Source organism: Dama dama, chromosome 13 (genome assembly GCF_033118175.1).
Source record: "Dama dama isolate Ldn47 chromosome 13, ASM3311817v1, whole genome shotgun sequence".
In the NCBI taxonomy this organism is placed as follows: Eukaryota; Metazoa; Chordata; class Mammalia; order Artiodactyla; family Cervidae; genus Dama; species Dama dama.
In genome coordinates, this window is record NC_083693.1 from 56,733,429 (window position 1) to 56,860,899 (window position 127,471).

Sequence of the window (127,471 nt, forward strand, 5' to 3'; positions counted from 1 at the left end):
AGGGTGCAGGATGAAAGCAACAAGTTCTTTGAACTTCTCAAGGCTGGGTCATGCTTAGCTTTCCGTACTTCATGTGTGATGAGAGAGTATAAAATTCACTCAGTATTGTCTTTCCAAACAATGACAAATATATGGGGGGCAGTTACTCCTTGTCTATAATCAGATGCTGAAAACTGTAATAAACAGTGAATACATTAGAAATAAAATGAGAAATGAATACTATCATAAGGATGAGTCAGAGGATAGTTAAATGGCTGTTTCCATTCAATCTGTCTACTCTAGCCCTTCTCATAAGGGCATCTCACACATTAAGAAGTGACAAGAAAGCAACCAATTAAACATCTGTCACCATTTTCCCTTTAGTGTTTAATCTACAACAACTTTCCATTTCCTTCTAAATGAGAGTTGATTATTCAAGAGAATGCTGGTTGCATTGTACATGACTTTGACTTGGCCCAGACTAGCATTAACCAGCCAACATATCAACACTGAAACTCACAAGTTCAACACAACGGAAAAGGAATATTTTCACCACGGTTCAGTGAGGTTGCCTGTGTAAGCATTCCATTCACTGACAGTAACAAAATTAATGAATATAGTCACCTGGATGGTGTTTTCAACGCTACCCTTAAACTGATTTTCAAATACTACTAACCAAAGATCCAAAAATCACAAAATCAAACAGATCATATCTAATGTCTATATAGTAACAGACCTTGTCTATTAGGAAATGTAGAAAATGTTTCATGTTTTAATTTCAATCTTAAATTTTCAGGTCTTCATTATAAAGGGTGACTACTCCAACTGCCTTTGTGACATAAATCTATTTTGACCATTAGCTCTGCTGCTCCTTAAGGAGCCCCCAAATTTTCCCAGTTCTGTTCCTTTTGCTCACAGGACCCTATTATCAGTATTCAAAACTCAAGGGGCATTAAGCCAAGTGGCCATTTGCCTGCAAGGGTATACAGTTACTCAAAGAATGCACTTAACTCTCTCATCTCCCACCACACCCCCTCCTACGTCCTTGTCTCCAGATTCACAGAGCTGCTCATCTTCCCTTAAATACACTGTGTGTCTCTATGAGTTGCTCACAGTGTTCTAGTCTACTCTGGCCACCACAACAAAATGCCATAGGCTGCTGGCTTAAACAACAGAAATTTATTTTCTCATGGTTTTGGAAGCAAAAACTCTGAGATCAAGGTGTCAGAAAATTCAGATTCTTATGTAAGTTCTCTTTGCAACTTGCAGGCAACCACCTTCCTGTTATGCCTTTAAATGAATTTATTCTGTGAGCACATGAAGAGGAAGAGAGCTCTGGGGTCTCTCTCATTTCTTATAAAGACATCTGTCCTCTAAGAGTCCCACCCTCTGACTTCAATGGACCTTAATTACCTCCTTAAATATATAGTCACTTAGGGGGTGGTTATGGCTTCAACATATGAATTTGGTGGGAACACAATTTAGTAAGTAACACTCATGCACTATCACCAGTTGAGAAAGGTCCTCCCTCTCTTTTCCCCTGCGAGACATTCCACTCAGTGTCCACCTAAATGTTATCGTCTCCAAGAAGCCTTCTCCAGTTCCATCCAGGAATAATTTATTACCATTGTGCCATTACATTTTCCCTCCTATTACTTCTTGTTAGCAGCTTATGTGCCTCTCCTCACTAAAATACTATGAGTTCCTTGAAAACACAGACTCTTCTCAGACTCATCGTGCATTGCCTATAACACCTAGCCCAGTCATTCACTCTGTCTCTGCAGTATCTAGCACATGACTACACCCAACAGACACTCAGTAAAAATTTAAAAAAAAAAAATGAACTTTCTTTTTCTTTCTGCTATTCACATTTTCTCCAATTCCCCTTTAGTCCTTTTTGTCCTCTTTATGAACTCTCTTCTTTCCCTTTTTCCGTTCCATAACATTAACATTTTTTTCAAGCCCCCCCCCAAAAAATATAACTTGCTCTCTCTTCCCTTATTTCCTCTCCTACACACTTTCTAAAAGAGATACACAAGAAGAAAGGCTTCAAGTATGATTCCTAAAGTGCATCTGCATCCCAGACCTCTCTGCTGAATTCCAGTCCCGCGTGCCCATATTCCTGATTGACAGCTCTATTGGATGTCCCACAGCAGTACAAATACAACAACCCATCTACACATAAGTCACCCCACATCAAATCAGTCCCCAAATCCTGTAGATTAGACTGCCCCAACATCTCCCTTTCTGCCACTTCCTTGATTGAGCCTGGTATGCAACCTTTCAGGATGATAACAATGATGGTGGGTGTAAGGGTAAGGTGGTGATGATGTTACTGATGATCTTGATGACAATTACTTCAGCAACAACTTAATTATTTGCCCAATTGTGGGTCTAGGCTCATTCCCACCATTCCCCTACATTCTCTTTTTGATCCCACCAGACCAAATACAATTACCCAATTACATGTGATATTTCTTGCTATGTTTCTATACACTCCTCCCTCGCCAGCAGTATCACCCTCCACCTTCTGAATCCAGTTCATTCTCACTCATCTTTCAAAACAGGCCATGCTGCCACTTCCTACAGGAGGACCTCCAGGATATTCTTTGTAGCCAATGACACTGCAAGCAATATCACCTATGTGGAAAGATAAGCTAACTTTCCTTGCTGATTCCTGACTTTCCTCTTCTGAGTCAAAGGTCTTCACTGCCCCCAGGAAAAGGAGTGTTATATATATACACACACATGTACACATGACAGGAACTAAAGAGTCATCTGACTTTATAAACAGAAATTGGATAGCATGTTGCTTTCCCTAATCACAAATTTGAATTACCCGGAATATATGAGAACTTCGGCTCAATTTTAAAAATAAAAAACTATGTACTCAATCACATTAGATATTGTTTTCTCACACAGAATAAGCAGAGATCCTTCTATATAACTCTTTCTGAGTGAAATGAAGAAATGAATGAATCTCAACTGAGAGTTACTCTAACAACACTGAGATATTCTTAAAACCACCATAACTACAGTTAGTCTCAAAATAAGTTTAAAAACAATAAAATACCTTATAGGGTTGCAAGGTAGTCATGTTTGGGTCACATCCTTCAGAAAAAAAATGGTAAGATATAAGCCTTAGTATGACTGTAAAATCTGCAACTGCCACAGATGACATACACGGCTCCTTGAGCAGTGTCATCAATGTTGCTGAGCACTACACGATGAGACAGATCACCAATACCCAGGGCCTGAAATGTAATCAATACTACAACATAGAAACTAGGCTTATTATGTTTCAACATGGCCAGGTTTAAAAGGATAACAGTTGAATACGAAAACAGTTCTTTATTTACTTTTGTGAGGAGACATTGAAGAAACCCTTAACAAATGGGATAAGATGCAGCTGCATGAGCAAAAAGCTTGCATCTGAGCAGCCCCTCTCTGCTCAAAGACTGCACTAGACCTAACAGCTGAGATCTGCTGAAAAACACCAGCGCAGGCAGCCAGAGCAGTGAGGAATGCGGGAGTTATGGGCTCCATCTGACTAAGATTTCAAGATGATCACTCATAACTGTACACAAACTGACTGGGAAAAACGCACCTAAGAGAAAGCTATTCAAGTGTCAGGGGTTTTCATGTAGATTTCTTCATCCAGCAATTTATTTTGGGGGAAAAAAAAAGCTATAATCTCACTGACTAATAATTAGGTTTTTAAAATTTTAATTCTACAAATTACTTTCAAAATGTTTGTGCTCAACCTACATAATTTTTCACAAACTGATTTTCTAAGGGAGAAAACGAAGAAGCCATGTAGGAAAGAAGAACAGACTTCAGTTGTGACTACTCAAGCAAGCCAAAAAAAAAAATAACCTTCTAGGAACACAGTGTGGAAATGTTCTCACAGCCTCCACTATATGAACAAAAAGTAACCATAAGCCATTTGTCACCTTTCCAGATGAAGAGTAAAGAGATCCATATAGATAAGCATAAAATGACACGACTGATTTTCTTATACAATTTACACTAACTCTCATTGCTCTATAATTACACTAGGTATATTTTTTGAATTACAAACCTTAATACCAAACAACCTTAATTTGTATCATAAGCTATAGATTACCAAGTACTTTCTTATGTATTAACTCCAGAGGTCCTTAAAATATTATCCTGAGACATATCTCTCATTTCTGCTGAAGAAACTAAGGTTCAGAAAGGTTAAGGGGCTTGCCCAAGGTCATGCAACTGATGAAGTCTGAGCCAGAGCTTTGCCATAAAACAAAAAAGTAATTCCATCACTTTTTCCAATGCACCGCTGTTGCTGTTGCCTCCATGTACCTACGTCCATCCAATCACATCTGCATGGCCAATACTATGAATCCACCTCTTCAATAAACACTGATCACCTATTCTGTGCCTAACAGTATGCTAAGGTATTCACATCAGCAGATTAGACCAACCACAGACAGAATTCTGGTTGGCTGAATCCCTGGATTAAGAATCGACAGTCTCGGAGGACTGACCGTACAATGCCATTTCACATAATGGAGCATCCTCAGGTTTTGGTATCCACAGAGAGCCTGGACCCAGTTCTCCACAGATACCCAGATACTGAGAGACAACTGCAATGATAAGTCCCATAAACAGAGACTACAGCTGCTCTCCAGGCTAACTGCGAAGCACTACCCCATCAGAGAAAATAATATGTTAACTTTTGGGCACTGGACTCAAAATATTGTATACTTTTTTTTTCATGTTGAAAAGTGTATTGTAGAATGTCATATGTCTAAGTGGCCTCAAAAGGGCTTTTTCCAACCTGTATAAATATGGGCATTTAGGAGATTTTTACATAAAATTAATAAATTCAAGCAAAAAAAATAAGGCCGGCCATCCAAAGGTGACTCAGATAACATCACTGACCCCTCAGAGACACACAATCTACTAGAAAGACAGTGACATCATCAGCATTATCAAAAGAGCTAACATTTTTTGATATTACCCATGGGCCAGGCACTATCCAAAGCACTTTATAAGTATTCATTTAATCTCATAAAGCTATGAATTGGGTAATTTAATACCTGCATTGTACATACAGATAAAGAAACCAAGGCGAAAACCAAACTGACACAAAGGATTAAAAGTAGTAAAAAGAATAGTTTGGTGCTAAAACAGTGTTAAAGAAATTTCAGCAGAGTAGATCCTATTTGAGCTGAGCTGTAAAAGATGAGCTGGGCTATGAAAGGCAGAAAGGAAGACATTGCCAGTGGCAAGGCTGGAATCTCGGCAAGGCTGAAGCGCTGCCTCAAACATGTTTCATGCTCTCTGGCCTCCTTGTCTTTCTGCTTTCCTTTAGCTACAAATCTCCTTCCTCTTCTCCAACTGAATATATCCACCAGGGCTTATTGGTTAATTGGAAACGGCTGGAAAGAAGAAGGAAGCAAAGGATAACTCAAAAATATTTGACTAAAACAACAAGATAGATGGCACTGCTATTAGCTGAAAACTAGGGGAAGGAAAAGTCGCAAAAAAAGCCGGGGGGAGCCAAAGCTGTGCACCCTACACAGGGAGCTTCTGTTTAGAGAAGATAAGTCTTTCTCTAATCTGCATAAAACAAATGTATAACAACTCTAGGAAATATTGAGAGTTTGGTTTCAGGCATGTTAAGGGATTTATTAGACAGCCAAGTTAATCTCTCAAGTAACTGAATAAACAAATCTGGAATTCCCTGAACAGGTTCAGAAAGGAAATATAATTTAGGAGCTTGTGAGCTTAATTATACTACTTAAAACCATGAGACTGGATAAGTTTATCAGTGAAGAGGGAAAAAATAAAGAAGAAATCTAAGTACTGAGGTCTGGAATATCCAATGTTAAGAGATGAGAAAGATGAAGAGGAAACAGCAAAGATGATCAAAAAAGTACAAGTATCCTGAAAATTTAAAGAAAGAGTGACAATAATACTGCTGATTGATCAAGTAAGATAAGGACTGAGAAGTGACCACTGGAGTTAACAATATGGCAGTCACTGGTGACGGACAAGAGTGGAATGAGAAGTGAGGAATTGGGGAGAGCAAACAGAAGCAACTCTGTAGAAGTTTCGTAGAGGAAAGTAGAAAATCGAGCACTTAAAAAAAAAAAAAAGAAAAGAAAATCGAGCACTTGCTGGCACTTGCATTAATTATCATTATGTTGCTGTTGTTGTTTTAAGTTGGGAGAAATAGTTGCCTATCTGTTACTAATGGAAACAATCCAACAGAGGAAAGGGAAATGATGGAGTGGAAGAAAGAGGACAGAATTAATGGGGCAATGTCCCTGAGTAAATACAAAAGATGGGATCCAGGGCACAAGTGGGATGACTGTCACAGTTAAGAGCAGTTCCTCCACAATAATGGGAGGAAAGGCAAGCTGCAGGGGCACTGATGCAGGTATGCAGGTAGAAGTGGTGATGGCAATGTGGCATATCTCTTCTGATTATTCTGTTTTCTCAGAGAAGTGGAAAGGAAAGTCATCATCTTAGAATGAAGACTGCAAAATACTGCAAGCGTTGCTGGCAAAAAAAAGTACTAAAGACTGACACACCAGAAAAAGGAGCTGTCAACGATGTGAAACAACAGAAACTTGCATACACTTGTTGTTCGGTCACCCAGTCGTGTTCGACTCCTTGTGCCCCACGGACTGCAGCACGCGAGGTCTCCCTGTCCCTCACCACCTCCTGAAGCTTGCCCAAGTTCATGTCCATTGCCTCAGTGATGCCATCCAGCCGTCTCATCATGCTCTCATGTCTTCTTCTTCGGCCCTCAATCTTTCCCAGCATCGGGGACTTTTCCAATGAGTTGTCTGTGTGCAACCGATGACCAAAATACTGGAATTTCAGCTTCAGCGTCAGTCTTTCCAATGAATATTCAGGGTTGATTTCCCTTAAGATTGACTCATTTGATTTCCTTGCTGTCCCAGGGACTCTCAGGAGTCTTATCCAGCACCACAGTTTGAAGGCATCAAATCTTCTGTGCTTCACCTTCTTTATGGTCCAGCTCTCAGAACCATATGTGACCACTGGGAAGACCACAGCCTTGACCATATGGACCTTTGTGAGCAGAGTAATGTCTCTGCTTTTCAACACACTGTATAGGTTTGTTCTAGCTTTCCTGCCAAGAAGCAAACATCTTCTGATTTCATGGCTGCAGTCACCATCCACAGTAATTTTAGAGCCCAAGAAGAGGAAATCTGTCACTACTCCCACCTTTTCCCCTATTTGCTATGAGGTAATAGGGCTGGATGCCTTATCTTAGTTTTTTTAATATTCAGTTTTAAGTCAGCTCTTTCACTCTCCTCCTTCACCCTCATCAAGAGGCTCTTTAGTTCCTCTTAGCTTTCTGCCATTAGAGTAGTATTATCCACATGTCTGAGGTTGTTGATGTTTCTCCCACCTATCTTGATTCCAGCTTGTAACTCATCCAGCCCAGCATTTCTGATGATGTGCTCAGCATATGGATTAAACCAACAAAGTAACAGCAGACAGCCCTGTCGTACTTCTTTCTCAGTTTTGAACTAACCAATTGTTCCATACAGGGTTCTGACTGTTGCTTCTTGATTTGCATACAGGTTTCTCAGAAGAAAGGTATGGTGGTCTGGTATTCCCATCTCTTTAAAAGCTTTCCACAGTTTATTGTCCACACAGTCAAAGGCTTTGGCGTAGTCGATGAAACAGAGATAGATATATTTGTGGAATTCCCTAGCTTTCTCTGTGATACAACGAATGCTGGCAATTTGATCTCTGCTTCCTCTTCCTTCTCTAAACCCAGCTTGGACATCTGGAAGTTCTTGGTTTGCATAATGCTGAAGCCTAGCATGCAGGATTTTAAGCATGACCTTACTAGCATAACCATACTTTGGCCACCTGATGCAAAGAACTGACTCATTAGGAAAGACCCTGATGCTGGGAAAGATTGAAGGCAGGAGGAGAAGGGGACAACAGACAATGAGATGGCTGGATGGCATCACTGACTAGATGGATGTGAGTTTGAGCAAGCTCTGGGAGTTGGTGATGAACAGGGAAGCCTAGCATGCTGCAGTCCATGGGGTCACAAAGAGTCGGACATGACTGAGCAAATGAACTGAACTACTAGCATGGGAGATGAGTGCAACTGTCCGGTGGTTACCATATTCTTTAGTACTATCCTTCTTGGGAACCGGGATGAGGATTGACCTTTTCCAGCCCTGTGGCCACTGCTGGTCTTCCAGATTTGCTGACATATTGAATACAACACCTTGATGGCATCATCCTTGAGGGTTTTGAACAGTTCTACTGAAATTCCATCACATCCACTAGCTTTATTAACAGCAGTTCTTCCTAAGGCCTACTTGACTTCTCTCTCCAGAATATCTGGCTCTAGGTGGCTGACCACACCATCAAAGCAATCCAGTTCATTTGGATCTTTTCTGTGCAGTTCTTCTGTGTATTCTTTCCATCTCCTCTTGATCCCTTCAGCATCTACTAGGTCTCTACCATGTACATCCTTTATTGTGCCCATCTTTGGGCAAAATGTTCCCTTGATATTTCCAGTTTTCCTGAAGAGCTCTCTAGTCTTTCCTCTTCTGTTGTTTTCTTCTAGTTTTATACACTGCTGATTGAAGAAGCCTTCTTGTCTCTTGGTGCTGTTCTTTGGAAATCTTCATTTAATTGAATATACCTTTCTCTTTCTCCCTTGTTTATCACTTCTCTTCTTTCTTTAACTATTTGCAACGACTCCACAGATAACCACTTTGCCTTCAGGCTTTTCTTTTTCTTTGCATACACTGAAAGTGAAATTGTTCAGTCATGTCCCACTCTTTGTGATCCCATGGACTATATATAGCCTACCAGGCTCCTTTGTCCATGGAATTTTCCAGGCAAGATTACTGGAAAGGGTTGCCATTTCCTTCTACTGGACATGAAAACTGGTAGAACCACTTGGAAAACAGTGTGACAAAATTCGGTAATGGCAAAGATGTTCATATCCTGTGACCCAGCAGTCATTCCTAGTTATACATACTATAGAAATGTGTGTTTAGGTAATCACAGCCCCATACAAGAATAATCATGGCATGACTGCTCTTATGTAAGTAGTAAAATTATTTTTAAAAAAAGAAACAACAGCCAATCATCAACACAGTGGTTACCATTAACAGGAAGGAAGGGGGCTGTGACCATGAATGAACATACTAAAAGATTTTCAAATACTCACAATGTCTTATTTCTTAATCTGAATGATTTGTTAAACTGTACACATACATGATATGTACTTTTACAAGCTGTTCAATTTCAACATTAAAAAAATGTTTTTAATTCCTTAGTCTTGCCACTTTTGATTTATACCTGTCTCACTGGGTAATATATCGGTTCAAGAGTCTCCCATTCCCTTCCACCTTCCCTCTCCACTGAAGATAACATTATTTCCCAAGGAGGTTGCAAGAAATCTTGGCAACTGAAGTATCTGGTCCAGTAGCATCTAGCTCACCCACCTGGTCGCAGGGCATCATGCAGTGGTGTCTGATAAACATGAGTTCAATTCCTGCCTCAACTCCAATCCAATCTTGAAAGCAGCATATTCTGAAACCTTCTCAGTCAGACCTGGGCCCTCGTTTAGCCTACCAGCCCTCTCAGCACTTCTGCAAAGCCCTGCAGGCTCAGAAAACCTGAGGACTACATGAGGCTTCCCTAGGCTTATCCATTTCTCTATCCTTTGCTTTCCATCTTCCTGCACCATGCTATGGGAAATACAGCACAAATCTTTATGCTCCACATCCTGCATCCTTTCTATTTTCAGGTTCATTTTATTTGTACTTAGTCCATCAGACTCTGAATTTTAATAACAGTAAGAAAAGCTTTGGGGATCTAGAAAACTCTCAAGTGCCTAGTGGTTGCTATTACTTTTAATTCTGTCCAGTTTTGTTTCATGTACTTTGAAGCTCTGCTATTAGGTACACACTTATTTATGACTGTTACATTTTTAACATGAATAATAACTTTCGTCCTGAAGTCTAGTCTATCTGATATTAATACAGTTTACTCAGCTTTCTTATGGTTATAGTTCACACAGTATCTCTTTTTCCATCCATTTATTTTCAACCTACTTTAATACTGCCCTACAGGTCTGCGATCTCTGTTCATTTTTTAAAACCATTTTTATCTGTCCTTCAGAAGAGATAATTTTTATTGATCTATCTTAGAGTTCACTGACTCTTCTGTCATTTTCAATCAAGTATTAAGCTCATTCAGTGAATTTTTATTTCACGTATTATACTTGTCAGTTCTAAAATTTGTATCTGGTTCTTTTTTGTAATTTCAGTATATGTGCTGAGATATCATTATTCATTACAGAAGTATCTTCCTTTATATCCTTTACATAGTTATAATCACTGCTTTAATATCTTTGTTTGCTAAATCCAACATCCAGTGATCTTTGGGTCAGTTTTTCTTTTCAGTGTGAGTCACATTTTCAGGTCTCTTCATGTCTAATAATTTTGGACCTGGATATGATAAATGATACATTACAGAGACTCTGGTTACTGTTATGTTTCTCCAGAGAGATTTATTTTTGTTTTGACAAAAACTTACCTAGGCTGAACTCAAACTCGAAACTGAAATCTCAGTTCAGCTCTTTATGTGTCATTCAGGGCCCATCTAGATATTTGGGCAACTGATACAAAGTGTCATTCAGGGCCCATCTAGATATTTGGGCAACTGATACAAAGAATTTGGGGCTCCCTCTCCATGGCTCTCTCTTACTTCCTGCCTTACTCTTCAGCTGCTATGGTTATCTCAAACCCTATCCTCAGTAAGGCTATGGGTTTACTCTCCATGGTTTGGTTTCTGAGTGTACCAGCCTGGGACTTTCCTTCAGGCTAAAATCTATTAATATGAGAAACTGGAAACCCACTCAGTGGGGTCCCTTCCTCTAAATGTCCATATAAAACACATACAAATGTGCCTACTTTGGTTTGCTCTCTAATGCCTTCAGATGATCGTGTTTTCTGTTTTATGTGGTGTTTATAGTTATCTGTGTAAAGGTTATTCTGACAGGAGCTTCTAAGCTATTATCAGAAGCAGAAACTAGCACCTGCTATTAAAATCCAGGAATTCTGTGCCTATTCCTTATAGTGTCATTGCTGCTCTTGTTTAAATCTTGAGAGAAACTCAATGAAGTCCTTCCTTCTCTCCTTACTTGTTTGTATTTGTCTTTTCCCTGAGAGTAGAGAATTCAGCTTCACTGTCTAATCTTAATGCTGAAAGGACTAAAGGAAGTAAGAAAGGGAAACATGCATACACCCCTCTGTAAATGGAGATCTGTTATGGAGGAGGTAACTATTAAAATCATCATTTGAACAAATGAGGTTTCTGGCCTAGGGGTCCTGAAGCAGAAGAATCCATGAGAGGAGAGAGTACAGAGGAAATAAAAACATCCATGGCCGAGTGAGAGGCAGATCTTGGTGAAGCCCCTTAGCGAGGTGTGAGATGGAGAAGAAAGGCTAACATCTCACAGATGAAGGAGGAGCCCCAGAGACAGCTTGTTGTTTGCTGTTGTCGTTTATTTGCTCAGTCATGTCCGACTCTTTTCAACCCCATGCACTGTAGCCCACCAGACCCCTCTGTCCATGGGATTTCCCAGGCAAGAATACTGGAGTAAGTAGCCATTTCCTCCTCCAGGGGATCTTCCCAGCCCAGGGACTGAACTTGGGTAGGCGGATTCTTTACCACTGAATTACCAAGGAAGCCCAGCAAGACATTTTACAACCCAAGAAAATGGAGAATCCCTAAATTTTAGACTTATATCCTCATGACATTTTAAACCTAAAAGATATTTATCAGATCATCTAAATCCAAAAGTCTTATTTTGGAGACAAGGAAACTGAGTCTCACATTTTTGCCTGCCTCATAGTTTAGTTAATTTAACCCTGTCAGTACAGGGTTGGTGCTATTCTATTCTTCTTAACAGCAGCCTGGGGCCTGCTCACATTTGTGTTTTGACTAATCAATGTTCTGTATGATAGCTTTAGGTCTGAGACACTCAATTCATTCTTAAACATGCCAGAGAATTCTAATATAGAGCCTTTTGTTCTTTCTCTGTATATCTTGGAGTTTTAATCACAGGAGAGTGCACTGAGGCTTCTTTATGATTGCATAGAGTACACCAGGCTCCAACTCTCTTTTCTAATTACGACAAAGCCATGTGGCCTCTCATGGATTGCTCAGTGGAGTGTCCAGGTATAGATGGATCACAGGATTTTATAAAGATTAATTCAGATTAGCTCATAAATTTACTGAAGGAGGTATCTAATAGGTGTTCCTGTCTGTCTGTGTGACTGCTATTGACAATAATAAAATGATATGAGTTTCAAACTCCTTTGTCCCATGCTGCCTTCAGATTTAATCATTAGTCAGAATCTGCATTCTTCCCTAAGGTAATTTTTTATCATTTCAAATAAGAATGACAAGCTGAGATTAGTGAATTTAAGAAATTTTATTTCAAATACTACTTTTATCTCCACAAATTTATCCTTCCCTCTGAATACCTAGGTTATAAAACAAATTGACATCTTCTGGACAAATTAATATATAATCAAGATGCATATAATTGTTTTTTACTCGAAAGATAGTTTGTGCTTCTAGTGACAGTGGTGGCCAAGTGAAAACAGAGTAAACCATTGTTCACAACCCAGGGTCAAGAGTTACTACTAGGTTTCTTTCAAAATGATGCACCATGACCCCTGCCCTCCTGCCAACCAATAAGAGTCCAAATAGAATTTAACAAATAGCTCCAAGGTATCCAATGTAACCAAGAGTAACCTAGCTTTGGGGAAGAAGAAAAACAAGGAGTGAGGTTTATTTCCTTTCCATAAATAAAAAATAGAAACATTAATATTCTTTTAAAAATCTACAAATATTCATATTATTTTTGAGGCTGTAATTATATAACCCAAAGATAATTCAAAATTCAGCACTTGGAAATACAAATAACAGCAGCATTTTTTAAGCAACTACTATGTGTAGAGCCAACAGCAGAGGCCATGTTATGTCTCACCCACTGGGGACTTTGGTCTCTTCTAATCCTAGGGATCACTGATCTTCTTTTTAAGATTTTCACATTTAATATTAAGATCCTCACTAAGAATACTTTCTCCAGTCCCAGATTACTGCTGTTAGTTTCAGTGACAAGCCTGATGATCTCTACAATATGTAATCAAAATTCATACATAAATAAGACACTGGATCAAGATGACTTTTTTTAAAAGATAAATTATTGTTTCTAAACAACCACATATGCAAATATACTACAGGATAAATGAAATCTGATTAAGCAAATTCACAAAATCAGTGACAACCAACTCCCACTTAACATCTCAGACACCACTATCAAGACCCCAAGCATGGGTCCTGATCAATTTCAGGCAGTCAGCATGAATGAACAGGAGCAGGAGGGAGAGAGAAAAGAGGCATCCTTTGATGCTTTCACAGTATCTCTTCTACTCTGGTATGTTTTCCCCCCAACATGACCCTGGTAGTTACTGGATTCTATCTTCCTTAGCATTGAGAAAATAAACACTACCAGCTCCCTTTAGCCTCCTAACAACTTTATCCTATCTGAATATAATTGGTGTGTCATATTAATGGACACATTTACACTAACTTATTTTCTGCTGCTTCTTCAGGCTTTAAAATCTCCTCTTCTGTTAATTATTGAACATATTAATTCAATGAACAAATATTTTGATGTGGGCTGGGTGTCAAGCAACATAGAAAAGCAAGACCGAACTAGACAAAGAAGGGGACATACATTCCAGGCAGAAGATACCCATTAAAGAGAGATTCTGTAGCAAGAAAAAGAGGTTCCATCCTATAATGACTTGCTATTTTAGTGGCAGCTTGTAATTTAGCCCACGTTATTGGTAAATCTTAAAAATTAGCCCATCAAGCTAATTCTCAAGAAAAAATGTGACACCCACACAGTATGGTAGTAACCAGGTAAGTGACTGTCAGTGTGGTAGTACCAGATGGTCACAGGGAAAATGCATCTTTGCACATATGTCTCAGCAGGGTTAATGGTGTGAGTGACAGGCTAGTAAAATGCAAATGACAGGTAAAAACAGTCAGTGCTCTCAATATGGTTTTTAAGATGAATTACACTTTAAATAATTTTGAAACTTTTCTTCAGAAACTCTAATAGTCTCTGACTAAAATGCTTGAGTAGATAAATCATCATCACTAACATACATTAATTTTTGGCTTCTGATGCTTTAGTAACCAAAAAAAAAGGATCTATTTTGGAATGTCTTAATTCCTTGAGTTTTTACTGAACTAATATATCTTGAAACAAAATGAAAAATATAAGCTTAGGTCCATCCTTGGTTAGACTGGAAAAGATTTGCTTGTAGTTTGGCACTATAATTATATCTTTAACACACAAAATATCCCTGAGGGTTTTACTTCAGATATAATCCCCTGGGAATTTACCACAAGACATTAATATATATGTATATACAAAATGTATTAATATAAAAATGTGAGGTCTTAAGCTTTAAACAAAGTAAATTTATTTCCTTTTTTAAAATGAACTTTTAGGACTTTCCTGGCAGTCCAGGGGTGAGGACACTGCACTTCCACAGCAGGGGAGATGCATCTGATCCCTGGTCAGAGAACTAAGATCCTGCATGCTACCCATGGCAAAAAGCTAGAAAAGTTAAAAAACAGAAAGCAAAATAAAATAAGCTTTTATATTATGTTACAAAACAGCATTATGAGTACAATGTGATGTGTGACGTGACATCGCTCAGTCGTGTCCGACTCTTTGAGACCCCACGGACTGTAGCCTACCAGGCTCCTCCATCCATGGGATTTTCCAGGCAAGAGTACTAGAGTGGGTTGCCATTTCCTTCTCCAGAGGATCTTCCCAACCCAGGGATTGAACCCAGGTCTCCCGCACTGTAGGCAGACGCTTTACCATCTGAGTCACCAGGGAAGTATATATTTAGTATCAAAACTCAAATATAAAAATTAAATGCAAAACTACATCAAGTGCATTCCCTTAAGTGTAAATAAAAAAGAAAAATATAATAACCAGATGAAGGTGCTATCAAGGAGATTATAAGCGTCCCAGTGGAAAAACAAAGAATGTTACCTGATTGGGATTAAAAACAAAAGTAGGGAGAGAGTTTAGCTCTTCCTACTCTAAGTTTTCTATAAACAACTGAAAAGGAGAGGGGGAGATGGGCATTTCCAGAAGACCCACCCTGTGCAGCCACTGCAGTGAGCTCTGAGGGTGCAGCAGGGAACAAAACATATGTCCCTTGCCCTCACGGAACTGACATGAGACAGACGAGAACTGAGAAAAGATAGTTTTTCTAAATTGTATTTCTTCCCTCCCAAGCTGCCCGTAGCTTCCTTCCAGTATAAGGAAGAGAAATGCATCTGGAATTCCCTTTAATCCCTTTTCATTTTCTACAGAGTTCCAGCTCTCTGACCTGGTTTTCCAGGCCTTCCCTGGGTTATTCTCAACCCACAATTGCAGTCTCATCTCTCCCACTTTTTCACATGCATGTTTTTCTCAGTCAGGTTTATCCAGTCACTATTTCAAGATGCTGTTTTTACTTTTAGTCAAAACAACTCACCAAGTCCTTTAATAGCTTCTCTTCTCTCAAGGGCACCTGGAAGGGCTCCCTTTGTGGACAGCCCTGTCCTACACCTAATGAAGATTTACAGAAAGAAGCAGATATGTTCCCTGACCTTGAGGAGCTGTTGGGAAAATGAGGAGAAATGGGCAGAGTTGATCTCTTCGCATTAGCTGTCTTCATGATCAATATCTGTCTCCACTAAATCGATTTTATGGAGCCTCCAACTGATGGCTAAAAGACCAGATTGAATATTGCAACCATGCTACATATGTCCATTCATATTTTCCATGTCATTCTATATGGTACCATTATTGGGGTTAAAATTAAATATATATAGAAGTCAATCTAGAAATGAATTACTATTCTTAATTTTTCAATATGAGTAAACACGAAGATCTTATTATAACTTAAGAAAAAAGGAGTCAGGAACTACAGCCCAGAGACAACAGCTTTAAGACCTAGATAAGATTTCTTAGACTTTCATAATGTCATTTACTTTTGTCACTCTCCATAGGAATTAACAACAGAAACATTAAAAGAAACAACAAAAAGGCTCTGCTTTTTCTTTATCTTTGGGAACTGGTGGCAAGTAGGTCCTAATCTAAAGTAGGCACTCAGTTGTTCCATCATGATTTGTAACACTGTGGTTTGCAGGGAGACAGCTGGGGAGGTAAGTACCCCAGCTTCCCTCCCTCCAACTTCCTGTCAGGGCTGAACCCAACCAGAAGTCACAGAAGCCCACTGAAGGGTTTCTACAGGTCACCCTCCTGGGATGTGGAGCAGAATGGAGAAGAGTGGAAAGGGAATCCAGAGAAGCAAATGCAGGCTATCTAGCCAGAAGACTTGAAAACCTTTAAAATTAAATTCCAGAAAAGTTTTGTGCTCGGATGCAGTTGGTGGCTCAGATGGTAAAAAATCCATCCGCCTGCAATGCAGGAGACCCGGGTTCAATCCCTGGATCGGGAAGACCCCCCTGGAGAAGGAGATGGCTACCCACTCCAGGATTCTTGCCTGTAAAATTTCATGGACAAAGGATCCTGGCTGGCTAAGTCCATGGGGTCGCAAACAGTCGAACACGACTGAGTGACGAACACTTTCACTTTCATGCCACGTTAAAATGGTTAGAAAGATGGGGTCTGGAGTATCAGTGACTCATTTACATACATAGTACTTCTTTCAAGAAATATGGAGGAATTGGAGACTGACATGTACACACTGCTTTATTTTAAACGGATAACCAACAAGGACCTACTGTATACCCCAGGGAACTCTGCTTAATGTTATGTAACAACCCAAATGGGAAAAGAATTTGAAAAAGAATAGATCCATGTATATGTATAACTGAATCACTCTGCTGTACACTGAAACTAACATAACATTAATCACTTATACTCCAATATAAAATAAGTTAAAAAAAATATGGAGGATTTGAACCACTTAACAAGAAAGAGACATCTATTAAGTTGTCTTTGAAGTGAGAAAGATTATTTACTTTAATAACTCATAGCTAGGAAATAACACCCCAAGGCCAGGTGATCTGGGAGACGACAATAAGTCAGTTATCACAAAGGGATAAGTAGACCCACTGGGTCTCTCACTTCAAATGCAACTTAGTGGATGTCTCTTTCTTGTTAAGTGGTTCAAATCCCTCCATATTTCTTATTTTATTTTTTAACGTTTTGTTTTATATTGGAGTATAAGTAATTAACAATGTTGCGTTAGTTTCAGGCATACAGCCTTTGTCAGCAACAAAGGCTCCTGCTTCTGTGATGTTGTGCCCACAGAACTGTTAATTAACTGAGAAAGAATGGAGAATTGAGCCCAAAAGCACAGATGTGAACACCCACAAATACCCAACACCACACTGAAAGAGCAGAAGGAAAATTACTATACTAGCATGTATCTTCCTCGAGAGAGGGAAGCCCTTATCTCCAACACTCTGCTTCCCCTGCCTCAGCAAGAACAAACCATGCACTAACGGAACCAAACACAGTGCCAGTGAGTTCAGCACCATGTTCTGTGAATTAATCTGGCTTTCACACGTAGGTTGTTTTTCTAGAACACAGGATTACTACATTATGAAATGCTAATTGTTTCTACTACCCAGCATGACCTGCCTGGAAGATGACATGCAAATTAAGACATAATGTTGATATAATTATGGCTGTTCTCACGCTATTCCAATGTATTTTTCTTCTCCAACAGGCTCAGGTAAAGTGGTCCTTATTTTAATTCCCGTAAGTCTCAACTCCTGCAGCCTACGGACTCTACTCGGTGAAATGTCTCACATTACTATAAGATAGTGAGGCTTCTTGCTTCAAACAAACATATCAGAACTTCTGTATCCAAACAAGTCTTGTCTTTCTAAATAGTCACCTTGGTAGGATAATTATTTAGGTCACATGGCTGCATTTTTATACCAGTGAGCTTTCATGAAAATACTGTGTCAAGACAAAGTCTGAAAGAGAAAAGAGGCGCCATCAGAGAAGGATGACAGACATCAGCTTGTGGGGTGCGTGTGGAAAGGCGGGGCTGTACACTGCCTTAATGACCATGGGGAGTTAGCAAGGCAGAAACCTCTTTCTTACCAGCAGCTTTTAAAGCATCCTCTTAGCCTCCTTAGCCAGCTGCCCACCCTGATTCAGGCTTGGTAACCAGAACAAAATGAAATACATTGCTAACAGAAGTGTTTCTAAAAAAGGAAAGAGACAAAGGGGAGTGAGAAGAGGAAAAGAAGTGAGGGGGGGAACAGAATGAAGGAGAAATAAATGTGTTTTGGCAAAGTATCTGAAAATCTCCTGTCAATAAGACATTAAGCACTTAATGTTGTAGAGTGTGAAGCTGTTTATGATAGTAAACACTTGAAGTTGCAGAACTGTAACTGGTAACATAATTTATGGATTATCCATGCATTAGAGTAACAGGCTGTGATTTAAAGCTATTGTATACACCTATTTTCATTGACATGGACAGTTGTTAGAAGAGAAAATCACATCACAGACTGCATGTACAATGTGATCTCCTTTTTAAAATATGTATTTTTGCACATATAAATGTATATGTGTACACAGGGAAGGAGGGAGAGAACTACAGGAGAAAGAGAGGAGGAAGGGAAGCGTCTCAATAAACATCAAGATGAAAATGGATATTTTTGAGAGGCAAAAATTATGAATGGCTTCTTTCTTCTTGCTTATTTCAATTATTTTTCTGTAAGAGATATGACTTACAAATGTAAAAAGAAGGCTGCCACAAAGAAAATTGCCATAAAGAAAACAGCCACAGTTGTGGCTGAAGATTATCATTCAAGTAGTTACCCAGCATTTGCTTTTTTTTGTACTAGTGTCTCTTTCTAAAAGCAGGCAATGTTATGCTATAGATACAGTGATGAGATTTGTACATAAACCTCCAGAGTCCACATATAGTGCTCTTTTAAAATCATCAGGCTTCTCATCTCTAACGTGTTATTAAGTGAAAAAGCAAAATGAAGAAGCAGAAAATGTATAAAGTATGCAGCCAATTGTTCACAAAAGGATATATCAGATTGGCTCCCATATGCATAAAAATTATCTGAAAGGGTAAATAAGAAACTTAACAGTGTTTGCCTGTGGGGAATAATGACTAAGCTGATGGGGGACAGAGATAAACCTCTTCGTGTTTTTTTACATTTGAAACTTGTAAATTTATTACCTAGTCAAAAATAAAAACTTTAATTAATCTTTTATACTTTTCAATGACTTGTCATGTATCCTCAGAATTATAAGTGATTGGTTTAGTGGTTTACTCTTGATTTAATATTAATTATATTCAAATATCCATCTCCATGATATTTTTTAATATTTCTACTTTCTCTCTTTTTGAATGTTAAAGATTAGATGACCTGGGTAGGTGGGGGCAGTCTCAGCATCCTACCAACCGAATAGGACTGAATATTTTTGCCCCATACTTTTCTTTTTTGGGGGGTGGGGTGGGGCACATGACATGTGGGCTTTTAGTTCCCCCACCAGGGGTGGAACTCTTATCCTCTGTGTTGGAAGCATTGAGTCTTAACCACAGGACTGAGAGGAAAGTCCCTGCCCAGTGTTTCTTAATAGCAGGTTTACCAAAAAGGTCAAATAGAAAACAAACCCTAGCTGGGGGTTGGCTGCTAAGAGGCGTGAAAGAGGCCATGTTCTCGTTCATCATTCTATTTTGGAGCCAGTATTAACGTCTCTTGGATGACAATACTGCCTCTATTATTTCCCCTTAACATGGTGCACCCAATGGGAACATCTGCCCAACACTAATGAGCTAGTCACAGGAGAAACAAGAACTGGGTACCAGGAGCCAAGACAAAACAATTAGAGGGAAAGGGAGTCTGTTGGCTCCTGACCTAAACTGAATTGCTTTTAAGAGACAGAAACAGATTTTTAATTATGTAATCCCTTTGCTTCTCATTTCCTTTAAAATTTAAAGGTCAAATTTCCCTTTTAAATGCTAAAGGCCAGGTCTGACATTATTGTACCTGATGTTATTGTGTCTGTGAGACTTGCTGGACTGAACCCAGAAGAGGGGCCCTGTTCAACCTAGATGGATGTAAAGCATTTTGTTGCTGTTATTATCCAGACCACTCCTTGGAAGAATTAGTTAATAACTACTGTCTTTCTCTTACTCCATTTCATTTTTCTTTTCAAATACTGTTCAGAGAGAAAATTTAGCCTGCCTTTGCCATGAAAAAGAACTGTTTGAAGGCATGAAGATTTGGGATAAGAAGTCTAGTTAACTTCCACTTCTGCAAGACTTAACTAGGCTTTGAGATAGCTTTAATCTACTCCCTCTCACATGTTATTGCTTGCACTTCATTAATGGAGGAAATTTTTCTTTCCATACACTTCTCCTCTGCCCTTCCATCCCTCCTTTTCTCAGCCTACACCTTCATCCTTCCCAGCCCAGCTAAGTCCACTTTTTCAACATCAACTTCCCCACTATGCACAGCTCCCTCCCATCTTGATCTCTGACTCCCTGACTCTTTCTATTTATAAAACTCATCTTGGCACTGAAGCCCACATTCTCTTCTCTTTCACTGGCAAGATGTCTAATAAATGAACTGTACTGGTTCCTAAGGCAGAAAAGAAAAGGAATTAAGGCCTAGCTGTGTCCAGAGGTTCAATCAGAATCACTGGACTCTCTGCCTCCTTCTCCATCTCTTTGGCTCTGCTTTCCCTCTGTGCATTTTCTTCAAGCAAGTTCTCCCTACAAGGTGGCTTATATAATCTTAACAGTTGAAAATCCCAGGAGAAAAGGACTCTCCTTCCCAGAGTTCTAGGAGAAGTCCTAGGGCTATTGGTAGGAGGCCCAGCCCTGAGTTAGATGCTCACCTCTGGAACAGGGATCAAGATCAGTTCTACCCAAAATCCATGCACTGCAAAGGAGGAAGGGAGAATCCCAAAAAGAAAGGAGGGATTCTGACACCAAAACCAATAGTGCTACACACACACACACACACACACACACACACAAAGTCATCTTCTCAAGTTAGCACCAATACTGTCAATAATGACGATTTATATGCGTCATTCACCTAGACAGTAAGTTCTTGAAAATCAGAGACTTTCACTATCCTTCATCTTCCAACCTATCATGAAACACATCGTTAGTGAATATTCTACACACACTCACTGAATAAGAAAATTCCTTTTACAAAAAGAGAGAGAGAGAGAAGTCCTGTAGAAGCCTCAGAGGCTCTACAGAGCTGGATACTTCCATCAACATTGGAGGAAATTTCCAACTCTGGGGACAACAGACGGTGTTTTCAAGGGTGACAGACCCCAGATGCTCCTTACTCCCTATCTGGAAATCCCAAATGTCAGCCACTCCTTATGCTGTAGGGAAAATCCCAGATGCTCGGCTTCCTTTCTGAAGAACCTACAGCAGGACCAGTGAACTTTATCTGTAATGGAGCAGATGGTACAAATTCAGATTCTGTGGGCCACACGGTCTCTGCTGCAGCTATTCAACTCTGCAGTATGGAAATAGCCATAGACAGCACATATATGAATGTGCATGGCTGAGTTCCCATCAAACTTTATTTATGGTACTGAAATTTGAATTTCAGATACTTTTCATGTATCACAAAGTATTATCTTCTTTTGATTTTTCTTTCAATAATTTAAAACTGAGAAATACATTCTTAGCTTGCAGGTCATACACAAGCGGGCAGGGAACTAGAAGTGGCTCAGGGGCCATACTCTGCCAACCCTTGTTCTAAAGCATTTCAGGTTTTTTAAGAAGGACCTTCTTCTGAATTTACTGGAATAAGATAAAAACAAAAAGTAAATAAGACAAGTTTAAACTTCCACTTGGAAGGTTAACTTCTTGAAAGGTGATAATCAGTTGAGCTTTCAGTGTAATAGTATATTAGTGTACTAAGCTTTTTCAAAGCTGTTCTCAGTCTGACAGCCTACAAAAAAACATTTAGCCATTGTTCACTGGGGTTTTTAAGAACTGAAGCCATTGACGCTTGATACCAAGAAAACATCTTCTGCAGATTTAAAAGTCTATCTCTAGCATACTGAATTTTAGATTAGCAATACACATGTGGTTAATTTAGCTAAGAGTTACATTACGATTTAGTCAGCCTCAAATTGATCAAACAACCAGTTGATCCAGGGGCGGGGAGCTTTTCTAAATTTGTGCATTGATTCAGTTAACACCATTCAGATACTGGATAACAATAGCAATGAATATTCTCTTATTCTATAATGGAACTGAGGTAGCTAAAAAACATATATATGGTACTCATTTTTTCAAATTGTTTTGAGAATAATTGTGTCATTTATGTGTCATTATGTCATTTAATTCTCCCAACTTGATGAGTTAGTTAGGAAACTCTGTATTATTATTGAAACGCACTTCACTTTAAGAAAACAGAAAGACAGAGAAGTTAAAGAACTTAAAGCATCTGAACTTGAACCTAGATCCACTGGCACTAAATGCTTGTTCTTTCCATGATACTTGCTCAAGGATGGAGATTTTGTGTGTCAAGTCAGGTCATTTATGAGCATCAAATATCTATGGTGTGACTAAAAATTTAAGCTCCATATATAAAGTCAGATACAGAACAGTGAGACTCTTGGTCTCTTTGCAAAAATAGAATTTTAAATTGAAAATCCTACCTTGTGAGGCAAACAGTATTTTAAAACAGAAGATAAAAAAAAGACAAGAAATATCATGTGTTAGAGGAGAAATATCAAGTGTCAGGAGAAAAGGAAACCCATATACACTACTGACGGGAAAGTAAATTGGCACAGCCACAATGGAAAACAGTATTCAGACTCCTTTCAAAAAGAACAGAACTATAATCCAGTAGTTCTAATCCAAAGAATACAAAAACAGACTGAAAAAGATACACGCAGACCTATGATCATGCAGCACTGTTTACATTAGACAAAATATGGAAACATAAATGTCCATCAACAGGTAAATGGGTAAAGAAGGTGCAGTGTGTGTGTGTGTGTGTATTATACTTTTCAATCATTAAAAAGATGATACTTTTCAGTCATTAAAAAAAAAAGTTGAAATCTCACCATTCTTGACAACATGAACCTCAAGGGCACTGTGCTAAGTGAAATAAATCAGACAGAGAAAGACAAATACCATATGATTTCACTCACATGTGAAATGCAAAAAGGAAACACAAACAGAAAAACAAACTATATGAACAAAACAAACCACATAAAAACAAACAAGCAGATACAGCAGAGTAGAGGTTACCAGAGGGAAAGGGAGGTGGGGGACAAAATGGATAGAGAGGATCAACTGTATGGTGACGAACAGAAACCAAAGCTTTGGCAGTGAGCACCCTGTAGCCATTAAAGAAGTTGAAATGCAGTGTTGTACATGTGAAACTAACATAATGTTATAAACCAATGTTACCTCAACACTTAAGGAACAAAAGATAGCCTTAGGAAAACTGGGCCTTTTGAAAACTCCAGCAATGAAAATAGAGGCATCATTCCTGCAAAAGCTACAATGCATGTTCTTCTAAAGGCAGACCAACCCTAAAATAACCCTAACACTGATATGCCAAGTTTATCCTTTTTGTTTTGACCACACATGTGCCCACTCTTTTTTCCCTCCTGAGCTAACCCCTGTCCAACAAGCTGAAATGCATCTGTGGACTAGTGGTGGCTTAGAAAGGTTCTAAAACAAAGCAGCTGTGGAGTGTGAACTATTATAGAGCTTAATGACCATTTAGGCACACAACCTACCTTCTTCCTCCAAGGGAAACTCCTACCTGTATATCAAGAATCTACCTCATTCACCACATATCTGTGACCTTGCCTGACCCTCTATCCCCTGTTAGCATGAATTTGGCACTCGTCTGAGGTCTTATAGCCTTAGTTCAGCGTTATTTAACAACACCTGTATATTTTTTAATCACCGTATCTCTAACTAGAATGTAACTTTTCAATATCAGTTTCACTTCCTTCTATCTCCACCCCTTTGCCAATATCTACCACAGCAGAAATCATTGTGATAATCTATTATTAATATACCAGTGGCTCCCAGTGACCCAAAACTCCTGATTTAAACATACTCATGTGCTTCCCTCCCCATAACTAGTGCACACCTCATGATTAGCTTTAATCACGGAACACAGTGGTGGTGACACTGTGCCAGTTCCCAGGCTAAGCCTTGAGAACACCTGGAACTTCTGCTTTTGAGTCCACGGAACCCGTGGAAAGTTGGGCGACTCTGCTGGAGAGAGGCCCCGTCATCTTCGTGTCCCGATTTAATCCAAGCCCCACCTGACCTACAAGTTGAATGAGCCACCACAGTGACCATCAACAAGATCAGCAGAACTCTCCAGGTGACCCCATATTGCAGAACTATAAGAAAATTAAGTCTTACTGTTTTAAGCAACTAAGTTTTCAGATTTATGATGTAATAAAAGATATCTGGGAAAAGGTATCTGGAAAATATATGTTGATTGAGTAAATTAATGAATGAATGAAATTCTTGATTTGTTATTGCTTTGCTACAGAATTTCCATAGCAACAAATGTAACATTAAAAACTCATAAAGATAATGGATTGAGAGTTTGGGGTTAGCAGATGCAAACTACTATGTCTAGAAGGGATAAACAATAAGGTCCTACTGTATAGCACAGGGAACTATATGCAATTTCCTGTGATAAACCATAATGGAAAAAATATACAAAGAATGTACATATATGTACACAAAAATATGTATAACTGAATCACTTTGCTGTACAGTATAAATTAATGCAACACTAAATTAATTATACCTCAATAAAATACACCTTTAAAAAAACTCATAGAGTGGATTGAGAAAAAGCAGAATGCATGAAAAAAGAAAAAATAACATCCCAGAAGCTTAGAAAAGCAAGAAGAGAAGTTATGTGCCCCAGTCCAATGCATCACAATGCTGACCCATATCCAGGTGCATCCATGTATATGCTGGCTCAGTAAGCCTGGTGTAACAGCAAAAATATATGTACTTTTTACAAGATCCCCAATTGATTCTGATGCACAGTCAGGTTTGAAAACCACTGTTCTGGTCCATTTAAAAATATAACTAATTGAGGAAAAACTGTTAGTTTTTACCCTTCAGAGCACATGTCATACTAATGGTATGTGAAAGATGATACATTTTTAATTATGTGGACTTTCTATCTTGACATCTTCAATTCACTAGATGTCATCAACCATCTTCTTTAATGCTGACTTGTGTAAAATCAGTTTAGTATCTCAAAAGGTGAGTTTTTAAATCTCAACAGTCAGTCTAAAACTGGTACCATTACCCCATAAAACAACAAAGTAGATTTAGGCTTGGTTCTTTGAACAGATACTAATGCATCTTTAGCATAATGTTTCCAGCTGATATAGCACAGTAGATTTAAGCATATATACCTTGCCCTCATATTTCTCTACTTTGATAATTAAATGTAATGTGTTCTAACTTCCAGATCAATGTGGAATCTGGTTTTGTGATTAGTCACTCAGGCATGTCCGACTCTTTGTGATCTCATGGACTGAAGACTGCCAGGCTCCTCTGTCTATGGGGATTCTCCAGGCAGGAATAATGGAGTGGGTTGGAATCTGGTTAATAGCCTCCAAAAAGATGCTCCCATGTTTGCACTAATAACCCATGGAAATATAAAACTAAATCCACCGCACAAACAATGAAGTGATCAATAACCTCATGCCACAATCAGTGGAATCAACACAAAGCCCAAGCATTTGAAAATACACTGAGAAAAACCTAATTGCTCTTCACCACACCACATACTCTGGTGTGAATCATGAAAAAGAAGCCACTTCAGGGAAAAAAAACACACGACCAAAAATTATTTTTAACCTTTAAAAAAAATTTTTATTGGAGTAACATTTAGTTCGTGCATCATTAGGGCATATAGCTCAACGAATTTTCACAAACCAAACTCGTCTGTGTAACCAGCATACAGATCAACAGACAGAATAATACCAGCTGCTCAGAGGGTTGCCTCAGGCTCCTGCCAAACCACTAACCCCCACACCAAGGTTTGTAGCTTCATTTAAAATTCAAAAAAGATATTTATATTATCCCACTTTCAGCCCCCTGATTCAGAGTCCAAAAAAATGAAGCCCACTTGCCTAGAACCTGTGCTCCACAGCAAGAAAAGCCATCGCAATGAGAAGACTGTGCACATCGCAACAAAGAGCAGCCCCTGCTTGTCACAACTAGAGAAAGCCCAGCAGCAACGAAGACCCAGCACAGCCCAAAAGAAAAAAAAGAATGTAGCAAACAGAGACGAAGCCCTCCATGCCCCTTGGGTGCTGTTCTATGTGTGAAACAAAACCACACAAGACTCCCCTTCCCTACCTCACTCCTCCAAATCTCTGCATCCAGGCAGAGACAGTAAACACCAGAAAGTAGTGGGACAATAAGTAATGTGTACAGAGGTGGCAGGAGATGTAGGAAGAGATTGGTGACATCTGTGTTCTCTGCTATGAACACCGAATGCTGAGGATCGAACCTTGTGTGCACCGTAGCGATTCACATGTCACAGAATCAAGCATCAGAGACAAACGGTATGTTAACTGAACAAACACCCGCTTAGAAAAGGGAAATTGGGTTGAAAGTGCAATGCATCAACCTGCCCTTCACATGTCCTGTGAAAAAGAGATCATATCTAAATATCTTTGAACCATATCAATACACCAATACGGTTTGTTAAAGATATGAGTGAGGAGGTAAGAGAAAGTCTACTCACCCTATCTGATGACAAATATGGAGTTTGGATTCATCTCACTTTGTTCAAGGAAACAAAAGGAGAAAAAACCAACATGAGTCTATGAGGGGAAAAAATACAGGATAAAGAAAAAGAGAACAACATATATGAGAGTCCAGGGAAAAAAGAGCTAATGTCTGAAAATAAACTCTTTATATTCCAGCAAAAAATTTCCAAATTCTGATTAGTCTTCAAGAACAATATCAAAAGACATCTGATCTAACGAAGAGAATCTGGACAAAGAACGAGCTGGGTGAAATGAGAAGGTCAAATGAATCAGGAAATTTAATTAGGAATTTTTAAATTTTAAATTTAAAAATTTTAAATTTAATTTAAAAATTTTAAAATTAGGAATTTTAATTAAGGAAATTAAAAGTACTATAGCACACAGTACTGTTCCAGTAAGTGCTCTGAAAATATCTACTAGACTTGATTATCTGTGTGCTCTATTAGCCAACAAATCTTCTAGTGGACATATAATATTTACCCTAAGAAATATCACAGAGTGCACCAGAATACAAATTTCAAGTTAATAAAACTGTATTGGATACTGGAAACTTGCTTAGATTTCAGGTGCTCTAATCATTTAAAAAATGAAACTATACAAAGGAAAAATATGTTAATTAGCTTGACTGTGGTAATTATTTCACTATGTATATGTACATCAAATCATCATGGTATGTACCTTAAATATATATAATTTGTACTTTTTTAGAGAATGCTTACAGCAGCATTTTTTTTAGTAGCCAAAGACCATAGCCAACCCAACTATGTGGACCCAACCCAACCCCTGTGGACAGGGTAGTATGGTGATGTACATAACGATGAGATACCTACCATAGAGAAACGAAAATGAAGCAGACCACACCTACTCACCCCAACACAGATGAGTGCCATAAGTACAATGACTTATGGAAGGAGCCAAACAGACAATTCGCATTGGCTGACTTCTTGTACATAAAGTTAAAAAGCTAAACTGCGATATTTAGGGATGTATATGTAGGCTGCCAAATGATTAAAGAGCAGAAAGCAAGGCAGTGATTACCATCAAAGTCAGAAGACCATTACCTTTGAAAGGAACAAAGAGTTTGTCCCTAGGGATGGGGCATGTGGCGACTCTGGGATGCTGCCATGTTCCATTTCCAACCTCCTTCCTCTTAGAATTTCTCAGTGTGTGCATTTAGGATATATACTTTTCTGTATGTGCATGACATTTCATGACTTAAAAAGTTTTGGAAACCTATTAGCAAAATTAAAATCTAGGTTGAGAGAAAATGCAGTTCTGATAAAAGAAAAAATGAGAATGAATTTGTATACCTTTTTTTTAGTATTTATTTATTTGGCTGTGCCAGGTTTTAGATTCAGCACGTGGGATCTAGTTCCCTAACCAGTAATCAAACCCAGGCCCGCTGCTGGGAGCACAGCCTCTTAGCCACTGGACCACCAGGGAAGTTCCTGAACTTGTATCCTCTTATAAAATATAAAACAATAAGAGGTAACATGATGACAGCAGAAGAAAAAGAAAAGGAAAGATTGAAATGCAGACAACTGACATCTCTGGGAAAAAGCCCTGACAGACAGAAGGGAAAATCAAGTAAATAAATGAGTAACATAATAGGTACTGAAGGCTTCCCAGGTGTCACTAGTGGTAAAGAACCCACCTGCCAATGCAAGAGATGTTAAGAGATGCAGGTTCAATCCCTGAGTCAGGAAGATCCGCTGGAGGAGGGCATAGCAACCCACTCCAGTATTCTTGCCTGGGAAATCCCACGGACAGAGGAGCACACCAGGCTATAGTCCATAGAGTCCCAAAGAGTCAGACAGTGGAAGGGACTTAGCACAGTACAGAACAGAACAATAAGTACAGGGCTAAATATAGAAATTAACTCACTGAATGCTTACAGTAACTATGAGATTCAATACCATCACTGGGTTTCTTCCTCCTGCTAGTGGGAAAACTGAAGCCTAACTTACCCAGGATCTTATGACTGGTAACTGGTAGGCAGGTAAGTGGCAGATAGAAACCTTAAACCTCTGTGAAGTACTAAAGTCAGTCCTCTGAAACACTATAAATACTGCCCCCTCTTTTTTCCTGTCCTAGATTAAAATAAAATGTACTGTAATACTCAAGGCCAAAGGACAGAGGGGAAAAAATCCTTTAAAAGATTTAAGGAGAAATTCATTTTTCATTTGTTTATTTATTTGTTTGGGCATGTTTTTCGGCTGGGGTTTTTTTTGTTCGTTTTTTTCCAGAGTTCATTTAATCCAATTCTAAACATGAGCACTCATTACAAAAAGCATTTATTCAAACTAAACAGAATTAAAAATATAGATTTTCCTGAACCAACAACTATGAGTCATTTATTACAAAACCAGACGTACTCAATACTTACTTTCACGCTCCAGGGAATCAGCCAGAAAGAGAGATAAAGAGAAAGAGAGGAAGAGAAAGAAAGACAGACAGACACGGGGACCCAAGCTCTGACGGAGCAAAGGTGTTTTAATCAACATGGTGTGGGTACATATACTGTCTTACAAGGTAGTTATTCTCAGCAAAGATAAAGATTAAAATTTCAGGTTTACAAAACATAACGCGATCCCTATCAAAGAGAGAGTTGCAAACAAAAACTTTTTACCGTATGGTTCATAAAAAGGAAGAGGGTACTTATCACCATAATGAGAAATGCCTGGATTCCTCAGACCCGGGAAAGGAGTGCCTCTCCTCTTAATTCCTGAATATTCAGGATTAATAAGGACCAGAGGATTCCTGACAGATCCAGAACAGCACACAGGAAGCCTCTTGTTAAATGCTTCCTGACAGGTACTAAGTGGGAGTAGCAATCACACGCTCTGGTTAGAAACACTAATTAATTTCTAGGTTCTTTGCGCTTGTTCTACAGAATAAAGTACAAAATAACCAACGACAATGACCCTTAAATATTATGCTATTTTAGTTATTTTGTTCAGAATGTATGACCCCGTATGTTTTTTTAACCCTCTTTTGCCGGAAAAGCCTTTCAAAGTAGATCATGCATCTCTATAGGATATAACTAGGTTGTGAAACAGTGAACAATCAACGCCACCCTATATTTAATACAAAACACTTACCACTGGAGCCGAGCCTGGGCACCAGGCAAGGCTGACGGTAGACGTCAGCTACACTAAGACCGCCAGGCACCGGCCGGCGCTCCTGGTTGGCTGCAGGGGCCACACGTGACCCACTTGCTGCCTGTGACGCACCTGCCGCACCAGCGGCACGTGGGGACTGCACGTGAGCTGCGCACAAGACCAGGACCTGAGACCCAGCAGCCGGGCGGGGCAGAGAGGGTCTTAGACCACGTCTCGGAGCGCAGGCGGCGGGTGGGCTGTGCAAGCGCAGCACCGACGGCCATTTCCGCACAGGCTTCTGGCCACGGGGCTGCGGTCTCGGGGCGCCGTGGGGTATAGGTGCACAGAGCCCGGCTCCGTACACAGCCGCAGCCTTCCACAGAGCCCACTACTACTCTGCGCCAGTCACCAGCACGTGGGTCGTCCACGTCATCCGCACGTGGGTCGTCACGTCATCCGCACGTGGGTCATCTACGTCATCCACACGTGTGTCGTTCACGTCATCTGCACGTGTGTCGTGCTCGGCTTTTCGCCCAGCGCGCAGACTACATTAGGGAGTCGGCCGCCTGCCTGGCCCTGGTGACCCGGCGCCGCAGGGACTCCACCAGGGCCGTGCCCTGCACAGTCGTCCCCCAGAGAACCCAGATGATCTTGAGTCAGGGGCCGGGTCCTCCACAAACCCTCTCTGCTCTCTCTTCACCTTCAGTGCTGGAGCCTGAAGGACAAAGCCCAGTCAGTGCGGAGGTGATTGCTGGGGAAAAGGCAGCAACCGGACGGGCCTCCTGGCCACCGATGGCGCCAGTTCAGGGACCACGCCACTCTGAGGAGCACCATCAAGTGTGCACGACCTTGCCTTCGCCCTACTACACCTGAGGGGAAATTCATGGTTATCCAAGAATTTTATACACAGCTGCTGACTAAGGAGAAAAGAAAAAGCCTTAAATTTGATAATTGTGTTTTATTCTGAAGAAATCCTGAGGACTTAAGCCAAGCTTTCAGCTAGCTGGAAGAGACTGCTCTAGCAGAAGTTAGAGAGGAGGTAAGGTCTATATAAGCTTTGCAACAAAAACCAGGTAGTTGGAACATCAAAAGATCACTGTTAATGAAAGAAAATCAGACATCTGAAGTTAATGAATTTAGCACATTTCTCTGTAGGGGAAGATGCAAGAGTCTGGGCTCACTGAAATCCTGTCTTTGATAGGCTGTCTAGGGCGGGTGTCCTGTTTCTGTCCATCCTGGATCCCCTCAGGGGGCACGGTTGGGCGTGGCTGTAGTGGCCTTTCTCTTGATGGCCACGGCATCCTTCGGTTACTGGTATGGCAGGCAGCATTTCTCATCCATACACCCAAGTTGTCTCATACTTATGAAAGCAATAAAACAGACTCGGGTGTTCCAGAAACTATACCCACTCATATTTTTAAAACCTTTTAAAAAAATATACATTTGAAAACCAATTTCAACTGGCCAAGAGAAGAAGCCTAGAAGGAGGTAAAAATGGAAGAAGGTAAACATAGAAGTGTTCCAGAGCTCCAAAAGTGGCTAAAAGATGGATTTAATCATCTAGGAAGAGTTTTTAAAAAGAAACTAAAGCAGTATCAAAACATTCCTGATGCTACAATTAAAAATAAACATTTTTGAAAGAAAAAATATTTTTAAAATTTGTATAATAATCTAAATTTTAAAACTCAGATTTCATTAAGAAGAACTGGATGGGTGAGAGGTAATAAGCAAGGAGAAGGTGGTGGCTGTTGTTTAGGTGCTAAGTCATGTCTGACTCTTTTGAGACCCCAGGAACTGTAGTCCACCAGGCTCCTCTATCCACAGGATTTCCCAGACAAGAATACTGGAGTGGGTTGCCATTTCCCTTCGGGGGATCTTCCCAACCCAGGAATGGAACCTATGGCTTCTGCCACATCTTCTGCATTGCAGGCAGATTCTTTACCATTGAACCCCCAGGGATCCTCAAAGGAGAAGTCGGAGGGGAGTTTAAACTGCTCTAAATGGTAATCAAAGATATGGTTTTACTCTTTGGAGTTACAGAAATGTAAATTTATGAATGCTTTTGAAAAACTTTTAAGCTAAGTACCACTAGCAAAATTTAAATATGTGTGTGACTATCTCCTAAGGAAGATAAAAGCAAAGAAAATGAGATCCATATTTCAAAACAATGGAAATGCACAGAAATGGGAAAACAAAACAAGAAACAAGATGACAGGTAACACCAAACATATTGAAGTCAGAGGGTTGCAGATCCCAAACTGCTGAGTTTAAGAGCCCCATATAATATCAAGTGACATAAAAAGGAAAAAAGTAAAAGGAAAGGAAGATGTATGAAAAACAAGGGCACATGAGAAAGAAGCAGTGATGAAAATACTAATAACTAATTAAGAGGAATATAAGGCCAAAAGCATTACATAGGATTGTTTTACATTAAAATAGGATTATTTTACATTAATAAGTCCTTAGTACGTAAACAACAGTCAAATCTTTATATATGCCAACTAGGATTGTATCGAAAACACACACAGGAAATATATCCATAGACATACAAGGATACATTTTCAGCAATGCAATAGTAGTAGAGAACTTTGACACTGTCTGTATCTTAGCCAATCAGATATAGGCCAAAAAAAATAAAAAGGATGATATTTCAAGAAATACATAAGATCAATTTATTGGATATGTGTATCATATTTTTTATACAACAAACCGAACACCAATTCCTATAAACCTCCTAAGGAGAACAAAAATTATTAAGATAAATTTAGAAATAGCCAAAATGAGAACACTACACATTAAAGAATACAGTATCACCAACGAGGTACCCAGAGGAAAATATTCACAAACACTCAAAGAAAGCATCATAATATGAGCTGAGAACTTCTAAGAAAGCAGTAAAGCAAGACAAGGGTAAGAACAAAGGAATTAATAAGAGAAGAAAGTAATGAAGACGAAAATAGAAAAATATCAGGATAACCCCAAAGATGGTTCTTTGAAATTTAAAAAAAAAAAAGGACAAATTTCTGTTGGCTCTAATCAGAAAGCAAAGACAGAAAGTAGTTACAGAGGATCTAGAATCTAGATAAGGGAAACTTTTTAAAGTAAAAGATTTAAAGTTTTGAAAATCTTGATCAAACAATGGAATAGAGCTTCATACCAATTAGTCTACAAAAACCATAAAAATCTAACCAGTGTTGCACATGTGTGGTGCATGCGCTGAGAGCTGCTTTGGTTTGGAGGGCAGGAAAGACCAGAGACACCAAGTAGTTTAAACAGTTGCTTTTCCTTTGATCTGCTTCCAATGCAGCAAATAGTGCGAAGGGTATGATGCAGGTGGGTGGATGTGGCTGCCTGTAACTTCTCTTGCTTTTCATGGTGCCACACTAGAATTCCAGTCCACCATGTTAGAGAAGTACAGACTGGAGGGACCCCTGATTTTTTTTATACCCTAAGATACATTAAAACTCAGACTTAGGTTTTGCTTTGCAAGAAGTCAAGTTGCCTTGCTTGTGCTCAATGTTCAGATTTCATTCCTTGACATTCCTGCTGTGCCAGCTCTGGGCCAGTCTCCTTGTCTGGGTCAATACTCTTGCATTGTAGGATCCAGGTGTTTTCATTCATGTTGACTCAGGGGATTTGGGTGCCAAGGCACAACATGGCATAACTTTCCAGAGTAACACCTAGCACTCTGATAGGTCTATTCATTTGTTTATTCACCCATTCATTTGTTAACCAAATATTTAACAGGCTTTTATGTATCAAGCGACGGAATAAAGTCTGAGAATACAAAAACTTTGGGGGAAAGTTACTGCCCTCATTAGGGACAGCACAATCTAGTGAGAAAGACAGACACAGTAAAAAAAAAAAAAAAAAAATTATCATATCAAATGTGCACAGGTAAGCTATGGGAGCAAGCCATGAGAAGTAAAGGAAGTCTTAACTGGGGGGCTCTTTCAGGACAAATATACAGTATGTCTTTTTCTGGCATATTTCACTTAGCATAATGCCTTCCAGGTTCATTCATGTTGTTTCAAATGGCAGGATTTTTCTCTAAGGCTGAATAATATTTCTCTTTGTGTGTGTGTACACGTATATACATATTTTTCACATTTTCAACAATACTATATTGCATACTTGTAATTGGCTAAGAAGACTGATCTCAATTTAAATCTTCTCAAGATAGAATTGTACATGCAATTGTAACTGTGTAGAGCTGATTTGTAAATTACTTAGCTTGATTATGGTGATATTTTCACATTTATCAAAACATCAAGCTGAATACTTTAAATATATACAATTTTATGTAGAATATATCTCAATGAAATTGTTTTAAAAACTGAAAGAATAAGTATGAGTTTCCTAGCTAAAATAACTCCAGGCAGAGGCAGTCTGTGGGAGGGAGTTCTCCCTCCCACATCAGTCTCTGAATTCTATCCTTCTCATTACCCCTCTCCCAGCATAATCCCTCTTGCCTAGATGTCCACAAGTACTTCTCAGCTGTCCTCCTTTTTTCAGGTATGACCTAAATCAAATCCCTTATGATTATACAGTGAAAGTGACAAATAAATTCAAGGGATTAGATCTGATAGAGTGCCTGAAGAGCTATGGACGGAGGTTCATGACATCGTACAGGAGGCAGTGATCAAGACCATCCCCAAGAAAAAGAAACGCAAAAAGGCAAAATAGTTGTCTGAGGAGGCCTTACAAACAGCTATGAAAAGAAGAGAAGCAAAAGGCAACAGAGAAAAGGAAAGATATACCCATTTGAATGCAGAGTTCCAAAGAATAGCAAGGAGAGATAAGAAAGCCTTCCTCAGTGATCAATGCAAAGAAGTAGAGGAAAACAACAGAATGGGAAAGACGAGAGATCTCTTCAAGAAAATGAGAGATGACAGGGGAAACTTTCTTGCAAAGATGGGCACAATAAAGGACAGAAATGGTATGGACCTAACAGAAGCAGAGGATATTAAGAAGAGGTGGCAAGAATACACAGAAGAACTATACAAAAAAGATTTTCATGACTCAGACGATCATGATGGTGTGATCACTCACCTAGAGCCAGACATCCTGGAATGCAAAGTGTACCTTAAGAAGCATCAGTACGAACAAAGTTAGTGGAGGTGATGGAATTCCAGCTGAGCTATGTGTTTCAAGTCCTAGAAGATGATGCTGTGAAAGTGCTGCACTCAATATGCCAGCAAATTTGGAAAACTCACCAGTGGCCACAGGACCAGAAAATGTCAGTTTTCATTCCAATCCCAAAGAAAGGCAATGCCAAAGAATGCTCAAACTATGGCACAATTGCACTCATCTCACACGCTATCAAAGTAATGCTCAAAATTTTGCAAGCCAGGCTTCAACAGTATGTGAACCGTGAACTTCCAGATGTTCAAGTTGGATTTAGAAAAGGCGCAGGAAGCAGAGATCAAATTGCCAACATCCATTGGATCATTGAAAAAAGCAAGAGAGTTCCAGAAAAACATCTACTTCTGCTTCATTTACTATGCCAAAACCTTTGTGTGGATCACAATAAACTGTGTAAAAATTCTGAAAGAGATGCTAATACCAGACCACCTTACCCGCCTCCTGAGAAATCTGTATGCAGGTCAAGAAGCAACAGTTAGAACTGGACGTAGAACAACAGACTGGTTCCAAATCGGAAAAGGAGTATGTCAAGGCTGTATATTGTCACTGTGCTTATTTAACTTATATGCAGAGTACATCATGAGAAATGCTGGACTGGATGAAGCACAATCTGGAATCAAGATTGCAGGGAGAAATATCAATAATCTCAGATACGCAGATGACACCACACTTACAGCAGAAAGCGAAGAACTAAAGAACCTCTTGATGAAAGTGAAAGAGTGAAAAACCTAGCTTAAAACTCAACATTCAGAAAACTAAGATCATGGCGTCTGGTCTCATCACTTCATGGCAAATAGACGGGGAAACAGTGGAAACAGTGACAGACTTTATTTTTTTGGTCTCCAAAATCACTGCAGATGGCGACTGCAGCCATGAAATTAAAGACGCTTACTCCTTGGAAAAAAAGTTATGACCAACCTATACAGCATATTAAAAGCAGAGACATTACTTTGCCAACAAAGGTCCATCTAGTCAAAGCTATAGTTTTACCAGTAGTCAGGTGTGGATGTGAGAGTTGGACTATAAAGATAGCTGAGCACCGAAGAATTGATGCTTTTGAACTGTGGTGTTGGAGAAGACTCTTGAGAGTCCTTTGGACCACAAGGAGATCCAACCAGTCCATCCAAAAGATTTTCAGTCCATGAGATGGTGATGGACAGGGAGGCCCGGTGTGCTGCAGTCCACGGGGTCGCAAAGAGTCAGACACAACTGAGCGACTGAACTGAACTGAGCCTTACCAACCTCCAGATTGTCCACTCCGATCATACATTGTCCTGCTTAAAATCTGCCATGGGATTCTCAGTGCCTTTAAGATAAAATCTAAACTTCTTAACCTGGCTTACATGGCCCCTCAATATATAACCCATATCTATCTCAGCTGTTTCATCTACTGTATCTTCCCAGTGGATTAATTTGGAGAAGCAGATATTGCCCAATAACCCCCTAGACTCTTGTAAGTTAGGTTTTCTTGCAGGTTCCAACAGTCTCTTTGCAACACATCCCTAATATAATACCCAGGCCTGGGAATTTGCTGTATATTCTCAGTGATGGTGACAATGCTTGTAGTAATGATAGTACTGGAAATAGATTATACCTCCATTTAAATTAAAGAAATCAGGAGTCTGGGTAGAGAGGGAGAGGAAAGTAGGTAGGAGGTGGGTGGGAGTAAAAGAGGGATATCTAGGACATGTTTATGAGGTTGAGCACCTCAACTTAATATCAAAGCACCTGCGGTGGAGGAGATAAGTAGTAAAGAGTTCTGGTAAGTGTAAATCCCAAATCAATAGGAGTTTGAGTCTTTGTTCCTGCCTGGAGTTTTATTCTAACAGGCAGTTATAATAAAGGAGACAGCAGTGTGGAGAAGGTCTATGGGAACTGCGTTTAACCCCTACTCAGGTGTACCTGGATGTAGGCAGAAAGCTAGAGAGAGCAACAGAAGTTTTCAGAAACTTTAATGAAGGATCCTGAAGTTACTTGAAAAATCACAAATCAGTATACCAAGCAAGATGTCACTGCAGCATGGGGCAGTGATGGAAGCCCACAGCCAGTGGCCAAAGTGTAGACTGACTGAGTTTGGGAAGATCAGTAGGACCCCTGCGAGCAGGCGTGGGAGCTGGTCAGCAGGGGCTCCTGGCTGGGCTCTCCTGAAGCATCACCAAGAGAGACAGTCCTCAGGGGCCACAGGCAGCGAGGGGAAGGCTGATGACCAAACACCAAATGGAATGGCCCTCCAGCCAAGCCAGTGATGACCAAATGACACTTTGTCGGTTCAACTGGCCCCATACACTGAGAGCAAGGAAGAATTGAGGAAAGGGGCAGACCACTCCAGATTGGTGGGTGACAGTTTTAATAAACAAGAAAATTCGCATGCAAGACTTGTCTTGGGTGGCTGCTAGATGAGCTGATCTCTGCACTCACCCACCAGAACCTTAAAAGCTTATACAGAGGCTTTAATTAGATTCTGTCACCTTTTCAGTTCAGATGGTCTCATCAACATCTATTTTTTTAAGGCTATGTCTTTGAAAGAGCCTCTAGTTTGGGAACAATGGGCAGAGCTTCATTCCAAGGACAGGGGCAGGGGTGAGGAGCATTAACTGTATTGGTCCAGTTCTCCATGCAACTGGCGGTCACATCCTTTCAATGAGTTCCTCCCATACCCTTCCCTCATCTCAGGACTCCATAGACGCTCCATAGGAACTTTTAATCACCCCCAGGGAAAACAGCAAAAATAAGTCATGGATTCTGGGGCAAATTACCTGGACTTACTCAAGTCTATCACTAAGTAGCTATATCATCTTGTGTGAGTCATTTGATTATTCTGTACCTTTATTTCCTCCTTGACAAAATGAAAATAATAATGGTGCCTGTCTCAGAGGTTATCCTTAGCACATAAAACAGTGCCTGGCACAAAGTGAGTGTGCAATTTGTTATTAATTACTATTAAGTTTGTTATTCAGTTACAATTCATGGTGTGTTTGTGTACAATCAGTATAATATAACCCATGTACTTTACCACTTCTCAGCCATGCACACTTTTATAAGGTCTTTAAGTCTTAGTTACTTTATCTGTAAAAGGCAGATAATAACGTGGGGTGCCCAACAGACAATGAAGAGTCAGAGAGGAGTAAAGCCTCCCATGACGATGATGACAACCAACACTTACAGTAGGGCGTTTAGTAAGCGCCAGGCACTGTTCTAAGCATACTACAGGCACTTAACCATTTAATGCTCACACAACCCTATGAGCAGGTACTGTGATTTTCCCCATCTTACAGCTGAGAAGCAGGTTCAGAGAGATTAACGTGCCCAAAGTGATTCAGCTGGGGAGTGGCAAAGTTGGGACACAAACCCATGCAGTCATGACATGCTCCTAAACACCTCACTCGGCACCCTCAGTCCCCTGCGTGTGTGCTTAATATCAACACCCATGGATGCTTCTTCTTAAAAGAGATAGACTATCTGTTTCCCCCTGTTTCCTAGATAGACAAACACTGATTATACTAAAGAAAAATAAAAAAGAAAGCACCTCTTAATCTAAACTCTGTTGGATTACTCCTGCTGGAAATAGCAAATGCTCAAACCTTGATGTTTAAAAATAGCTGAAACACCCACTATATCTAACATTTACCAAAGCTGTTTATCCCCACAGAAGATCTCCACTCATATGATAAGTAATTCACTCGAGCATGGAAACATAAGAGTCAGAGAATTTTTGACATTTTAGGATCTTCTACTAAATATAACTTTCTTACACAAATTCTCCTGGTTATGGTTATTGTGCTTTTGCTTTAAAAATGAACATCATACTTAAAAATCTATATTTAGATGGTAACCAAACGAAACATGACTAAAATATTAAATATTCTGCAAGAAAGTACAGGTCAAAACGTGGCCAATCTGGAGATTTTAGGGTTATGTGTGACCTTGGAATCCCCTCCCAGTCTCTCTTAATTGTGCTACAGAGACCACAATTGTTATTTTTTTTTTTCTCACAATTGCTACTTTTAAAAGAATTGATTTACAGAAAATTTTTAATTTTATGTATTTGTAATTTTCTTCTGGGAACTCGGATTTTTTAAGTTTTCCATGTATGATGTGGACATTAACTCAGACTTTCCAATTCTGTACACTTTCAACAAACTATTTTTTTACTTTGGGGGTCCAATTATTTTAGACAAGAGTAGGGATTAGTTGTCAAAAATCATACACTAAGGCATGGGCATTGGTATTTTTAAAATCACAAAAAATAACTAGAAATGTCCAGAATTTAAAGTGGAGAAATACAAAAAATGACTTGTTTCAGTTATGCAGTAGCTGCTGCCCCCGTGTGGTGAAGAAGTGTTAGTGCCTTTAAGCTATTTTCACCTCTTGTTTGAAATTTCTTCAACATTTTCTAACATTTCTCTGAAATGCTTCCCTTGTTATTTTTATTATGTCATTATTTTCTTCCCTTAGTCATTTTCTCTTTTGTTTACTGAAGGTCTAATAATATTAACATAAAAAAACCACAGTGAATTAAAATTTTCACACAATTCAAGAACTAGTTCAGCAATTCTACAAATAAATAGAAAGTGAAAATAATAGAGAAATGTAATGACACAGCCCTTAACAGAAAAAAAAAAGCACAGAATAATTTTTGTCTCTTGACAAATTTGTTTTTCAGTCCTTTTAAAATCTAATAGTAAAGAAGACATGGCAAGATATATTTTAGTATTAATTTCATTTACGTACAAAAGTCAGAAATAAAGGACAGATACATTCTAATGTATGAATCATCTAACACATAGAAATTTTTCATTGATTATTTGAAATGAAATTATAATTTTCTTTACAGGAAGGATAAACGATAAAATACTTCATGTCTCCCTCCCTGCATATATCTGACTGGTAGGTTAGTTCTTTTTCTAACTTTCTAGAATCATCAGCAACTGATATTTTTAGCACAAGGCACTGCTCTATAAATAATTTTCATCTCTAGTCTATCAGCACTTATGTAACCTACATAGTATTGCATATAAAGTGAGTGAATGATAGTACCTCCAAGATATTTTTTAGCGACAATTACGGAGAAACACTTACACGAGGTGTTAGACAAGGTGTCATAGACTGGCACAGAGGAGTGTCCAGTTTCAGCATGGACTCCCACCAGGGTGGGCTCTCGTCACTGAGTCACCCTTCCCATGGTTACAGCCCACAGAGAAGGCCCACCAGCAGAGCAGACCCAGTGGGCAGAGGAGAACATAACCACTGACATTCTACACAAAACCACGCCTCAGATCACCACCTTCATTAACAGGAAAAACAGACAGATGGCCTTGTCTAGCATTTGAGAGGCAAATGTAGCCTTCCACTAGAATTCATTGATAAAGATTTGTCTCTTCGGGTTTACTCTGAGCTATTTATAAGCAAATCTTGTGACTTGGAATAAAGGTCCTAAAGTGAGAATTGTGTATCACAGAGCAAACATTGGGGAGGAAGAGGTGAACAGGTCGGACCCAGGAGGCAATCTCCAGGTCCTGGGGAAAGAGTATATGGAGAATAGAACTATTCCCAAGACAGGCTGTTAGGAAGCTTCACTGAGAGAAGAACCAGAGACTGACAATGGAATTCTCTGTGTATGTATAGTTTATACTCTTCTTGTGGATAAATATGAAACAAGTGACTTGGACTAAGATAACATAGATAGCAGAATACAACGTGAGCTGTAAGATAGACTGCATGCAGAACTGTGAATGAAATGATGAATGCTTTCCACCTAGCAAGAATCTGGCTATTGTTAAGTGGGACTATGTCTATGACTTAAGAGAGATCTATTAGGTAGAAGTGACGCCCAAATTATCAACCTGCTAGGGTCTTCCACAAGTGGTTGATGAATGGAAAATTACACACATTGAACAAGTTTAAAGGGACAGAGATAAAAATACAGTAGCTCTCAAAATTATGGTTCACGATCCCTGATCCCTGCTCATTCAATGCACTAATTATAAAGACGTGGAGTGAGTCATGTGTAATTCCCATTACTCATCGATATTAAGATTTTTTGTTGTCTTCAGAAAGCTATAAGTTAGGAATCCTCTTGGATAGTGTTAGAAAGACACCCAAACCAGGTGAACCTTATCTGTTCCAAGTGAGCAGATAAAGCATCTTCGGGGACTCAAATGTGCCACATACCTCACTGTCTGATTAGTGTTCTCAATGCTGAATCCCTTTTCTTTCCAACAGCCAGGTGAAAAGGTAGTATCATCATTGTCACTGTGACCATTGTTTCACCAACAAGTTAAAATCTTTTTCAATAGTGGGGATTTGATGTAAGGGCACATTTGCACCTGGTTCAAGAATCCGCCTGCAACACAGGAGACAAGGGTTCAATTCCTGGGTTGGTAAGATCCCCTAGAGAAGGAAGAGACAACCCACTCCAGTATTCTTGCCTGGAGATCCCCATGAAGCATGGCGTACTACAGTCCACAGGGTTCCAAAGAGTTGGACACAACTGAATGACTAAACAGCAACAATGACAATTTGGGAGTAAGGCTGAAAGGATTCCATAAAGAGCTACGCTTCAAGGTTCAAGGGCATCTCAGAACCCCCCCCCCCCCCCCCCCCCGCCCCAGCCACGGCTCATGAACCATCACCCTCTGGTTCTACAATCAATGTGCCTCTTCCACTCTTTGTTTCTTCTCTATCATTTTTCCTCTCGTTACAGAAGAGCTGCTGCTCTCTGAGTTTTCCTATTCAAATTTTAGAGGAAAAGGAAGTATACATAGTCTAATTAATTGCCAGTATCCTTACTGGGATATCCTTACTCTTGCTCCTTGGAAGAAAAGCTATAACCAACCTAGACAGCATATTAAAAAGCAGAGACATTACTTTGCCAACAAAGGTCCATCTAGTCAAAGCTATGGTTTTTCCAGTAGTCATGTATGGATGTGAGAGTTGGACTATAAAGATAGCTGAGCTGCAAAGAATGCATGCTTTTAAACTGTGGGGTTGGAGAAGACTCTTGAGAGTCCCTTGGACATCAAGGAGATCCAACCAGTCCATCCTAAAGGAAATCAGTCCTAAATATTCACTGGAAGGACTGGTGTTGAAGCTGAAACTCCAATACTTTGGCCACCTGATGCGAAAAACTGACTCATTGGAAAAGACCCTGATGCTAGGAAAGATCAAAGGCAGAAGAGGACGACAGAGGATGAAATGGTTGGATGGGAGAAGGGGATGAGAGAGGATGAAATGGTTGGATGGCACCATCAACTCGATGGGCACGAGTCTGAACAAGCTCCAGGAGTAGGTGATGGACAGGGAAGCCTGGCATGCTGCAGTCCATGGGGTCGCAAAGAGTTGGACACGACTGAGTGACTGAACTGAACTGATCTTTACTGGGAAAACTTTTTCATGCCAAATCACTTTATAGGTTAGCAGCCAGTCTGCAGATTAGAGATGACTTTAAATGATCCCAAGCCTTTGTTTAAGGAAGAAACTGGAACTGACTGCTTATCTCGGCAGAGGGGCTGCAAGCAGAGGACTTGCTGAGTGTTATAGGCGTGCTGATTGATATGTCTAGAATACCATGTTAAGGATTTGGTTTTCTTACCCTGTAGTGGCAACCTTAGATTTTATTTATGAGTGGGTTTTATCTATGACGGGTGCAGAGCCATATATAACATGTAGCATGGCTACTTCATTATTAAACATTTTTTTATTATATTCTTAATAAATAAAAGTAAACTCTGGTCATGTTTAAACATATCTCTTTTCAGCCATCACAGTTTCATGATCTATTTAATCATAAGAAATCCTTGCAGCATTCCATATAACTATTGTTTTGTGGAAGGTCTTGCAGCAAGGTGGAGATTTGTTTGAATCCAGTTAATTTCCTTCATTAGACAGCTGGACAGCTAATGATATGGACATATGGACTTAAAACTGAAAGATGCAGATGGAGAAGCAGATGTAGCTGTCTCCCAGAGAGGCTGAGTAAGCACAATGGGCGCCGTGAATGTTCTTGCCAGAGAACCTGCAATAACAAAGCATGAGCTCCCTGAAACCATGCTGGACTTTAGACTCCAAATGGAAACTAATCATTAGAGTCATTTACAACAAGCCACATCAAAAGCTGTATGATACTCAATAAGTGAACATAATTGAAAATACTACTGTAAATAAATATATGACAGAGTGGGAGGTGGGAGGGAGGTTTAAGAGGGAGAGGACATCAGTACACCTATGGCTGATTTGTGTTGATATATGGTAGAAACTAACACAATATTATAAAGCAGTTATCCTCTAGTTGAAAATAAATTTAAAGAAATAAAATTTTTAAAAAGGAGACGATGTAATACACACAGAACAGTAGTCTGTTGGTGTAAAGACTGTTCAGACTGTTGAATTTATTTTTCTAATTCCATGAATATCCACGTCTGTCTAACCCATAATGGTTGTCTAGTGTGTTAACTGCTCAGTCATGTCTGACTCTTTGTGACCCCATAGACTGTACCTGCCAGGTTGTCTGTCCATGGGATTTCCCAGGCAAGAATACTGGAGTGGGTTGCCATTCCCTTCTCCAGGGTATCTTCCTGACCCAGAAATTGAACCCAGGTCTCCCACATTGCAGGCATATTATTGTCTGAGCCACCGGATATCCATGTCTATCTAACCCATAATAGTTGTCTAAGCAACTAATAAATATACCTAGTGAAGAACATTTCGTAACATGCCTTCGCTTTCACAGTCCTAAAAAATAGGATGCATCTTCCCTAAAATAATTAAAGCTATTCCAAAGTCTATTACTCAGAATCTTATTTTCTCAACACCTTTATCTAAATATAGAAGCTGATTCCAGGTATTACCAAAACCCAAGATTCAATGAACACATTCTCTTCAGGTACATGATACTGTACTCCCATTAATATTTCAGTAACTTAGTAACTTTTTTAATAGAAATACTTGCTGAAATGGGATATTTGATAAATCAGTTGGCTTAATGTTCTCATTAAAAATAGAATTTTAGAATGATACATTTCAAGAGATCACATAGGATGGAATAACCTGGGCTCAGCAGAGGAGGACTGTGTCTGACTCTGTATTCCCCACCTACCTTGTTAGCACTTAGTCAAAATCTGCATTTTATCATCACCAGGTGATTCCTATGCCTGGTCAAGCTTGAGAAGCACTGTGCTATGATTCTCTCATCTCGGTTGAATTTTTCTTCCCAGATGTTTTCAAACAGGCAAAATACTTGACCTATCAACATCACAAGGATTTTATGAAGATTAATTTTCTGCAGATTAAGTTATTTTTAAATTGCCTTCACGACAGGAACTATCAGCCCTAAACCAGTAAATCTAGTGAAATGTGATCCTCCCTCGTTGGAGGTTCTTCAATCAGAACGCTTATCACTTCAAGTGATGTCTTTACTGTAACTCCTAAGTAACCTACAGATTTGTTATCCTTAGAAAAATGTCTAACCCCTACAAAAATTGTTGATTTTATGGATTTCCCTGTTCTGCTAAAACAAACAGTGCAGTCCTCAGACAAGTTTAAATGTACACATAGGATCCTTCTGTGGCTGCTTCACCCTGTTAAGGCAGCTGAGCAAGATCTTGACAAAGATCAGAAAATAGAATTCTTCCCAGCAGCAGCTCAGGCCACATTTTCCCTAGGAAACAGATTCGCACCCCCTGGCTTTTCATGCCCTTGTCTCTACCTAGAAGTGTACTCTGGTTACTGCAGTTGGGAAACACACAGGGCTCTGCTGGGAAGTAGGTACATGATGTCCTGCTTGGAAAGCGTATTTCTAAACTAGCACAGACTTCCTGCGTTACGGGCTGCCCCGCTCTCATTTAAGGACAGTATCAGAGGGCCAGAAGGCTTTGTAGGTCAGTGGTTATGGTCCTCAGAATGTGTTGTGTAAAACATATTTAAATGTTCGCCATCAAATTCTGGTCAAGGCTTCTTTTTGGTATGTCACATATTAATCCTTCCCAGTTCACTATCTTTTCTTTAAAAGTGTAAGTCACTTGTAGGGGTCAGCAATTACAGCTCTCCTGTCTTAGCTGTCACTACAAGTGATCTAGAGAGGTCAATCAACCATCAGGGATATTGTGAGGGAATTCTTGAACTGGGTAAGGAAATAGGACTTAACGATCTCAGTGGACTCTTAACTATAATTTCTCAACTTCATAAGTACTTCTACGTTCATAAGGAGTAAGTATATGATTTTAACATCAAGTTTCCCTGAAATTCATTAGAGAACAAATTTTAGATGGCTTGGTAATTAGAAAACTAAACAATTATGCTTCTTAAATGGCCTGGACCAAAAAAATTTGAATAATTGTTCATTTAAGATTTCTATTAAAAAACTATTCAGAAGATGAGCTGATATCCAATTTCCTTCTTTGCTTTTGAAGTGCATTTAAGACTTTCAAAGCTTATTATCTTTTTGGTTTTATGAAGCATCTCCTCCATTTGTTTTCTATCTCATTAAAATTCTTATTTTATTTCCTTTCTCCTTCTTTCCTTAGATTTGTTGTTCATTTTTATTTTCTTGAGTTGAATACAAAGTTCATTTATTTTTCAATCTTTTTTCTCCAGTTGCCTTTAAAACAATATATCCCTCTAGTAATCTTTTTTTCCATACCACAAGTTTTGATAGAGTACTTTTATTGTTCATTTCTAAATATTTTATAATTTTCATTGAAATTTCTTATATAACTCATGAGAAAATAACCTTGTTTCCAAGACAGCAGTGTAACAAGGTCAAAGCACTTGGCTTGAGTTTTATTGCCATATCCCAGCAATTCCAAATAATATCAATGATAAAATACTCCAGCTTAAAACAATTTTTACTGGCCTACAATCTATACAATTGCTATGGCTATCCCTGAGTTATAATATGTGTGTAACTTTCTGATTATTACCTTGTTACTACCTATCCTTTCATAAACATTGTGTTTGTCCCATACTCAGAACTTAATTCAGAGAAATCCCATACAATCCAGTCACAACATAAGGACACCCTTGCCTTTGGAAGGTTAAGTTAGTAACAGTTTTTGAATCATTTCATCTCCCTTGAAGAGATTTTTTTTTTGGTCTTCAATATCCATTGTTCAAAGTATCCTAGTGTTTAAACAGTAGATTCAATTAAACAGTGGTAATTAAAAGGTGAAGAAACAATTCACTCAGTCTTTATATGGCCACCCAGAGTTTTTGTTTGTGGTTAAATTTTAAAACAGTGAAACAGTGTGAACTTTGAAGTGTTATCTTTTTTCTAAGTGCGAATTTTAGTGTGCATATCGAAACCTTTACTGAGCTTTAGTATCTTTACAATTAAAACTTTCTTTTGAACTGTTTTAAAACTAAAGGACTGACCAAGAAAATAAAACATTACATTAATGGCACAACTTAGAAATTTTCCTTGGTGCAAAATTTTCGATGAGGTTGATCGGAAATGAAAATAGTTGCAGTCTAAACAGAACTAAACAGTGTACAGTAAAACATTTTTTAAATTGCTCCTCCATTTTTAAATTGTGAAGAGCAGCACACAGCAGTTGTAGAGACTATCAGCTATGCAATGACAAAAATGTAAGATATGCATTTACACTGAATAATCAAATTTGAAGAATGCCAGGAAAGCGACAGAAAGATGTTGGTCTTAAATGATCAGAAGAAATTAAAAGAGCAATGTTCAAATGCTTTGATCATTTTCACCATAAATGGACATTTGTTCTAATCAATGGATCAAATAATGTCAATGTTCATCAGCATTGAGCTATTTGCTCTCAATTTTTGCAAAAGAAAAATTTTGGAGGATTTTTATCAGATTTAAAAGGAATTTATCTTGAATTCTCTGGTTTATATATATTAGTGGAATTTTTTAGTCCAAGAAGCGTTTTTGAAAGCCACTAGGATAGATCCTGAAGAAAGTTTTAAGAATCCAGGAATTATGAAATGGAATATTTATGAATATCTATGAAACTTATCCTTATTTTCCTATTTGTGTTTCTGTTGCTTCAAATAATAAAGCAGTTATTCACTCAACTATGAATAAAGAATGACCAACCTGGCTATACTCTGTATGGTATATGAAAACACCAGTTTTTATAGTCCAAGACACATTGTCAGAATGTTCAAAAACAGTACATGTGATGTTATTATTTATTATAGTGAAAGGCTAGTAGATATTTCTCCATTTTCATAAAATACACTAAAAAAGTATTAATCCATTATTTCGTCCTTTTTGTGTTCCTTTACCATGCTTTCCCATTTGCCCGGCTGCCTTCCTAATCTTTCTTGCTTTTTCTTGATCCACCAAATTACTTTTATTGCTTCTTTTCCTCCACTGGTTTGGAAATTAAATCTGGCTTTAAAAGTATGTATCCTGGTTTTATCTTTGTTACCTTTAACTTCTAAAAATACATAGCTAATGTCATGTTGATTTAACAAAGCCTAAAGTTAATATTTCTACCCATCTTCCAAACACTTCAGAAGTATTAATTACTATATATGTTTTTCTATGTTTACTTAGGGAAAAAAATCCTCAATTTCCCAAGTATCACATTCTCAACCCAAATAATTTGGCTTTATTTCAGTATCAGCCATAGATAGGGATGAGGGAGGAAAAAATGTGATTTACCAATGTAACTTCAGTATTGCTGCTGCTAAGTCACTTCAGTCATGTCCGACTCTGTGCGACCCTATAAACGGCAGCCCACCAGGTTCCCCCATCCCTGGGATTCTCCAGGCAAGAACACTGGAGTAGGTTGCCATTTCCTTCTCCAATGCTTGAAACTGAAAGTGAAAGTGAAGTCGCTCAGTTGCGTCCGACTCTTAGCGACCCCATGGACTGCAGCCTACCAGGCTCCTTCGTCCATGGGATTTTCCAGGCAAGAGTACTGGAATGGGTTGCCATTTCCTTCTCCAACTTCAGTATTACATACTGGATAGGCAAATTGCATGCCTATTATTATAGTCACCAGATAATATGTCAAACTTAGACAAGCTTTTGTTTTAATATGTTTAACAAAAAAGGGACAATGCACATACGAAAGGAGAAGGTATTAATTTCATAGACTATTAAAAAGCAAACAAAAAATAGAAATATCTCTGAAATTACTTGATAAAATGCTCAAGATGAATACAAACCAAGTATATAAGAGTAAAAGAAGTATGTATGCATGTACATCAGAAACAGGGAAAATAAGACATTAGAAAACAAATAATCTTAATTGGTCAGTATTGCTTGAAAAATAACAAAAAATGTTCATTTTTTTTAAGCCCAGTGCAATAAGCCACAGCACTTAATCTGTAGCAGCCAGTAAAGAACACATCTGCTCCCATCATTGTACTGACCCCAAACACCACACCTAAGTCTAAAACTTAGGTAGAACTAGAGACCACCCTCCTGCCCTACCTTTTCAATTGCATCCTTTGTACTATTTCTAGGGAGAGCTATAGATTTGGTATATAGTACACAATGTTACCAGGTCAAAGTGCTTGGATTTTATTAGGAGGGCAGAGGGAGTGACATAATCATAACCCAGGTTTCAGTGAACTGAAGAGATGGAGAAAAAGAGACTGGGGAAAGCAGACTGGTGGGGAAAGCAGACTGGTTAGAAAACCATTTCACCAAACCAGGTGAGATATGACGAAGGTACAATAGCAGTAAAATGGAGAACAGTGAACAGTGGCTTCCCTGGTGGCTCAGAGGGTAAAGCGTCTGCCTGCAATGTGGGAGACCCGGGTTCGATCCCTGGGTTGGGAAGATCCTCTGGAGAAGAAAATGGCAACCCACTACAGTACTCTTGCCTGGAAAATTCCATGGACGGAGGAGCCTGGTAGGCTACAGTCCATGGGGTTGCAAAGAGTTGGACATGACTGAGCGACTTCACTTAAACTTAAAAAAAAAAAAAAAAAAAAACAGATTAGGGAGATACTAAAGAGCTGGAATTGGTACAATCTGGTTACTAAAGATGTTGAGGAGGCGAAGAGTTGAAAATAATTCCTTGGTTTCTGGTCTGGTCTGGACAACAAGCACATTCCTCACATGCAGTCTGGGCTAGGAAATATGAGACAGAAGTTTATCAAGTGAAGAAGTGGATAGAGAAAATATCAGATCGCTTTCGCAATCAGCCAATAAAAGAATAAATTTATTCTGTTACAACAAACTATAACTGTGCATAGATGAGATCTAAATTCATTTTTAGAGATAAGGGCACCAAGGGTAAGTAGGTTCAAGAATGAATTCGCAAACAGTTCTGGACACACCAAAGCTTCTCAGTGCTGCTCATAATTTAGCAAATATTGACTACCCACTCTAAATTCACAGAAAGGGTTAACATTTCTTCCTTCAAGTCTATTTAAATAACTAGCAATTTAGTAATAGCTAAAAAATAATCCAGGTGATTTCTTTCAAATGGTAAGTTAAAAGGATATGATGATGTATTTGTTCATCCTTACCCCTTAAATACAGAGGTATTAACACTTTAGTTCTCTCAGCTGTAATGAGGACAGTTTAGGGGTAAGTACCAATTCATCACTCAAGAGAAGAAATAACAATACATTCTTGAAGGACCCAAGTTAAAGGGGCCAGACCAACCAAACATGTATCATTATCACAGGGACTCTTCTCAGGGCCTGACAGCAAAAACAAATAACTACTTGGGGGATGAAAATGCTCTAAAATTGATTATGGTTATAGCTACACAACTCCATGAATATTTAAAAACTAGTGAATTGTGTGAGGTGAATTAAAACTCAATAAAGCTGTTATTTTTTTTTTAATAAGTGACTTTTTAGTCCATCAATAGCAGGTTTTATAAATGCTCTAATTTTATACTAGGCTTTTCAGGCTTACTAGATTTCAAAATAAGCGGGAAAACAGAGAAAATGTGTATTTTATTGGTATTTAGACCTATCACAGTTCAAATAAAATGGAACAGAGCAATTTATTTACTCTAATCAAATAAAACATATAAACAATTCATTTAAAGTATCTGTTTTACCATCAAATGATTGTGTTCATGCAAATACAATCACTGCACAGTCCTTCTAAGCCCATATAGTAGCACCACCTTTTATTGCAGTACTTGATGTAAATTTCATCGTCAAACATATCTGGCTTTAGCAATGTAAACATCTGCTACAAGTAAACTTTAAAAGGTAAAAGTGAATGATACTAATGAATAAATCAAGAGAACTGAGCATCATCACATGATAAAATTCAACAAAATATTAGATAATACTGTTTCAATAAGAACTACAACTTAATACAGTTCACAAAATGGAAGCAAAAACAGAAAGTAGTGTGTAAACTCCCAAGAGTTTAAAATACTGAAGGATATAATATAAAACTTACCTCAGAAAAACAAAAGCATGCAATGAATATTAAATTTGGTTTAGAAGTTACAATAGTCTTTTTACTGCAAAGCCATTCTAAAACGTACTGTGATGAAACTATTTCTTTTCTATTTCCCTTTATTAAAAAAAATATGTTTAATCACATAGTTGGGTCCTTTGTGGGAATTTCACATGTTATCAGTTATGGACTTGTCACCCAAAAGAACTTTCATCTCTAAACTATTTTTTTCAAATGACCAAAAACATTAAATTATCTTCATGAAAATTACCATATATAAAGTCAAATAATTCCTAAACAAGTCATCATAAAAATAAATCTGCCTTAACAGAGTAGGTACAGAAGTGTATACATAAGTGCTGAATATCATGGAAAAATATTCAATGAATAGGCAAAAATGTTCACATTTATCATTACTGTTGATGATTTTGTTTACTTTCTGGTTAAAATTAAGAAACAAGTTTTCAAAGAGTCAGGAACATTCAGTGCCACTTTGAATTTGTCTGCAAACATACAAATGAGTTATATCCCTGTAGTGTAAGGCAGACTATTTTTACTTTTTAACATAATTAAGTTATAAAGACCTCAAATTTCTAAAACCAGTTATAATACTGTGGCAAGGAAAACAAATTTGTTCGTATTGCTCTTATATTCTAGCTTAATCTACAAACATGAACATTTTTCCAAATGCTGTCTCAAACCATACTAATACAAAAAGAGTCTACAGAGATCTCTCTGTTGATTTCCACAGATTAACTGAAAAGAAGAGAAAAAAAGAAACAAATACTATTTCATCTTCTCAATCTTAATAAGTTCAGCACATCAAGCAGCACTCGACACAGCAAGTTTTTTCAAGTGATCCATAAACACTTGCAAACTAACATCATCTGTGAGAATCGGTGCTCCAGACTCCTAGAAGAAAAGGAAGATATTTTCTATAATTAAAAACACAGGATGATACCTTAAAATGTATAAGCAAATGTGTAAAAGAAAAAAATAGACAAGGAAATCATTTTAAGCAGAATAATGTCTATGTTCTTGTATAATAAAAAATCTGACTGGTCTTTGTCCCAGATTCCTGAGAGGGAGACTACATCCTTGGAATTACCTGACAGCAGCATCTGTTATTCATGAGTCCTTCAGATCACACTAGAGTTTATGCTGTGAGATGAGATGACTCAGGATAGGGACCAGTCACCAGAAAGATCAACCATGTAATTAGATGGCTGGGCTTTAAGATAGCCTGACCTCCAGGGAGGAAGGGTTGGTGTGGGGGCGGCCGGGCGGGGGGGGGGGGGTGGTGCGGCTAGATTTTCAATCAATCATACAAAGGCAAAAGAAAAAAAAAAAAAAAAACCCCACTGGATACCAAAGCCAAGTGGAGATTCCTATTTGAGGAATAAATACATCAATACATCAGCTGGGAGGGTGACAAACCCCAATTCCATGGGAAAAGGAATTATTATCAGTTTTATAATCAAACTGTCATCATAAATATAGTGCTTTTCTGAGTTCTGTGAGTTGTTCCAGGGAATTTCCAAACCTGATGGGGGTCGTGGGAACCTCTTATCCACCCCACCGACCCATCTCCCATCCGACCACTCTCCCTTTCTCACCACCCCCTACACACAGATTTGAGCCAGCTGGTCGGAAATGTGGGTAACCTGGGATTCGACTTTTGGCTGGCATCTGAAGTAGGGTAGGTCTTGGGTGGACCATGTCCTTTAATTTTTGGGGTCTGCACTAACCCCAAGAGGTGAGAGTCAGATTTGTACTGCAATTCATCAGTTGGCATTAGAACAGCTCCATATCCAATTCAGTCTTTAAAGTAGTAACGTGTTAATTTGTCTTGAATGCATTGGTGCTTTTATCTCTACTAAGAAGTTAACCCTCCCTCATTGCTGCCTGTTTACTAAAATAAAATTTCAATTACACATATTTTAGCAGAACTGCCAGCTGGAAGGAAGAGAATTTATATCATGTTTTAAATAAAACAGACATATATTTTCATTCAAGGCATTTTCATTGATTCTTGTGGGTTCTATGTAACTAACAAGAGTTAGGGAAAATTCCTGACTTCTATTTTAATAAAAACTGTGTTGATGAAATGATCTTAGTAATCAAATCCACTAATAATGAAATTTTATTGTAGCAAGAAAGTTTCCTGGAGTATTTTATATCTGGATTTTTAAATTCTTCACCTGATATCCAATTTATTTATAGGTATATATAAAAGTCTAAAATAAGGAAATTAAGTAATTTTCAGAGGATATCAGCAAATTAGTGGCAAACATGAGATAAGAATTTACAGCTCTTGTGGTTCTTATCTGCTATAGCCACAGACATGCATGGCCTCTCCTGAATAAAGGAAAATCAATTTTATTATGTGTTTTCATATGTGAATTCATAAGAACTTGAAAAACTACATAACGAAGGGAGACAACAGCACTGGAATTAAGAGCTTAGAGACTGGAGCCTGACAGACTGAGCTCAAATCCTGGCTCCGCTGCTTACTGCCTGTATGACTTTGAAGAAGTGACTTAACCTCTCTGAGTCTTAGTTTCCTTGTTTGTAAAATACAGGTAAGAACAGAACCTACTGCACATGGTTGTTATATTGATTAAATGAGTTAAAGTGTATAAAGCAAATAGAACAATACCTGACACACGCAGCTGGCCTAAACATTATTATCTATTTTAGGAAATCTATTCTTTTATAGGCTGAAATACTTCTTATTCTACATTCCTAGTTAACAAAGGAAGTAAGGTATCAAAAATGTGACTTAAACTAGTAATAAGCCAATAGCTCCCTTTTCTTCTTCCTGTAATTAAACCTGATTTTTTTTCCACTTTACACATTTTCCACCTCAATTCACCCAATCCCAGATCTACTTCTCCTAGTAAAGACAAAATATATACGGGTTTTCTATTTGAAATGACCTTATTTGAAATGATAAATACTAAATGCTCAACTCAATCTTATCAAAAATTTCCAGCTGACTGATCTCAATTTTTCAACTGTATCCTTTTTCTCTTTAACATACACCCAGGATTGGGCAGAAAGGGCCAAGTTTTCTATCATTTAGTACACGAAGCCCTACAGCATCAGAGGCCTCCAGCACCACCATAGAAGCAGTGTTGCAGCGGTGCCCCCTTCAGGTCATCCATGGATAATCCTCACACTGGATTCTTGACTTCTGACAAAAAGAAAACTAAGGTATTAGATTTCATCATTTTTAGCAAAATGCTTGGCTATCATGTTAACTCCCTAAATTTCAACCATCAATTTATCTTAATGGTTAAAAATTCATATTCTGGAGTTATAATGACCTAGGATCAAATCCAAACCCTTGTCACAGTTTATGTGATTTGGGGAAAGTTACTTAATCTACTTAAGTGTCAATTTCCTCTTCTGAAAAATAAGATTAACAGTACTCACCTCACAAGGGTGTTTTCATAAAAAAGAGTTTAAGAAAATCTTAGTACAATGACTAAAACAGTGTAGATTCAATTTATTATTATCTATAAAAAAATTAACATAATTTCTCATATAAAAGTCATTGTCAAGAAAAACCTTAGGCTCTTGGTTTCTTTCTTACTTCTAATTATCACATTTATTTAATTTTGACATTTCAAACAGCATTACAAAAAAGGGATGCTTTCAAATTTAACAAAATATAAAGACTGAGAAACACTGATATAAATACATTAGACCAAAATTTCATTGTTTTTAGACACATGAACTAATTCAACACAGACTGAAAGATCTTTCAAATAGTTTGGAACCAACCTAAAAGGAATTGTTTGTTTTGTTTTCATAAGAGTCTATTCATAAAAGATAGGATCAAATGCCAGCTTCCCCCAAAGGTATAACTGTGACTAATTTCTAAATTTTCCTAAACCAGATGCATTTCTGGAAAAGATTATTATATTTTCTAAAATGTAATAATGAGAAGAAATCCAAACTGCTTTTAACTGCCTCTTTGAGGAAAAAACTTTATAAAATAAAGGAGAGACAGACCTGATAACGTAATTAAAACCACCATATAGTGTAAGGATATAATTTAACCGAATGATTGCAAATATTTAAACAAGGTTTTATCAAATGAATAAAAAGAACTCGTTTAATAACAACTAAGCATATTTAAGTTTCTCCAAAGACGATGGCTTTCAAAATTGAATAGATGGATGGGTGGATGGATAAATGAATGAGTGAATAAGATAAACAATATGCATGTTTGTTCCTTGACCTGGGATTTCCTTCTCCATCATATTCACCCAATGAAATGATCTCCCTCCTTCAGGGTCTGGCTTAAAATGTTAGGGCTCTTATTTATGCCTCTAATGTTCCTATTTCCAGGCAGTAATAATTAAGTTTCAGTTTAATTATTATAGGTTATATTATTATAGGTTTTCTTTCCTATCTTAAATATCTTTAGAGAGAGACTGTTTTCTCCAGTGATAACAAGGAAAACTAATAACTAATATTTACTGAGTATTACTGGGCATATCAAGTATGTGTCATTAAACTCTATAGTAGATAAGGAAAAGAAGGCATAGGGAAGTTTAGTAACTTGCAGAATTTTCAACTACCAGCCCAAAATGACACATGGATTGATGCCTTTCCACCTCAATTCACCCAGTCCCAGATCTATTTCTCCTAGACCAGATAAAATATACACGGGTTTTCTAATTTATATACTGTCATCTTATTTGAAATGACACATACTAATGCTCAACTCAATCTTATCAAAAATTTCCAGTTGATTGATCTCAATTTTTCGACTGTACCCTTTTTCTCTTTAAAAATACATCCATGATGGTTTTCCACCTCAATTCGCCCATAGGTTATAATAATATAACCTATAGGTTATATATAATATAGGTTATATAATATAATAGGTTATAATAATATAACCTATAATAATTAAACTGGAACTTAATTATTACTGCCTGGAAATAGGAACATTAGAGGCATAAACAAGAGCTCTAACATTTAAGCCAGCTCAACAGGTTCTTTATAAGTCTTCCATCTACATCTCCACGTTGTAATTTAAATCCCCCAAAACAAAGAACAAGTCATTAGTTCCAAGAACTAAATCATGCTTTCTTAATGCAGAAATTCAGCCACAAGAGATATGTTTTATTTGGACTTCATAACGTGAGCTCACACTTTGTTAATTGAGTTACATGAACACCAACAGTCATCTGGAGGGGAGGAACAACCACTCCCTTTAGAAAAAGATCTGTGGACCCTCCCCATAAACCCTAGTCTGCCATGGCCCCCTGCCCTCAGATATTGCTTTCTGACACTGAGACTGACAGGTTCTCTTATATGCAGCCAGTTTCACTCGTCTGTTCACCTAGTCCCTACGGGCAATTGATAAATGACCCCTGAAGAATACTGTTTTAAAGTATCCTTTAATTTCCCCTTCATACTGATTATTTACTACTTTCATTAACTCTATTGGTGCTATATTTTCTATATTCTTGTGATTTTCTTTTCTTGTGAAGTTCCTCTTAACTTGTGGGATCCAGAACCAAAACCAATACTCAACTGACTAAAGTATAAAAGAAAGGCTAACTCATGGACAGTCTGTAGTCCAAAGTTCCACCTCACAGTATTATACTTGGCTTTTTGTTCCCTCCCACCAAGTGGAAGACAGTGAGGGATGATACTGAAAATCTATACATACATGTATTAGGTGGAGACAAATTTTTCTCACATGTGCTATGTACCCTTTGAACAATTTCCAGGAGTAAGTTCCTTTCCTTGCTATAAAAAAAATCCTCCTCACTTTTCAGGACTTTTAGACCATGGACTCAATTTACCTACCTGTATCACAAAAGCTTCTTTAACTCCTAAAGCATCTCCACAGACTTCCTTACTCTAATCTCTATTCTCCTGTCCAGATGTATTACAGTCAATATGTGCTAATGTTTAAGGTACTGTGGAAAGTAAAAAATGAAAGTGATACAGTTATTACCCTCAAGTAACTTATATTCTAACAGGAAAAATAAATGGCATCAGAAATGGATGGGGAAAGAGAGGGGGAATGAAGGGTCAGGGATATTCCACAATATCCAGTCATACAATCACAGAAAAAGTTTCATTGCGCTAGTAAACTTTTAAAACTGAGCCTTGAGGGATGGCTACGATATGTGACAAGCAGTGACAGGGGCAAGTTACATGCTCAGTATACTCAGAGTGCAGTAAGAAGACTAGTTTGATTAAAAAGACTACATAGGGGGGAGGAGCCAAGATGGCGGAGGAGTAGGACGGGGAGACCACTTTCTCTCCTACAAATTCATCAAAAGAATAACTGAATACAGAACAAACTTCACAAAACAACTTCTGATCGCTAGCTGAGGTCATCAGGCGCCCAGAAAAGCAGCCCATTGTCTTCGGAAGGAGGTAGGACAAAATATAAAGATAAAAAGTGAGACAAAAGAGCTAAGGACGGAGATCCGTCCTGGGAAGGGAGTCTTAGGCGGCATTGCTTGGGGTAGGGTCCGGGCCTGAGTGCCCTGAGGACAATCGGAGGGAGCTTCTGTGAGTTGCCAACTTGAACTGTGGGAGACCAAAAGAGAGAGAGAAAATTAACCGGCCGGAACACACTGCCGGCCGTTCGCAGAACAAAGGGACCGAGAAAGTCCAGAGAAGAGCTCGCAGGCTGCGGACCGGCCCAGCCCCGCCGGAGGCGGGAGGCAGGGGGGAGGGGAAGGTCGCGGCGAGACCAGGGCGCAGGCACCCGACCGGCGCGGGCGGGGACTGGGGCTGGGGACGCGGAGGGCAGAAGGCGCGCGGACCCGACTGGCGCCGGCGGAAACTGAGACTGGGTCTGCGGAAGGGAGTGGGCGCGCCACACCTGGGGAGAGTGCGCCCACCGAGCCCCTGCCTGCCTGCCTGGACCGCTCTGACGGGGAAGGCGCAGAGAGCAGGCGCAGCTTTTCCCTCCGCGCTTTTGTGGAACACCCGAGGGCTGGAACCTCTCGCAGCGCGGGGCGCGCTCCATATAGAACAGCCGGGAGCCTGAGCAGCGCAGACGGAGAAAACAGCGTCAGCCCCTCCTGGCAGCCCCAGTCTGTCCCTGCGGCGCAAGCCCGTCCCCACAGCGCCAGCCTCTCCCTGCAGCGCCAGCCCCGCCCCGCAGACCGACGAACTATCTACCTAAATAAGAGTCCACCTCCGCCCGCCTGTGTCAGGGCGGAAATGAGGCTCTGAAGAGACCAGCAAACAGAAGCCAAATAAACAAAGGGAACCGCTTCAGAAGGGACTGGTGCAACAGATTAAAATCCCCGTAGATAACACGGACTACACTGGAGGGGGCCTGTAGATATCGAGAAGTGTAAGCTGGAACGAGGAGCCATCTGAAACTGAGCGGAACCCACACTGACCGCAACAGCTCCAGAGAAATTCCTAGATATATTTTTACTTTTTTTTTTTCTTTTTCTAAGTAAGGAAGGAGAAAAAAAAAATTTTTTTTTCTTTTTTTCTATTTTTTCTCTTTTATTTTCCTTTAAAATTCCCTATTACTCCCCAATTACTCCTTCACTTTCATTTTCATAGACTTTTACGATTTTTTTAATTAGGGAAAAAAAAATCTTACTTTTTTTTTTTCTTTTTTTCTTTTCTTTTCTTTTTTCTTCTTTCCTTTTTCTCTTCTTTTTTCTATTTTTCTTTTTCTCTTATTTCTTTTAAAGTCCTCTAGTACTCCTCTACTACTCCTTAATTTTCATTTTCAATACACCATAACCTTACAAAAAAAAAAAAAAAAAGAAGAGAAGCCCTATTTTTAAACCGAAGATTATTCTCTCCCAATCTTGACTCTCTGTTTTCTACCTCAGAACACCTCTATTTCCTCCTTTCCCCTTCTCTTCCCAATCCAATTCTGTGAATCTTTGTAGGTGTCTGAGATACGGAGAACACTCTGGGAACAGACAGCTGCGTAGATCTGTCTCTCTCCTCTTGAGTCCCCCTTTTTCTCCTCCTGCTCATCTCTATCGCCCTCCTCCCTTTTCTCCTCTTCATGTAACTCTGTGAACCTCTCTGGGTGTCCCTAACGGGGGAGAATCTTTTCGCCATTAACCTAGAAGTTTTATTATCAGTGCTGTATAGTTGGAGAAGTCCTGAGACTACAGGAAGAATAAAACTGAAATCCAGAGGCAGGAAACTTAAGCCCAAACCCTAAGAACACCAGAAAACTCCTGACTACATGGAACTTTAAGTAATAAGTGACCGTCCAAAAGGCTCCATACCTACACTGAAACCAACCACCACCCAAGAGCCAATAAGTTTTAGAACAAGACATACCACACAAATTCTAGAGCAACGCAGGAACATAGCCCTGAACGTCAACATACAGGCTGCCCAAGGTCACACCTAACACATAGACCCATCTCAAAACTCATTACTGGGGACTCCATTGCTCTCCAAAGAGAAGAAGTCAAGTTCCATGCACCAGAACACTGACGCAAGCTTCCCTAACCAGGAAACCTTGACAAGCCAATTGTCTAACCCCACCCACTGGGTAAATCCTCCACAATAAAAAGGAACCACAGACCTCCAGAATACAGAAAGCCCACTCCAGACACAGCAATCTAAACAAGATGAAAAGGCAAAGAAATACCCAACAGGTAAAGGAACATGAAAAATGCCCACCAAGTCAAACAAAAGAGGAGGAGATAGGGAATCTACCTGAAAAAGAATTTAGAATAATGATAATAAAAATGATCCAAAATCTTGAAAACAAAATGGAGTTACAGATAAATAGCCTGGAGACAAAGATTGAAAAGATGCAAGAAATGTTTAATAAAGACCTAGAAGAAATAAAGAAGAGTCAATTAAAAATGAACAATGCAATGAATGAGATCAAAAACACTTTGGAGGGAACCAAGAGTAGAATAACGGAGGCAGAAGATAGGATAAGTGAGGTAGAAGATAAAATAGTGGAAATAAATGAAGCAGAGAGGAAAAAAGAAAAAAGGATCAAAAGAAATGAGGACAACCTCAGGGACCTCTGGGACAATGTGAAACGCCCCAACATTCGAATCATAGGAGTCCCAGAAGAAGAAGACAAAAAGAAAGGCCATGAGAAAATACTCGAGGAGATAATAGCTGAAAACTTCCCTAAAATGGGGAAGGAAATAGCCACCCAAGTCCAAGAAACCCAGAGAGTCCCAAACAGGATAAACCCAAGGCGAAACACCCCAAGACACATATTAATCAAATTAACAAAGATCAAACACAAAGAACAAATCTTAAAAGCAGCAAGGGAGAAACAACAAATAACACACAAAGGGATTCCCATAAGGATAACAGCTGATCTATCAATAGAAACCCTCCAGGCCAGAAGGGAATGGCAGGACGTACTGAAAGTAATGAAAGAGAATAACCTACAACCTAGATTACTGTATCCAGCAAGGATCTCATTCAGATATGAAGGAGAATTCAAAAGCTTTACAGATAAGCAAAAGCTGAGAGAATTCAGCACCACCAAACCAGCTCTTCAACAAATGCTAAAGGATCTTCTCTAGACAGGAAATGCAGAAAGGTTGTATAAACGTGAACCCAAAACAACAAAGTAAATGGCAACAGGACCACACCTATCAATAATTACCTTAAATGTAAATGGGTTGAATGCCCCAACCAAAAGACAAAGATTGGCTGAATGGATACAAAAACAAGACCCCTATATATGCTGTCTACAAGAGACCCACCTCAAAACAAGAGACACATACAGACTAAAAGTGAAGGGCTGGAAAAAAATATTACATGCAAATGGAGACCAAAAGAAAGCAGGAGTCGCAATACTCATATCAGATAAAATAGACTTTCAAATAAAGGATGTGAAAAGAGACAAAGAAGGACACTACATAATGATCAAAGGATCAATCCAAGAAGAAGATATAACAATTATAAATATATATGCACCCAACATAGAAGCACCACAATATATACGGCAAACACTAACGAGTACGAAAGAGGAAATTAATAGCAACACAATAATAGTGGGAGACTTTAATACCCCACTCACAACTATGGATAGATCAACTAAACAGAAAATTAACAAGGAAACACAAACCTTAAATGACACAATGGACCAGCTAGACCTAATTGATATCTATAGGACATTTCACCCCAAAACAATCAACTTCACCTTTTTCTCAAGTGCAAACGGAAACTTCTCCAGAATAGATCACATCCTGGGCCATAAATCTGGTCTTGGAAAATTCAAAAAAATTGAAATCATTCCAGTCATCTTTTCTGACCACAGTGCAGTAAGATTAGATCTCAATTACAGGGAAAAAATTGTTAAAACTTCAAACATATGGAGGCTAAATAACACGCTTCTGAATAACCAACAAATCATAGAATAAATCAAAAAAGAAATCAAAATATGTATAGAAATGAATGAAAATGAAAACACAACAACCCAAAACCTATGGGACACTGTAAAAGCAGTGCTAAGGGGAAAGTTCATAGCATTACAGGCTTACATCAAGAAACAAGAAAAAAAAACAAATAAATAACCTAACTCTACACATAAAGCAATTAGAGAAGGAAGAAATGAAGAACCCCAGGGTTAGCAGAAGGAAAGAAACTCTCCAACATAAATCACAGCAAGATCCTCTATGAGCCACCTCCCAGAATGTTGGAAATAAAAGCAAAACTAAACAAATGGGACCTAATGAAACTTAAAAGCTTTTGCACTACAAAGGAAACTATAAGTAAGGTGAAAAGACAGCCCTCAGATTGGGAGAAAATAATAGCAAATGAAGAAACAGACAAAGGATTAATCTCAAAAATATACAAGCAACTCCTGAAGCTCAATTCCAGAAAAATAAATGACCCAATCAAAAAATGGGCCAAAGAACTAAGCAGACATTTCTCCAAAGAAGACATACAGATGGCTAACAAACACATGAAAAGATGCTCAACATCACTCATTATTAGAGAAATGCAAATCAAAACCACAATGAGGTACCATTACACGCCAGTCAGGATGGCTGCTATCCAAAAGTTACAAGCAATAAATGCTGGAGAGGGTGTGGAGAAAAGGGAACCCTCTTACACTGTTGGTGGGAATGCAAACTAGTACAGCCGCTATGGAAAACAGTGTGGAGATTTCTTAAAAAACTGGAAATAGAACTGCCATATGACCCAGCAATCCCACTTCTGGGCATACACACTGAGGAAACCAGATCTGAAAGAGACACATGCACCCCAATGTTCATGGCAGCACTGTTTATAATAGCCAGGACATGGAAGCAACCTAGATGCCCATCAGCAGATGAATGGATAAGGAAGCTGTGGTACATATACACCATGGAATATTACTCAGCCATTAAAAAGAATTCATTTGAACCAGTCCTAATGAGATGGATGAAGCTGGAGCCCCTTATACAGAGTGAAGTAAGCCAGAAAGATAAAGAACATTACAGCATACTAACACATATATATGGAATTTAGAAAGATGGTAACGATAACCCTATATGCAAAACAGAAAAAGAGACACAGAAATACAGAACAGACTTTTGAACTCTCTGGGAGAAGGCGAGTGTGGGATGTTTTGAGAGGAATCGGGTGGAGAGGGAGGTGGGAGCGGGGATTGGGATGGGGAAGACGTGTAAATCCATGGCTGATTCATATCAATGTATGACAAAACCCACTGAAATGTTGTGAAGTAATTAGCCTCCAACTAATAAAAAAATTTAAAAAAAAAAAAAAAGACTACATAGTAGCTAAAAGTGGGCAAAGTTGAAACACACCACAAAGGACCCTCAATAGCAATGCAGAGTTTTCAGTAACTCAACAGGGGATTATTAAAGATTTCCAGACAGTGCTTTGACGTAGAACTGTTTTAGGGAGACCACTCTGACCAGTGCCAAGATGGGAGGAAATGGCTGAAGCGGTGCCAGCAGGTAATTCCAACAGTATGTGGACAGTACTGGGCCTGTCCACAGTATGTGGACAGTAACAAGGGCCTGGCATTGATTAATGACAGGGAAAGGAGGGAATGGCCAGGGAAAATAAGTCAATAATTAGGGGCAGAAGGGAGAAAATGTACATAACTAAAGTTCCAAGCCCTGGCAATTGAGAGAACGGTGTGCTCCTCTGTAAAAAACCTGCAAGTCAGTAAGTGCAAGATGGTAGGCAAGATGGTATGCAAGAGCTCAACTTGGGGCATGCTGCGTATGAAATGTCTACAGGAAACCCCAGTGCTCCACACCTGGCGGTTGTAGAAACTCCAGTCTGCAGGTCACTGTGAAGCCAAAGCAAAGATGGAGACTTACAAGTTAGACTCAAATGAAAGCTGAAGCCACAGGAATGGATGCAATCACCCAGAGAAAATTCTCTAAAATGTAGAGAATTCAAGGCAAAATTTTGAGGCACCTCTATATTCAAAGGGCTCTCCTCATTGCTCAGTTGGTAAAAAATCCACCAGCAATGCGGGAGACCTGGCTTTGATCCCTGAGTTGGGAAGATCCCCTGGAGAAGGGAAAGGCTACCCACTCCAGTATTCTGGCCTGGAGAATTCCATGGACTGTATAGTCCATGGGGTCACAAAGAGTTGGACACGACTGAGCGACTTTCACTCACTCACTCGATTCAAAAAGAAGGGCCTGAATTCCAATTATTGCTTTATTTCTCTTCTACCCAGCCTGGGCCCCATAGTCAGTTGTTTAACAATGCTCTCAAATATTCTGCTCTCTTTGCTATGTCCATCTTTCTTACCTCTAGTCCTAAATTAGCCCCAGCTCTTTCATCTTTGATGCAATGCCTAACTACACAGCTTGGCTAAAGAACATTATGGAATCATGCTCAAGAAATTGTTAGTAAACAAAATGAACCCTCATCACTGCTGTAAGTCTTTTATTCATCCTCTATTGTTTTCTTATATTCCCTATAGCTGTTTTTAACCTGTTCTGTTATCTAGTCCTTAACCCCAGCATTTCTCACTCCAGCAAATAATTACTGAAAAGAAACAGGCTTCTGCAATGAGTTTTTCTCTGCACCTCAAAATCTTCCTGTCTTCACCCTTTTTCTCACTCTTTGCTTTTGCAGAAAGAAATGTCCTGCCTCCCTACCAGTGCTTAAACTCCACATAATGTGATCACACCGTCTCCTTTTGAGGAGCTTAAACATCCATACACCATTCTTCTGTGTCTCCCCGACATTAGCTCCTTACACTTAGTCTACAAATAAGTTTTGTGCCCTTACTCTAATAACAATCATCCTTCTACTATTTATTCAGGCTAAATTTGCAAAAGAATCATTTATACTTAATGACCTCCACTTCTTCACCACTCACTAATTCCATAACAATCTATCTTCTACACAATGACTACATTAAAACTGCTTAGCAAGGGCACAAGTAACTGCCTAGGCCTCAAATCAAGTACCTGCAGCATCTCAGGGTTTGTCACTCCCTTCTTCTTCCTTCTATAAAGTTCTCCCTCACCACTTAAGACATGGCATTCCTCCCATTTTCCTTCCACTTCTCTGATTACATATAAAATACTCCTACCACCTGTACTTCCTCAAGGTTCTGTCTCATCCTGCCTTTGCCTCTGTAGTCTCTCCTAGGACAACCATCCACTGTGATGGCTTTAAGTTCTACTTGTCTAATCCTTGCCCTGACCACCAAACCCAACAGCCTACTCATTTGGGCATCTAGATGGTATCTCAAACTCAAGGTTTAAAACATTTTCTTTTCACTCTCATTCTTACTGGCACATGCTCACCTCAGTTACCCAGGCTCAAAACTCCTTACTATCTTGTTCTCCCTCAACTACTTTTCAAAAATTCAAACCTTAGAAAAAAAAGTACAATGAATACCAACATAGTGCTCAACTTAAAATCAATGATGAACATTTTGCCACATTTTATGTTTGTATCTATTATTCCTTTTCTTTTTCTTCTTGTTGAATCATTTTTGCAAGTTGAAGACATCACAACATTTTATCCCTGAACACTTTAGGATATATCTCCCAAGATCAAGGACAATCACCCGTACAACCACAACACCATTATTACTCTTAAGAAATTTATTACTATACTAGTATCTGACATACAGTCTATATATTTCACAAATCATCCCAATTATGTTCTTTATAAGCTGTTTGCTCTAATCCAGAATCCAATCAGAATTCAGATTTTGCACACAGCTGTCTGGCCCCGGAGTAAGTTTTACTTTCCTGCAACTGCTAATCAAATCTCACTGAGTCTCCTCTCGAAATATAACTCAAATCTATTCCTTTTCACCATCTCATCTTCTTTTTCTCTCACTTGGATTACTTCAGCAGAAACAGTTCCAACTTACAGACTGCTTCCAATTAATCTTAAGATTCAACTATATTATCCAAGAGACAAAACTGGCCCTCTGGCCAAAAACCTTCAATGACATTCCATAACTTAGCAAATACAAACTCAGCTCCTCAGTCCTCAGCCTGGTATTCAAGAGCCTCCATAACTGACTGCCCAGCTACATTTCCAGTTTATTGTTCTACTATTCATCCTGACATATACTCTTTATCTTAGTCCACACTGTCGCCTACCTAGAATTCCATTCCTCACACAATTTCTACTTATTGTAATAATAAGCACTCTAAAGGAAATATTTCTTCTTCTGCCATCATGTGACCCTTTCCCCTCCATCTCCTCTATCCCCCCATAACACTTTAAATTTTCCTAAAAGCACACAACTCAATCTGCCTTGTATTTTTAATGACTTAGGTATGTGTTTTATTTCTAATACTAGACTACAAGCTCTTCAAAGTCAGGGATGAGAGCTGGGATCCTGAAGAAACCAATATAGAGTCCTGCAGATTGGACACTTGATAAGTGGTGATAATAGTGTATCAAGAGGTAGAATCTCTACCAAACTAAAATATATTAATTAATGTCCAGGCCTCCAGCCTCTCTTGTTCAACCACAATCCCTGATCACTCCGAGCATACTGTGGCCTTTTGTGGCTCACAGCCTAGGATTAAGTCTGAATCATCACCTTCTAGTTCATTTATTATACACTTTATTGTTTTTTGTCTCAAGGGAAACATGTTAAGCTTGAAATATGAAAGGGTTCTATATATTTGATATAATCACTTTTGTATTTTCTGTGGCGCCACCAAATGCTAATTCTATTTTCACCTTTTTTTTTTAAATTACTTTTCCAACAGAAACCATTGCCAAAAGCAAAGGCAAAAAATGTAGCTTTCACTAAAATAACGAACTATAAAAAACACAAAGGAATAATTTCTACGACCTGCTATTTACACTTACCTGTCCCCAGGCATACATATTATTATGAGTCTGTGAGGGGTTAACTTTTGAAAGCAGGAAACGAGCCTTAAAAGCAAAGAAGAAATAATATTATCCGTCAAATATAAGATTTGGTCAATACAGGCTAAACAAATACATTATGCCATATAAAATCAATTCTATGTAATATATTTTCATAAAATTAATTTTATTAAAATGAAACTTTAAAAAAATGAGATAAATCTTGAACTATGTAGGCCACTATATGTTACAAATAAGTGTAACCTCTCCAAATCACACATACATAATAACATTTACAGTAACAAATACAAATTGTAGAATTCAAAACTCAGCATATAAAGAGTATATGTGCAACAATTATGACAAAGTTAGTGTGACATTTGCCAAACACCTGGTCTGAAACATCAACAAAGGTGCAAAGTCTCCAAAGGTTCAAAGTCTCTACATGTTCGTTCACTTTAAACAATGACTCTCAAACTTTTTCAAACTTGTAGGCTATTCCATGAGAGCACTTGCCCAACACTTTGCCCATCTACCCACTATGCCTTATCATCATGAAATAATAACTAAAATTAAAAAGGAATATAGCACTACATGTGGTGAGACATCAATGAAAGAACAATTCATAAATTATTATTTCACATTAAAAGAACAAGACAGTCCTATCATTTGAAACTTAGTACCATACAAAATCTTTTTCTACTTCTAAAGAACACCTGGATTCAAATCCCAATTCCTCCATTTATAGTTTTCCTTGGGCACAAGTAACCTAAGTCTCAGTTTTATTATCCGTAAAATGGAAACAATAATAGGACTGCTAGAGAATCAAATGAGAGAAGTTATGTAAAGTGTATCAGCTTTGCAAATTCTCAATAGGGTATAGTAGCTTCTATTATAAATACAGTAAAACCCTAATAATAATTGCTATCATTTCTGAATAATAGTTACTGATATCTACTACCTACTTTGTAATACTGTGCTAGGCACTAGGGATATGTCAATAAACAAAGCAAGGTCTGTACTTTCTAGGAACAAGTGAAAAAACTTACAATAACCTATAATTAATTTATATACCTCTAATAAGAATTAAAAGGCAGCAGTAAAAGTGACTCAAGAGTTGGGCTTTCCTAGTGGCTCAATGGTAAAGAATCTACCCGCCAGTGCAGGAGAAACGGGTTCAATCCCCAGTCTGGGGAGATCCCACATGCCACAGAACAACTAAGCCTGTGTGCTACAACTATGGAGCCTGTGCTCTAAGACCTGGGAGCTACAGCTACTAAACCCATGTGCCCCAACCACTACAGCCTGCACACCCTAGAGCCCATGCTCCACAACAAGAGAAGCCCCGCAATGAGAAGCCTGTGCACCAGAACGACAGAGCAGTACCTGCTCATGACAGCTAGAGAAAAGCCTGTGTGGCAACAAAGACCCAGTGTGGCCAAAAATAATATATTAAAAAATTTTTTTTAAAAAACAGAAAAAAAAATGAGTGTATGGTATGGGGTCCTAATTGAGTCTTCTGTAAGGCCAAAAAGGGCTACATGAATATGTACCTTATTTAACCCTCATAACTCTAAAAATTACACACCTTTTTATAATGCCATAATGCTTTCCTATTACATGACATTTTCTAGAAAAGTGAAATGATAGAATGAGGAAAACAAAAATTATGTTACCACAAACTTCATATTCATAGACTTTGTCAGTAAACAAAGTGGTCTGAGAAAAGTACACTAAATCATTTCCTAAGTTGTTCATATCTACTTGCTCAACTAAAGCTGGCATATCACCAAAACACCACCCTGGCTCTTTACTAGAGCTGAGCTGGAGGAAGAAGATGGGAGAAACCACCACCTGTAGTCAGCTAGTCAATGATCTTACTGCTCTGCTCTCAAAACTAAGGCAAGAAGAAGGCATACACACTGAGGAAACCAGATCTGAAAGAGACACGTGCACCCCAATGTTCATCACAGCACTCTTTATAATAGCCAGGACATGGAAGCAACCTAGATGCCCATCAGCAGATGAATGGATAAGGAAGCTGTGGTACATATACACCATGGAATATTACTCAGCCGCTAAAAAGAATTCATTTGCATCAGTTCTAATGAGATGGATGAAACTGGAGCCCATTATATAGAGTGAAGTAAGCCAGAAAGACAAAGAACATTACAGCATACTAACACATATATATGGAATTTAGAAAGATGTTAACGATAACCCTATATGCAAAACAGAAAGAAAGACACAGAAGTACAGAACAGACTTTTGAACTCTGTGGGAGAAGGTGAGGGTGGGATGTTTCGAAAGAACAGCATGTATATTATCTATGGTGAAACAGATCACCAGCCCAGGTGGGATGCATGAGACAAGTGCTCGGGCCTGGTGCACTGGGAAGACCCAGAGGAATCGGGTGGAGAGGGAAGTGGGAGGGGGGATCGGGATGGGGAATACGTGTAACTCTATGGCTGATTCATGTCAATGTATGACAAAACCCACTGAAATGTTGTAAAGTAATTAGCCTCCAACTAATTAAAAAAAAAAAAAAAACTAAGGCAAGAAGAAAGCATACCTTCCTCTGGAAACCATCTGCCCATCTCTTTCCTTTTCATTTGCCTGGTGAAGCAGTCTATTCAAACTAACGTCAGAAGGCAAATAGGAACAACTCACTGCAACATCAGCAACACACATGCAAACAAATGAAGAGTATTACCTGACTGCCCCCATGTTCAGTGTCAATGTATCTCGGCATTGGAAACCTGGAGTGAAGGATTTCCTGGGCATCATCCACTGGGGCTTGCAGAAGGTGGCGGAAATTTTCATATTCTGGCATGTCCTGGTATCCTGACTTGCGCCACTGAGCTATGGTCTAATTTTAAAATGATTAAAGGAATTATTACTTCTTTTCTTGCCTAACCAAAATTTTTTTTTCAAATGAAACAATCATCAGAAAGTAAGAAAATCATAGAATATTATCCCATTTATTTTTAAGTTACAATACTAATTTCAGTATTCTTGAGTAAACAGATGCAAAATTAGGATATTTCTTCTTTAAAAGTAAAAAGAAATAATAATGAAGAAAAATTTTAAAACACTACATTTGTCATATTAAAGTTAGCTAAAAGGTATCACTGGGCTTCCCAGGTGGCTCAGTGGTAAAGAATCCACAAATCAACGGAGGAGACAAGGGTTCAGTCCCTGTGTCGGGAAGATCCCATGAAGAAGGAAACAGCAACTCACTCTAGAATTGCTGCCTGGAGAATTCCAAGGACAGAGGAGCCTGGTGGGCTGTAGGCCATGGGGTCGCAAAGAGTCAGACATGACTAAGTGACTGAACAACAACAAAAAGGTATCTACCTAAGCTTATGATAAGTACAGGGGATTTCTGGTAGAGAAGATTTCCTAGAGACTTCAAAATTAATTACCTCTTATTATGAATCTTCACCAATGGAGTTACATTCTCACAAGATACATAAAAGGAAAAACTTTAATAATAATAGCAATAATATTATAAAGATAATATACCTATAAAAGAGCATCTGAATCAATATTTTTAAGGCAAAAATAATGATCTTATGAATCAACTTTTATTAAGGTAAATGACTCCAAAACACCATTTAATTAAATCATCCAAAGATTTAACCTGGCTTGATTTCTAAGTTACTTGAATCAATCAGTGCATATCTTTATATCTCTATATTTAACAGAGGAACAGTTATCTGAATTTCTGATTTCTCATTTATGCATGTTAATGAGCTATTTGAAGAAATAAAACTACCGAAAGACAAAAGAAATAATCAAAAACCTAGCTCTGTCACAGAGCTAGTATCAGAGGCATTATTTTTAAAAGTTAAATAGCTCTAGTAACTGGTATCAATTAAAAATAATCATCAATAGGTCTTTAAAAGTCCCATATATTTAAAGTGATATTTTGAATAAGATCTTCCCTGAGTGCATGCGTGCCTAGTCACTTCAGCAGCATCTGACTCTTAGCAACCTTATGGACTGCAGACCACCAGGCTCCTCTGTCCATGGGATTCTCCAGGCAAGAATACTGGAGTGGGTCGCTTTGCCTTCCTCCAGGGCATCTTCCTAACTCTGGGATCAAACCCCGGGTTATGTCTCTTATGTCTCCTGCACTGGCAGGTGGGTTCTTGATCACTAGCGCCACCTGGGAAGCCCCCTCCCTATTACATTGCAAATCTAAAATCATTTACAGTTATAACACTGGAAAAATATATCTGCACAAGTTACCTGAATACTAGACTATAAGCTTGAGTATAAGTTTATGAAAAAGAAGATCTGTATCTCTCAAAGCACCTAGATTTCAGTGCTTTCTTACACAGAGGAAGCACTTAAATACTTCCTGAATGAATAAATACAGGAATGAATAGAGTTATGCTAAATAACCTAGATTAAACTCAATTGCTACTCAAATAGTCTGCTGTTTTCAATCATTTACCAATCCAATTAAGTTATAAATTTTAATTACCTTGTGCTTTAAATGAATCTTTAACATCAACTGAAATATTTCTTTTTACTTTAAATACTTCATGTGGAATATTTGGGAGGTGGGGAGGGAGTCTGTGTCGGGTTTTAGGTGCACCATGCAGGCTCTAGCTCCCTGACCAGGGAGAAAACCTAGGCCCCCTGCACTGGGCGCACGGAGTCTTAACCACTGGACTACCAGGGAAGTCCCAGAACACTTTTTATTTTATTTTATTTTTTTGTTTGCTTGTTTGTTTTCCCAGAATACTTTTTAAATGGTCACATGAAATAAGAAAAAGGAAAGCCCACCTACTGACTCTTCCCTTCTCAGTGTCTTCAGGTAAAACCCAACTTTCACAGCTATGCTTTGTATAAAATTCATTTCTCCAATTATGTGCAAACAAAATAACCACAGACAGGTCAACTGCAAATTAAGTCTAAAAATTCACAAAAGGAAGAATCACATTTTACACCTAACTTAATAAAAATGGAAATAAAGTTTACCATAGAGACACTAGTCATATAGTAAAGGGAGGGAAGCTTCTAGCAATACGAATTAAAAGACTTTACTGAAACTATGCGCACAGCTTTAAACACAAGGGAATCTTACCTCACCATGATAAATCAAAATCTGGAAAAACGTATCCATGAGGAGAATACGATCTGCAAGAATGCTGCTGCTATCAAGAAGAACCGGCTGATGTGAGGATAATAATGAAAGAGGAAGAAGGAAAAATTAATTACTTAAAAATAAAAATTTATCTTTTGAGGATCTTTTAAATTTTTAAAATGCATTATCTTACTACTTAAAACCTCTTGCTATTATGAATTCTTAAAGGATGTTTCAATTTAATTTTCTGAGGAATCACTAAACTGAAATAACAATTGAAACTAGAGTCTAGTCATAGGAAATCAGAGATGATTCCTAAGTCTGACGGTGTGCAGCACCACTGAGTGAGAGGGGAAAGGCTTGGGACAGAGAAAATTTGGAGATGGAAACACAGTTCTGAATATGAAATAGAAGGAAACAGCCTGAACTGACATAAACTGGGGTATCACATGCAATTAGATGGCAATTAGAGCTACGTGATTAGACTGCACCGCTTCAAGGAAATCTAGAGAAGCCAGAGATTAAGCCCGGAGCACACCAACATTTAGAGTTCAGAAAGCGAGAAGCCAGCAGGGGGAGTCTGAGAAGGAACAGGCAATGAGGAGGAGGAAAACCAGTAGGTGCTGTAGGCGTTGGAGAAGCCTAGAGCAAAAGATTTTCAAGCAGAGTCCTCACTGGGTAAACGCTGTTGTGAGTTCCAGCAAGATGAGAGCTTGGTGGCCTTGATAAGAATTGTTTCAGAATAATCTCAGGGACAAGAGTCTGACTAATCTAGGTTGAGAAGAAAATGTAACATGGGAACATATATACAACAAATAACTCTCTGCGTTTAGCTGTGACTGGGGCCAGAGCAATGAGGCAGCAATTAGAGACAAAGCGAAGTCCAGGGGCTTTTGTTTAACAGGAGTGACACTAAGGTTTCTATGTTAATGAGAATGATCATGATGAGAGATGAGACAAGGCAGAAGAGAAAGGATAAATTCAAATGCAAAGCCTTAAGAAATGAATGGGATTCACAGTTTAAATGGAGAGTTTGAAATCTGACAGGAGCAGGCAGTGGGATTCCATTTTTCTTCTAAACACTTTTTGACATTTTCCAGATGTTTACAACTTACATATATTACTAAGACAGTATGGCACTGGCACAAAGACAGAAATATAGATCAATGGAACAGAATTGAAAGCCCAGAGATAAATCCACAAACCTATGGACACCTTATCTTCAACAAAGGAGGCAAGGATATACAATGGAAAAAAGACAACCTCTTTAACAAGTGGTGCTGGGAAAACTGGTCAACCACTTGTAAAAGAATGAAACTAGAACACTTTCTAACACCATACACAAAAATAAACTCAAAATGGATTAAAGATCTAAATGTAAGACCAGAAACTATAAAACTCCGAGAGGAGAACATAGGCAAAACACTCTCCGACATAAATCACAGCAAGATCCTCTATGACCCACCTCCCAGAATATTGGAAATAAAAGCAAAAATAAACAAATGGGACCTAATGAAACTTAAAAGCTTTTGCACAACAAAGGAAACTATAAGCAAGGTGAAAAGACAGCCCTCAGAATGGGAGAAAATACTAGCAAATGAAGCAACAGACAAAGGATTAATCTCAAAAATATATAAGCAGCTCCTGCAGCTCAATTCCAGAAAAATAAATGACCCAATCAAAAAATGGGCCAAAGAACTAAACAGATATTTCTCCAAAGAAGACATACAGATGGCTAACAAACACATGAAAAGATGCTCAACATCACTCATTATCAGAGAAATGCAAATCAAAACCACAATGAGGTACCATTACACGCCAGTCAGGATGGCTGCTATCCAAAAGTCTATAAGCAATAAATGCTGGAGAGGGTATGGAGAAGAGGGAACCCTCTTACACTGTTGGTGGGAATGCAAACTAGTACAGCCACTATGGAGAACAGTGTGGAGATTCCTTAGAAAACTGGAAATAGAACTGCCATATGACCCAGCAATACCACTTCTGGGCACACACACTGAGGAAACCAGATCTGAAAGAGACACGTGCACCCCAATGTTCATGGCAGCACTGTTTATAATAGCCAGGACATGGAAGCAACCTAGATGCCCATCAGCAGATGAATGGATAAGGAAGCTGTGGTACATATACACCATGGAATATTACTCAGCCATTAAAAAGAATTCATTTGAATCAGTTCTAATGAGATGGATGAAGCTGGAGCCCCTTATACAGAGTGAAGTAAGCCAGAAAGATAAAGACCAGTACAGTATACTAATGCATATATATGGAATTTAAAAAGATGGTAACGATAACCCAATATGCAAAACAGAAAAAGAGACACAGATGTACAGAACAGACTTTGGGACTCTGGGAGAAGGTGAGGGTGGGATGTTCTGAGAGAACAGCATTGAAACAGGTATACTATCAAAGGTGAAACAGACCACCAGCCCAGGTTGGATGCAAGAGACAAGTGCTCAGGGCTGGTGCACTTGGAAGACCCAGAAGGATGGGATGGGGAGGGAGGCGGGAGGGGGGATTGGGATGGGGAACACATGTAAATCCATGGCTGATTCATGTCAATGTATGGCAAAAACCACAATATTGTAAAGTAATTAGCCTCTAACTAATAAAAATAAATGAAAAAAAATAATTAAAAAAAAAAAGATATTTCTAAAACTTACTTTCCTCATTCAAACAACTGTGAGACCAAATATATAGCTAGACCAATTAAAAATGTATTTTCTAGAAATGTAAAAACTATGACAAATTACTTTAAAAAATAGCAACAAAATATAACTTTTTAACCACCATTTTTTTTACAAAAGTGAATAAAGGCAGCATTAGAGATCATTAATCAATAGATATTATATTCTCTTTATACTGACCCTTCCTAAAGTTATTATTTTCAAATATAGTCATTACATACTTTTAAGTGAACAAATTGTTTTAATCATGAAACAGAAAAACTATCTATTTGAAAATAGGTTAAAATAATTGGGACAGTTTGCTAAAAAGGCAAAATGGATAGCTTTATCATTTTTCTGAGTATATATCTTTATAATCAACTGTATCTTATGTTCCAAAAGAATATAGGATAATGGGACTGTATTAAACAAGAGGCTTTGTTTAGACAGAATGCCCTAATTGTCAGACAGTAAACTCTGGAATACAGTTTATAGAACCAACATCACCTGCAGACACTGGTAAAGACATAAGACTAGTCATGAGCCCTGTAGGATTTTTATCAACCAAATGACTAGACAAAATGATCTTTTAAAAAGTCTGTTAAAAATTTTTTTAAATAAATAAAAAGTCTCTTATAGCTGTTTATTTTTTAATAATTTCCTAATATAGCCTAGCATTTTATCTAGCATAAACACTCATAAATATTAAGAGTATATATGAATAAGAAGATATTCATGCTTGAATTAAATTCTCACATTTAATAACTATATTTCAAGAAAGACCTAGTTGTTTTACTTTAATAGCACACAGCACAGTAACAAAACCAATTTCTTTTTCTACCCCCTTACCTCTGGTGGTCCACTAAAAGAATAAGCATATAGAATAGGCTGAATCATGATGAGAGACTGGGTCAAGTCTTGACGCATAAAGTGGTGACGATAATATGAACTCTCATCAGGACTGTTGTTAAAAACTTGCAAGAAAGGAGATCTTCTTAAATGAAACATAAACTACAAGATAAAACATGCAAGATAGCTTTTACTGATTTTAATACAGCAACAGAAGTTTATTACTATGAACACATTTGATTACAACCATTAATACAAAAAAACAACTTACAATAAGAACATTCTAAATTGTATTTCTCAGAATTTTACCCATGATATTTATCAGTTACTTAAAAATGCAACTCAACAACAACTAAAAAGTAAAAGAGATGACTCAAAAGAAAAACAAGACTAGGGACAAAAACCCCTTGTTTGGATCTAAGTCAAATATTTAGACTAAGGGCTTCCCTGGTGCCTCAGTGGTAAAGAATCCGCCTGCCAATGCAGGAGACACAGTTTCAATCCCTGAGATGGAAGATCCCCTGGAGAAGGAAATGGCAATCCACTCCAGTATTCTTGCCGGGAGAATTCCAAGGACAGAGGAATCTGGCGAGCTACAATCCATAGGGGCACAAAAGAGTTGGACACGACTTAGTGACTAAACAACAATAACTTAGACTAATGCCCTCAATTCCCTTACTATTTTCTGATATGAAGTGAGGTCCGAGAATTCTCAAAACACAAAGGGTTGCCTCCCTTAAGACAAGTGAGTGAGTGACAGTCACTTAGTTGTACCTGACTCTTTTCGACCCCATGGACTATATATAGCCTGCCAGGCTCCTCTGTCCATGGAATTCTCCAGGCAAGAATACTGGAGTGGGTAGCCATTCCCTCTCCATTAAGACAATGCCTTATTCTAATTCTCCAAAATCTCAACCAGAGACTTGGGGAAGTCTCCCCCTATAAACATGGAGTTTCTAGGTTACAGATCAATAAAGTATTTTCAAAAAATAAGAGTATCTCTGAAAAGAAGGTCGGAGATTTAAACAAAGCAAAAATTTGAATTTCTGTATCTCAATATTAATCATCCTTCCAGGTTAAGGTAAAATAAAATACCACTTCTTCCATAAAGATATACCAAATAATCCATTTGGAAGGATTCTTTAAAGTTTCCTTTAAATATTGTGTCTCTCTTGTAGTGTTGTATCTCACTTTCTTTTCTGCATTGTTTACATATATTTCAGATCTCATCCTTCAAAATGAAAGCTCCTTGAAAACAGAATCCATGTCAACCATCTTTATTCTCCTAAATTACTTGCACTTCGTATATACTCAGCTGAATAAATATTATCTCTATTACTCATCATACAAACCTATATTTTTGAGAATATCTACCAAAACAACAGACAGACTCCACTATCCAAGTAGAAAGGTTCTGTAAGATAAAGGTTCTCTTCTATTTATCTGGGATGTCGCCATAAAGTTGTCCTCAGGCAATGATACCATAAGACTAGCAGATTGTTAAGATTATTTCCTTTTGGCAGTACTGCAATTAGTTAGATCCCTTTTATCAGATGGAAAGCTAATGTGCTTCATACCAAATTGTGCTCCCCGATAAGGTTCTGGTGTAAATTTCTACTCACCACAAATAAATGCTATATGCAAGGTTATCATAAAAACGCTACTTACTTTTCACTAACTATTCAACCATAATACTATTTTCTTAGCTATCTCAAAACTTAAAACCTAACCAAAAGAATAATCCTGTAAGATGAGTAATAAAGGCAACAGGAAAAGTGAGACCCAACGCTACTATCAACACTAAGAACACAGATCTCCTGTCTACTCACCTGTGGATAAAGGGAGAAAGTTTCTGAAAATCTGAAGGAACCTGGATCATCTTTGTGATACTCGCCAAACTTCTGACACTAAATAAAATAAAACTTGTTAGTAATACATTCTCTGGCACAGAGCTAAAACTTCTGCCTAAGTGTTTTCTATTTTTAAAAAGTTATTCTCTTTAGGAGGCAGATACTTGACACAGGATAAAACTGGGATATTATTTATAGACTTACCAAGATAATGATTATAAAAAAAGACAGAAATTTGAATTTTGGAAGCAAACAATATATTTGCTTCAGTGCAGAACAACTCACCTTAAAAGTGTCTAAATTTTTTTAAACTAAGTGTCTCTGATAGCAAATAAAGAGCTCTGGATGATGGCCCGAAGAGCTCAATATGTGCCCCCTAAGACCCTACCTAAAAAAGACAATAGTCTACAGACAGAAAGATGTACTGTCAAGATACCATAGTGGCTCTAAAGGCAAAATGATGGTATAAAATTGGGTACACTCGAAAAAATACCAAAAAGAAAGAGCTACTGAGGAAAAGAAAATCAAGATAAACAGGTAAACCAGTAAACAAAGAACACAAAGGCAGAAATTAAAAGACAATAAAGGAGACACATACTCTAGCAATAGGGAAGTAAACTCTCCATGATAATATAACAAAAGGCGTCAGAATAACTGAGATAATCCACAGGAGAAAGTGCTCAGCACAATGGCTGACACTAAGCACCAGTAAATGGTAGCTTCCTCTTTGTTCTTCAGCAAAGTCTCTGACCTGAAAAGTTTCTATAGTACTTATGTAACTGGTCTACTTCCTGGCGACATCTGTAGTACTTGCATATAATCAAGGGCAAAAATAACAAGCAAAAAGTAACAAAAGATTCACTGCTGAAAGTAGTACAGGGCTTTTGTAGCCTAAAATGTTCAACTAAATCATTTACGTAGCTATCTGTGCCATAAAGAGCACATAAAAGGCATAATTGGTTTGATCACATCTTTGGCTTTCAGGAAAAATCATTTCAGAACCACAGCTATCCAAAGGATAAAAAAGCTGCAGTTGCAGCACTAATCCTCAGAAAATACATCTTGGTATCTGGGAATAAGTATTTCTGACATCAATGCGCCCTAGTGACATTTCACTGATGAAACTTATAGATTAGGATAATAATTTTCACTGTCCAATATGAAAAGCCACTAGCTATGATAAATTTAAATTAATTAAAATTAAATTAAAATCCATCTTCTCAGTTGCACTAGCCATATTTCAAGTACTCAAGAGCCACATGTCTGTAGTAGTTCCATAATGGACAGTGCCAATAACAGAACATTTCTGCCGTTGTAGAAAGTTCTCCCGGAAGGACTGGTCTAAACTATAAAATATACTTGAGATCCAGAACATCAAACACATTGAAAAGATTCTTCAGAAACGCCAGTATGTCACACATCATTTGATTTTATTAGAAGATCAGTAACTTTTTCATGTTTTTCGTTTTCATTTTTATTGGTCACTGCATTCCTTCTTTTGCTAATTCCTTGTCCATGACCTTTGCTTATCTTTTACCCAAATACTACTGATTTGCAATAGCTCTTATATATGAAAATTTTCACATTTTGCCATACATGTAACAATGTTGGTAATAAATTGTGCTACTGGTATTTTTACCACACAGACTTTTGTCTCATTTGAATGTAACAAATCTTTTAATATTTTTATTTAATGGCTCCTGATTATATGTTTCATATTTAAAGTCCTTTTTCATCCAGAAGTTAAATACATATTAACTTATTTTTTTTATAAATATTGCCTATGCCACAGATGACAATATAAACTTTGTGTAATATACACAAACATAAATCTCTAATCTTTGGGTTACTTTTAAAAATTTTATTGAACACTCAAATGCCCTAGCATTAATTACTGGAATTGTGAGGAGTAGTTCTTATTTACAACCCAAACAGAACACTACAACAAATGAGAAAAAAAGAAAAAAAAACTGAAGCAAAAAGGAGGTATATCAAAGATCCACTGTTTGAGTTATTTAGTAGTAGTAAGACTGGGCAAATAAACCGACAGTAACACAATTTTCTTGGAGAAAATAACAACATTTGTAAAAACTTTAGTCTTTAATTCAGCAATTAGTTATGCACAAAGCCAGCCACATAAATGGACCCAAAGGGTCAAAGCCTAACCTCTATAAGAATATAGTAATAACGGAAGCAGTCCTCCTTAAAAACAGCACAACTAAAGTGCCTGGTCCCATCAGTATACCAGAAAAAGTCCAGCTTCACACTGAAAGCTACTTATCAGTGGGTTTTACACCGGTTGATAACCCAAGTTGTACTATTCAATTTTATGTCATATGTCATAACCTACAAATGCAGTGATAGCTCCAGCAAAACGGAAAAAGTACTTTACTACAAATCATAACCATATAACAAATAAATGTGCTGATTACTTGAAACAGCTTTTAGATTCTCAAAGCAGTAAAGCATTTGTTAAAATTACATAGTCACAATCAGTGAAAAAGCTCAGGAAACAAGATATTTCAAAGCAAAATTTATTATCTAGAAAAGTAAAAGTCACACAGTGAATAAGAACCTAATAATGACCACATGTAAAATTACAGTAAGTAAAAATGCTAGGATAAGATGAAGTCTGAGAAATTAAAAAGGTTCCATTGTAAAACAATATAAAAAAATGAATGCATTCATGACATGTTACATGATGTTGAAGAGGTCTGTATAATAGGCTGAAAAATAACAGCTTCCCTATTCAAGCGAACAAGTCAACAGATTTCACCAATGTCATGCCAAGTTGCTAAATGACAGTGAAATTCCAGAGGACTTTTCTGCTGCCCTAAATAAGCAAAAGGCAAAAACATATTTAAAGTTTTGATCTTCTTAAATGGAAACCGAAGTCTACCTTGGAGAAACTATGCTGGCATTTGTACTGATGGTGTCCAATTAATGGCTGGCTCCAAGAGAGGTTTTATGACTCTTGTCAAAAAAAGACAGGCTGATGTTGTCATAACACTGTTTTCTTCACAAAGAGGTACCAGCGTAAAAATGCCCTCGAAAGTGAAAGAATGAAAGCACTGGATGATGCTACAAAAATGGTTAACTTTATTAAACAAATACAAGTTCCCTCAATAATGTTTTAAATATACATGAAAATTTAGACAAAGAACACAAAAACTTCCTGCTAAAAAAAGAAGTTTGATAGCCTAGCAAAGAGAGTTCTCAATAGAGTTTCCAAACTCAAGGAAGAATTGAAGAAGTACTTTCAAGGGAATTATAGGCCAGAATTTGCTGAGTAAATAGGAAGCATTAAGAACAGAACTTAACTAGGCATTCTAGGTCATAAGGAGAGTAATGGGTTCCTGATACGTTAAAGCCCAAGTATAATTATCATTCTTAATAAGTTTACTAACATATACTTTGGTAGCCTAGATACAGATAATAAAGACTTGTCTAAGTTTTGTATGTTAATGTGTATAATTTTTATATCCTAATTAATTTCTCTTCAAACTTCCACTAAAATAAAAACAGAAAATTAAAACCACAGCAGTGGAGGAAAATATGCAAAAATACAGTAAAAACAAATACAGCAATTAAATTGGGAATTAATTTGATATCAGTCCCCCAAAATAATAATAGGTTATATAACTGTCACTCCTTCATTTTAAGGAAAAAAGGCATTTTCATTTACTGGAAGAGATCAATGAACTCTACTATTCATTACTATGCCTTTCTCAGCAACTTGATCAGTAGTCCCTCACACAGTCCTTCAGTTACACTGTCAAATACCTTTGAAAAAATTATCAGAAAATATTGACCATAAATAAATGCATACCGATTTAGAACAGTATGTTTATTTCTTACCAGTCTGATGAGCTGTCTGTCTAGCCATCTAAGCACATCTGGACCTTCTTCAGTTTCGGCTCTATAAATCGCCAGCCGAGCCATAAGAATGGCAGCTGCCTCCTGGTCAAAAGATGCAGCAATGTTTTGGATCTGAGTTTGAGCATCTGCCCAGCTAAAAACAAGAAGAAAACACAGAATTTCTGCTAAATTATTATGTTCATGATACCTTAGTTGGCTATTACACAGATTTTTTTTTTTTTTTTGATCTTTACAAGAGATTTTTTTTTTCCTCATGTATAGACTGGAATACACAGATTTAAATTTAAAAGATACAGAAAATTACTTCAATATTTCAAAATTCCAGTATTACCTAGAAAAATCAGGTTAAAAAAATCACTAATAGTAGTTTCAGTATAGTACTCACTGTTTTTCAGAAAAATACATGCAAACCTAATAAAATCCTCTAAAATAACTGCATGTGCCTAGGCGCTTCAGTGCTGTCCAACTCTTTGCGACGCCATGGACCACAGCCCGCCAGGCTTCTCTGTCTACGGGATTCTCCAGGAAAGAATACTGGAATGAGTTGCAACACCCTCCTCCAGGGGATGTTCCTGATCCATGGATGAAATCCATGTCTCTTATGTCTCCTGCACTGGCAGGCAACCTCTTGACCACTAGTGCCACCACAGAAGCAGCAGATTTCCAAACACATTCCTTAAAACATTAAGATCTTTACACATAAAAATAACAGCATAACTATCTGTGTGTGTATGCACACAGATACACGGGTTGGTATCACAACAAACTGTGGAAAATTCAATAGTTAGAACTGGACATGGAACAACAGACTGGTTCCAAATCGGGAAAGGAGTACATCAAGGCTATATATTGGCACCATGCTTATTTAACTTATAAGCAGAGTACATCATAAGAAATGCTGGACTGGATGAAGCACAAGCTGGAATCAAGATTGCTGGGAGAAATATCAATAACCTCAGATTCACAGATGACACCACCCTTAGGGCAGAAAGCGAAGAAGAACTAAAGAGCCTCTTGATGAAACTGAAAGAGGAGAGTGAAAAAGTTGGCTTAAAACTCAATATTCAGAAAACTAAGATCATAGCATCCAGTCCCATCACTTCATGGCAAATAGATGAAGAAACAGTGGAAACAGTGACAGACTTGATTTTTGCGGGCTTCAAAATCACTGCAGATGGCGACTACAGCCATGAAATTAAAAGGCACTTGCTCCTTGGAGGAAAAGTTATGACCAACCTAGACAGCATATCAAAAAGCAGAGACATTACTCTGCCAACAAAGGTCCATCTAGTCAAAGCTATGGTTTTTCCAGTAGTCGTGTATGGATGTGAGAGTTGGACTATAAAGAAAGCTGAGCACCAATGAATTGATGCTTTTGAACTGTGATGTTGGAGACGACTCTTCAGAGTCCCTTGGACTGCAAGGAGATCCAACCAGTCCATCCTAAAGGAAATCAGTCCTGAATATTCATTGAAAGGACTGATGCTGAAACTGAAACTCCAATACTTTGGCCATCTGATGTGAAGAAGTGATTCATTTGAAAAGACTGATGCTGGGAAAGACTAAAAGCAGGAGGAAAAGGGAACGACAGAGGATGTGATGGTTAGATGGTATCACTGACTGAATGGACATGAATTTGAGTAAACCCCAGGAGTTGGTGATGGACAGGGAGGCCTGGCGTGCTGCAGTCCATGGAGTCACAAAGAGTCGGACACGACTGAGCGACTGAACTGAACTGCACTGACATGGGTTGGTATATTAGATTTTAAAAATTCATTTCTTCAATCTTATAAAAACAGAAAAATGGAAATGCAAAAAATAAAGTTTTCTCCCAGACTAAATAATTACCATTTCCTAAACTGGAAAATGAATAAAATATCAGAATTTTTTCTCATTGGTCTTTAATTCAATTATTAGTAATAAAAATTATCTAATTAAAATTATTATATATTCTTTTCTCTCCATATTGACACAATAAAACAATCAAAAATAATAAGTAAAATTTTAGTCTAAGTGATTCATTTGATATTATATATAAGATAGCACAAATTATTAAACTCACTTGCACTATAAATCTAATCCAGTCAAGCTGATAAAGGGGAGACCCATCAATAGCTTTTGTTTGTCTAACATTCCACAGGCAGAGTTTTTTAATACTTCAGCTGATCCTGTTCCTAAAGTACCTCACTTTAAGCAATTCTGGCAATACTTATAGCTTTGTGAAAAGCTGAACCACTTTTATATGACTCAGAGCTCTAAGAAGGGATCCCAAGAAAACTCAGGCAGCAACACTCAAATTCTTCTTTCTTCCCTTGCTTTTAATTTTTTTTCAAGTAGACAAATAATTGTTTAATATTTTCCAGGTGACTTATAGCCATAGATTATCTCAGTCTAATGAAATACCAAGAAGCAGAAAACAATGAGAATGAATAAAGGAATAAGAATTGGTGATTTAAAGGTTATTTTTAGCACAATTTAAACAATTAGTGATTATACTAATGGTTTAATTTAATTACTTTTTAACTAAAAAAATAACATAGAACTAAAACCAAAGCTGTTGCTTGTTTGTTTGGCCATGCAGCAGGGCTTGCAGAATCTTAGTTCCCCAACCAGGGAGTGAACCAGGGCCCACAGCAGTTGAAGTACCAATGGTTAGGACCACTAGACCACCACAGAATTCTCAAAAGCAAAATTGTTTTAAATGGCAATTTCCCCAACTTGTACGACCATGATATTCACTTGTTGAAACATTTTTCTCCTGAAAACATAACGGTTCAACAGTGAAAAATACATTAGCAAGCAAACACATACAAATTTACTACCTAAAGTTATTTAACCATAAATTTAAAATTTTATTCTTAAAGTTTAAAGGGTTTGTTCACATTGCAAAATCTGTCTTCTGTATTTTCAATACTCCTTCACTATGATTCTTACCACTAGTTTCAAACCAAACTTTCAAGATCAAAGCTATTTTCTCTATACAACACAGGATAACTTGACTGTATCTCAGGAACTTAAGTCCTTTACTTTCACATGGCTTATTCACTTAACAAATGTACTTGCCTCAGCCCCTAAAGTCGTATTTCTAACAAATAAAAGGAAAAAAATAAGACTTGATTATTGAAAATGGCCAGGATAAGTTAATTTGAAGGAGTGGGTGCTTTGATGAGACACAACGATATAAATGGCACCAAAACACACATGGTATCTCTCTACAAATGGCCTCAAAAATTCGATGCAAAAAAAAATTGAAGATCTGTAAATCCATGAAAAATTTCTCACAACAAAAGTTCCCTTTCTCTTGAAAGATTAACCTCTTTTTAAAACTTTTCATTTTAAGAATATTTCAAACATAAAAGCAATGAGTAGAATAATCTATATATTCATCACCTAGATTAAACAATTGTCAGCCCTGTAACATTCTACTTTGCCATTCTCTCTTCCTTCATACACACATACTTTTTCTTTTGCCAAACTTTGTGAGAGTAAATTAAAGATAGATATATCACCTTCTCCTTAAATACTTCAGTGTGTATCTCCTAAGAACAAAAAAGCTCCCTTATACACCCCCAGTTACAAAATTAATGAAGTTAAACACTGATATAACTCCAGTATTCTTGTCTGGAAAATCTCATGGACAGAGGAACCGGGCAGGCTATAGTCCACGGCTTCGCAAAGAGTTGGACACAACTTAGCAACTGAACAACACCACCGCCACACAATCTGGAGGTTGGGATTTGGGGAAATAGTTCTTGATGGAAATTTGGCATAAAATGGAAAGTGAAGTGACCTAGCAATATGGAATTTAGACTTTTGTATGAAATTAAAATTTGTGTATAGAATAATAGCTGCAAATATTCAAACAATAAAGTCTGTGGTTAAAGGGAAAAAAAACCTGATAAAATATTATTATCCTATATGCAGACCAAATTCAAATTTCCCCAATTGTCTCAACAATGTCCCTACAGCAAAAATTTTCTGGACAGGATTTTATTCAGGATCACATACTGGCTTTAGTTGTAATGTCGTTAGTCTCCTTTAATTTGGACAAGTTACTAACAGTTTCTTTGCCTTCTAAGACATTTTTGTTGAGTCTGAGCCAGTGGCTTTGTAAACTATCCCTCAATTTGACATGTTCAGTTGTTTCCTTAAGCAAATACTTTGAATTCCAAATTAAGCTATACATGCATGTGGGGGTGGGATGTGTATATGTTGAGGGGGCATAAATAAATTGACCTATTTGCCAAGAATCAATACTTCAAAGTTTGTAGCATGAAATCTGAACAAATATAAAGGAAAGCTCAATTGGCAATTTTTGTTCAAAAGAATAATATATTCCCTTAACATTCATTCAAGGATTTTAAGTCAGAGCAAAATTATAGCAGGACAATAAATCTAATCTCTCTACATACTTGTCCTCTACTATTTAACAGGCCATCCAACACAACACTCTGTTGAAACATTAGGCCATGTCCATCACTCACCAAAACAGTCTCATGGCTTTCAGAAATGAAGCTGGAATTTAAATACATTTCAGTAAAAGAAGAGCTATGATGCCTTCCTTCAGTGTGCATTTTCTAGACCATACCTAGACCAGGTTAAGTTTATACTGACCAACACTTCCTACCCAGACAATCAAGTCCAAGACAGACAAAAGTAGACCAAAAGTCTATTCACATCTTGACTCACCTCATCTAAGAATCCTTTCCAGACTAACTTCATTCCAAAATGTCATTCAAAATAGGAAGTCAATTTTGGGAGCATGACACATAAATTAAATCTCTAACAAATACAACTTACTTCCTAGCAATGGTGGTCACTCGTATACGTCTCTGCCCACTTGAATGCTGATACTGAGTCACAAACTGGATTGCACCACGCCCTCCTTGAGGAATTGGAGCATTATGCTGCATAAAAATAAAAGAGTAGAATCTAAGCAAAGTCTATTACAATGTTGTCATGCACTCATGGATTGCATATCCTAGCACTAACAATTCATTCTAAAATCTATCAGAAGGATGCTTATTTCAAGGGCATACAGAACAATGGTGATTTGCCACATGAAAGAGAAATGGATTGGGGAGAGGAGAAAAATTATGCAGGATAAAAGGGGATTGAGTCAAGCTAGTAAACCAATTTCAAGTAATACATAATTCAGAGAAACATGAAAAAGCAAAATGAAGGGAGAAATGTAAAGAAATTAAAAGATTAAAAAAAAGCATATGTGAGGCAATTCTGCCTAACAGTAACTGGATAAAAAGAAATGGAACTAACATAAAAAAGAATGAAATAATGCCTTTTATAGCAATATGGATGGACTGAGATATAATCATACTAAGTAAGAGAGACAGAGAAACATGTATATCATATGATATCATTTATATGTAGAATCTAAAAAAAAAAAAAGATACAAATGAACTTATTTACAAAACAGAAACAAATTCACAGACATAGAAAACAAATTTATGGTTACCAAAGGGGAAGGTTGGGGTGGGGGATTAGGATTTTGGGATTAACATATACACACTACTATATATAAAATAGACAACCAACAAGGACCTACTGTATAGCACAGGGAACTATACTCAATATTTTGTAATAACCTATAAGGGAAAAGAATCTGAAAAAGAATAGAAAAATACATATGTATAACTTGGCTGTACACCTGAAGCTAACACAACATTTTAAATTGAGTACAATTCAAAAAAGAAAAAGAACTTGAGCTAACGTCTCCTCCCTTAGGTACACAAGATGAAAACAGAGACTTTAGGAAGATAACCACATGATGAACAGATGACCAACAGAAAACCATTAACGAGAAGAGACCAACAGTAATATATGATAATAATCCTCAGAAACAAGATGGTCAAAAGGGAAACTTTCTTCATGCCCTTTGACAACAGACATTCTTGCTTTGCTGTTGTTGTTACTGTCTGTCAATAAAAGCCACTATCTTTTTCACAAATTCTAATAGTTAAAGAAAAATTACTGCATCTATTTTAGGAAGGCTCACTACTAATACTTCACAGTTCATTTTATGCCCAATAACTACTGGTATATCAATATTTATATGTTATATCATTCTTTAATATGATAATGTTCTCCTGCAGCAGAACAAAATATCTTTCCAAATACTGGCATCTTTACCTTCCAATCTTCTTCTATAAATTTTGATATCTTAAACTTTCTTTCAAAAGGACTCATATATCAGTATATACCCTGTGACACCTAGGAGGAACTAGATACCTACCTACAAAAATGCATAACTAGAACAGAATTTAAGATTTTATTTATGCTACAGTTTTAGAACAAAAGACCAAAAGCTGGGTTGCCCAAGGTTGGGTATTTGCAGCTCTCCCTGACATCTCTATTATACAGTATGTCCTCTCACCAAGGAGTATAGCCTTGAGAAATAGAAAATGACAAAGAAAAATTTCAAAACAGAATAAGCTTTTGGTCATAGCTCTGGAAATACTCATGGCCTAAATTATGTTTTCAAATATACATTTCAATATTCAAATATAAAAGTCATACCTGATTGACCACTTCAAAATATATGGCTAAGGTTGTAGTGGGACTGAGTCCACATATCTTCCACTGACAAGTGCCACCTGTTCCTATCTCCTGTAAAAATAAAACACAGCATATTTGAAAGCTAGAGAATATAATTTATCTCTGGTGGTGGTGGTGGTTTTGTCACTAAGTCGTGTCCGACTGTTACGACCCCATGGACTGTAGCCTGCCAGACTCCTCTGTCCATGGGATTCTCCAGGCAAGAGTACTGGAGTGGGAATTTACCACTATACACACACACACACATACATGCATATATATAAAGGTGGAAAACTAGAAAAAAATACCAGTGAGAAAAAATTTACTTCAGGTTTCTAACCAATTCAATAAATGTCAAATGTCTAAGATTTTTTTAAGATCATTTAAATATGCCATGAAATAAAATTAAGCAGTTTTCACACAAATAAAAGTAATTCAAATCCTTGCTAAGTAAATTATAAAAGTATTAGCATAAGTTCCTCATGTTGTAGACATTAAAAGTATACTCAATTTAATGAAGTAATTACAACTAACATTATCCTTCTATCCAATGATTTAACCCACTTAAAGAGATAGTGATTTAGTGAAGTCCCTCAGTCGTGTCCGACTCTTTGCGACCCCATGGACTGTAGCCTACCAGGCTCCTTCGTCCACGGAATTTTCCAGGCAAGAGTACTGGAGTGGGTTGCCATTTCCTTCTCCAGGGGATCTTCCCGACCCAGGGATCAAACCCGGGTCTCCCGCATTGTGGGCAGATGCTTTACCATCTAAGCCACCAGGGAAGCCCAAAGAAAGTGAAGTCGCTCAGTCGTGTCTGCCATTTCCTTCTCCATGTGATTTAACATACGCATATATGAATACAGGGCTTCCCTAGTAGCTCAGCTAGTAAAGCATCTGCCTGCAATGCAGAAGACCGGGGTTCAATCCCGTCGGGAAGGTCCCTGGTAGGAAAGGTCCCCTGGAGAAGGAAATGGCAACCCACTCCAGTATTCTTGCCTGGAAAATCCCATGGAGAGAGGAGCCTGGTGGACTAGAGTCCATGGGGTCATGGAGAGTCGGACAAGACTGAGTGACTAACACACATACATATATGAATACAGGTTCTTTGGATCAGAACTGTGTAATTTAAGTAGTCTAATTCCCAAGAAAACATCTTAGATATAAATTTTTACCATGCAAACTGCTTAAAGTTAATTTTTAAAGTGTCATTTCAAAGATGATTGCACACTTTGTATTTTATTCCATCATTTTCTTCACAGCTACATGATTCTACCATTTCAAAGCGCCTTATACATCTCCTAGATGGAATAACAGTAAAGAAAGGAATTAATTCAGCTTGTGGCTTAGCTGGTAAAAAATCAGCCTGCAATGTGCGAGACCTGAGTTATAACCCTGGGTTGGGAAGATCCGCTGCAGAAGGGAAAGGCTACCCACTCCAGTATTCTGGCCTGGAGAATTCCATGGACTGTATAGTCCATGGGGTTGCAAAGAGTCAGACATGACTGAGTGACTTTCACTTTCACTTTCAAAATCTTAAATCTAATTTAATTACTCCAATGGAACCTCTATTAATGAAAAAAATGGGATTAATTTTGATTTTCAGAAATCTCCAACTTTCCAAATCGTAGTAGTTGCTTTCTTTCCCCCAGGCACAATGGGGCAAGGAATAACTTAGGCATAAAAAATAGAAGACAAGTGACAGTGCAAAAGTTTTAATTTAGGGACAGATGGGAAAAGTAGTATGTGGAAAGAACAACCACAAACAGAGGTATACCAATGGAAGCTGAACCACATTCTACTGAAAAGCAGCCCACACAGTAATTTTGAAAAGGAATGCTACATACTGCCACCCCAGGTCTCTATTGGATCTGCCCTAATAATGATTTTTAGGAAAAAAGGTCATGACTTACATTTTCAGACACACAGGGTCCTTTAGAATTGAGAGACACACAGGGTCCAATAGCTCCTGAAATCTTTATTTCCCTTGAGGTCTGCAAAATAAGAATATACAGTCAGCCCTCCATATTGGTGGGCTCCACATCAGCATCGTTTTCAATGAGAGCTTTCTGGATATATGTGGCAATTTCTTAAAATAAGACAACAATTAAGTTTGCTGCATCAAATTACTCTTCTTTTCACAAGCAATTTCTCTGTACAACGCAGCACTGTTGGACAGCATTTTACCCATTAATTGAACTTCTTTCAAAATTGGAGTGAGTCCTCTCAAACTCTGTCACTGCTTCATCAATTAAGTTTATATAATACTTTAAATCCTTTGTGGTCATTTCAACAATCTATACAGCATTTTCAGCAGCAGATTCTATTTCAAGAAACTCCACTTTCTTTGCTCATTCTTAAGAAGAAACTCCTCTCCATTCAAGTTTCATCATGAGATTGTAGCAATTCAGTCACATCTTCAGGCTTCATTTTCTTTTATATATTTATTTATTTCACTGTGCCAGATCCTAGCTGCAAGACACAGGACCTTTGATCTTTACTGCAGCATGCAGGATCTTTAACTTGTGTCACGTGACTTCTTTCAGTTGCAACATATGAACTCTTATTTGCCGCATGTGGAACCTAGTTCCCTGACCAGGGATGGAACCTAGACCCCCTCATTAGGAGCACAGTATCAGTCACTGGACCACCAGGGAAGTCCCCAGGCTCTAATTCTAGTTGGCTCTAATTCCCCACTTCTAATTCTAGTTCCCTAGTTGTTTCCACTATATCTGTAATTACTTCCTCCACTGAAGTCTTGAACCCCTCAGAGACCTATGAGGCTTGAAACGTCTTTCAAATGCCTGTTAAGGCTGATATTTTTTACCTCTTTCCACAAATCAAATATGTTCTTAATGGCATCTAGAATGGTGAATTCTCTGCCAAGATTCATCAAATGAATCACCGTCTATGGCAGCCAAGACCTTATGAAACATATTTCTTAAAAAATGACTTGAAAGTTGAGATTACTCCTTGATCCATGGGCTGCATAACGGATATTGGGTTAGCAGGCATGAAAACAACATGAATCTCATTGTCCATCTATATCAGAGCTCTTGGAGTACCAGGTGCATTTTCAGTGAGCAGTAGTATTTAAAAGAGAACCTTTTCGATGCCGTTCTCTCGAAACATCCCACCCTCGCCTTCTCCCACAGAGTCCAAAAGTCTGTTCTGTAAAGTAATTAGCCTCCAACTAATAAAAATAAATGAAAAAACAAAAAGAGAGAACCTTTTTTTTTTCTGAGCAGTAGGTCTCAACAGTAGGTTCAAAATATTCAGTAAACATGCAGTAAACAGATATGCTGTCATCCAGGCTATGCTGTTCCACTTAAAGAGCATGGAGAGAAGATTCTTAAGGGTCCAGGGATTTTCAAAAATGGTAAATGAGTCTTAACTCAACTTAAAGTCACCAACTGCATTAGCCCCTAACAAGAGAGTCAAGACTGTCCTTTGAAGCCAGACACTGACTTCTCTCTGGCTATGAAAGTTCTCAGTGGCATTTTCTTACAGTAGACCATTTCACCTACACTGAAAACTTGTTTTAATTAGCTACCTTCATTAACTATCTTAGCTAGATCTTCTGGATAATTTTCCTGCAGCTTCTACATCACCACTTGCTGCTTCCCTTGCACTTTCATACTTTCCTTAAACCTTATGAATGAACTCTAGCTTCAGATTTTTCCTCTGCAGCTTCCTCACCTCTCTCAGCCTTCCAAGAACTGGAGAGAGTTAGGGCCTGCTCGAGATTAGGATTTGGCCTAAGGGAATGTTATAGCAGGTTTTATCCTCTATCCAGGCCACTAAAAATATCTGCAATCAGGCTATTTCACCTTCTTTTTGCTATCATTCATGTACTTTTAATTTCCTTCAAGAACTTTTCCTTTGCCTTCACAACTTGGCTAAATGTTTGGTGCCAAGAGGCCTAGCTTTTGGCCTGTCTTGGCTTTTGACATGGCTTCCTCAGTATGTTTTTTTTTTTTTTTTTCTCAGTAAGCTTTTGATTTAAAGTGAAAGATGTGGGACTCTTTCTTTCACTTGAATGCTTTAGAGGCCACTGCACGGTTATTAATTGACCTAATTTAAAATATTATTGTGTCTCAGGGAATAGGAAGGCCTGAGAAGAGGAGGAGAGACAGATGGAGTGATCAGAACATATACATTTGCTGATTAAGTTCACTGTCTTAAATGGGCATGGTTCATGGTGCCCCAAAACAATTATGGTATTAATGGTAACATCAAAAATCACGGATGACAAATGCAATAATAATGAAAAAGTTTCAAATATTGTGAGAATTACCAAAATGTGACAGAGACATAAAATAAGCAAGTGCTGGTGGAAAAATGGTGCTATAGACTTGCTCCACACAGGTTGCCACAAATCCTCAACTTGTAAAAAACAGTACCTACAAAGCACAACAATACAAGGTATAGTGTAAAGTGAAGTCACTCAGTCATGTCCGACTCTTTGCGACCCCATGGACTAATGTAGCCCACCAGGCTCCTCCATCCATGGGATTCTCCAGGCAAGAATACTGGAGTGGGTTGCCATTTCCTTCTCCAGGGGATCTTCCCGACCCAGGGATCGAACCCAGATCTCCCGCATTGCAGGCAAAGGCTTTAACCTCTGAGCCACCAGGGAAGCCCCCAATACGAGATATACCTAGCCTTAAAAAGTTAAACCCCCGAAAAAAAAGAAAAAGAAAAAAAAAAAGTTAAACCCTATATAAACAAAAAATGGAGTCAAAGGAAATTTTACTTACATGATTTTTTATTTTAACAATTATCTATGGATGCTCAAGTAAAATTTCATTATATGTTTAATAATGAACAGTATTATGGTGAATAAAATCTCTAACTCCAGGTTTTAATGTAAAATAACCACTATTTTTAAAGTATATATTGAATTTGACTGATGGTATTTTAAAATTATGATCAAGCATACAAATTTCTCTCTTAGTAACATACCACACATGTCAAGTTTTAGCTCTTACCTTTATTTCTAATGTACCACCAAAGCCCATTTTAAACTGCCCATGCATATCTTTGGTAAAAACTCTTTGAAAGGTCTGCTTGAATAAAGAAGTGTTGAAAGAGTCGCCCATTACCATGTATCCTCTGCATGAAAAGAACAAGAAACAATGTGATGCGAGTACTTGGGTCTATGTGGTAAAACCAGAAAAGCAGATTACTTCTCAACACTACTAACAACATTTTAAAGATACTTCCTAAAATGTGCTTATTAACATTAATTTTAAAAACTCAATTACATGAAAATATTCCTCCCCACAAATAATCTCAATTCTGAGGGTACCTGAGTGCCCCTAACACTTGTATTTGTCCTCAGTAATTTTTTAAAAATCTTTTTAAAATAGGTTATACATCATACATTACAAAATTCAGAAAGCACAAATGGGTACACAGTACCATATGTGTTGGATGTGAGAGGTGGACTATAAAGAAAGCTGAGTGCCAAAGAATTGATGCTTTTGAACTGTGGTGCTGGAGAAGACTCAAGAGTCCCTCGGACTGCAAGAAGACCAAACAGTCCATCCTAAAGGAGATCAGTCCTGGGTGTTCACTGGAAGGACTGATGCTGAAGCTGAAACTCCCAATACTTTGGCCACCTGATGTGAAGAGCTGACTCATTTGAAAAGACCCTGATGCTGGGAAAGATTGAGGGCAGGAGGAGAAGGGGATGACAGAGGATGAGATGGTTGGATGGCAACCCCGACTCGATGGACATGAGTTTGGGTAGACTCCGGGAGCTGAGGATGGACAGGAAGGCCTGGCGTGCTGCAGTTCATGGGGTCACAAAGAGTCAGACACGACTGAGCAACTGAACTGAATTGAACATATGTGTCTTTCCTACCCCAGTTACCCAGTTCTCCCTGCTAGTGAAGACAGCTGAGTTAATGGCACGCATTCTCATTTTTAAAAACAAGTATCTACATGTGTATGTGTATATGCATGTATCTGTCTCTGTGTGCCACATCAAACTTAACCCTGTGAATGAGAATACAGGGATACTTCGGGAGCATTTTCACTTTATGCACTTAAATACTGTTAATTTTTTTTTCCATAACCACGTACTTCTGTAAATTTAAGTTTTAAAAAAACATTAATTGTCAAACAGAAACTATCTGAGATGCCATTTCCACCCTAATAAATCAGCAAAGCAGTCTGACAATGTATTCTGTTGAGGAGACTGTGGCAAAAGTAGGCACTTTCATAATTGCTGATGGGAATGGAAAATGGTACAACCCCAACACAAGGGAATGTGACAATATATAACAAAACTAAATATGTATTTTCTCTTTAATCCAGCAAACACACTGTTAGGAATCCATCCCAAAGATCACTGGGCAAACAAAAACAAAAAGCAAAATATAGACACAAGTCTGTTCACTTAAGTACTTTTTACAATAATAAAAGATTGGAAATAATCCAGATGATCATCTGTTAAACTAGCTGAATAAAATATGCTATATCCACACTGTGGAGTAATATACAATTGATCCTTGAACAACACAAGGTTTTGAACTGCATGGGTTCACTTACACGTGTGGTTTTTTTTTTTTTCAGTAGTAAATACACAGAACCATACTATTCACTGATGGTTGAATCTGAGAATGTAGAACTGCAAATATGGAAGAACCACAGATATGGAGGGCTAGCTGAAAATTATATTCAGACTTTCCACTATGCAAATGGTCAGTTCCCCTAATCCTCAAATGGTTCAAGAGTCAACTGTATAAATCTATTTCCAAGATGTGGGTAAAAAATGCAAAGTAGGAAAAAATGCAAAGTAGGGGAAGGCATGTAAAATTTCTGTTTACAATAAATGGGGGATTAAAAAAATTTTAATAAAAAATTAAATGAGGACACATATACTCATAAACATAAGTACAAACATTTATAAACATTTTGTATAGTTTTTAAATAATAAAAACATTTTGAGCAGTTTTTAAATAATAAAAACAATCGAAAATTAAATTAGGCAAAAGAATAAAACTGTAATTAATCAATGTTATTTATTTATTTGGCTGTGCAAGGTCTTCACTGAGGCATGCAGGATCTGGTTCCTGGACCAGGGATTGAAAGCAGGCCCCCTACATTGGGAGTGTGAAGTCTTAGTCACTGAAATACCAGGGAAGTACTCAACAGTAATTTTATTTTTGATACTGCTAAAGTCCTAATTTATGTCATTTCTGATGCTATTAAAGATTGTATATTGTTAAATTTTGCTTGCTCTTTACTGTTGACTCTTGAACAACCCAGAGTTGGGACACAGACCCTTATGCTCAGTCAAAAATCTATGTAAAACTTTTTAGTTACCCCTTTGTATCCACAGTTCCACATCCCCAGATTCAACCAACTAAGGACAGTGCAGTAATTCAGTGTATATTTACTGAAAAAACATCCATATATAAGTGGACCTGTGCAGTTCAAATTCATGGTATTCAAGGGTCTACTGTATTTGTTACTGGTATACAAAAATATAATTGAAGCTTGTACACTGACTCTGATTTAGAAGTCTTGACAACCTAACATACTGATTTTACAGTCGACATGTACATTCTTTCAGATTTTCTACTTTTGTAAACATACCATCTATAATGATCTACGTTATACTAAACCTAGTTAAGCATCCTAAATTAATGGCAACATATACTGCACTCTTATTACCTGCTCCCTTTTACAACAAATTTTTATGCAAGAGCTGTCTGTACCCTTCCTAGTCAGTGTGGCCCTTGATCCATCAACATTAGCATCACCAAGGGTCTTGTTTGAAAAGCAGAATTTCAAGTCCCATCCTATGCATACTAAACCCAGAATCTGCATTTTACCAAGATATCCAGCTGATGTGTAAATGTGAAATGAAAGTCTGAGAAGTTCTAGTCTATACCAGCTGCTCCCACTCCCCTCTCCTGTTCCTTTTCTTATTCATTCTAAGTCAACCTTCAACCTCTTAGGAAAGTCACCAATGACCTTCACAGTGATAAATTACACAATCTTATAATCTCATCCACTTTTACTACTTTAAAAAAAATCTGTACTATTCTGGCAACTCCCACATTTATATCTACAGATATAAATCCAGACCTATCTTCTGCCTTCCAGGTTCTAATATCCAACTACCTGCTCAACTTTTCCAACGGATGTCTACTGGCATATGAAACCAAACATGCTCAGAACTGAACTCCTAATCTTCTCCCCAACTGTTCTTCCTCCCAGTCGTACCCATTTCAATAAGGAACAGCACAATCCTTCTAGACTCATTTGCTTTTCTCAAACCCCAGATCCAACCTATCAGCAAATCTTCAACCTTCTAAATATATCCAAAATCCAACCATGTCTCACCACCTGTGATACCACCACTTGGTATTCCTGTATCTCACTGCTGAAGACAACTGAAATCAATGACCCTTTTAAAACATTTAGTCAAATCATATCACTCCTCTCCCGAAAACTCACTAATGACTTCCCATCTCACTCAAAGTAAAATCCAACAATCTAGGGATAGGAAAATATTCAACCTGATAAAAGCAACTACAAAAATCCACAGCTAATGTTATTCTTAATGGAGAAGGACAAAATGGCTTCCCCCTAATCAAGAATAGGCAAATCTATAGAGACAGAAAGGAGTTTAGTGGTTGTTTAGGCTGAAAGGGGAGGGGAAGGAAGGAGAAATAGAGAGTAACTGCTAATGGGTACAGAGTTTCTTGCTGGGATAATGTAAATGTCCTAAAATTAAATTATGTTGATAGTTAGAATATACTAAAAAAATAAATCATATGCTTTAGGGACTTCCATGGCTGTCCAGTGGTTAAGACTCTGTGCTCCCAATGCAGAGGGCCCTGGTTTAATCCCTGGTCGGGGAACTAAGATCCCACATGCTACATGCCATGCAGCACAGCCAAAAGAAAGTAAAATAAATTATATGCTTTAAATGGGTAAATTTTATGGTATGTTGATTAAATTTCACAAAAGTCACTAAAGTAATAAAATACAACAATGACTTAAGAGTATCAAGATGAGCTTTTCAAAGAGAACTTGTGCCTTTTTAACTTTATTTTAGAAAAAATTTAAAGTGAGCCTCACCGAAAGGAGTATCAAGAACTTAATAGCTGTTGCCCGAGAGTGGCCAGATGATGACTCAGTTACTTTTTCCAAAACTGTCATTGGTTTATATTTGTAAACTCTCATTATTAATTTATAATTGTAAAACATATAAAAATGTGAATACATACCCGGTAAGGTTAGGACAGCATTTCATCTCCAGGAGACCTGTCTGATCTAATGCACATGCATAGATATCAATAACATGACCAGTGGTAGCAGCACGATTAGCCAATGCTTCAAAATGCTACAACAGAATTTTTAAGATCAAATCAAAGTAATGTACAAACTTCATCATCCTATAACTCTTTTGCCATTAATAGGTCAAGATGATCTAAGAAATGTTCAGAGTCCATAATAATTTAAATGTGATTTGTCCTAATTTAATTTTCTATAATGCCTCATAAAATAATACAATACATTATAGTAAGTCTGGCACTTTCACATTCTTTAACTGCTATTCTTTCTATACTCCTCAATCAAGTTAACCTTGAAGAAAAGCATAGTGAACATCTTGCTCTTCATACATAAAAATAATAGAAGAATCAACACAGAACTTTTTCTTGGCTAAATCTATACCCAAGTAACATCAAAAACAGAGAGACAATAACAAAAGTGTTAAGATAAACAAATATAAAACTGTTTTTGCAGCTCTAAGAAACATTCTAAGCTCAAAAGAGAAGTTAGGTGTCAGGAAAATAGTATCCATTAATAGTAACAAAAATTATGTTATTAACTACATACTAAAAATTGAATAATGACTACCAAAAAAAAATATGAGACAATATAGCACAACCAAGCTAAAATTGTAAACTTTAGAGAATTTTTTTTAAAGGGGGGATGGTTGGGAATTAACAAGCAGAACCAATACAAGGGTGTCAAGAATTAAAAGTAGTAAAAATGTACTGACACAAACCCAGGTAAAACTGAAGTTTCATGAACAGAGAACAACTCATGAGAAAATGATGGACTATTCAAATTACGAATAATACTCACATCTAAAAAGGGCAGCCTCTTGGAAACAAGAAATAGGAAAATTTAAGAAATTCTTCCTTATGGGAAAGACGTTCATTAACATGAATATTAAAAAGACACACAGGTTTTCTCCCAGGATTAACTTTTAAAGAGACACCTACTGGTGCTCACTATTAAGTTTTTAATTAAAAAATTAAATTTTTAAAGTTTTTAATACTTCAGCCACCTGATGCAAAGATCTGACTCATTAGAAAAAACCCTGGGGGAAAAAAAAAAAGAAAAGACCCGGGGCGGGGGGGGGGGGCGGCGGCGCGGGGTGCAGCCTCGGAGGCTGCAGGCAGCGGGCCGGCGGGCAGGAGCGTGTTCAGAGAGGATCCAGGAAACCTAAGGGCAGTGGCAGGTAGACTGGAGAAGGGTACACTGATGCTGAAGTACTATGAGCTTTCAGAACTTCTGGAAAGACTACAAAGTTCTGGTTGTTATGGTACCTCTGATTGGGTTCATACATTCGGGGTGGCACAGGATCAAAAGCAGCCCTGTTTTCCAAATTCCTAGTAAGGACAACCTCTCTGAACCAGACACTGGCACTTACAAGTCCTAAGAAGAACCACCTCCCAGGGAAGTAACAGGCTTGCAAGTTTCAGAAAGAAGCAGCTCTGAGTCAGAGCTTGAGCTAGAAAGAAGAGATGAAAAATAGCAGTTGGATCAGAAAGAACTGGCTTCTTGTAGCTGTGATTTCCTTCATAGGTGTCCATATTGGGACATATTTTATACAGTCTGTATAAAATAGTCTGTATTTTACAGACCGCAAAACAGTCTGTAAAGTCTCAGCCTGAAGGCAAACAAAAGAATTTGAATAATGAAGAAAAATACATATTTGGAATTACTAAAATGTCATTATATCGATCATTATGTGCCAATTAGCTTCATAAGCATGGACCTCAGTATTTAATTTTATAGTCACCATGCTGTAAATTCAAACTCTGATTCCTGAAAGATAATCTTGTTAAATGTTAAAACCCACGACAATACAATGAATAGAAAACTCTGGTTAACACAAAAAAAGCTTTATTCACAAATTAAAAAAAAAAAAAGACCCTGATGCTGGGAAAGATTGAAGACAGGAGAAGAAGGGGACAACAGAGGATGAGATGGTTGGATGGCATCACCAACTGAATGGACATGAGTTTGAGTAAACTCCAGGGGTTGGTGATAGACAGGGAGGCCTGGCGTGCTGCAGTCCACAGGGTCGCAAAGAGTTGGACACAACTGAGCAACTAAACAACAAAATTAAGTTTTTAAATATTTAAAACCAGAAAATAAAATACCCTAAGTTATCAAGGAAAAAAAGACTATTTCTCTAATTCGGAACGGCAGCTTATAGGTTCACCACAATATCGGATTTATCATCAAGTAATTATATTCCTCCTCCTTCATCAAATGAATTTTTCTAATAAGGCAAAAAGACTTAAAAATAAAACTTACCTTAGTTCCCTTTTTGACATATTTGGCATTGTCTTTTTCAATGTCATGCCATGATCTTATGGGTGTCTTCAATTCATCTCCAACCACCATTCCAGGCCCCTGAGTGGCTGGACCACCAATGAACATCATGATACGAGCACCAGTGTTGGGAAATGTACACTATCAGGAAAAAGTAACCCATGAGAAGAGTTTAAAGGGAAACATGGATATACATTTCCGATAGTGAATTTTGATATATTCTTTCTAAACAACAGGAAAGCACACATATTTCAAGAATGATCAAATGTTTAAAACAAAATTTAAACACAAGATGTTAATATCTTTCTTTTGAAATTCTATTCTAATAACCATGTTTTCCTTATTTTATTTTTCTAATTTTAAAATTATCTATAAACCTGATCCCTATAAGCAAGGTTGTTCCTCCTGCTTAACTAGTACAGACGGGAAGGAGTAGGGAAAGAAGAAAATAGGGCACTCTATTTGTTCCACATTAGTAATGAATAATACCATATTCAAAATGCTTTCATTTTTAATTTCTGTAAGCAGTTATTGAATAAAAATTCAGAGTGCATTTTCAAGCTACTTATTCATTACATTCAGAAAAGAATATATCACTTCTCAGGCTTTTGGCTAAGATTAAGTGCAGAAAAGAATGTAAGTGACATAAACTTTAATAATAATTTTAAAAACCACATACTTAACAAATCTAGGGAAGAGCAAGGAAAACTGCCTTTTAATTTTCATTTTCATATATCCTTATATATTGTTTGAATGTTTTTATTAGGTATACTTATTACTTGTATAACTTTCTTAAACTAGATTAATAAATAAAAATACTCTTTTCATCCTGGGTATCATCTTCCTGATGTAATAGCAATCATGTAAAGCTGAAACATCAGTAAAGAAGAACAAATAAAAGTATACAAACCACACATCTTCATAACTAGAACACAAAAAATGTTTAAACTTTGAATTACTTATAAGGAAAAAAATAAGCACTAAGTCCCAGTGAGCTATCTCCCATGCAAACCTTCACACAGAGCAAGGGCAGTTTGGGGAAAAGTACAGGGAAAAAGAGAAGGGAGCTAGCAACCAGCATAAAACAACTGCCAGATTCAAATGAAAACTTAAAGGAAACTAAAGAAAAGCAAGAAAATATCCAAGAGCATAAAAACGAAGTAAAGAAGAATAAAAGAGCAGAGACAAAGCGGCTGAAATGGAAAACAGGCAAAGATCCAATTTATGTATAACTGTAGTTCTTAAAGAAGATAAAACAATGAAAAAAACTAACACTTAAAACTATGACACAAGAAAACTTTATAGAAACGAAAGATTTGAATACACATATAAAAAAGGATCACCAGACACTAGAGAAAATTTACCCACAAGACACTCTACTAATGCTATTAAGATAATAAAGATAAATTCCTCAAGATCTCCAAGCAAAATGATCAAATAATTTACATGGGCATGAGAATTAGACTGGCATCAGTCTTCTCAAAATCATCAAAGCAAGAAAACAACAGAGCATCATTTTCAAAAACTACCAGATAGAAAGTGAGAAGCAAGGCTTTTTATATCCTGCCAAGTTATCCTTCAACTATAAAAAAGCCACAGAAAAAGTGTTTAAACATTAGACAGTTTATGAAATTCTGTACCCTTACATCTTCTTAAGAAAGTTACTAGAAGACAAATTTCATACAACAAAGGGACTGACACTACTCTCAATACATAGTTTTGTACAACTTTGATTCGGAAGCATGTTAATGTTTCACTATACATATACACACATGCAAAACAAGAATGGGATTTCTAAAAAAGAAATGTACAGAATGTGCAACAAATGAAAAACATAACCACATGAAGTGGGGGGAGGGTATGGATAACTAACCCGGTTCACTTTTGAGTATAGTATATTTTGTCTCATATATCCTCAGAATGTTAAATAAACCTTGAGCCCTAATTCCTAGGCATTTTTCAGAGGTCTGAGCTAAAAATTCTAAAACTAGTCTATCTGTATTCTAGGACTGAGCAAACAAGTAAATATATTTTGAATAGTCACAGCCAGCTTCTCACGGTCAAAGAAGGAGTTACAAATATGCAAAGTGGGAAGGACAGAATAAACCCTGTGGTACTAAATTGGAATTAGATACATCTGAAAGAACTCTTGGTTTTTAATATATATAGTGTTTAAGGTTTTAATAGCGATAGACATAGATGTTTGCAGGGGAATGTAGATATATGTGTAAATATATGCACACATATGTACACATACACTTAATTATATGGGTATGTGTGTATGTATATAAATATACAGCTATAGAGAGAGGGAAACATACATATAGATATATCTACTTATCTTCTTCTTATACATATCTACTTCTTAGCTCTATTCACTAGGACATAAAAGCACTGACATTCTGGTAACAGTGAACACATGAACCATCAGTTCAGTCACTCAGTCGTGTCCAACTCTGCAACCCCATGGCTTGCAGTATGCCAGATTCCCTGTCCATCACCAACTCCCAGAGCTTGCTCAAACTCATGTCCATCAAGTCGGTGATGCCATCCAACCATTCATCCTCTGTCATCCCCTTCTCCTCCAGCCTTCAATCTTTCCCAGCATCAGGGTCTTTTCCAGTGAATCAGTTCTTCACATCAGGTGGCCAAAGTATGAGAGCTTCAGCTTCAGCATCAGTCCTTCCAATGAACACTCAGGACTGATCTCCTTTAGAATTGACTGGTTGGATCTCCTTGCAGTCCAAGGGACTCTCAAGAGTCTTCAACACCACAGTTCAAAAGCATCGATTCTTCGGCACTCAGCTTTCTTTATAGTCCAACTCTCATATCCATACATGACTACTGGAAAAACCATAGCTTTGACTAGATGGACCTTTGTTGGCAAAGTAATGTCTCTGCTTCTTAATATGCTGTCTAGGCTGGTCATAGCTTTCCTTCCAAGGAGCAAGCATCTTTTAATTTCATGGCTGCAGTCACCAACTGCAGCGATTTTGGAGCCCAAAAAATAAAGTCTGTTTCCATTGTTTCCTCATCTATTTGACATGAAGTGACGGGACTAGATGCCATGATCTTAGTTTTCTGAATAATGAGTTCTAAGCCAACTTTTTCACTCTCCTCTTTCACTTTCATCAAGAACCTCTTCAGTTCCTCTTCATTTTCTGCCATAAGGGTGATGTCCTCTGTATATCTGTGGCTAATGATATTTCTCCCGGCAATCTTGATTCCAGCTTGTCCTTCATCCAGCCTGGCACTATATGTACTCTGCATATAAGTTAAATAAAAGCAGGGTGACAATATACAGCCTTGATGTACTCCTTTCCCAATTTGGAAGCAGTTTTTTGTCCCACATCTGGTTCTAACTGTTGCTTCTTGACTTACATACAGATTTCTCAGGAGGCAGGTAAGATGGTCTGGTATTCTCATCTCTTTAAGAATTTTCCACAATTTGTTGTGATTCACACAGCCAAAGGCTTTGGCATAGTCAATAAAGCAGAAGTAGAAGCATGGTTTTGTTCAAAAAGAAACAGAGCTAAAAGAAACCAGGGCTTTTAAATGGCTGATTTCAGGTCAAGGGCAGGGAACATGTAAGATGAGCCTTGAACATCTTACTGTACTAGAAAGCAAGTAAATGTTCAAACAATGATGAGGACATATAATAAGGACCCAGGAGCCAGCCTCAAAGGGCTCCCATTGCCCAAATCTGGACAATTTGATTTTCAAAATAAATAATGACAGTAAAGGAATATAATCCATTGGATAAAATAAGAATTCACATTGATATAATCATATAAATAAGAATATCACATTGATATAATCATATAAATGAAGAATAGAACACTCTTCCTCAAGTAGAAAGTCAATAAATGTAGAAGAAATGATGGAATTAGTCACTATTTAGCCCCCCACACAATAATAATTGATCAAGCAAGAATCAAGAATGGATGCTAAAACTACTGGGTAAAAGTTTGATGAGTACACAAGGAATCTCCCCATTAGATACTTACAATGGGAAAAATATAATGCTACAGTGAAGAAACCTGGTAGAAACTACTTTGACCAAGTGATCAAAGCTAAATAAACCAGCAGAAATAAAATAAGTTAACGTCACATCATGGACTTCCTGAGATGCTCCACTAAGCAGATCGCAAATCAGTATTTGCATTTTTTTTTGCAATATTCCTGCCAAAAGTGCAAAATCTCAATCTACTCATGAGAAAAGATCAGATAAACTCAAATTGAAAGTCATTCTACAGAATAACTAGCCTAAACTAAAACAACATTATAAAGCCATTGTCCTACAATTAAAAATTTCAAAATTAAAATAAAAAAAAATAACTAGACTGTACTCTTAAAAAATATTAATGTCACGAAACACAAAGAAAAACTGAGGAACTATTAGAATAAAGGACACTAAAGAGACACGACAACTGAATACAATAGAGTATTATTAGGATAACTGGTGAAATCTGAATAAAGTTTAAAGATTTGGAAAATAGTGTTCTATCAATGTTATCTCATGACTGTTAAATGAACTGCATTATAAAAGGAATGTTCTTGTGTAATTAAGAAGTACACACTAAAGTACTTAGAAGTAAAAGGACATATTTGTAACTTACTTTCAAATAGTTTCACTATCTATATAATTATCTAGAAAGAGAAGGACAAATCAAACGTAATAAATGTTATTTGAGGAATCTGGTTAAAAGATATAAAGGAATTCTTTAAACGATTTTTGTGACTTTTCCATATGTTTGGAATTATGTCAAACTAGAAAGTTAAAAGAAAAAAAAAACTGAAAGTAACAGATTATAACTCGTATAAAACAGGAAACCATCAATCCACAGTGATATTAATAAATAAATGAATAAACTGAGAGTTTGATGAGGAATGGGATATTTTCATGGTTTTAAAGATCCTCACCATCTAATGTTTATTAATCATAAAGGGAAGAGAAATGAGAATAATTTTACAGTGGAGACTTCTGCCAGACACATTTTAATGAATGATCAAAGTGATCATCATCAATAATAGGGCAAATAAAAATCATTTGTCACCTGATAGGCTATAAAAAGAACAGATCACTTCTGTGATCTTCCTGCCAAAGATGCAAGACCTCAATCTAATTGTAAGGCTACCATCAAGACAAACCTAATTTGAGAGATATTCTATATACTGGCCTGAATCTTCCAACATGCCAAGGTCATGAAAGTAAAGGAAGGCTGAGGAAATGTACTCAAGTGGAGACTAAACAGACATAATCACTACATGTGCGTGCATGCATGCTGAGTTGCTTCAGTCGTGTCCAACTCTTTATGACCCCATGGATTGTAGCCCACCAGGCTCCTCTATCCATGGAATTCTCCAGGCACGAACACTGGAGTAGGCTGCCATGCCCTTCTCCAGGGGATCTGCCCGACCCAGGGATCAAACCTCCGTCTCTTATGTCTTGTGCATTGGCAAGCATGTTCTTTACCACTGGTGTCACCTGGGAACCCAATCACTACATGCCTCTGAATCAAATCTTTTAAGCAAAAAAAAAGTTATTGAGATAATCAGTGAAACTTGAAGGAGTTCTGAGAATTAGATGGCAGTAATATATCTGTGCTATGTATTGTATAATTCAATGGATATGAATTTGAGCAAACTCTTGGAGATAGTGAAGGACAGGGAAGCCTGGTGTGCTGCAGTCCATGGGGTCGCAAAGAGTCAGATGCAACTTACAACTGAACAACAACACAACAATACATCAGTGTCATGTATTGTATAAAACATCAGTATATATACACTGATATATATATCACATATTTTAAAACCTGATTTTAAAAGTTGTATTGTGGTTATATAGGAGAATATCTCAGTTTATAGAAAATACATCTAAAGTATTCATGGAATTGGGAACATCACTTAATCACAAATAGTTCAGAGAAAAAAGTCCTTTGCAACTTTTCTAGTTAACATTTCAAATTTTAAAAAAAACTTTTTTTAACAAAAACTCTTCTAATTATTAATATAAAGCTAAGATATATCAAGTTTAAAATTTTCAAATTGTATTTAGTAAAATTCTCCTTATCCCGCCACTCTTAACATTTGGGAAAACATCATTCCAGAAGCTTCTCTACACACAAAAGGATATACCACAGATCAAACTTTAAACAAAATCATGTATGTGCTGTCCCGTGACCTGATTTTTCCACCCAGTATCATCTTGTGCATATCAGTCCACACATACATGCACATATTTACATTCCAAAATAAAGTTGCTGTCACTACCTCAAGGAGTCCTACAGCTATGGAAAGTGCCACCCCAGAGGAACGCAAAGGTCTCTTTCCCTGTGGTACAGGCCAGGGGTCTCGCTGAAGTTCTCCCAGAAGGTCTGTGAGATTCATGTCTATCTTCTGTACTGGCTGCAAGAATCTACAAAACAAAACAAAATAAAAAGCCATTGATAAATGTTTGTGGGTGAAGGTTTAAGAAACAAATTGTCCACTTTCTTAAAAACAGAAAAAGCAGCTGAATACATGGCAGACCAAATGGTTCTCAAACTTTTGTGTATATCAGAATCGGTGAGAGGGTTTGTACTGACAGACTGCTGGTTCCAGGGTTTTGTTTCAGTAGGTCTGGGGTGGTGACCAAGAATTTGCATTTCAAGTAAGCTCCCAAGTGATACTGTTTACCGCTGAGGAACTCCGTGTGTACAACTACTATAAAGAAAACACTCAAACCAAGTGTTACTTTGAGACTGCATCTTCCATTTACCAATCTAGTAAGTTTTAAAGTTACTGAATTAATTATGAGAAGATGCATCAACTCTATTTTACTAATACCACCTCTGATCAGTAAGTTTAGCAGAAAAAGCTACCCATAAAGGTAAGAAGGTAAAGTAAAAAGCTTATGGGGCCCTATTTTTGCTTGGCTGCCCTCCCAAGAACAAAAATTAAGGTTTTTGAACTTAAAAATAGAAAAATCAAGAATATATCAAAACTGTATTCCAGAGGCTTTCCTGGTGTCTCAGTGGTAAAGAATCTGCCTGGCAATGCAGGAGACACAGGTTTGATTCCAAATCCAGGAAGATCCCAATGCTGCAGAGCAACTAAACCCCTATGCCACAACTATTGAGCCTGTGCTCTGGAGCCTGGGAGCCGCAACTACTGAGCCCGTACACGCTAGAGCCTGTGCCCTGCGATGGGAGCGGCCACTACAGTGAGAAGCCCTTGCACTGAAACTGAGGAGTAACCCCTGCTCACAGCAACTAGAGAAAAGTCCATGCAACAACAAAGACCCAGTACCATCCAAACAAATAAATAAATAAAATGCCCCACATAAATTAAAAAAATATATATATATATATTCCAACACTAAAAAAAAATTTTTAAAGACTGTATCAAAACTAAAGTAACTCCTTACATTGTAATGATGAAAAACCAACCATTTCAGCGATGTGATGTTACCTCAACTCTTTAAAAAGTATACTAATTCAGTATTTATATTCCTAAAAATATTTAACAGTATTGTATCACTGACGGCCTGTGTGTAAGTTAAGGGTGAAGACAGATGCATTAACTGTAAAACTGTGAGGTTCTTTTTGCCATATTTATTACCTGTTGGAAGGCGGTGGCTGCTGCACCTGAGGACCACGTGTTGCTTGAGTAACTGGTACTTTAGAGAGCCCCAGCATTTCCTGTAAAGAGATTATTTCTGTGATGTCCGTTTAATTACTCCTACAAAGATGTACTAACTATTTATGGCATGGAAGGTGCTTCCACAGGCATTAGAAACACAAAAATAAAGAACACAAAATTTCTTCCCTTGAAAGCAAAAGTTCCAAGTGGGCAGACTGTCAGGTAAACAGTGATACAATGAAATAAACGTCATAAGAGAGCAAAGTACAAAGTGCTATGTGAGCAAAGAAGGGGGAAACGGGCTCAGAATACTTCATTTCTAATTAATAGTCAAAATAAATTACTGTGTAACTTGAATGTCTGTATTCTTAACTTGTATTCATTTATTCCTTTCAGCAGCTAAATAGTTCAAATATCTGTTATGGGCCAGGTATGTAATGGTGAAAAATATAAATAGTCCCTGACTATATGGAAATTTAAATCTAGCAAAACCAACAAAAGTTAAAGTATTAGCTAAATAAGTGTAATAATAAATATGATGGATAGACAATAAGGAATTGTATAAAGGGGGATTATAAAGTAATAAACATCTTGCATGCCTATGATTTTTAATTCTCTGACTTACATGAACATTCTCTGCCCTCTCAACTATCTTCCAATTGATGAACATATTCATTTAAAGTAATATGAATATCTCTCATGATCTATCAAAATATCTAGACAGAAAAAGATTTTGAAAAATATACCAAGATAATCCTAGTATGTTGCACATAATTCCCTGCCTTGGAAGACAAGGCTTTAATTTGCTGCAAAAACAAAAATATCCCAGTGTATGAAAAAATACATATATTCACGGTTCACCTATTAACTCTCAAGCCTTAAAATATCTCCCCTTGCCAAACACAAAGTGTTCAGCTCCTAAGTGACACACAAAGAAACAAGAGATAACACTGTGTGGCTGCCTCCTCGCAGTCTCAGCATGACTCTTCTACAAGCCTTCAGATTTTTGGTAAAAGAGCTTCAGTTTCACTCCAAATTTTACAGATACTTCAAAGGTGAAGGGTCTTCAATCTCTATGATTACAGCGTGAGGCAAACGAAAGAAAGCTGAGGCCAACACTAAGTTTAAAGGCTTTGTTTTAAGACAACTATGTTAGTCATTCATAACATTTTCTGGAAGCATCTACCTAGAAGGCATTTTTAGACGTACATAGAAAGATATGCAGAGACAGGCAAACCACCATTCTTGTTACCTGCAGTTGTTTGGCAGACAGATCTTTTGTTCCTCTGAAGACATAGCTTTTTGAAATGCCCTCACATCCAAGTTCATGAACCTGCACCATTCTCCCAAAAGTAATTAAGCCAACCAAAGCTGTAGGTGGTAAAAGGCTTAGTGACATCTGCATAGATTCTTTCAGGGCTTGTAAATCTTCATCTTCCATGCAAGTATCAACCACATAGAGGAATATCAAGGGCATCTGAGGACCACGCTTTTAAAAAACATTGTGATAAAAAAAAATGTTTTAAAAGTATAACACTTCAGCTCAATACACAGGATAATCAATAGAGGACTAATTAAATAATGTATTATATGTTTAACAATGGAATTCTAATAAAGCCATTTTACAAATGAAACAGATTCTATATCTAATACATCATCAAGTGAAAAATTAACTTTATGAACATTAGTTATGTTACACGAAGGGGACTTTCACTTTCAATTTTACTTAACTGCATGAAGTTTGATTTCTTACAAGCATTTCTTTTAAAATAAGAAAACAGTAACTTTAAAGCTTAACAGCAAAATCAGGTTATTTTTATAAAATAATTACCTAATCTGAATTGCATTGTAAAGGAACTGGAAACTAGTCAGAGTGGACAAATTACTGACAGGCTCAAGTGAGTCATATTCTGCTTTCTCTACAACATTCATAAAAGATATTACCTTAATACTTAAGTATTAAAATAAACTATGTAAAGCTGTTCAGAAAGGGAAGAAAAATTATTTTCCTAACAAGAACCAATTCAAGAGTAATTTCATCATTAGACTTGGGGATATATCATTAAGCTCCAGTATCATATTGACCAAGTATCTGTAACTAACCTTCCAACTACAAAGCAAAATTGATTCTTTACTATTTATTGACCTACTCAATATAGCAAATCAAACCTCCCCGCCCAAAATCCTGGCCACCTTTCAAATAACTACAATAGAAATTACCTTGCTCAAACTGACCTTGACAGTTCTACCTTTGAAATGCTCAATCAATTCAATGTGAGAATGAAGAATGAACCTTTTAAGTCAGCTCAACTGAATAATTATTTTGGTATAAAGTACTGCTAAATTACTAGATATTTTAAACTTTCTTAAAGAGTTACTCTTATGTTCTTACCAGAACTACATATTCAATGCTAGAAAACTGAGGTAAAAGTTCAGCAGGCTGATTCAGTTCAGATATACCAGCGTAAGTCGGTGGAAACTACAGGTAGAAAAAAGCAAAATATTTTAAGAAATTATTACCAAGTAATGAAATTTTAAACTGTAAAGAAGTATTTCCTGATCACTTAATTACTTAAAAATAGATACTTTAATCACTTATTTATTTAATCCTATAAAAAATTAATCTTTATTTTTAAATATGTATTTTCCTGCATATATAGATCAGCATTAGTATTACAGCATTAACATCTACACTGGGGGCTTTCTTACCTGATTCCTTTGATAACAAAAGTTGCAAGCCCAGAGTTTTGCTCGATAATCCACTTGACTGTTTTAAGAAAAGATACAATAGCTCATGATTCAGCTAAACTGTGCAGTAATTCCAATTTGAATAAAATTAACTTCTTTCTGAAATGAATTAATTCAAATTGACAGTGAAAGCGATCTTTAAAAGCCATGTATTTTTAGGTGTTGCCAATATTTAATTCATACTTTTAACACATACACGCTCACCAAAATGAATATATTGTAACTTTTAATATACAGCAAATACCAACAATAAATTAAGATAATACTATTTTTTTTCTCCAAGTGACTCAGTAACTTCTAAACTCAGCTCTAGAAAACGCATATTCAATAAAAATATATACAGTTATTGAAGGCCATTATTCTAGGTGCTGATGATAAGTAAATGAGATCAAAGGTCCTACTATCTTAAAGCTTATTATATTCTAGAAGTGAAAGACAATAAACAATACATGCATAAATGCAGAAGATACTTTTAGATAGTGGTAATAAAAACTAAAGATAACAAAGCAAGACATGAGAATGTTATTTGGGAGGGCAACTTTAAAGGAAAGCCTTCATTAATAAACAACTAAAATGTAACTGAAATGAAAAGAAACCGGTTACAGGAAAATCTGGGGGCAGAGCAATCCAGGCAGCATGTACAGCTACTGCACAGTTTGTGGTAGAAATAAGTTAGGTATATCCAAGAATAGAAAGATGATAAGGTGTAATGTAGGTGAAATGAAGAAAATGGATGATACAGATGAAGGCAGAAATATATACAGGCTAGATTATATAGAGCTTTATAGGTCTTGATAAGGGGTTTGGATTTTTCATTATAAGTTTAATTCTCCACTCTTCTGGGTGGAGAAGAGACTACTGAAAGGCAAGAATGGAAACAGGAAGAACAGTTAGGAGGATAACAAAACCACCCAAGAAAAGATCACCATCTTTTGAAGCACCATGTACTAGCAGAGAATGAGAGTAAGAGACAGGATCAATAATGTTCTTGAGACAGAATCCACCAGATTTGCCAGTGGATTGAGTGGAAAGAGGGAGTAGAAAGAGGAATAAAAGGTGATTCTTCAGAGTCTGGCTTATATAACAAGAAATCATAACATTTTTTAAACACCATACCACTCATTTATGACTTTTCAAATGACACAAAATGAGGTGATAGCCAGCATCAGTATCTAGAGAATACTGATAGAATCTAACAGTTTACATACTAACAGTTTTGCATTTGGTTTCTTTTTTAACTCACTACAACTAGTATGAGTCTAAAATTTTATAACTCTGATTCTACTTTAACTTGAAAAAACAACTATAAACAAAAACATTTTATATAAATGAACAAGAAAGAAACTACATTTTTAAATCATAGGGACACTTTAGTGTTTTCCATATGCTTTAATTACCATAAAGGATTCAAGACTGCACGGCAAGTGGTCCTACTACAGAGAACAGGTTCATATTGAATGGGTGGCAAATCTGGTCTCTCCTTCAGTGGCGTAAATAAGGCTGCTACTGGAACGACCATTCTTGTAGCTTCCAATCGACTCGATGGCCAAACATTCCAACTAAATCGGACTCCATCTCGTTCTTCATTTTGTTGGATGAATTCCAAATAGGTTGTCATTGTAGAGCTTGATTCTTATTTCTGAAACAAAATTTAAAGATATTTTTAAATCTTATTAAGAAAATTCAAAATAAGTATGTTTTTCCCAGTTCTACTGATACTCATCCATTAGAAATCATAAACGAAAGAAAATAATTATTTCAGAAAAAAATTAGTAAGTGAACAATGACCTCAATTATAATAAAATAATGAATGGCTCTACAGAACCCAAAGCTCATTAAGCCCCAAGTGAGGTATTTTATCCTTTTTTCATTCACTCTTGAAAAAAACTACAGAAAAAATAATAAATGATAAAATTGATGTCCTATTGATTTAAGTCAAAAATGGGGAAAATCCAAGTCCTAAGTTTTTTGTATCAGCCTTGTGAGTTACATCGTTTTAATAAACAGATTGTCAAAAATATTAAATTCTAAAACTCACATGCTTTTCTACCCAGAAGGTAGTAAGCTTCCACTAAACTTGCTAAAGATAATGCTTAAGAGTACACAACAAAAAGATTTTTCTAAAAGAGGTACTTCTATTTTAGACAGGCAATTTTTTATCATACTAATACAGGACATTTGAGGCACAAGAAATAAATACATGATAAGTAGTAAAATACATAAGTGTTCCATGTGATGTATACATCATTTATTTCTTTTGCAGAAACAATTCAGAATACTTCTAACATTCCAACTTATGAGAGCATTTTAAACTCTAATTTGAGATACATAATTTCAATATAATCATTTAAACTCACTACCAGAAGAGGGAGATGCCATTCTGGTTAGGGCCCGGTATCAAAAGACATCTTCATCTTGTTATTCTTTAACTGCTTGACTAGGATGCCAGCTCTCCTACCTAGGCAACAGGTCTATCTCATGCTCTCAAACTGCAGCAGTGGTTAGTGATGGAGGGAAATTATAAAATTTAAAGGTCTAAGAAGATAGAATCTCAAGTACTATCTGGCTGGCTAAAAGATTTGTGGGAGGGATGAATGGCATCAAGAATTGAAGAATTATGAAGGTAGGGTACCAACAGAGCCAGCACGGATGCTGAAGTTGCTAAGAACAATGATGGGATGAGGAACTGATTCTAAAATATAAGTGAGGGAAGAAAAGGTATTATTAGATATAACAGTTTTCAGAAAAATGCTCAAATATATTTTGATAATACAAATTACAGAAACTGATGCTTAACAAATCTAAGTATCTTAAACAGCTAGGAACTTTCCCTTCTTTAAAAGAAATAAGAATGTTATTAGTCAAATTATATCCTAATTGAAAATATAATAAGAAAATAAAAATTAGACACTGTAATTCCTCCTATCAGAATTTCAGAGACAACTAGGGAATCTTATACTAAGCAAAAGCAATCATGGATTTTTCAACGATTGACAAAGGGTAGAGAGAAATCCTAAGATAACTAGATTTGTTTAGAAAAGATTATTTTAAAGCTAAATATAGGAGACAGCTTTGAGAAAAATATAAGCATTCAAGAAAAACATGGCTGTTGAAAGATAATGATAAAACAAAGGTCAAGGATAATCAGAGGGGAGTTAGAAGATGCCAACCTCAGTTTTAGCATAGGAAACAATAAGAGTTTTCCAACTATGTGTTTATGTGAGGCCAGATTTCCTTCATACAATTCAACCAGACAACATATCAAAACAGACAGCAAGTAGATCTGAAAATCCACCTGTCTTCTATTAAGCCTAGCTCAGCTGGTAAAGAATCCTCCTGCAATGCAGGAGACCTGGGTTCAATCCCTGGGTTGGGAAGATCCCCTGGAGAAGGGAAAGGCTACCACTTCAGTATTCTGGTCTGGAGAATTCCATGTACTGTATAGTCCATGGAGTTGCAAAGAGTAGGACGTGACTGAGCGACTTATTTTTTTTTTCTTTTCTTTTCTTCAGGATCCTCAGTAATGTTTAAGAGTATAAAGAGGTCCTGAGAATCACCTCCTTAGGATTCCAGGGCTTAATTTAAAAGCATGGAAGCTGGTAGAGAAAGGCTCTATGAAACTTATCATGAAGACATCTACACACAGGCAATGGCCAGGTATAAGTTTCTACAAGAGGTAACAAGCCTGGATTGTAACTCCACATCCTTACTTTTTATTGAGACATACTGAGTATCACCTGACTGATATTTGAGTACAATTCCCCTCCTCTTCCTCACTGTTTGTCCTCTCAATCGCTCTGCTCTAAGATCCGATTTGTTCTCTAAATCACATCTATTTATTCATTATCACTTTTCAACAGTAGTCTGAAAAATGTCCCACGTTTTTCTTCTTAACTGGTCTGATTACAAAGATAAGCAAAACACCTCCCCAAATTCCCTCACCTTTCCTAGGGAGAAATTAATCTTAAAATCACTCACTCTAGAACAAATGCTGCCAGGCTTGGTCCCATACTCAACAACATCATATCTGAAATAAAGTCCTTTTGCAAACCAGCTCTTTATGAAATGGCATTATTTGATAAGCATTCTCTCCCCTAGTATTGTCTCTATAAAAGCATAAAACTAAAAAATTTTGATTCAAACACTAAACTAGGATGCAGAAAATAGACTGACTAGTCATTACATTTTATTAAGTGGTACAAAACATAAAAGACCATTCTAAAGAAATGTCTCCTTTTCAGCACAACTTATAATAATTGGGAATTACTCTAAATACTTTTTCACGGTATAACTAAAAGTAAAGAAACATTAAGTCACTGTAACCTAGCACATCAGATATATGCCCATTAGCCATTTTATAGATAGCTAAGTGAAAAAACTGTAAATTGTAAGTAAAATTTGAGTTCCTTCCAAACAGATGTATCTGTTAACAGACAATTAAATGTGGCTTTCCCACTTTTCTGTCCTAAAATCCTCAATTGAAGTGTCTTCAACTACTTCCCACGACTAGATTTATTATGCTGCACAAATAGCTTAATCTCTCAGATCCTCAAATTCTCATCAGTAAGATGAGAGGTTTGGGTTGGAAAACTACAAGGCCCCTTCCAAATCTAAAATGCTGAGCCAATTAAAAATAACTGAACTTCTAAAATGATGTCTGTTAGACTACTGGAGAAGGCAAAAAAGGAAGACTTAACATACATCTATATTTAAATCTAAAACTTCTTTTAACCAAGTTCACTTGGCTGGTTATCCACGACTTTGAGGCTTGGACCTTGAGGAAGCTCCAGTGAAAACACGGATTCAACATAAACTCACTCCAGTGATTCCAAGCGGATTTACGATGACTTTTCCCTTACCACCAAAACGGGAAAACACTTAGGGCCGAATGGAAGTACGGAAGATGGGTCCAATCTGAAAACTGAAATCTATTTGTAATCAAGGCCCAAGGTGTGAGCTCTAGCTGGCACTTTTCTCCTTCTCCCCTTTAACTCCCAAGGCCAAACTACGAGTGACGAAGTCACCTCGGGTCAAAGTCTAGGGCTCTTCAGATGAGGCAAGGAATGACCCAAGAAGCCAAAGTACCCAGAAGCCGTGATGGGGTGGGGTGAGGTGCGGTGGAGAAGGCAGATCGGCCAGGAGCGGAGGGTGGGGTGCTGCGAGAGATGCCCCAACTGCTGTTTTTCACTCGACTCTCATCTTTCACCCCTGATCCGGGGGAGATGGGTGAGGGGGCCGGTTCCCAGGCCCTGACAGAACTAAGCAGAGGTGGTGGGTGAAGAGGTGACAAGTTCAGGGCTCAAGGCAGCCCTCACCGGGCCGAGTCGCAGCCCCAGCGCACCCCCACCTGGCCCGGGCCACCCAGAGGGCAGAGTGGGCACCACCGTCGAGACCCCGGCCCCGCGGACCCGCCGCCGCCCTTCCCCCGCTTACCAGTGAGCGCTAGCGGCCCCGAAGTCGATCCTTACCACAGTGCCACCACGTATGAGATCCGCGCCCGTCGCAGCCTCTACCTTACAAATCCGTCCTCTCCGCCGAGCGGGAGCGGCCGTGGCACCGCAATCAGGGACCGCGCTGCCCCGCCCCCGGCCTGCGCACAGAACTCTGCTGGACCAACATGGCTGGTGCCGCCTCTGCCACGTCAAAGGGAGGGGGAGGGGCGGGGCGGGAGGGAGAGGGGCGGGGCGGGGCGGGAGGGAGAGGGGCGGGGCGGGGCGGGAGAGGAGAGGAGAGGACGGGCGGGGCTGGAGGGCGGGGCCACTCTGAGGGCGGGGCGACCGAGCCGCAGAACCTCAGGGGAGCCCGCGGGAGCGCGGCGGAGACCGGAGGTTGGAGAAGGGGAGGAGAGAGGGGAGGGGGAATAGGCGGAGACGGAGCTTGAGGGGCGGGGCGACAGTGACAAATCTGTCACCGATACCCCGGAGAGGCGCAGAAGCCCGGTGGAACTAAAACGCCAGGGTGGGGCTGCGTCGTGGCGATGCGGTCTCCTCTCCCGGGAGGCACGGCGGATCCCATTCCCCGTGGGCCTCCACGATGTGGGACCTTCTGTCGCCAGACTCCTCACCCCGTTGAGAGAAACGGAGGTGTTCCCTAGGACATCCTCTCCTCTAGGGCCCTGGTTGATTCCAAGAACAAGCCGCATCTCCCCTGAAAAAGCAAAGTGAGAAGTTCGTTCTTTCGCTTAGTACAACAAACATTTATTGAACATTTGTCTGCTTTGTGCTAGGCACAGCAGCGATGCTGTGATACCGCGTAGGCAAAAAGGGCCAAATATTCGGTCTGGAAGAACTTACATACTATTTATACACTATTGATGTATTCCTAGTCAGTTTACCTCCCCTCCCACACTGCCTCTGCCACCCCTCCCCCCTAAACACATACAAATAAACACGCACACACCCTCTACAATTTTTGGTTGATTAATCTTGATGTGTTTTCTGCTTCTCTTTCCAAGAAAAGAATTGAGCAAAATGGGGAAGACAGAAACTGGCTGGAAAGACACTGGAGCTTGATGGTCTGAGGCAACCCCACCCTTCAGTGAGGAGTTTGTTGACTAAAAAAATAATATAGTCACAACCTTAAAGTAGAGAGGTATTTTATTTGGTGGGAATGTTAAGGACTTTGAGCCCAGAAGCAGCATCATTCACTAGACCTGAGAAAACTGCTCCAAGGAGGCAAGAGGGGAAGTCATGCTATTATACAAGTTTACAACAAAGGGGAGCAGGCAGTCTGACCATCAAAGATCATCGTGAGGTAAGGGAAATCAACGTTCAGAAAACTAAGATCGTGGCATCTGGTCCCATCACTTCATGGGAAATAGATGGGGAGACAGTGGAAACAGTGTCAGACTTTATTTTTGGGAGCTCCAAAATCACTGCAGATGGTGATTGCAGCCATGAAATTAAAAGACCCTTACTCCTTGGAAGGAAAGTTATGACAAACCTAGATAGCATATTAAAAAGCAGAGACATTTCTTTGCCAACAAAGGTCCATCTGGTCAAGGCTATGGTTTTTCCAGTGGTCATGTATGGATGTGAGAGTTGGACTGTGAGGAAAGCTGAGCGCTGAAAAATTGATGGTTTTGAAATATGGTTTTGGAGAAGACTCTTGAGAGTCCCTTGGACTGCAGGGAGCTCCAACCAGTCCATCCAAAAGGAGATCAGTCCTGGGTGTTCATTGGAAGAACTGATGCTGAAGCTGAGACTCCAGTACTTTGGCCACCTCATGTGAAGAGTTGACTCATTGGAAAAGACCCTGTTGCTGGGAGGGATTGCGGGCAGGAGGAGAAGGGGATGACAGAGGATGAGATGGCTGGATGGCATCACCGACTCGATAGGCATGAGTTTGAGTAAACTCCGGGAATTGGTGATGGATAGGGAGGCCTGGCGTGCTGCGATTCATGGGGTTGCAAAGAGTCGGACACGACTGAACGACTGAACTGAACTGAACTGAACTGAAGGGAAATCAACATTCAGAAAACTAAGATCATGGCATCTGGTCCCATCACTTCATGGCAAATAGATGAAGAAACAGTGGAAACAGTGGCTGACTTTATTTTGGGGGGCTCCAAAATCATTGCAGATGGTGACTACAGCCATGAAATTAAAAGACACTTACTTCTTGGAAGGAAAGTTATGACCAACCTAGACAGCATATCAAAAAGCAGAGACATTACTTTGCCAACAAAGGTCCGTCTAGTTAAAACTATGGTTTTTCCAATAGTCATGTATGGATGTGAGAGTTGAACTATAAAGAAAGCTGACTGTTGAAGAGCTGATGCTTTTGAACTGTGGTGTTGAAGACTCTTGAGAGTCCCTTGGACTGCAAGGAGATCCAACCAATCCATCCTAAAGGAAATCAGTCCTGAATGTTCACTGGAAGAACTGATGCTGAAGCTGAAACTCCCATACTTTGGCCACCTGATGTGAAGAACTGACTCATTTGAAAAGACCCTGATGCTGGGAAAGATTGAAGGCAGGAGGAGAAGGGGACGATAGAGAATGTGATGGTTGGATCGCATCACCGACTGAATGGACACAAGTTTGAGTCAACTCCAGGAGTTGGTGATGGACAGGGAGGCCTGGCATGCTGCAGTCCACGGGGTCGCAGAGTCAGACGCGACTGAACTGAACTGAAGGGAAATCAGTTATCAAGTTAAGGAATTTAGCATTCTATGTATGGGAAGATGCAAGTCTCTGGGCTCACTGAATTCATTCCTTTCATAGGGACCTCAACTCTCTGGGGCCAAATCCTGTTTCCTGATTGTTTAGATCCTCCTTAATTCCTTGTTCACCTTAAGGAGTGGCAAATGTGGCAGATGGCTGCTTCCCCTAGCTTCTCAGCAATCCTGGGGGTGGAGGGTAAGGAGGGGGGCATGGCAGCATCTGCTGGACAGAAGGCATTGTGTTCCAAAATTGCTGATGTCTGTGACATTTCTTATTTATTGATATGGCAGGAGTTACTTCATGTCACAGATTGTTCATGAAATTATTTCCAAAAAGGACAACACTTAAACTCTTGCCAAGCTTAGCCCTATAAGCATTTTACTGCACAGAGAAGATGATTAATTTTTTTTGTTCTTCAAAGCTTATATTCACAAGAAAGAAGATACATAGCAAATATATATTTTACTTTCTCTAAGCTTGTTTTGTAAGATAAAAGAGGATGACTTTGGTTGTCAGATTTTAAACAATCCTGAAGAGGAAATGGGAATCAAAGGCCAAAATTCTGTACAGACCTGCAAATAAAGTGGGGTCAATGTGCCACCTTAACAAGGATTCTTGACTGAAAGTACAGCAAGTAAATAGCTGTAGACAATGATATAAAGGTGGAATATGGACATTCACAGAAAAAAAGCAAGATCTAAGAATGAGTAGGGTAAATAGACACAGATGAGAGGATCCACTGGGATTCTGGAATTCCGTGAGAAATAAATCAAAGTCCAGCACCTTTGATAAGTTCATTCATTTTATGGTCCCCAGAGAGGGATCTTTGCCATCCAACTCAATGAATTCTAAGAACTCATAATGTTTATGTTTTCAGTTGGACAAAAGGCTGTTGTTTCCTATTACAATGAAATAAATGTTAGGATGGGTAATACTTTCAATTATATCTATCTTTATGTACTTAAGGATTAATGAGTTTAAGAGTTAACCCTTCTACATATTAGGATCTATTAGACCCAACTTTAGTTTTCAAAGATTTCCTCTTCTGGGAGTACTATTTGTAAGGATTGATTTTTTACAACTTTTATTATTTCTTAAAGGTCTTCAAAAAAACAAAAGTTCATTTTAAAAAAATAGGATGAAACTTAATTCTATTTGCAGTCGTTACATGGGTCCATTGAACTGTTGTAAATCTAGGATACATCATGAAATCTTACTGATCTTATTTTTCCTGTCTTGCAACATTCTGCTACTTCATCATCCATGGAATTATTTCATCATTAATGATTAATTGTTCCAAACTATGCTTTAAAATATACTAAAATAATAAGAAAATGGAAAATTATATAATTACCTAAGATGATAGAATAGTGAAGTAAGTCATCACTATTGCATTATCCTTCAGTTTTCTTTTTGCAATGCTGCAAGTACTGTAGCTTCTTTCAAGATCTTTGTACTATGCCTCTAGCTCTCATTGAATATAGTTGAGAATTCAGAAGATGAATACAGAAATAGAAATACAGAAATTGCTCTCTAATAATGAGAGCAAAATCTTAAACTAAGAATCTTTAGATGACCATTTCCTAAATGAATGTTTCAAAGTCAAGAATTAATGTGTCAACAATATATTTCTAAAGACAAAAACTGTGATATTCTCATTCAGTTATTCATTCAAAAGGAATAACTTCATTCCACAAGATTTGCAACAAGCAGTTGCATGATCTTATTTTGCTAAGAGTACATATTATTGAATTGTTTCATCTTTTATGATGTTTATATGGATAATTTACTTGATAAGATTCTTAAGGGGATATTGGCTAATGGCAATTTTGTATACGAAATGATAAACAGATAATCTAGAAATTAAAAATTCTTTGAGTTGCTCATTTATTAAACTAAAAATACAAATGTTTTGCAACTAGGTAGCAAAGAAGAAGAAGGAAATGGCAACCCACTCCAGTATTCTTGCCTGGAGAATCCCAGGGACTAGGGAGCCTGGTTGGCTGCCATCTATGGGGTCGCACAGAGTCGGACACGACTGATGCGACTTAGCAGCAGCAGCAGCAGCAAAGAAGATGGCTGTCCTCTGTTCAACAAAATGATGAGCCTTTAAAGGTTTCAGAAAATTCTTTGCCTTATGTTTTGATGATGCAACTACAAAAAGAACCAGAAGTAACAATAAGCAATTAATAGTATGCAGTAGTAATGTATTTGGAATTTGCAGTCACTCTGTGCAAGATGGATGTGTGCCAGACACATTATTGCAGGCGATTAGAAGGTAGTTGCATTCAGAGCACATTGCCCATTTGGGGTATATCTTCAAAACCAAGAAAAAAGGGAATAAAAACTGGGATATTCTATGCTTAGATACTTATTTAAATTTCCAATAAAGTTGCTTTCCATTATCCTTTTATTCTTTTTTTAACAATGGCTTTATTGAATATCTCTTTAATCTAAATATGTATTGGTTATTCATGAAATGACTTGAAGATATAAACTTTAAAAAGATAATGAGTCCAGATGGTAAAAGGCGAAGACTATTTTTTCTGATATATTGAAAGTTAAGTAGTTTTGATCTGAAGAAGAATAGAGAATGGGAAAAAAGTTTTTTTAATTGAAGTATAGTTGATTTACAATGTTGTGTTTGTTTTTGGTCTGGTATACAGCAAAGTGATTCGGATACATAGATATAGATAGATATATGTATATATTCTTTTGACTAGATCAGTCTGACTTAAGAAAATACTGGTAAGATTTATAGTAGAGAATGTTTTGCCTATGTTCTCTTCTAAGAGTTTCATGGTATCGTGTCATTTAAGTCTTAAGTCATTTTGAGCTTATTTTTGCAAGTGGTGTGAGAGTGTGTTCTAAGTTCATTGATTTACATGCAATTGTCCAGGTTTCCCAACACCAGTTGCTTAAGAGACTGTCTTTTCCCCATTGTATATTCTTGCCTCTTTTGTTGAAGATCAATTAACCATACATGTGTGAGATAATTTCTGGGCTCTCTCTTTTCTGCTCCATTGATCCACATGCCTGTTTTGTGTAGTACTACCACACTGATCTCCCCTGGTGGCTAGTGGTATAGAATCCACCTGCCAATGCAGAGGATACAGGTTTGATCCCTGGTCTGGGAAGATTCCCTGGAGAACCCATTGCAGTATTCTGGTCTCAAAGAGCTCGTCACAACTTAGCAACTGAACAACAACAAACAGCATTGTTTTGATTACTCTAGCTTTGTAGTAATGTCTGAAGTCTGGGAGGGTCATACCTCCCACTTCATTCTTTCTCCTCAGGATTGCTTTGGCGATTCTGGGTCTTCTGAAGTTCCATAAAAATTTTAAGATTATTTGTTCTAGTTCTGTGAAAAATATAATGGGCAATTTGACAGGTATTGCATTAAATCTGTAGATTGCTTTGAAGAGTATGGCCATTTTAAAGAATGGAAAATTTCTTGAGCTTCTGAGAAAGGATTCAGACAATGAATTGGAAAAAGGGAAAATCTCCAAAAACAATCTTTCCTGGCTTTCTAATTTAATTATAGACATCGCTAGACCAAGGCATTTTAGATCGATCTATAAACCTGAAGGATACTAGTTAAACATTTACCAACATGCAACCGATTATAACTGTTTGTTTTCAGTAAGTCCTAGAACAAAATGACTGTTCCCTGAAATACTTACGAATTGAGCATGAAACCTAAACAATTATAAAATACTGTTTTTATCATCATCATTCTTATGTATTTAGATTGACTGTAAAACTATAAAATCTGACATAAATCCCCCCACAGAAAAAGTCTTTTTTAAAAGTAAATACTCCTAAGATAATTACTTCAAACTAGTATTTTTGAAAATGTCAGAATAGCCTGGGGTACTGCAGTCTATGGGATCACAAAAAGTCGGACACAACTGAGTGGCTGAACAGCAAATTAAAAAGAGAGAGGAAGAAGGAGAGGTCCCATGGTCAAATAACGTCTGGAAATGCCAGCTATGTAAAATAGGTCTCTTAACTTGTCAAGAGTTTTAATATGTTAATATTTATTGTGAATCTTTAAGAGTGGCATTTGTGTACATTTCACAAAGATGTTTGACCTTGGACTTTTTCCAGGGACTATCTAGGGGCAAGTATTCTGAACAACCTATGACTTTGTCTTCAGTCATTAATCACTTTAATCACTAGTTACTGTGTAACAGCCAGTATTTTCCTTCCCACTTTTGAATCCACAGATTTTTCCAAACTGGAGATTCCAGTAGTACACAGAGAATGCAAATTTCTTGGAATTACATATGCTCACCACCAGATGGAGCCTTTGCCACTACTTTTTCTTTTTGGTTTAATCTGTTTTTGGTTTTTGTCCTGTGGGATCTCAGTTCTCTGCCCAGGGATTGAACCCGTGTCACAATAGTAAAAGCACCAAATCCTAACCACTAGACCAGGGAATAAATGAAGCACCTGCAGTTTTTTCTAACATGGATTGTCTTCTATGTGTTCAGATGGTGACATTATAAGACACTACCCGACTATTTTTGGAGTACTCACTAGAAAAAGTAATACTAAGCATCAGCAGAGTGTCCATATATACTTCATATGTGACATCATAGTCCATATAGTGTTGTAGTCTGCACATACAACTACAATTGTTGTTGTTGTTCAGTTGCTAAGTCGTGTCCAACTCTGCGACCCCATGGACTGCAGCATGCCAAGCTTCCCTGTCCTTCATTATCTCCTGGAGTTTGCTCAAACTCATGTCCATTGAGTCTATGATGCCATCCAACCATCTCATCCTCTATCTCCTCCTTCTCCTCCTGACCTCAGTCTTTCCCAGCATCAATTTCTTTTCCAGTGAGTCAGCTCTTCACATCTGGTGGCCAAAGTATTGAAGCTTCGGTTTCAGCATCAGCCCTTCCAAAGAATATTCAGGGTTGATTTCCTTTAGAATTGAGTGGCTTGGTCTCCTGGCTGTCCAAAGGACTCTCAAGAGTCTTCTACAGCACCACAGTTCAAAAGCCTCAATTCTTTGGCATTCAGCCTTCTTTCTGGTCCAACTCTCACATCCATACATGACTACTGGAAAAACCATAGCTTTAACTCTACGGACCTTTATCAGCAAAGTGATAAAAAATCTGAAAAATAGTCTTGGAATGTTATATTAATTACATGAAATAGTTTTCCATTATAGTATTATCTAGTTTTAAATCAACTTGAATGATGAATCCTTTTCAATGTCAGGAGTTTGTTTTGTCTGTTCTTATTGCAGAATACACGTGGTGATAAATTTTTGTTCATGTTTGACCTTAATGAAACTGTAGATCTTTTTTATTAGTTCCAAAAATGGGCAGAAGACCTAAATAATCAACATCACAATTTATTAGAGAAATTCAAATCAAAGCTACAATGAGGTACCACTTCACACCAGTCAGAATGGCCATCATCAAAAACTCTACAAACAACAAATGCTGGAAAGGGTATGGAGAAAAAAGAGCCCTTCTACACTGTCGATGGGAATGTAAGTTGGGGCAGCCACTGTGGAAAACAACATGAAGATGCCTCAGAAAACTAAAAACAGAATTACCATATGATCCAGCAATCTCTCTCCTGGGCACAGATCCAGACAAGATTCTAACCGAAAAACCTACAAGCACCCCTACGTTCATTACAGCACTATTCACAATAGCCAAGACAACCTAAATCTCCAAACAACCTAAATCTCCATTGACAGATGAATGCATAAAGATGTGGCACATATATACAATGGAATGCTACTCAGTTATTTTTATTTATTTTTAAATTAATTAATTATTTATTTTTATTAGTTGGAGGCTAATTACTTCACAACATTTCAGTGGGTTTTGTCATACATTGATATGAATCAGCCATAGAGTTACACGCATTCCCCATGCCGATCCTCAGTTATTTTTAAAATGCCGTTTGTAGCAACATGGATGCAGCTAGAGATTATGATACTAAGTGATGTAAGTCAGAAAGAGCAAGACAAATAACATAAGATACCACTTACATATGGAATCTAAAATATAACACAAATGAACCTATCTGTGAAACAGAAACAGAACCATAAACATAGAGAACAGACTGGTGGTTATCAAGGGGGAGGGATAGGGTGGGAGGATGGGGCTAGCAAATACAGGCTTTTATACCTAGAATGAATAAACAACAAAGTCCTACTGCATAGCACAGAGAACTATATTCAATATGCTATGATAAACCATAATGGAAAATATTTAAAAAAGAATGCATAAATATATACATATATGTGTAACCAAATCACATTCCTGTACAGCAGCAACACAGTGATGTAATTCAACTCTACTTCAATGAAAAAATTGATAAATTTGCAAAAAATTCAATTATACACAAGAGTTGAGTTGAATTCAGTTTAGTTGCTCAGTCATGTCCAACTCTTTGCAACCCCATGAACCGCAGCATGCCAGGCCTCCCTGTCCATCACCAACTCCTGGAGTCCACCCAAACCCACGTCCATTGAGTTGGGGATGCCATCCAACCATCTCATCCTCTGTCGTCCCCTTCTCCTCCTGCCCTCAATCTTTTCCAGCATCAGGGTCTTTTCCAATGAGTCAGCTCTTCGTATCAGGTGGCCAAAGTATTGGAGTTTCAGCTTCAACATCAGTCCTTCCAATGAACACCCACGACTGATCTCCTTTAGGATGGACGAGAGTTATAGAATTCTAAACTCAAATAGATTTCAGTGATCAGTTAGTCCAATCCCTGTATATAACAAATGAATGTGAGGATAGTAGAGTTTAAGTAGCATATCCAAGGTCAGGGTGTTTATGTCCATTTAAAACCTAGAGCACTTAGTACTAGTTTCATGCCTGTTATATCCTCTTTAAATGTTGGCAAGCCTTGGCATTAAAATTTCTAGCTCTTGTTCAAACAGCAATTGTTTCTATTCCACAGAGTGCCCCACCAGTGTTATACTTCAGTATCATTTCATTCTGCCACTCTGACCAAATCCATAATTATTACTAAGAGTACATGTAATCAAACAAAACAAATGAAATCGTATGATCTGCTCTTAACTCAGTTATAGCTAAAGAAACATAACATGGTTATTTCTAAATTTTTTAAAAAATATTTTTTAAAGTTTTTTTCCTTTTCTTTTTGTCTAATGTTTATTTGATTTCCTAAGAACATAAGTGAAGTCACTCAGTCGTGTCTGACTCCAAAGAACATAAGAATTATTAAAACCATGTAGCAAAGAAGAGAACTCCTACTTGAAAAGGAAGGAGCTAGATTTGTATTTTTACTTTAAAAGGGGAGTAAAGTTTTGGGTTTGGGGTTTCTATAATTAAGTTAGACTTTGCCTCAATTTTCTGGCATCAAGTCAGCTTTGTTGGATCTGGATTCAAAAGCTTAAGAACAGCATTCCCAGAGATAAAGAGTCTGACTGCTCATGCCCAAAGGGTGTGACCTAAGACTAGGTGTGACCTTGAACCTAATAGAATTGCCTCTCTCTAATCTATAGCCAGTGGGTCATAGAGGCTCTCACAAGTGATGAGCTGTATCTTGTGGAGCATGGTAATTTTTAGAGCAATGGTTCATTAATCTGACTACCCAAGATGGACTCTCCCCTTCATCCACTTCCTAGTTGTATGATCTGGGAATGTTATATAACCTTTTCTGAGCCAGTTTCTTCATCTGAAAATAAACATAATAATTGTACTTACCACTTAGAATAACAACATATCATGATAATCTGTATAAAACATATAGCCGAAAGAAAGAGAAAAGCAGTTTCTGAGAACCTGAAATTAGCCTGGCTCTGTCTGTGGGTCGGGAAGATCCCCTGGTGGAGGACATGGCAACCCACTCCAGTATTCTTACCTGGAGAATCCCATGGACAGAGGAGCCTGGCGGGCTACAGTCCATAGAGTCGCAGAGAGTCAGACGTGAATGAAGCGACTGAGCATGCACACATGGTCAGGCCTAAAAAATCACATGTAGGTATTTAACCAAGGAACAGGACTCCTCAGAATTGTCCTCCTCAAAATTGTCCCCATTTCCTGACAGCAAACCTCCACTGTCCCCACATCACCTACTAAAGCCCAATGCCTATGACAGTGTCCGACACATAATAAAAAACTGATAAACCTAGACAGCATATTAAAAAGCAGAGACATTACTTGGTCAACAAAGGTCCGTCTAGTCAAGGCTATGGTTTTTCCAGTAGTCATGTATACATGTGAGAGTTGAACTATAAAGAAAGCTGAGCATAGAAGAATTGATGCTTTTGAACTGTGGTGTTGGAGAAGACTCTTAAGAGTCCCTTGGACTGCAAGGAGATCCAACCAGTCCATCCTAAAGGAGATCAGTCCTGGGTGTTCACTGGAAGGACTGATGTTGAAGCTGAAACTCCAATACTTTGGCCACCTGATGCGAAGAGCTGACTCATTTGAAAAGACCCTGATGTTGGGAAAGATTGCAGGCAGAAGGAGAAGGGGACGACAGAGGATGAGATGGCTGGATGGCATCACTGACTCAATGGACATGAGTTTGGGTAAACTCTGAGAGTTGGTGATGGACAGGGAGGCCTGGCGTGCTGCGGTTCATGGGGTCACAAAGAGTCAGACACGACTGAGCGACTGAACTGAACTGAACTGAAACGTTAATTGGATGACTGAATTTGTTAAAGTTTAATGGCATAAAGGGACAAGTGAAATTTCAGACTATGGCCAAGGAGAAAAGAAAGTACCTGACAAAGTATGGTAACACAGAAAAATTCTACGGTGTGTGCTAAGTTGTTTGAGTCATGTCCGACTCTTTGAGAACCTATGGACTGTAGCCTGCCAGGCTCCTCTGTCCATGGGATTTATCAGGCAAGAATACTGGACTGGCTTGTCACACACTCCTTCAGGAGTGCGATCTCCAAGCCAGAGATCAAAGCCATGTCTCTTATGTCTCCTACATTGCCAGGTGAGTTCTTTACCACTAACACCACTTGGGGAGCCCCAAATTCTAGGGGAGTAAATCTTAAAGAATAAGGAGGAAAAGATAAAATGGATGGACTAAGCTATATTTCTCACTTGGAATGCTTTCTAAAAATTTCAGTTTCAGAGTCCTACAACCAATAAACAGAGTCAGAAACTCTGGAGGAGAGAGCTATAGGACCCAGGAGTCTGTATTTTAAAGAATTTCTTCCAGTTAATTCTTGTATACGCTAATACTTGAAAATATCTGCCTAATAGGACATAAAATACAGGGACAAATTTTTCATTTAGTTCTGTAAGTTTGACTTAGCAGATGCCGCTGTCATCAATAAACAGACATTCTGTGCTCACAACCTTCATATTACTCCCACAGCCAAGAACCAGTGTGAGAAACATTGAAACATAAAAATCTTTCCACTGTAAACTAAGAAGTGACTGGAAATCTTTAAAAACAGGGCCTCAGAAGCAGTTAAGTATCTTAGAAATAGTTCTTCCTAGGAAGAAATGGTTATTATAGTTTTAGAAGTTCAGATTTCTAAAAAGTTTTTCTTCAGAATAACTTCATCAACAAAACATAGTTTCTTTTCAACTGTCTCATAGCTCAATCAAAACATTCAAAAATTCTTATTGCAGGGGACTTCTCTGGTGGTCCAGTGGTTAAGATTTCACCTTCAATACAGGGGCTGCAGGTTCTATCCCTGGTCGGGAAGCTAACATGTCTCATGACCAAAAAAACAAAACATAAAACAGCAGCAGTATTGTGACAAATTCAATAAAGTCTTAAAAAAAATACCTGGTGCAATTTCCTATTTATAACCATATCAAACGTGTTCCAAAATTCATTCCTTAATTCTTTTAAGCCAGATTAGTTTTAAAGAGCAGACAGTAACCCTTATAAATGTTTAATTAATTTCCTCTCTCTCAAATTATTGATGTCCTTTATTACACACTTCTTTTGAAAAAATTTTCTTATTATTTCCTGGGACGAGCTTTGTTCCATTTTGTTATCTCTCTTCTTGTCTCCTTAATCCATGTGTAGTTTTGCCATGCACTTATATACGGAGTCCAGTATTAAGAATTGTTCCCTTTGTGGTTGATCTAGTAGGTTTTTTCCTACAGAAAAATGGGGAGAAATTGCTAATAAGCTAGTTTCCAAAGAAAAAAGTATGTGTAAGAAAATCCAGAAATGACACATTATGATTTCTAATTTATTCTTGATCATCACCAAAATGTTTGGTGACAGGAGTGTTTCTCCACATCTCTTGTAAGTTTGTTTTTTCTAAAATCAGTAAGATTTTTTAACCAAATAACTTTTTAATTTGCAGCCAGACAATTTCTTTCCATGTCTCCAATTGTTTAGTTAGTATTTATAAGCACCAATTCTTAAGCGCTTAACCTAAGATTGTCCTTACTTTACTCCAGTTTAGAAAGTTACATTCTGGTTTTAAAATAAATTGTTTGCAATCTAAAGACTGATTTAAGAACAAACAAAAAAGCCTTAAATTAAATAGACCTTAGAAAACAATTGTATTCACTCAGAGCTTGTTTAGAAAAGACATAGTACTTTGTTTAGAAGAGACTTAGTACTTTCATTGTTTCTTGCAATTTGTGACCTAGCATAAGTTAACTTAAATCCATTTCTGCCTTGTTCACTCACTAGTAAAGTAG

At 37.8% G+C, this 127,471-nt stretch overlaps 1 protein-coding gene across 3 annotated transcripts; it reads right to left on the reverse strand.

The window, feature by feature from the left end:
* Positions 1 to 48,636: 48,636 nt before the first annotated feature.
* SEC23A (SEC23 homolog A, COPII coat complex component) lies at positions 48,637 to 114,292 on the reverse strand. 3 transcript variants are annotated; one of them, XM_061159196.1, is made up of 21 exons: positions 114,103 to 114,292; positions 110,067 to 110,308; positions 108,631 to 108,688; positions 108,314 to 108,400; positions 107,174 to 107,410; positions 105,901 to 105,980; positions 104,572 to 104,716; positions 98,281 to 98,439; positions 95,952 to 96,067; positions 91,692 to 91,815; positions 88,614 to 88,694; positions 86,686 to 86,775; positions 84,952 to 85,058; positions 80,131 to 80,284; positions 76,252 to 76,329; positions 74,423 to 74,584; positions 70,890 to 70,976; positions 68,505 to 68,660; positions 65,792 to 65,857; positions 51,294 to 51,418; positions 48,637 to 49,207 (listed from the first exon to the last, which is right to left on the reverse strand). In XM_061159196.1, exons 2-20 carry the CDS (start codon positions 110,285 to 110,287, stop codon positions 51,329 to 51,331), a joined length of 2,298 nt encoding a protein of 765 aa, XP_061015179.1. In that variant the 5' UTR covers positions 110,288 to 110,308; positions 114,103 to 114,292; the 3' UTR covers positions 48,637 to 49,207; positions 51,294 to 51,328. The 3 variants fall into 3 exon arrangements, with proteins under 3 accessions (XP_061015179.1, XP_061015178.1, XP_061015180.1); XM_061159195.1 differs by lacking the exon at positions 48,637 to 49,207 and having other exon boundaries at positions 50,028 to 51,418; XM_061159197.1 differs by lacking the exon at positions 48,637 to 49,207 and having other exon boundaries at positions 50,028 to 51,418; positions 114,138 to 114,291.
* Between the last annotated feature and the right edge of the window lie 13,179 nt (positions 114,293 to 127,471).

Coding starts and splice junctions, on each gene's coding strand:
- SEC23A (XM_061159196.1), bottom strand. CDS start 110,287: ATGACAACCTATTTGGAATTCATCCAACAAAATGAAGAACGAGATGGA. Junction 108,689..110,066: donor GCAGTCTTGAATCCTTTATG/GTAATTAAAGCA, acceptor TTCTTAAAACAG/TCAAGTGGATTATCGAGCAA. Junction 108,401..108,630: donor TTTGTTATCAAAGGAATCAG/GTAAGAAAGCCC, acceptor TTCTACCTGTAG/TTTCCACCGACTTACGCTGG.